The sequence below is a fragment of the Schistocerca cancellata genome, chromosome 1, assembly GCF_023864275.1.
Source record: "Schistocerca cancellata isolate TAMUIC-IGC-003103 chromosome 1, iqSchCanc2.1, whole genome shotgun sequence".
NCBI classification, from domain to species: Eukaryota; Metazoa; Arthropoda; class Insecta; order Orthoptera; family Acrididae; genus Schistocerca; species Schistocerca cancellata.
The window spans coordinates 867,199,931-867,344,109 of record NC_064626.1 but is presented as its reverse complement, the minus strand read 5'-3'; the positions used below and the strand labels follow the sequence as shown (position 1 = coordinate 867,344,109).

At 42.7% G+C, this 144,179-nt stretch overlaps 2 protein-coding genes across 2 annotated transcripts; one reads left to right on the top strand and one right to left on the bottom strand.

Moving 5' to 3' along the window:
- Positions 1–37,259: 37,259 nt before the first annotated feature.
- On the top strand, positions 37,260–66,630 carry LOC126108987 (proton-coupled folate transporter-like). Its single transcript, XM_049914394.1, has 9 exons — positions 37,260–37,276; positions 43,011–43,120; positions 47,397–47,675; positions 52,020–52,194; positions 59,456–59,642; positions 59,747–59,894; positions 63,314–63,415; positions 65,735–65,872; positions 66,623–66,630. The coding sequence occupies exons 1-9, from the start codon at positions 37,260–37,262 to the stop codon at positions 66,628–66,630; spliced, it is 1,164 nt and encodes a 387-aa protein (XP_049770351.1).
- A 63,830-nt stretch (positions 66,631–130,460) lies between these two features.
- LOC126108912 (proton-coupled folate transporter-like) lies at positions 130,461–140,023 on the bottom strand. The gene is made up of 4 exons (XM_049914313.1): positions 139,924–140,023; positions 133,794–134,072; positions 133,443–133,617; positions 130,461–130,545 (listed from the first exon to the last, which is right to left on the bottom strand). Exons 1-4 carry the CDS (start codon positions 140,021–140,023, stop codon positions 130,461–130,463), a joined length of 639 nt encoding a protein of 212 aa, XP_049770270.1.
- Positions 140,024–144,179: the final 4,156 nt, after the last annotated feature.

Below are 144,179 nucleotides of genomic sequence, written 5' to 3'. Positions count from 1 at the left end.
ATGAGAGAAAAATTAATGCGGTTATTGATGTGCTGGCTGGTGATGCCAAGCGTTGGGGCTTAAACCTCAACATTACGATCCTGACTTTTGACGAGTTTAAAAATTTGTTTCTGGCTGAATACTGGTCAGAGCAAAAACAGCAAAGTGTCTGGCGCGAATTTGTCGTATCGAGGCCTTTCGATGCGAATTCGCGCGGCTCGATGAAGGGGTTTTGTGAGGGCTGGATCCGCAAGTTGGAATATTTGCGTGATCGCCGCACGGAATCCGAAATAGTCTGGGAACTCTACAAGAAGCTTCCAGATGATACAAAACGCTACATAGGAAGCAATTACAAGACAATCAATGATTTCCTGGAAAGAGTTGAGGACGAGGACAATTGGCGCAATAATCGCGACAGTGGTAGAGGCCGTGGTAACAGCAACGGGTACCACAGCAACCACAACAACAATAACTATGGGAATAATGCATACCGCAATCTTGGCAGCAATAACAATAGTGGTTCGGGCCGTAATGACAATCGGTACAATGCAAATAATAACAGGAATGACGGAAACCAGTATCACACTAGCATGACACGGGCTTCGCAGAATAGTAATAACGCCAGAGGGTGTGATCAGCCGCCTCAGCAGCATCCGGGGATCAGATCTGCTGGGACGAGACAGGGAAACCATTAGCCGCGCCAGTGAGGGGCGACCGGGCGTGGAAAAATTTTGGAGGCCCAATAACAAGAGAAAACCCAGGTGTCGCCGTTATGAAAATTCCGTATGGAATAATCAACGGCGGGAGAGTGTGCCAGTGTTAAGAGAAAGGAGTGCGCCCACAAGTAGTAGATCAGCTGTATACACGGCAGTAGAAAATACATTCACTGTCAGTGAGAACAATTTAAGTAGTGCTCCGGAAATCTATTATAAAGTGGCAGCTGTAATACCCACAGCGGAACTGGAGATTGAGTTTAAAAATGATTCACTAGTGTTGAGAGAAGATCATATGTCGGATAAAACGTCCGTCATCGAGCGAGGGGATGCAGAGAGGGATGAGGTCTGGTTAAGGCAGATCGGTCGCTTATACGACGAATTAAGAGATTATAGGGGCCTGTATGGGAGAAGTGTTTATGGGGAGCGCGTGCAGGATTTTCCGCGTCTCGTCCCGCAGGAAGATAGTGTTTGTGAAATGATAGAAAGTTCTGGCCCTAACCGGCAGACTTTACCAGAAACAGGTGATGTTAATGGGGAGCACGAGCAAGATTCGTCGTGTTTCGTCCCGCAGGAGTTAGATGTTGAAGTAGTAACGGGAAGTTCTGACCCAAACCGGCAGACCTTACCGAAAGTCGTAGTGGTAGAAGTAGCCGACCCATCCGACGCAAACCTCCAGTTTAAACATTGCGAGAGTATTAAGGAGAAAGATTACGAAAATTTTAGTGATAGCCGGACACGATTGGTAGAAAAGCACATAGATTACAGCGTGTATGAGGTAAGAGCTGACGTTATACGGTCGGACGGTAGCAGTGTGGGTTGCGCAGATCCAGAGGAAGTAATTGCATATACTACTGGGCACATTCCTCCAGGTAGATTGGCAGATGAGATCAATCTGACCAAAGTGGAATCAACGAAGGTGACAATTAGTGAATTGATAGCAAAGCAACACTCACTAGTTGACGAGTTACAGGAAAAGGTTTCGGTATTGGAGGCGAAGCTACAGACTAAGTCTCAGGACAAACGTGTTGAAATTAAAACTGTATGTGAACAGAGGCTGAAAAAGCCGCCAGATAAGCAGTATTTAGGATCAAAGCCAGATGGTTTTTTCTGGAATGACGTGGATATAGAGGAGGATTTACTGTGGGAAAATAAAGAAACAGTCGAGGACAAGTGTAGACAGATATTAGTGTCTGTTAATATACACGACCTACAACTAAACGTGTTGATTGACACCGGTGCAGAATTGAGTGCTGTATCTGGATAAATATTTCAGTTACTGAAAGACAGACCTGGCATCGTAGTTATGCCAGTAACAGGAGTGAAAATTATCGGTGCTACTGGGAAGGCCAGTAAACCGGTCACAAAACAGATTTTTGTCTACTTCGAGATATGTGGGGCACGATTTGAACAAGAGTTTGTCGTCGTGCCAGACTTAACTATGGAAGTAATTATCGGGTTGGATTGGCTATTAAAGTACCGTGCAGTGATTAATTGCGAAAGCAAAACTTTGACATGTACGTCACAAGATAAAACAATAGTAGTTAGTTTTGACGAGGCAGGCGACGGTGTGCCTAGGCAATACCAGCCTATACACATTGTTAACTGGCCAGATGGTATTGATGTAGGTATGAATTTGAACTACTGTAATGTGAGGAATCTCGGCATTGACAATATTGTAGAAAGTGATTTGGAAAGTATTGTAGACGGTGTGTCAAACGTAACACACGAACAAAGACGAAACCTGTATGAAGTAATAATGAGGAATAAGAGTGTGTTTCCAGACAAACCGAGTATTGGTGTGAAAAAAGATAGTTTGCGAGAAGTAGTGAAGCTAAAAGCCGATGCTCACATACGTCGTCATGACGCTAAAGCGCGTTTTGCTAAGTTTGCAATCGGAGACTTAGTACTTGTAAAAGTTCATGAGAAATCGAGCGAGATAGACCATGAAATCTCTAAATTTAAGTTTGTTTATAATGGACCATATAAAGTCATTGGTATACCTCACACAAATGCTTATTGCTTAGAGTATCCAAGCTCTGGAAAACAATTAGTTATACGGAACATTGTAGACTTGAAATTGTACCGACCTAGGATCGATTAATACCACACAATGGGTAATTTGTACAGTATGTAAATATAGAGTGTAAGATTTAAGGATGTGCCATGTTGCGATGCATTTGCCTGACCTAGAGGTCATTAAAGAAGTTGTAATTAATAAGTAATTAATGTTGATTAAATGATTTAAGAGTTATTGAATATTAATCAATTTTAAAACCAAGCTGCTAGTTTAAGTTTTCAGCTGAGTCACAGCAGATTAAGGAATGTAAATATGATTTTGTAAATAGCTGTAAGATTTCATAAATATGTGATTTACTAGTCATTGCCGATGTTTCAAGTTTCAGGCTACTACATGCGTGTCATGATGGACAGTGTTGAGTTATCCACTGTGATAGTGTTTATGGACTCCTTGAGATTACTCGGGAGTGAGTTTTTCCGAAAGAATTCAGTGAAACGGACATTCTGGAAACGCCGTTACAAGGGGGAGTGAGATCAAGCGTGCCGCACAGGCGGGCGCAAAAATACTGGCAAGGCGGAGCCGCTGTCGGCTCTTGTGTCGCTGTCGGCTCTTGTGCCACTGTCGGCATTCTTTGTACTTGCGAGTACGGAAGGCGGAGTTGTTTTTCTTCCCGGACAGCTGATGTGAAAGAATTCATCTGTCAATATTTATTTTTTTGTCGATCTGTTGTATATTATTTTCTTGTTTAGCGTTAAGTGGACACTCATGGCGAGAGTATTAATTATGAAAGGGTTATATAAAATGTGTATTCTATGCAATTAATAATTAATTTGCTTATTTTGATCTACCTGTTTTTTTGACCATGTACTCTGATTAATTTTGTAAATAGTAGTATTCCATTTCTTGATAGTGTTTCGAATTTTGACGATTTTGGAATAGCTAAACGATATTCTATGTTTTCTATGAATTTTAATATGTTGTCAACCTGTTTTATTTTGTGCAAGATGACAGAGTGGAATAAGATTAGGAGTGTCTCTACTCAATTATTATGGTCTAAAAATTGATTTATGGTTAATTAGACGAATGCTAAATATTGTTGATGTTTTGAGCATATGCATTTCCGCTGTTTCTTTTTTGGGACATTTTCTGAGTCTGTTTAGGTTACACGAACATCCTCAGACAATGTGGGGCACGTGTAACACCTGAAATGTATATCCTCCTATTTCCATCTATTGTACTATAATTTTTTTTCCTTATTGTGTCACCTGAAGATATGACATTTCTGTCTCTTTATATATTGTAATTGTTTTTCTGTTTGTATATAGAGGGCGCGCCAACATCCAGCTTCTGCAACAGCGACGGCCGACAATGAGTGACTGTCGCCACCTCCTCGATCGACGGCTTCAAACCTTCAATCAACCAACAAGGAAGACTGGAAGCACGTAAAGTTTTAGAACTGTATGGCAGACCCCAGCTTTTCAAACTTTTAAAATTGTTGCATCACAAAATTACAGCAACTTAGCATGAACGTTTGTTGCTCATTGTCCCAATTGCATTACCAAGCAGGGTCCCTTCCTTTTCCGGAATGAACCCGAGTGTCGTTGAAATTCAAATGCCAGCATCATTCCCCTTCACTACTTTAATTTCAAAGTTCAGTTAAAGTATTCATAGCTGGCTACAATATTCAGATTACACAAGCACTAATTAAGAGTGCGAGTTTTGTTACCGTATTTTAGCTTACCTGTGACTGCAGCTCAGCTTGGTATGTACTAAATTTTACTATTGTTAATTGTTCAGAGTCATTTAATTCAAGTTCAAAGTTAAATCTCTTATTTCTAAGTTGCGTAGACTCAAGTAGCTTTTGAAATGATTGTTGAGGTAGTCCAAGACTAACCGTATTTTACTGAATTTCGATGTGCTTCAGAAAGAAAGCTCACTATTAACTTCAGTCACTAAATTAACTTTCGATTTTCCGGTTTTATCAATTCTTTTGCTACATTAAGTCAGAGTGTAGCGAAATTTATTACTTCTGACAAACTTTCAGTTTTCACACTACACTTGTCAACCTTCAGTTGCCACGCTTCTAGTGCTAATTATATGTGTAATAATCTTTCTTTTTCAGTTACTATAGTAATTGTCCTTAGGACTGGCGACCGTAATTTCCCCCAAATCTCAAATATCTAATTACTGCTAGTTGATTGTTAACGTAACGGCCGCACATTTACTTTCTTTATTAACTTTACCCCTATTTCAAAATTAATTTCCACCAGTTTCATTAGCATTTTTCCTTTCATTTAGATGTAACCCTTTCCTCCCTCTTTACCGAAAAATTAACCTCGGTGACGATTGCTTTTCCCAAATTTCCATTAGGTACACGTGGTTTAATTTTTCACTGTCATTAAGGTCGATAAGTGAGAGGGAGGTTACACCATTACTTAGAGTATTTTCACATTAGTTTTCGGTCGTGAGTCGACGAATATGGCACCCATCTTTCACAAACCTTTATCGTAACTAATACTCAAGGCCAAACGTGCTTTCTTCTGAGGTGCCTATGGCGTCAGCTATTTCGCACACCTTTCGTGGTCCATCTTCCGTTACTAAATTGTGTACTTTCCTTGTGATTTCGAAGAGTAAGGCGTTGTTTTAAAATCTTCTGGTGACATCCCTGATTGCTAAAATACAACGCATGTCAATAACAAATTGTCCATTTTATTTGGACTGTTGAGCTCCGTTGCAGTGGATAATGATATTTCACTGTAAAAACACAGCAACCAGCCACCGAAGTGGCTGGTTGCTGTGTTTTTACAGTGAAATTACAACGCATGTCCTCCAGTCCAGCTACTGACTATAAAGATTGTCGTTTGAGGTGGTCGAAAGCTGTATTCTGTCAAGATAACTGTCACTGTATCGCAAAATACAGGAAAATAATAATCAGTAATTTCGTCTGTTGTAATGGTGACATATATATTGCGAGTGCGATCTTCAGTAGTAATGGGGACACGTTAAATCAGTCGCGTATTTATTAAGTATTCCAAATGTATTAGGCTCCTTACGAACCATATCTAACTTTGACTAATTTTCTGCTGGTAGTAAGCTGTCTCAAAAAATGACGGTTTAGTACCCTACTATCTCGAGTTGAATGAAAAACACGCAACAGAGTACTTTAGAAAACCGTTTCAAAAGAACGTACATCACATATCAATTTGACGCTTTACTTACATTATTGTGTGTTGTTGTTGTTGTTGTTGTGGTCTTCAGTCCTGAGACTGGTTTGATGCAGCTCTCCATGCTACTCTATCCTGTGCAAGCTTCATCTCCCAGTACCTACTGCAACCTACATCCTTCTGAATCTGCTTAGTGTATTCATCTCTTGGTCTCCCTCTACGACTTTTACCCTCCTAGCTGCCCTCCAATGCTAAATTAGTGATCCCTGGATGCCTCAGAACATGTCCTACCAACCGATCCCTTCTTCTAGTCACGTTGTGCCACAAACTTCTCTTCTCCCCAATCCTATTCAATACCTCCTCATTAGTTACGTGATCTACCCACTTACTCTTCAACATTCTTCTGTAGCACCACATTTCGAAAGCTTCTATTCTCTTCTTGTCTAAACTATTTATCGTCCATGTTTCACTTCCATACATGGCTACACTCCATACAAATACTTTCAGAAATGACTTCCTGACACTTAAATCTATACTCGATGTTAACAAATTTCTCTTCTTCAGAAACGCTTTCCTTGCCATAGTCAGTCTACATTTTATATCCTCTCTACTTCGACCATCATCAGTTATTTTGCTTCCCAAATAGCAAAACTCCTTTACTACTTTAAGTGTCTCATTTCCTAAATCTAATTCCCTCGGCATCACTCGATTTAATTCGACTACATTCCATTTTCCTCGTTTTGCTTTTGTTGATGTTCATCTTATACCCTCCTTTCAAGACACTGTCCATTCCGTTCAACTGCTCTTCTAAGCCCTTTGCTGTCTCTGACAGAATTACAATGTCATCGGCGAACCTCAAAATTTTTATTTCTTCTCCCTGGACTTTAATACCTACTCCGAATTTTTCTTTTGTTTCCTTTACTGCTTGCTCAATATACAGATTGGATAGCGTCAGGGAGAGGTTACAACCCTGTCTCACTCCCTTCCCAACCCCTGCTTCCCTTTCATGCCCCTCGACTCTTATAACTGCCATCTGGTTTCTGTACAAATTGTAAATAGCCTTTCGCTCCCTGTATTTTACCGCTGCCACCTTTAGAATTTGAAAGAGAGTATTCCAGCTATCATTGTCAAAAGCTTTCTCTAAGTCTACAAATGCTAGAAACGTAGGTTTGCCTTTCCTTAATCTTTCTTCTAAGGTAAGTCGTAGGGTCAGTATTGCCTCACGTGTTCCAACATTTTTACGGAATCCAAACTGATCTTCCCCGAGCTACCAGTTTTCCATTCGTCTGTAAAGAATTCGCGTTAGTATTTTGCAGCTGTGATTTATTAAACTGATTGTTCGGTAATTTTTACATCTGTCAACACCTGCTTTCTTTGGGATTGGAATTATTATCTTCTTCCTGAAGTCTGAGGGTATTTCGCCTGTCTCATACATCTTGCTCATCAGATGGTAGAGTTTTGTCAGGACTGACTATCCCAAGGCGGTCAGTAGCTCTAATGGAATGTTGTCTACTCCAGGGGCCTTGTTTCCACTCAGGTCTTTCAGTGCTCTGTCAAACTCTTCAAGCAGTATCGTATCTCCCATTTCATCTTCATCTACATCCATTTCCATAAAATTGTCCTCGAGAACATCGCCCTGCATAGTCCCTCTATATGCTCCCTCCACCTTTCTTCTTTCCCTTCTTTGCTTAGAACTGGGTTTCCGTCTGAGCTCTTGATATTCATACAAGTGGCTCTCTTTTCTTCAAAGGTCTCTTTAATTTTCCTGTAGGCACTATCTATCTTACCCCTAGTGAGATAAGCCTCTATATCCTTACATTTGTCCTCTAGCCATCCCTGCTTAGCCATTTTGCACTTCCTGTCGATCTCATTTTTGAGACGTTTGTATTCCTTTTTTGCCTGCTTCATTTACTGCATTTTTATATTTTCTCCTTCATCAATTAAATTCAATATTTCTTCTGCTACCCAAGGATTTCTACTAGCCCTCGTCTTTTTACCTACTTGATCCTCTGCTGCCTTCACTACTTCATCCCTCCGTGCTACCCATTCTTCTTCCACTGTATTTCTTTCCCCAATTCCTGTATCTTGTTCCTTTATGCTCTCCCTGAAACTCTGTACAGCCTCTGGTTTAGTCAGTTTATCAAGGTCCCATCTCCTTAAATTCCCACCTATTTGCAATTTCTTCAGTTTTAATCTACGGTTTATAACCAATAGATTGTGGTCAGAGTCCACACCTGCCCCTGGAAATGTCTTACAATTTAAAAACTGGTTCCTGAATCTCTGTCTTACCATTATTTAATCTATCTGATACCTTTTAGCATCTACAGGATTCTTCCATGTATACAGCCTTCTTTTATGATTCTTGAACCAAGTGTTAGCTATGATTAAGTTATGCCCTGTGCAAAATTCTACTAGACGGCTTCCTCTTTCATTTCTTACCCCCCCAATCCATATTCACCTACTATGTTTCCTTCTCTCCCTTTTCCTACTCTCTCCCTTCACTACCTGAGTAATTTCTTTTATCTCGTCATACATTTCATCGATTTCTTCATCATCTGCAGAGCTAGTTGGCACATAAACTTGTACTACTATAGTAGGCATAGGCTTCGTGTCTATCTTGGCCTCAATAATACATTCACTATGCTGTTTGTAGTAGCTTACCCGCACTCCTATTTTTTATTTATTATTAAACCTACTCCTGCATTACCCCTCTTTGATTTTGTATTTATAACCTTGTATTCACCTGATCAGAAGTCTCGTTCCTCCTGCCACCGAACTTCACTAATTCCGACTATATCTAACTTTAACCTATCCATTTCCCTTTTTAAATTTTCTAACCCACGTGCCCGATTAAGGGATCTGACATTCCACGCTCCGATCCGTAGAACACCAGTTTTCTTTCTCCTGATAACGACGTCCTCTTGAATAGTCCCCGCCCGGAGATCCGAATGGGGGACTATTTTACCTCCGGAATATTTTACTCAAGAGGACGCCATCATCATTTAACCATACAGTAAAGCTGCATGCCCTCGGGAAAAATTACGGCTGTAGTTTCCCCTTGGTTTCAGCCGAGATTATTGTGTAACAAAACAAAAAATAAAGCGTGATGGATTACACCACCATGATTATTTTCGACTGATGACATTTCTCTTTGCTCTCGTACATACGAAGTAACAATAAATGTAATACCAGTGAGGAAATTAAATGATTCAACGGATAGCTTCACACAAGGCAGCAAGAACTGATACGAGATAGGAAGCATACATTGATCTGACAAGTGCTGCTCACGTTAGAAACCTGACAACCGCCATGGGAAGAAAGAGCTCTACCTCTATGGCCACCATAGCCAGACTGCCGTGTAGAGAAGCAAAAAGATGGGCAGCAGCAAAAAAAAAATAATAATAATAATAAAATAAAGCACTCAAGTGCTGTATCACATTTAGTCTCTGTTTGTCTCAGTTTTTAAACAGATATTTTGTTAATTCCTTTGCGTTAAACTATGAAAGTTATGTTCCATTAAGTAATCTACATGTACCAATTGAATTGTAAGTTGCACTAACATTGGTTGGCAGTTGGTAGATTATATCTTAAATTAAATAAATAAAATATATTACAAGAAGACAAAAATGAGGTACAACGTTCGTGGTTAAACGGACTAATACAGAGTGACTCGTCAATTTCGTCGAAACAAGGTACGAACGCAAACTCGTTGCGCTTGTTATATGTACCGACAACAATGACGAGATACTTTGTATCAACCTATTTCACGTCCTTTGAAGATTACAAGGAAATCAATAAGATATCTATAGCCAAGACAAACATACATTTAATTTATATAAAAATAAATAAAGAAAGTCGTATGTGAATCCGAATTATTTCAACATATCCATACTTGGGCCTGGATACTGTCATTAATATAAATCGTTCTGAGTTGGAAGATGTTTAATTTAACCAACAGTTTGCTCTAAGCACACATAAATCAACAACTCGCACTCCGCTGACTAACCTGACTGATTCTATGTTATCTGTATGCGACAGACAGATTTTCTGTTTTTTCACATTCATCATTAGCACACATGACTGAAATTTCTTTCTAAATTTGTCTTATCTTCTGCATAGACTAACACTAGCTGGAGGAAGCAGTTGAATATTTTTGATCTGTACTGAGACCCACTCTGTTATTTTTCTTGCTTGTTGTATCGCGCCGCGCGGTCTAGGGCGCCTTGTCACGGTCCGTGCGGCTTCCCCCGGCGGAGGTTCGAGTCCTCCCTCAGCACGGGTATGTGTGTGCTGTCCTTAGCTTAAGTTAGTTTAAGTTAGATTAAGTAGTGCGTAAGCTTAGGGACAGATGACCGCAACAGTGTCGTCCCATAAGTCCTTACCACACATTTTTTTCTTGTATCGCTGTGGGAACGAAACATTTTGCAACACAGTAGTGAAAATGTCGTTCAAGAACAAGTTTCACAGACATGATGAGATTTAATTGATGAACTTCCACAGCTTTACATCTTCAGAATTATTGTAACTTTTTATAAATTCAACAGTTGTACACGTCCCATACAAAAAAAGGTTCACTCATGTGATTGTTGCTCTGATCATCAGATTCTGTAGAAATTTAAATGTTTGATTGTTTCCCTTACTTCGAAGAATCGGGATCGTTAGCTTCTTGGATACCTTAGTCTCCAGATATAGTTGATCCATTCAGAGTGTCTGATATGGTACAATACTAGTAGAGATGCAGACTGTGAAATTTTATTTCTCCAACGTAATAAGTAGCTTAACGCATATTTATGGTTGCTCTTAATTAATTGTCATACTCTTACAGAATTTTCCTTTATCATTGATCCGCGAGGTCGAAGAACAATGAACCAGCGACTTATTCGTGAGTACTGGTCCAGTCTGGTATGGGCTTAGTAAGCCAAATGAAGGAACATGTAGAAAGAATCCGTAACATATTGTTAGGATCACAACAGGTCAGTGTAGCACATACAAAATTGTTATAGAGACACTTTGCTAAAATAAATGGCGCTTTAGAATAGAGGCAACGTTTTACATGATACAACCTTTGGGTAAGTTTACAGGAACAACATTATACCCAGGTAGTGAAACAGTTCTGCTGCTTCAACCATATGTTTCGCATACTGACTCTTGTTGCTCATTAAACCCCTGTCCTCTTCGTATCCTAGTGGGTGGTTTTCGGGCGTCCTGCGAGAGGTCGCAGGATGAGCTGATTTAAACGCACGCTCTTTCCCTCGTGCTCGGGATACTTGCCTGCTGTTCTGTATAGTAACTTTGATTGCTCAGCGAGGACTGGAGTCTCGTTCGTCTTATGCCTACAATATTTCAAGAATTGATACTTCCCTCTGCCTTTGTGGTTGTGAGTCTGCGTCCCCAGAGTCCGTAATTCTGCTCCCTAGGCTTGTGGATGCTGACGTGCCAGTGTTTACTGTACAGCCGAGGATTGGGGTAGAAAGAAAAACGGTGAGCACCTTTTGTTACGCGTGTATAAAATACCGGTTGTAGCCCTTTTTATTTGAGCGAGGCTTTTCTGCAGAGATTAAATCTCAATTCTCGCACGTAACGATGCCTAGCTTTGAGTAACTACCCTAATTTTGGTCTTAGTATACAATGCGAATCAACATTCCGAGTTAACAGTAAATGCTAAAGTTATTGTAAGCATACTTCTAAAAGACAAACAGGATTTAGATTTTAATGCTAGTTGTTTTCATGTAAGTATCATTTCTGTGTTTATGTACCGAAGAAAAATTAATCTTTTAAACTGAGTGCTTCCTTTTAAAGACATATGCGTAATTATGAGAAGTTAATCCTACGAGTATACGATGTTTATTCTCTTTTAAATATTTATGTGTTGAATTGCCACTTTTTTTAAACATTACAGAGTCACAATTAAAACCTGCGACGGCCTCATATTTAGTGCTGTTGTTATCATGTTGTAGTTATGTGGTTAAATTTTACGCCGCGTGTGTTTCAGATTACCTAATGAGCTGAATGAAGGGACCGAGCTTCGTCTGATGCAAGCTCAAGCTGGTCACTTTACGTCGACGCTTAATTGTCAGTGGCTTCACTGTTCAAATCTTGTTTAAATTAATTCTCTTACTGTCACTACATCCAAATTTTTTGGATACTAAACTTTAAAAATTTCATTAATAACTTGAACTACTGTTTTCAATGTTCCATCCATTAAATACCATATTATGGCTCTCATTTTTCATAGTGTTAATGTTAAAATATCACTGAGGCGAATAAACAATGTTCAAAGTTGTTCTTCTTTTTATTTTGGTTCAGCATCTCGCCACTCCCAGCTCCACACTCCCTACCATTTCAGATATGTTAGGGTTCACAGGAAACCGCCGGCCGGGGTGGCAGAGCGGTTCTAGGCGCTACAGTCTGGCACCGCACGACCGCTACGGTCGAAGGTTCGAATCCTGCCTCGGGCATGGATGTGTGTGATGTCCTTAGGTTAGTTAGGTTTAAGTAGTTCTAAGTTCTAGGGGACTGATGACCTAAGAAGTTAAGTCCCATAGTGCTTAGAGCCATAGGAAACCAAAAAGTATTTGTGGCGTTATAATTGTTAGTTCAGTCTTAGAGGGAGATTTGTGCTTCTGCACATTGTGAGATCGCTGTTGCTGCATCTCGATCTATAAGAAAAGAAATACAACCCTCGTGAGGTGGAAGAACGCACGTTAAACATCGCTGTACTCAATATTGAGTTTCTCGATCGCTCGTTTTTGAGCGCGCACCAGTGTGACAGCCGTGAATGTGGAGTCTTCAGATGAGATCTATCGCGGACGCATGTTCAGAGGAGTTATTCGAAAGCAAGACAAGTCAGCTCGCCAGACAAATACTTTTGTCACCCCAGTGCGCAGGCAGAGATGAATCGTTAAGCCCTTAAAGATGATGCAGCGATCGAGCCGCGTACTCAACCCCTCGCGCACTGCCTCTTACTGAGCATAAGGCAGTAGCGATCAGTGAGACATTCATGTTTCAAGCGAAGGTTGTACGTAAACATGGATCAATGTAATGACGTAACAGAGTGGCCGTGCCCGTAAACCATACGGTGTGTGAAGCTGCTGGGTCTGTTGGTGCTTCGCGCCGGACTGTTCAGCGCGTCTGCAAGCAGTGGTGTAACACGCGGCCACAGAACGTGATGTGAGAACTGTGGTCGTAAAAACATCCTGTGACTCAAAACCGCTTCCAAACCCTACAGGAACTGCGGCAGACAGTGAATGAAGGGCCATCCGCAACTGTTAGCGAGAGAAACTTGCGGAAGCAACTGCATACATTGAACGTTTGGAATAGCTCAACTCGCAAGAGGGCATTGCTATCACACGCACATAAAGCAGGGAACGGCAAAGTTCGTCGGGCTGGAAGTACATGTGAGTAATTTTCTGAACACTCCAACACTCCATTATATTTCGATTGGACTGCAAAAGCACCTGACTTGAACCCCGTAGAAAATCCGTGGGATTTGTTGGAACAACGGATAAAACGCCGTCATCAGCTTCTCTGCAATTTAGTGGAAATGCACGATTAAATCTGCAGCGCTTGACTTACCTGCGATGTAGGTGCACAATCTTATGGACTCATTTCCTAACCGAATTGTGATGGTTAACAAGTTCGAGGGCTTTATAACCAGGGGAGGAGGTGGGAGGGGTGGAAATCACACGTTTGAAACGATGCTTGTAATGATTTCTCTTGGAGTGACTAATTTTTTGAACTGTGACATGATGTATTGAATTTTAAGGATCGCATGTCGGAAGAATATTGAAGAGTAATTCGCAAATTGGGAATTTCAGCCAGAACTGAAGATTCATGAAAGATGAAGTTTTATTCGAATCTCGTGGCACGATTTCGTTACTGTAATTCAATAATAACTTTCGATAAAGGATACACTAAACTAATAGTGGCATCTTAATCCGTTGCGTTTAGTTAACTTTACCCAACCAGTCATCAAATAATATTGATGGTGAAGGAATCTGTCATCAACAAGCAGAGGGTTTGTTGTTATCAATTAAATTACCAGCAATTAGGAACCTTTGTAGATGCTGTATGGAAGGGAGCACAGGTTGCTCGTTCCCACGCTATGCAATATATCATCTGGCGTGCTACGCCCCCTTAAACATGTAGCAATAAATTAAATCATACGCCTGGCTAAGTTTCCACTGTCATCCGTTTCCATTAACCGATGTTTGTGAAACTCTATGTAATAAAATTTTTGTACATATGAGTTTACCATGTAAATCGCTTTTCCGTATCTTTTGTAATATTGGAGATACAGAAATTTATTTAAAACACTACATTTTCGTTAGTTTAAAGCAAATAACAATCTAGACTGGATGTGGAATGAAACGGAAATGTACATGACGAATAATCCTTGAATTTGTGAGTAATTAAGAATACCTCAGTGTGTGAAGTAATGGTATGCGGCAGTGGAGTGAGTCACGTGCTCAGAATGAAAGAAACAATGCGAAAACAACCAGTAATTATGTCGTAAACGAATCTTTACGTCGGTCCATGAGACGCGTAAATATGTGGTTATCTGTTTTGTAGTCAAACTTCGTCACCGACGTGTAAGTTGACAACAAGTAACGGCTCGCCGCTGATGTCAGTGTAAACAGGGCCGCTACTACCAACCAAATATCAAGCACGTACACCTATAAGCACAACTAGGTAGTAGTTGTAGCAAACATGATTACCAAAGTACAAAGGGCAACTAAAACAAATAGAAAGATATATATGTTCAGCAAATTAGACAAAGAAACAGTAGTGTCATATCTCAGCGAGGAATTTGAAACATTCAGTGCTCAACGGGAACTCGTAGAGGAACTACGACTCAAGTTTAAAAGAATAGTTGACCAGGCACTGGATAGTTATGTACACAATAGTACAGTCCACTTTGAGAGGGAGCCTCCATGGTATAAACTCACTATAAAGAAAGTCCTAAAAATTCCGTTATCAAATCTTCATTCACGAAGGAAATCCCAGGAGTTATGCCATAATTTAATTAATCGTACCACTGAAAAGGTGAGTGGAACAATATTCGCGCCTTTAAGAAACAGCCGAAGTTGTTAAAGTTTAACATAGCTCGAGGATCTGACGGAAGCGCTATAAGATTCTATATTGAATTTGCGGCTGCATTAGAACGTCTTTTAACCGTAATATACCGAAGATACCTCAAACGCAAAACTGTGCACAATGGTTGGAAGGAAGCAGAGGTCACACCCATCTACCGAAAGGGCAGCAGGAGTTAGCGGCAAAACTACCGTCCGACACCCTTGACACCTATCTACTATAGAATTTTAGAGCTCAACTGAAATTATGTAGCTCGAACGTAATGACTAGCATGGATTCCGAAAACATCGGTCGTGTGAAACCCAACACGCCCTCTTCCACGTGACAGCCTGAAAGCTATTTATCAAGGCAGGAAAATATCCGCAGTTTTTCTTAAGTTCCCAATCGCAGTTGACTCAATACCACACATACGGTTACTTATCGAAAGCACTTCTTCACCTTACTTCTCAGCCATGAGACAGCGATGAACTGACGCCAATTTGGAAACTGCTATAATACTGGGTAATGTTAATTACAATGTAGTTTTATGTTAAACAAATGATCAGCAATATAGAAATGTCTGTAATTGTTGTTGCATTGTATCTAGCGTGAAAGTACCCCCAAACCTTTTTATATAAAAAGGGCACTGTCCCTACTTATCGTTTCCATAGGGATCGTGAAGAGAAGCTGCGATTAATTACAGCGAAAGTGGCGGCGCTATAATTATTGACTGGTAATGTAAATGTCGCTTGTGAGATTAAACATGAATTTCAAATGGGAATTCCTAAACAGCGCATTAGAGACTTCCCGCGCTCCATACGTGAATGGAACAGGAAAAAGCCCTAATAACTGGTACAAAGGGACTTAACCTTCCCATGCACTTCACGGTTGCTTTCAGAGTTCGGAAAGCAAGTTCCGATCAGTCGCGAAATACACTACTGGCCATTAAAATTGCTACACCAAGAAGAAATGCAGATGATAAACGGGTATTCATTGGACAAATATATTATACTAGAACTGACATGTGATTACATTTTCACGCAATTTGGGTGCAAAGATCCTGAGAAATCAGTACCCAGAACAACCACCTGTGGCCGTAATAACTGCCTTGATACGCCTGGGCATTGAGTCAAACAGAGCTTGGATGGCTTGTACAGGTACAGCTGCCCATGCAGCTTCAACACGATACCACACTTCATCAAGAGTAGTGACTGGCGTATTGTGACGAACCAGTTGCTCGGCCACCATTGACCAGACTTTTTCAATTGGTGAGAGATCTGGAGAATGTGCTGGCCAGGGCAGCAGGCGAACATTTTTTGTATCCAGAAAGGCCCGTACAGGACCTGCAACATGCGGTCGTGCATTATCCTGCTGAAATGTAGGGTTTCGCAGGGATCGAATGAAGGGTAGAGCCATGGGTCGTAACACATGAAATGTAACGTCCACTGTTCAAAGTGCCGTCAGTGCGAACAAGAGGTGACCGAGACGTGTAAACAATGGCACCACATACAATCACGCCGGGTGACACGCTAGTATGGCCATGACGAATACACGCATCCAATCTGCGTTCACCGCCATGTCGCCAAACACGGATGCGACTATCATGATGCTGTAAACAGAACCTGGATTCATCCGAAGAAATGACGTTTTGCCATTCGTGCACCAGGTTCGTCGTTGAGTACACCATCGCAGGCGCTCCTGTCTGTGATGCAGCGTCAAGGGTAACCGCAGCCATGGTCTCCGAGCTGATAGTCCATGCTGCTGCAGACGTCAAACTGTTCGTGCAGATGGTTGTTGTCTTTCAAACGTCCCCAGCTGTTGACTCAGGGATCGAGACCTTGCTGCACGATCCGTTACAGCCATGCGGATAAGATGCCTGTCATCTCGACTGATAGTGATACGATGCCGTTGGGATCGAGCACGGCGTTCCGTATTACCCTCCTGAACCCGCCGATTCCATATTCTGCTAACAGTCATTGAATATCGACCAACGCGAGCAGCAATGTCGCGATACGATAAACCGCAATCGCGATAGGCTACAATCCGACCTTTATCAAAGTCGGAAACGTGATGGTACGCATTTCTCCTCCTTACACGAGGCATCACAACAACGTTCACCAGGCAACGCCGGTCAACTGCTGTTTGTGTATGAAAAATCGGTTGGAAGGTTTCCTAATGTCAGCTCGTTGTAGGTGTCGAAACCGGCGCCAACCTTGTGTGAATGCTCTGAAAAGCTAATCATTTGCATATCACAGCATCTTCTCCCTGTCGGATAAATTTCGAGGCACGTCATCTTCGTGGTGTAGCAATTTTAATGGCTAGTAGCGTAGAAACCACTGCGATAATCCGATGAAGCTTTGCACAGATGTTTCGGGCAGTGTCCCTAGCATGCCTGTCGATAGCGTCACTTCGCTCTTTTCAGTTTTGAGTGCACAGAGAAGACGTAAAGATGACTAGAAAATAGTGTCTCCCACCAAGTATAAGGGCCTGCTGGGAAATGGCGCCAGAAGCTATGCATCCCACATAACACAACTGCCATGCGTTTTCTTATTCGAGACAATTTTCAGCAGAATTATGCAGGGGCCATGAAGATGATCCTGCAGAGTGTTCGATGAGAAGCGTTTGATCACCCACAGCACACCCCGTAATTGGCCCCTCTGAGCTTTATCTCTGCTCACATGAACCACTGGCTATGAAAACAACATTCTCGCATAGACAACAAGGTGCAGAGCAGCGTAGAGAATTGCAGGAAAGAACAGGAGAACAGGCGGCTACCTTCTAAAACTAAGGTATTAGAGACCGTTGTGCAGTATTCCTAGTTTGCGATATTTTGCCGTGAGGCTAAGTTGAAGTAATGCATAGTTCAGTCCTGTGTCCGACGTGGGCCTACAGCAACGACTGCTAGAGGAACTGAAACTGCCTGTAGGTGGAACTGTGGAGCACACTCACGAGGACACCCAGCACGAACTCTGCTGGTTAAGCCGCGGAGTGCGACTTACATGTTAGTGCTCAGTAATACTAAGCTCCGCACTATTGGTTCCGGGAGATGCCTGACTTGAAACGTAGTTCCGCGCTGCTGGAAAGCTCTGCAGCTGGCCGCTAGATGTGCTGGCGACGCGCTTCGCCTGGGCGTTAGGCTGTCCCGTTCACTCTATGTTGTTGGAGGGAAGTCGGTAACCGCAACATGAAGTTCTTATTACACTCCTGGAAATGGAAAAAAGAACACATTGACACCGGTGTGTCAGACCCAACATACCTGCTCCGGACACTGCGAGAGGGCTGTACAAGCAATGATCACACGCACGGCACAGCGGACACACCAGGAACCGCGGTGTTGGCCGTCGAATGGCGCTAGCTGCGCAGCATTTGTGCACCGCCGCCGTCAGTGTCAGCCAGTTTGCCGTGGCATACGGAGCTCCATCGCAGTCTTTAACACTGGTAGCATGCCGCGACAGCGTGGACGTGAACCGTATGTGCAGTTGACGGACTTTGAGCGAGGGCGTATAGTGGGCATGCGGGAGGCCGGGTGGACGTACCGCCGAATTGCTCAACACGTGGGGCGTGAGGTCTCCACAGTACATCGATGTTGTCGCCAGTGGTCGGCGGAAGGTGCACGTACCCGTCGACCTGGGACCGGACCGCAGCGACGCACGGATGCACGCCAAGACCGTAGGATCCTACGCAGTGCCGTAGGGGACCGCACCGCCACTTCCCAGCAAATTAGGGACACTGTTGCTCCTGGGGTATCGGCGAGGACCATTCGCAACCGTCTCCATGAAGCTGGGCTACGGTCCCGCACACCGTTAGGCCGTCTTCCGCTCACGCCCCAACATCGTGCAGCCCGCCTCCAGTGGTGTCGCGACAGGCGTGAATGGAGGGACGAATGGAGACGTGTCGTCTTCAGCGATGAGAGTCGCTTCTGCCTTGGTGCCAATGATGGTCATATGCGTGTTTGGCGCCGTGCAGGTGAGCGCCACAATCAGGACTGCATACGACCGAGGCACACAGGGCCAACACCCGGCATCATCGTGTGGGGAGCGATCTCCTACACTGGCCGTACACCACTTGTGATCGTCGAGGAGACACTGAATAGTGCACGGTACATCCAAACCGTCATCGAACCCATCGTTCTACCATTCCTAGACCGGCAAGGGAACTTGCTGTTCCAACAGGACAATGCACGTCCGCATGTATCCCGTGCCACCCAACGTGCTCTAGAAGGTGTAAGTCAACTACCCTGGCCAGCTAGATCTCCGGATCTGTCCCCCATTGAGCATGTTTGGGACTGGATGAAGCGTCGTCTCACGCGGTCTGCACGTCCAGCACGAACGCTGGTCCAACTGAGGCGCCAGGTGGAAATGGCATGGCAAGCCGTTCCACAGGACTACATCCAGCATCTCTACGATCGTCTCCATGGGAGAATAGCAGCCTGCATTGCTGCGATAGGTGGATATACACTGTACTAGTGCCGACATTGTGCATGCTCTGTTGCCTGTGTCTATGTGCCTGTGGTTCTGTCAGTGTGATCATGTGATGTATCTGACCCCAGGAATGTGTCAATAAAGTTTCCCCTTCCTGGGACAATGAATTCACGGTGTTATTATTTCAATTTCCAGGAGTGTATTTTGGAAATTATATTTTAGTAGCTAATGTAAGTTACATTTAACTTTTATGATTGGTCAGTTTAATAAGAACAAGTACAGCTCACATTGGCTACCACTGGAATCAACAATGAGGAGCACGTTCCTACGTGCTGCAACCGTGAGGTGTACTACGTGGGTTAAAGTATCGAGGAGCCGTAATATAGTCACCTGTGCGTAAGGTTATGTATGCAGTAGCTCCGATGATTTCGTTATCATGTTGTAAAAATGTGTTTTGAAAATAACAAACAGATTGTAGCTAATCATAAGTGGACATGTACAAAGATATCCTATGTGGATGACAGATGTTATACGTTATTGCGATGGAGTGAAACATGCTTTTCTTCCTACATGCAGTTATATTGTGCGCCGCAATACGCCAGAGTCCTTTAGAAACTAAGCAACGACCTGTGCAATATTTTTGGCGTGCTTAACACCATATTAACTATTGACTGAACTAGAGATTGTCTGTAGAGGTATTTAGTAACAGAATGACGTGGATTCCATATAATTATTCACCGTTATTGTAAATGTCGATTGTGAAGTTACGGCTGAATTCAAATAGAAATTCCTGAATAGTGCATCAGAGACTTGTATCTGTAATTAGAGTACGAACTTGGGAGGAGTTTAGTGATTTGGCTGTTACGAGAATATATACTATACATTATTAAAAGCACTTTTTCATATAATCGAGAATCTGATACCATTAACTATAATAAACACTGAGCTGTTTGAAAGTAATAAAAATAAAATGTAAAATAATTCACAGCTTTCCTTGGATCAGTACTATGGTGTGTCGCTCTAGATAAGGTAGCGGAATGTGGGAAGCTCAGTGAAGTGAGTGAAGCCATTTCTTGCAGTGTTACAGTTACTTGACACTAAATCCAAACCGCCATACATTCACTGTTTTCTCAGTCCATATGAGATTGGAGTTTTCGTTGACTGGCAAATATTAAAAGGAAGTACACTCCTCTATATATAATACAGTGATTTTCCGAGTGTATAATTATTTAAGTGACGAAACATTTCGTGGACGTGGACTTCCAACGAAATGCAGTATACTTTACGTGTGATGTTATGTTCTCATAATACATCGATATGAGATTTAAGCTGAAATTCAAACAGGAACTCCTGAACATTGCATCAGAGACTTCACGCGCGCCATACAGGCATTTGTCTGACGGTAAGACTAATTTCAGTGTTAAAATATTATACATTATTGACATGTAAAGGCTTACATATTTTAGGAAGTTCAAACTCGTACTTCACAGGAACATCTGAAGAGTGGAAATTTCAAACGTGCTAAGCGCCACTTTTTCACAAAAGGCGTTTTCAGGACCGTTGCGTTCTCAAGGCCCTGCTGCGTCTCACTAGATTTGTTCCAACTGCCGTATCGCGGAGCCAATGTTTGAAATGTTCGTTACTATGTGGCCCGTAGCTTTTGTACCAAACAGTGCTTCCCTCTGGAGTTCCATGCAGCAAGGTCTTCTCCATTTATTTGATGTATAGTTTGTGTGCCAAGCAAAGTGCATGTAAACGTTTGTCTCTATCAATAAAAAATCTTTGTAATGGAAGTAGATATTGTAGATTACAACAACAGTAAAAAAAAGTTGGAAAAGACAAAACTACGTGTGTCTAGAAAAAGTTATCAAAAGACATTTTTTCCTCAACAGCACAATGAGTCTCACAGTAAGCTTTGCAACATCTTATCCAAGGGATAGAGTTGTGTAAAAAACAGAAGCCAGCGCTGAAAGATTTTTTCTTGAGTTTAATTTTCGTTATTCTCTTTAAAAAAAAAATTAAAAGATACGAAAACAGCTTTATGATGAATACATTTCTTTTGGTTAAAACGTTACTGCTGTATTTCTGTACTTGTATTATCACAAATAAAACGTTGTACTTCAATATTAATGGTGCTTAAAACAAAAACCTTCTTATTGATATTTAGAAGCAGTCAGTTCCCCGCAATGACATCTAGGATGTTCTTAATAAATTATTCATTTCATCATTTGTCTCATTATTTATTGCAGTGATAAGGGGAGTAGCAAATACTGTGGTATCAGAATACCTTCCCAATTTTTTGGATGAAAATAAGTTATATATGAAAAGTTATATATTGTTTTTTGATTTTCCTGACAATTGTGAGAACGTTTGACGCGTCGACCCTTGATCTGTGTAGCACGCCTTCAATTCTTGTGGAACGCGTCTGTACTATATGAGAGGATAACTGCTCTCTCCAGCCTCAGCAAAAGTTCTGATACCCTCAGTGTCTGATTCTGGTATAGGTCGATTACACAAGACATGATCATAAACGTATAATAAGACTAATATAAGGGGCGTTCAAAAAGAAACGAGCCGGAGGCATAATTACAGAAACTAGTACATGTATGTATTGACCCTGGCTGTTGAGACACTTGTCCCACTGTGACACAAGGAGGTGAATGGCTGTCTCATAAAATTCCCGGGGCTGCAATGTTAACTAGTTCCGGACGTACAACAGGACGTCGTCGTCCGAGATGAATCGGTTTCCTCTCAGAGCCTTTTTAAGGGGACCAAGATAGCCACCTTCTGATTCACTTCCTGTAGCACGGGACAACAGTGAATGCCCAGCGTCACTCGCAAACCTTGACCACCCTTCGCCAAGCGATCAAATCAAAACGACCAGGCAGTCTCACCCGTGGGCTCATTCTGCTCCTCGACAATTCAAAGCCTCATACGGTCAACACAGTCGCGGCACTCCTGCAGAAACTCAAATGGGAGGTTCTCGGCCACCCTGCATACAGTCTGGACCTCTCTCCCTCTGATTACGCCATTTTTGGTCTCCTTAAGAAGGCTCTCAGGGGCAAACGATTCACCTCGGACGACGACGTCCAGCTGTACGTGCGGAACTGGTTAACGTCGCAGCCCCGGGAATTTTATGAGACAGCCATTCACCGCCTTGTGTCACAGTGGGACAAGTGTCTCAAAAGCCAGGGTCAACACTTCTAACATACAGGTACTGGTTTCTGTAATTATGCCTCTGGCTCGTTTCGTTTTGATCGCCCCTTGCATTTACTGCTGTATATGCTATATCACGCTGTGTTTAAGTCTCTATTTAGTAAATTCTCTTTTATCGGTGGTTTCGGTCGCTGTAGGGATATCCACATTATATGGTCCTCTAGACTGGGTGGCTTGGCCTTGGCGTGTTCTCCGTCACGTGCAAAATATGTCATTTTCAATATTTCCCTCATGTGTCTCTAAATAGGACGACAAATTATAAACCAAAAGCTAGCACAGGAAAGGACCTTCAAAACTGGTACATGAAACATACATCACTTTTATACTTACTTTGGTGTAAATGTTCATACATATAAGCTAAGTTAGTATGGATATAATGAGACTGTTTCCAATAAAGATGGAGAGTAGATATACGAATGTTAAGTATGGTTGCTATAGCTCAAAGTGGATAGATACTTTGAGATTCGACTATTTGTCCATGTGGAGAACAAACATTAGACGATTAGAAAGTTAATGTATATTATATACGTCAACAAGAATCACTCAAGATGAAATGAGTTTCTCAAACACAAAAATATGCTCATTACGTATATGTCAATACGACTTTACAAAATTGAAGATCTTAAACAGATCTTCTATGTCGAATTAAGGTACGGATGTTTCTCGAAGATGTGAGTCTGGGCACTTCCACATCGCGGATCATCCAATTACCTGCTGGAACCAAAAATAACTTTCCGTGTAGGATGGTGGAATTACACTATCTGAAACTGCTGATGAGTAATTTAGTCATAAAACTAACGAACCAGTTCCGTGTACACAAGCAGCTGAAGCTTGTCACAAAGCTGTGATCTGTCCAAGATACCAAGGCAAAACAAGGTATAAAACTAGTAAGTTAGGAATACTTGAGCAGGTTAAAAGAAAAAGAAAAACAACTCACCTTTGTAGAAACGATTGAGACGTTGTGGGACGGAGGCTCCGCACAAAATGACTGTGTCATTATAACACGGTAAAGGTACAGACGACAATAAGTATAAACAAGAGATCTACTGAACATATAAAGAAAGGAACTGCTTCTTACTGTCTAAATGAAAAGTAAGTAAATGGATAAATAAAAGAATACGTGAAAAGGAATCATATCTTCAGTCTTGAAACAGTTATTGCTCATAAGGAAGTTACTGTTAAATAGCATCCTAGTACCTTTGATATGCTGCTTCGTGATTCTTAAATCCTCTCATTCTCTGCCTCTCTATTCTTAGATATTTAAGAAAACTCTCTAATTTTTTGTTACTTCGACTTATGATGTACTGGACAATGTTTCCCATCGGCCATAGTATGGCATTTGTTTCGTTGGGGTATAATTCTCTCCTCCGGTTTAAAAACTTCAGTTATCTGTATATGTCTTTGGTCTATTCATTAAAGCAAGATTAATTTTTGTGCACAGGCCTATCTGCTCGTATTTGATGCATACAAATCTGTGCTCCAAATAGTCCTTTTCTTCACAGTAAGAATATTTGATAGTTTCGCAAAGTTTAATTGCATTAAGCTCATCATTTTTTGCTGTTGTTTCATTTACTACCCGATACCACGTCGGCTCCACTTGAGAGTTAAATGGTTTTTGGATATGTTTGCCCTTATTGCTGTCCAGTTTCTGGCAGCATATTTTCTCCCATCGTGTTCACGTCAAATTATGGGGCATCTCTTTATTGTAAGGGTCTACGGGTTTCAAGCAGCCGTACAGTACGGGCACGCGCTCGCCAGCCGGCCTATCTCGAATGCTGACAATTTGCGTGCGTCTGGCCGCAGTGCGACGCAGGGAGTAAGTGACTGGCTGCCGTCCGCAGCGCGCGGTATTAACTAGCGCGGCCTCGGGCGCGAATATATCTCTTTTCTTAGCTCACCATGGAGCCTTTCGATACGACCGTAATTAGCCGGTGTTAGACACAGTGATGATGGGTGCGCGTAGCGTGCGTGTTTTACAATCTGCCTTTATTAATAAAACTGTTTAGACTTACTTCTCGTGTTCGCGTATTGCCGTACCTCAAGGACACACAGCTTACAAATCCTGACAAAATATTCGTGTAATCATCACCCGGGGCAACAAAACAAACTATACCCCCTTATAGAAGTGGGATAATTACGGAAAATCTACAGTCCGGAAGAGGCGCAGTACAATGTGAACTTCGAGCAGCAGCAGCGCGAACGTCTTCCGACTACGCGGGGACATCCAACGCTGAAATTCAGGTTGGTCTACTCCAGTTTGGCTAGAATACGAAAGGCAGTGATGGACTTTTATTTTACATTTCAGTGACTCATTGGCGTTAAATTAGACGGAATGTCGCAATCCAGTTAGAGTAACGTTGTCGATCTACAAACTGTTATTAATGAACTGCAAGAAGAGATTCGGCAGTTAAAAGCAGAAAGAAGCGAGCGTAACATTCCGAGAGACTTGTCAAATGATAGTTCATGCACAACTACAATAAAGAATTTTTCATTATAGCCATCAGTACCAATGTTTAGCGGGAAGCCTGAAGATGATGTGAAAGTGTTTTTTCGTAAACTTGAAGGTGCCGCCCTGTTAGGATCATGGACAGATTCCGATAAGCTAGTGGTTGCCAAATTAAGAATTCAGGGAGCAGCACAAGATTTCACTAGCACGGAGCCTACTTGCATTATAATAGAAGATTACAATGAATTTAGAACGATTGTTGTTCGGAGGTTTAAACGTAAAAACGCCAACAGATTTTACAGAGAGCAGCTTCACAGTTTGCGAATGCGACGAGACTAATCTATCGAGCAGTTTGCCGACAGAATTCGAAACATCAATGCTCAAACCTACGAGTTAGCAGAAGATGAAAATGAAAATCGTATTCAGTTGTTTGAAGCCGACCAGAGAGCCTTGGACACATTCATTCATGGGTTGCACGGAGAGGAAGTAAGCAAAGCTGTTAGATTGGCGCGATGTAAAACGTTTCAGGAAGCAGTAGAATAAGCTGTTGATTTCGTTGAAGCACTAAGAGGACCGAATGAGATGCAGAAGCAAGAACGCAGTTTTCAACACAATAGTATAATGCTGCAAATGCAATAAGCTGGGTCACAAGCGTAATGATTGTAAAGAGAATCGAATCTGCTATCATTGCGGTATGCAGGGTCATGTTTCGAGAGATTGTCGCAACAAGAAGAAAGGTATGCGAACAACAGACAATCTGCCAAATCTTTAAACGAGTACGAGGACATACGGGCCACCACTCCGTCCGCCCCTTGTCAGAGACAGTGATTCCTGTTAGTTCCAGCGAAAATCAGACCGAAAATGAATTCGTGATTGGTGCTATATATCGTGGGAGAAACATCATACTACTCATTGACACAGGAGCACAGACCTCATTAATGTGGTGTTTCATACATAAATGGGATAAATTGAAACCGGCGCTCTTAAAAGTGCGAGGGTTAAACGGAGGAAAGCTACGTAACTATGGAGAAGTTGACGTAGAATTAATTCTTGGCCAACGCCAAGATGAAGGTGAAAATTAAGATAAATACACAGCAAGGGTACAAGTAGTTTCAAACAACGAAACGTGTTATGATGGTGTACTTGGATTTCATTTCTTGTCCGCTAACGAGGCAGAGATATTTGTCGCAGAAAGAAAGATCAGACTAGGCCGTAGCAACTATAACCTAGGAAATCGTTCTTCAGATCGTACTCAAAGGAGCAGAAATACTGACGTCATGGGAATGGGCCGCCCAAACGATGCATCACTTCAAACCGTCCGAGTCAATGTTCAAATTGATCAGCCTGAGTACATTCCCAAGGGAGCAGGAAAGACAATCTACGTTGAAGTTAAGTCACCCCGATGCAAGGAAGGAACTTTGTTATGACTTGAGCGATCCAAGAAAAGTGAGTTATTGGATACAATGCATTGTTATGTTGCTAGAAGTGTAGGTGTCGCTACAATGGTGAGACAGAATGTCGCAAAAGTCCCGGTTACAATAACGAATATGAGCAATGAGGATGTTGTTTTGCCACGAGCAACGAAAGTTGCTGAAGTGTCGAGCGTAAGTAAAAGTGACGTAATACAGATTCCAGATGAGGTAACAAATACTGCAGTTATAAACACAAATTTTTGCAACAGTACCGCAAAATTACAACGAGGAGACAAAGTTAATAATGAACTGAAGCGCAAGATTTGGAACAAGATAGAACATTTGACAGCTGATGAACAGAAGAGTTTAGCGCCTGTTTTGCTGGAGTATGCAGATTTATTCCGAGAACGTGCAAATTTACCTGTCACTCATTTAGTTCAGCATCGTATTCATACAGGGAATGCAGCCCCAATCACACAGAAACCTTACCAAATACCATTTAGTCAAAGAGAGTTGGCAGAAGACATGGTTGAACAACAATTAGAAGCCGGAATTATAAAACCAAGAGATCCTTCAGACCACCGAGGTGTTCGCTTGTTGTAATTGTAAAGAAGAAATCAATTTCTGGAGAACCACAGTTCTGTTTTTATGTTGATTACCGATCTTTGAATGCTGTGACCGCACCCGACATTTACCCCTTACCAAATTTAGTGGAAACCTTGGATTACTTGGGCAGATGTCGAATTTTTTCAGTATGTGATTTAACAAGTGGTTATCACCAGTTAATAGTGCATCCGCATGATCAAGCAAAAACTTCATTTGTAACAGCAACAGGATTATACAAGTATCTTCGTATGCCATTTGGACTTTGCAATGCTCCAGCTACGTTTAAACGCCTGATGGATTCAGTTTTACGAGGGCTCACCCCAACACAAGCACTTGTTTGCTTTGATGATGTAATAATTTTTGGTGAAAACATGAAGCAGCATACTGAGAGGCTACAAGCTGTTTTTGAGCGTATAAGAAGCGCAAACCTGTCTTTATCAATAGAGATATGTCATTTTGCACAAAGCAAAGTTAACTATCTTGGTCATGTTATAACCAGTGAAGGTGTTCGACCTGATTCAAAATTAATTGAAGATGTAAAGAATTTTCCTGAACTACAGAATTTGAAAGAACTACAATCAGTCTTGGGATTGTCAAACTTCTACAGACGATTTAAGCCGGTTATGCGATTACAGCACGTCCAATGACACAGCTGCTGAAGAAAGGAGTCACATTTAATTGGTCAACAGAATGCCAAAGGGCAATGGAAGAACTTAAAACTGCTCTAACCACAGCCCCAGTGTTAGCTTATCTGGATTTCAGTAAACCTTTTATTCTTTCAACAGATGCATCCAATTTTGCCATAGGTGCAATCTTGTCTCAAGAAGTTGATGGTCATGAGCATCCAATCTCATTTGCTTCAAGACAATAAAACAAAGCAGAATGTAACTATACCACTACTGAGAAGGAGCTTTGTGCTTTGGTTTTTGGTATAAAACATAACAGGTGTTTCTTAACAGGAAGAGAATTAGAGTTATTACAGATCATGCCGCACCTAAAAGGTTATTGAGCTTAAAGGACCCTAGTTCCACATTTACAAGATAGTATTAAGACCGAGTGAGTACAAATTTAAGGTTATTCACCGACCTGGTAAACAACATGTGAATGCTGATGCAATGAGTCGAAAAGTCAATGTTTGTGTTACAATGAGTCGAGAAGAAGAGTTAAAGGCAGCTCAGGAAGAAGATCCACAATGCAAATTATGGAAAAAATGATCAACATTTTGTCGAAATAGATGGATTATCGTACAAAATCACTAGTAAAGGAAACCGCCTAGTTACTCCAGAAAGCATGAAAGAGCAAATCATGAGAGAGCAACACGATTCTTTACTATCAGGACATTGCGGTAAAAAAGCAACAAACATTAAAATAGCTCAAATGTTTTCGTGGCCGAGCCGCAAAGCTGACGTTTCCGAGTTTGTTTCACAATGTGATTCCTGTAACAGAGGGAATAATGTAGGAAAAAGTAGAGCACCACTGCAAGAATTGCCAGAAACAAGTGAACCATTTGAACGAGTAGGACTAGATGTCGTAGGACCGTTGCCTAAGACTAAAGATGGAAACAAATATGTACTGACAATGTTAGATCATTTCTCTAGATACCTCTTCATTATACCAGTACCTGATCAGAGTGCTGAGAGTATAGCTAAAGTTTTTGTAAAAGAATGGACTCTTAAGTTTGGATCACCATTCAGTATAATTAGTAATCAAGGAACGAATTTTATGAGTGAATTACTTAAACAAACTTGTAAACTCATGCAAATAACTCAATTAAGGACTACACCAGCACACCCTAAAGGAAGTGGAAGAGTCGAGCGAGTACACAGAACAACTATTAAAATGGTTAGCCATTATGTGAGCAGCAAACACGACAATTGGGATGTCTGTTTATCGTACTTGGTAAGCTGTTACAATGCCAAAATGCACAGCTCAACTGGCCTAAGTCCATATGAGATCGTCTGCAGAAGAAGGATGCATTCACCCTCGGACTTTGCTCGATCGACTGCTGGAATCAGCAATGAACATGTAAGGGATCTACACGCAAGCTAAAGGAAGCATGGAGGGGAGTGAAACAGTGGAATCATCAATCTTTTCTTCAGCAAGCAAGACAACACGACCGCCAAACAGCAGTGCCACAGTATCGAGTTGGATATCTTGTGTATATGAGCAACGTGTGTTAAAGAAGAGTCAAGTCAAAAAGTTTAAGAAGTTTTGGAAATGATCATATCCAACCTTGGAGGTGTTGTTGCCAGTCACTCTTAAGCTCCAACTGCCCTTTCGTTCGATTGTCGTTAATGTCAATCGTGTAAAGTCATTTCTGGGTAGATTTCCTGTAGTATCGCAAGACAATGAGGAGCGACCGAGAGGCAGACCTGCTGTTCTCAAACCCAGGAAACGAGAATCGCGAGGTCGCAGTCCAGACTTCGAGGCCGACGCATCGCCACATTCCGAGCGATCCTGTTCCAGACACCCTTACAATCTGCGTAAACGTGTTTAGTGTGTGAGAGTGCAATGCGTGTGTTTATTTGAGCCATGTGCTTATGTGAATATGTTGTGAAAATTTAGTGTTGAGGGTATTGCACGAGTGCACAGTGAAACTAAACCTTTCATTCCACAGGTTACCACAAGAAACGCATTTATTTTATGTTCATTGTTAACTCTGGTATTTAGAACTAATTAACCATGTTCATTTTTATTCTAATGTTTGCTATGATAGCATATTCCATTAATGCTGTAGGCGCGTGGGATTAGCCGAGCGGTCTAAGTCGCTGCAGTCGTGGACTGTGCAGCTCATCCCGGCGGAGGTTGAGTCCTCCCTCGGGCATGGGTGAGTGTGTTTGTCCTTAGGATAATTTATGTTAAGTAGTGTGCAAGCTTAGGGACTGATGACCTTAGCAGTTAAGTCCCATAAGATTTCACACACATTCACACTAATGCTGTAGTAATAGTACCAAAGAGTACAGATCAGACATGGTATTTCAACAAGTAATACAAAATTTGTCCTCAAGTACAATCTAAGTGAAATCCAGCAACAGTTCAGTTCTGTAAAGAAGCAAATTGACCTAATTCGTTCTGTTAAGGGTAATTATACAATTTTGGAAATGGGTACATTTTGGTATAGTAACTGGATCACAGCCAAAATGCAGGTAGAGTCTACATTTGCTAATTATGAGCAAGAGATTTACTGTTTTTTAAAGCCTTTGCCACACAAAACTTTAATTAGGCATAAACGTGCCTGGTTTGATTTTGGAGGGAGTATCCTTCTTACTGTATTAGGTACTTTAACTAGTCGAGATGTACTGAAAGTTAAAGGAAAAATATTAGCTCTTGAACAACAGTCCAGTACTGATTCAACTAACCTCTCTAAAGAAATTATCGTATTAAAGAATATGCAAAGAACCATTACTAACCAAACAGTTTTCATTGAACTGATTGTAAAGCAATTTATCTCACATTTCCACGTAATTCGTAATGAAACTGTTAGATTTAAACACTCTTTTGTTAAGGATTACTGATAGTTTACCAAATGCTAGAATTGATGCCCTTAACTTAGCCTTAGAAAGTAGTTCAAATGATTGTTTGAGCAGTGTACCACTACATCCAGAACAATTTTTTCAGATCCTACTACCAATTGAACGAAAGCTAGATGCAACATATACTATGATTTACCCTGTTAACTCTTACAGTTTATATGCTTACTATAAGTTAACCACCACACTCTTATTAATGATTGAAGATAAATTAACGTTATTGTTTCTATTCCCATTGCTAGATCAAAGCATAATTTTGAAATGTATAAGATTTATACTTACCCTGTGAAATAGAGACAGGTGGGTATTTATTTAAGTATGTACTGAATGATTATCTACTGATCAGCAAGGATCGAAGATATTTTGTGTCACTAAATGAAAATGATTTGCATGTGTGTAAACATAGTCATAAGTTAATTTGCTCTGAATTGGCAGTATTCTTAGACAGCAGAGTGTACGGGCACGCGCTCGCCAGCCGGCCTTTCTCAAATGCTGACACTTTGCTTGGTCAGGACATGTGTGTCCAGCCGCAGTGCGACGCAGCGAGTGCGCTACTGGCCGCCGTCTGCAGCGCGCGGTATTAACCAGTGTGGCCTCGGGCACGAATGTGCATCTTTTCCTTAGCTCACCATAGAGCCTTTCGATACGACCGTAACTTGCCGGTGCTAGGATGTTAGACACAGTGATGATAGGTGCGCATAGTGTGCGTCTTTTATAATCCTCCTTTGTTAATAAAACTGTTTAAACTTACTTCTCGTGTTCGTGTATTGCCGTACCTCAAGGAGCCACCGCTTACAAATCCTGACAAAATATTCGTGTAATCATCATTCGGGGCAACAACACAAACTATACCCCCTTATATTATTCATATTCGCAGCTTTTGTGGACGTCTTGTGTCTTATCCGGTCCAGTACGTAATCGTATTCTATGTAATATAGCTTAAACCAGTCCCAGACGTGACTGATGCGACGTATACTCACCGATGGGCGCAGGCTTTGTAGTCCCAACTGTTTGAAAATTCCAGCTGTTCAACTATTCGACAGCGCCAGCCTTTTAACATCCTACAGTCCTAATTCTCTTCCACTCTGTGATAAAGCTAAATTTGAATTTTAGCCTTGGAGGTACACGAGGTATTAGGAAAGCAAGGTCGGATATCTCGCGAAACGGAATTTACTTTCCCAACAGCCCTCGTATTTTCACTGTACTTACTAGTCCTCTACAACATTATTGCGTCTGGGAGTGAGGCTTATCGTGAGTTTTTATCATGATATTTCATGAGGAGACGCCGAAATACTTGTTAGCTATTTGCAAGATGTAGCAACGGCTTATTAGAATTAACTAGGCATAAAGATTGGAGAGAAAGGAGTATCACACAAATAAGAAAAAATGGGGAAGGTCTAGGCAAAATCAATATTACTTGTAGATCACTGAAGTAAACATACTATCTCAACTATTTAATTTTCTAAAGCACAGCGACAAAGATTTCCTTTGACGCTAACGCTGTTCAAGATATAGATATGTGAAAATCGCTTTTTGTATTGGGAACATCAGCAGGACATATAACATTTTAGATTTTCTTCCCATTAATGAAACGATATAATAGTCAATTACGAGAGTGAAAAGAGCTGTAATCGAGAGAAACCAATTGAAGTGTATCAGACAACTACTACATGCTTGATTGAGGATAATGTTGGTTTAAAGATACTTAAACGTGGAGGTAGTTATATAAAAGCACTTAAGTGCATAGAAATTATCGAATAGTGGAGAACATTGTGAGTTGTGTGTATTGTAAAGTAAGTACAAGTAATGTAACTGAATATTACGACAAAATAATGAACGATGTGATGTAATATACAATTGAACATCGGAAAGAGAGTGTGTACTGCATATGTAAAGCTTTTAAAAGTACCGATGTAATTGCTGTAAACAATTTGAGTGGCTCTACGGATTTGGGTTATAGTGTCAAATAACTTTAAGAACATGGCGTTTGCCGAAAATGATTTAGGGAAACTAAAATGTGATACATGATGTGGCTTGCCAGGTACCACCTGTATCCAGTAAAATAGCCCACACAATCCGTGAGATGCCCCATGAGCCGCCATTGCCAAACCTGACAGTTGTAACAATACTTGGCACGAATGGGTGCGTTTCCTACCATAAATCGAAATCACAGAACGATTATTGAGAGAGGAGTCGCCTTCAGTAAACAAGGTTGGAACAAAAGTTTTTGTGAAGGCTCTCCAACTCCTCGAAAACATTAAAAAAAATGGCTCTGAGCACTATGGGACTCAACATCTTAGGTCATAAGTCCCCTAGAACTTAGAACTACTTAAACCTAACTAACCTAAGGACATCACACACACCCATGCCCGAGGCAGGATTCGAACCTGCGACCGTAGTAGTCCCGCGGTTCCGGACTGCAGCTCCAGAACCGCTAGACCACCGCGGCCGGCCTCGAAAACATTACTATTCCACTGATCCACCATTGGTAATGAAGGTTGTGATTAATTTCTAGCACATTTTTGTTTCCTAAATTTAGTCCCCTTTTTGGTTCCAGAGGGAATTTACGTGTGACGCGGGTTTTAGAAGCGTCAGTGCTAATGATACAAGTGATAAAATCTGTCACCCATAATACCTTTTGATGGATATGAATTGCTTCGCGGGGAGGCACTTATCTAGGAGACCATCGTTATCGGTAAGTCACAAGGCCGCGACATCCTGCCTGTTAACACTTAAAAGCAGCAGGCTGGAGCGTACCGTATCTCGCAGCGGTGACGGTCTGGGACAAAGGCAAGGCTTCTGCGTTGAGTGCTACTGTTTGAGCCGGCGGGCGGCGTTCAGTTAGCTGTGTGGCGCCAGCAACGCGTTGGTGCTGCTGTGCAATTAGTATCTCGTAGCTGTCAGTAACAGTATGTGTCGCATGTATGCAAGCGAAGCAGAGAACGTACATCTAGTTAAACGAAGTGGGTGGGATATCAGCTGTAGATCACTGTGCAAAGATAAAAATGTGTATCTCTACACACGTCAAGCGTCTACGTTTACATACGCCTGTTATTTGAAACACTTTTGGAATCAGGCGCTTGATGATGTTATTTTCATTTCATTGACTCGTCTTCGCAATCTTTTTCACCCTCCGAGTGGTGGAAGAGTATTTTTACTCCTCATGAGGGTATTTTTGACCCGTCGTTGCAACTACAAAAGTGCATGATTTTTTTATCAGACGCCTTTCGCTTTATTGAGGTAAAGCATCATCAGTGGTCTATAATTAAGTTTATTTACATTTTGATTTGCCTTTTAGTTCGAAAAATAGTTCGTTAAGAATAGGTTGGTTTGTACTAACGGTGATTTTTCGGCTGCTTTCTCGCTTACATCGGGAAATGCCGTCTGCTAGCACATCATTGTTTTTCTGTGTTAGACAGTGATAATTTTCGTCTACTTTTCAGATGTTCAGCAGCATTATGCATTTCTCACAACACATTTGTATCCACACCACTGTATTCTGTTTGTTTTCGTACTGCAAGTATGTGTTGATGTTTGTGTTTTGTAATGTTGCCAACATAACCTTTCCACTACTTTGTCTTTGACCTACAAATATTCTTTTCTAAATTAGGTTATTGTATGCGTGTAATTCTATTTAAGTATGTTTCTGTGTATTTATATGCTGTGTAAGAGTAGAGAAGGAATAGCGATGGAGATTTATTTATTTATTTTTTTGGGAGGAGAAACCATGATGAGTGGACATAAGTATATAGCAGTGTGATGGAGTGTGGGTTAGTTTCATTTCACCTCTCGCTCCTCACCTTCTCCTCTAACCCATACTCCATCACACTGCTATATACTTATGTCCACTCATCATGGTTTCTCCTCCCAAAAAAATAAATAAATAAATCTCCATCGCTATTCCTTCTCTACTCTTACACAGCATATAAATACACAGAAACATACTTAAATAGAATTAGACACATACAATAACCTAATTTAGAATAGAATATTTGTAGGTCAAAGACAAAGTAGTGGGAAGGTTATGTTGACAACACTACAATACAAAAAAAAAAATGGTTCAAATGGCTCTTAGCATTATGGGACTTAACTTCTAAGGTCATCAGTCCCCTAGAACTTAGAACTACTTAAACCTAACTAACCTAAGGACATCACACACATCCATGCTCGAGGCAGGATTCGAACGTGCGACCGTAGCGCCTTTAACCGCTTGGCCACCACGGCCGGCACACTACAATACACAAACATCAACACATACTTGAAGTACAAAAACAGAATACAGTGGTGTGCATAAAAGTGTGTTGTGAGCAATGCGTAGTGCTGCAGAACATCTAAAAAGTAGAGAAAAATTAACACTGTGTAACACAGAAAAACAACGATGTGCTAGCAGACCGCATTTCCCGATGTAAGCGAGAAAGCAGCCGAAAAATCACCGTAAGTACAAACCAACATATTCTTAACGAACTGTTTTTCGATCTAAAAAGCAAATCAAAATGTAAATAAACTTAACTACAGACCACTGATGATGCTTTAACTTCAATAAAGCGAAACGCGTCTGGTGAAAAAAATCACGCACTTTATAGTTTCAACGACGGATCAAAAATACCCTCATGAATTATAAAACAACTACGGACACTATGGTCACAAAAATGAATATTTTTATGTCTTGAAATACTCTTATTCATTTATGGAAATTAAACAACCCAGTAATTCATACGCATGACTTTACCACTCTACAATGGGTTCAGATTTTACCTAAAAATAACAAGAGCGATAATAAAAAAAAGTTGATTCATATTAATATGATACCCAAAGAGCATAAAAAGTTGAACTCCATACTAATGTAATGAATGCGAAAGTGTTACTTGCAAAGTGATATGGAATGGGACGAGCATGTGAAGACTGTGGTAGGGAAGGCGAATGGTCGACTTCGGTTTATTGGGAGAATTTTGGGAAAGGGTGGTTTATCTGCTAATGATACCGCATGCAGGACACTGCTACGACCTATTCTTGAATACTGCTCGAGTATTTTGGATCCGTACCAGGTCGAATTGAAAGGGGACATCGAAACAATAGAGAGGCGGGCTGCTAGGTTAGTTACTGGTACGTTCGAACAACACGTAATGCTACGGGATGCTTCGGAACTCAAATGGAGTTCCCTGGAGGGAACGCGACGTTCTTGTCCAACAACAATATTGAGAAAATTTAGAGAACTGGCATTTGAAGCTGACTGCTGAATAATTCTAACCCCCCTCCCCCCCCCCCCCCCAACATACACTGCGCGTAAGGACGACGAAGATAAGACACGAGAAATTAGGGCTCATACGGAAGCATACAGATAGTCATTTTTCCCTCGCTCTGTTTGCGAGTGGAACACGAAAGGGAATGACTGGTAGTGGTACAGGGTACGTTCCGCCACTCATCATAAGGTGCCTTGCGGAGTATCTATATAGATGTTGTAGATGTACTTCTTCACGACTGAACAGCTGAATCGATTTTGATGAAATTTGGTGTGGAGACAGCTTGAACGTTGACAAAGGATATAGGCTACTGTAGAAAGTGTTTAGAGTGTTTAGTACAAGATATTTATTGATTTGAAGAATCTAACGCGAATTAGGGAAGGTATTTACTCTTTGAAGAAGTTATTTACTCTTTGACTTTTCGGCTTATCATATTTGTGAAGATGCTTTTATTTGCTGATATTTTCTACATAATACCATTCAACGTAATGAATACAATGCTTAGAACGAGTTAAATCCACGATTCCGTACTATAATATAATAATTGCGAAAGTAACTCTGTCACGTTTTCAAGACGAAACCTCTTTACCGATTTCTATGAAATTTGGTGTGGAGATAGACTGGACGCTGTCGAAGAACATAGGCTACTTTACAAAACAAAACAGAAAAATCGACTCGAAAGAGGGTGAAATAGGGGCTAGAACATCAGTGAACATAAACCACGTCTTCGTAGGTTGAGGCATTGGGGAGTGATTGCGCACATCACGAGCTATGCTTACCCGAACAAGCAGATATGTGAGGGCAGCTGGCGTTATTGCGCGGTAGTGTAGCTTACTTACTCGCCATTACTCATCATTACAAAACTATTGATATGCTAGCGCAGCCGCGGGTAAGTGCGGGTTATTGATAAAAAAAAATTATACCTATACTTATAAAAGCTGTGTTGATACTGCAGGTTGTGATTCGTTATAAAGAATTTGTAGATCACTGCAGTTTATGTTCGACAAACTGCAGAATTCACGTATATTAGATTTCACGCTCAGTCGTCTTTCTCTGTGCGAAGTCAAAATCTTATAAAACAATTGATGCTCACATATATTTATTACAACGACCTTTTATCTCTACGCCAGGTACTGGGTGGTTGATTCGACAACTAGCTTGTTTTTGCCAAGCCCTAAGTATAAGGCGTGAATACGTCTGGTCGCTTTCATTTCCCTGATTACTGATTCTGTTGCCTATGTAATAATGACTCTAGGTTCAGAACCCTCTTCGTCAGGAAATACACGACCAACTAACAAACACGTAAACGTGTTTGTTAGTTGTATCAACTAACGTGTTTGTTAGTTAGTATCAACATTGTAGCGATTACTTTATCGTGTTTCGGTACGCTGCTTACTCTAGTGTCGCCAAGCCTAGATAAGGCGTTCGAAGAACGCGGCGATGGTTGACTTGAGCCCGTGAGTAGTCTCTACAGTGCTCCCCCAACGCGTGGGTCAACGTGATGCCCGGCTAGCTATGCGACAAACTTCCCGAGCATTTCGTCTAACATGTTGACAGAAATCATCAGGGAAATGCACACTGTGAGAGGTATGTACTCTTTAGTTCTATCAGAAATTCCGTCAGAGCGTACGATCAGATAAGTTGCTCATTTTTTTTATACTTTTCCAGAAAACCAAGCCAATTGTTATGTAACAGATCCTCAGTTTTCTTTTTCATTTTTCTGTATATTATTCTTGTCAGCTGCTTGAATGCGTGAGCTGTTAATCTGATTGTGCGATAGTTCTTGCATTTATCTGCACTTGCTGTCTTCGGAACTGCATGGATGAAATTTTTCCGAAATTCTGATGGTATGTCGCCAGTCTCGTAGATTCTACACACCAACTTGAATAGTAGTTTTGTTGTCTCTTCCCCCACTGATTTTAGCAATTCCGATAGAATATCATCTGTTTGAGCTCAGGTCTTCCAGAGTTCTTTCAAATTCTGACTCTTGTACTGGATCCCCTATGTCTTCCGTATCTACTTCAGTTTCTTCTTCTATCACATCAGATATGACCCACGCTAAATGCGCTATTTCCATCCACCTTCTCTCTCCTCCTCGTTTAACAATGGAACTCCCATTGCACTCTGAATGCTACCACCCTTGCTTTTAATTTTACCGAAGTCAGCCCTTCCGACAATCATTCCTTTTTCTTTTTTTCACGTTTTTCCTACAGCCATTTCGCCTTGGTTGCACTGCACTTCCTATTTATTTCATTCAAAAGGGATTTATATTGCTGTACATTTGTCTTCCCTGAACATTTTTGTATTTCTTTCTTTATCGACCAATTCAAATATTTCTTCTGTTGCCCATGGTTTCTTCGCAGTTACCTTTCTTGTACTTACGTTTGTCTGGGCAACGTCTGTGATTGCCCGTTTTAGAGGTGTCCATTCCTCTTCAACTGAACTGCCTATTTTAATATTCACTAACACAGTATCCACATCCTTAGCGAATTTCAAACGCGTCTCATCGTTGCTCAGTATTTCATTATCGCACTTCTTTCCACACTGATTCTTCCGAACGATTTTCTTATACTTCAGTCCACTCTTCATTATTAATAAATTGTGATCTGAATCTATGCCTGCACCTGCGTACGCCTTACAATACAATATCCGATTTCAGAGGCTCTGTGTGACCATGATGTAATCACGCTGGACTCTTCACGTGTCTCAAGTTCTTTCCAAGTATATCTCCAAATGGTTCAAATGGCTCTGAGCACTATGTGACGTAACATCTGAGGTCATCAGTCCCCTAGAACTTAGAACTACTTAAACCTAACTAACCTAAGGACATCATACACATCCGTGCCCGAGGCAGGATTCGAACCTGCGACCGTAGCGGTCGCACAGTTCCAGACTGAAGCTCCTAGAACCACTCGGCCACAGGGGCCGGCTAAGTATATCTCCTCCTCTTGTGATTCCTGAACAGTGTTTTCGCTATTACCATCTAAAAATTCTTGCAGTACTCAATTAATCTCTTTCATTCCTGCTTCCAAGTCCGTATTATCCTGTAAAGTTTTCTGCTGTTCCTTCCCCTACTACCGCGTTCCTATCCCCCTTGATTATTAAAGTTTCATCTCACTTTGTATCCTGAATTAACCGTTTAATATCCTCATATACTTTCTCTGTCTCGTCATTTCCTGCTTGGCGCGTCGGCATGTATACCCGAACTATCGTTTTCGGCGTTAGTTTACTATCGAATCTGATGAGAACAGTCCTATCACTGAAATGTTCTCACTACCTCACTCGCTACTTTCCTATTCATAACGAATGCTACTTCCATTACACCATTTTCTGCTGCTGTCCATATTACTCAGATTATGGTTCGACCAAGAATCTTTATGTTCTATCCACTTCACTGTCTTCCACTACATCTAGTTGCAGCCTGTGCATTTCCGTTTCCAGATTTTTAAGCTTTCCTACTACGTTCAAACTTCTGACATTCCTAGCTCCGACACGTAGGATGTTACCCTGTCGTTCGTTATTCCATTTTTTTCTCATGGTCACCTCCCCTTTAACAGTCCCCTCCCGGAAATCCGAATGGGGATTAATCCGGAATCTCTTTCAGTCACAGGCCGCATACCCTGTGCACACACCTTACATGTTTCTAATGCAGTGGTTTCCATTGTTTTCTGCATTTTCATGCCATTGGTCATTGCTAATTCTTCTTCTTGTTCCTAACATTTTATTCTGACACCTAACTCAGGATTTCCTCATCAGAGTATTTCGAAGTAGCGGTCTGATACGAAAGCCACGTTCCGAGTTTTTACAAAAGCCTTGAAAGAAGATAAAAGTGGGTACAGATCGTTTTATTGTTTTGCAGAATTTTCGCTTTTAAAATGTATACACTTTTGCTATCGTCTGAACCAATTATGGTTAACATTTTTTTCTCACTGATGTTGATATCTCAGAAATACGATTTTGGAAGTAGTCAACATCTTATTAATATGATGAAAATCTCTATCCGTGTATTTTGTATATGATGTAAGAAAGTAAAAATAAGTAGTGAGGCAATGAATCAAGTGAATACAGACAGTAAGACAGTAGTTCGATTCTCTTGGAAGCGCTTCGCAGACGAGCCAGTTTCGTTGGTTTCGGTTGATTTTGGAACGCCGAAATAGTTGACAGCTTAGTTTCCGGCCTGTACAAATGTATCCCAGTTTCGTCTTTGGCACTATATTGTTCACCGATTTTACGATTCGGTAAAAAGATTTTGGCATTCATTGTATAACAGACACGAGCGTGTATTTTTGGAGCTTCGGTCAGATTATACCGAATGGATCCGCTACGCATCTTCTCCACTCCTAAACTTCAATGCTAATTCCACTGCCTAACAAAAAGGCGAACCACCCTGGAGATACTGTCAGACGTCAGAGTAGGCATCATCGGAGGGTAAAAGATGATTAGAGTTGCAGTTCTCTGTGACAGGTACACTGGCCACTAGAGTGCGATAGTGTTGTTTGTCTGCTGTAGTTACCAGGGCTGGTAGGATACAGAACAGGCACCACCAGCGTCACGTCTTGAGTGATCAGTGTGACAGACACGGAGGTGCCGGGTACAGAGCCAGCGTTAACTGCACCTGACAGACTTCGAAAGGGGCATCGTTGTCGAACACGACTCAGCCGGCCGGTTGAATTGTGCAATGTCCAGATTTGCTCAGCATTCAGATGAGACAGTTGCTCGATACTGGACTGCATGGGAATGTGAGGGCACCCAAAGTCGTCGTCAACTTTCCGATCGACGGCATTTGATCTCTACAGAGGGTGTGGCCGTATTGTGCACCAAGCGCATCCTCACCCCTTCACATCACAGACATCAGCGACAGCCAGCCAAGAGCTTTTAGTGGACGTCCTGAAACATTCCGTGTCATCATCATTAGTCAGAGACTAGCGCCAGCTGAGCCAACTGTCCCACGCGTAAGCTGTCGTTAACACAGCAATGCAAACGGCCGTGTCTGGCGTGCTGTCGTGACTGGGCAGCACGGTTTGCTGATGAAGATGTATCGCATTGTGTTCAGTGATGAATCGTGGTTCTGCACCACCCCGGATCATCTGGGGAGAGATCCACGCTTACAGTGTTTTGCAACACAGCGGTGTTACTCCTGGGGTCGTACTTCGGGGAACAATCGGGTATGACTTTATGTAATTGATGTTAGTGATTGTGGGAACTGACGGCACAACGCTAGGTCACGGACATCCTGCGTCCTCATGTGTCACCTCTTGGTGCCATTGTCCAGTAGAACAATGCTCGCCCACACATGGCTTCTGTTTCTATAAACTGTATCCGTGATGTTAGGTATTCCTGTGGATAGGAAGATCCCTAGAACTGCCACCGGCAGAACATGTGCGGGACCAGCGCGGACGTCAAATCCGTCTCAGCGTGAGTATCCAGGACATCAAGGACCAGTCACAACAGTTTTGGGCCATTTTACAGTAGGAAAGGAATCAACGGCCTTATGACACCCTTCCCAACCGGATCAGTACTTACATCTAAAGCAGAGGAGATGCAACGTCATACTGATAAATGGGCTGATACTTCCAAGTGATTTGTAAATTTTACTCGATTTGTAGGACGTGAGGTCTGAGGTCCGCCAGTTATGCAAAAACACCGGTTTTTCTCAGTACCCAAACATGTTTCTGCACCACTGTGTCATCATCAGTGGGTTTCCGTTTTATTTATTCTTTACACTTGGTGTGCGTGAATTTTCCGGATCATTTGTGTATTATTTACTACAGGAAGCTTGTCATGTTTTCGTGTGGCAAGCCCTTTTATTCTCCGCATTATGGAGAGGTGTCGTGATGCACACGTAAATATAACACGTATTTTCCACAAATAAGGTAGTAAAACACTTTTCACTTCACCAAAACACAAGTGATCCGGAAAATTCATGCTCACCAAGTGTGAAGAATAAATAAAACGGAAACCCACTGATGATGACACAGTGGTGCTGAAACATGTTTGGGTACTGAGAAAAAACGGTGTTTTGCGTAACTGGCGGACCTCACATCCTACAATTTTAACTGCTAACACGGTCAACACAAGCAGCTGCAAATCCAAATGATGAATATTTACTCGCCTTTATAATCAGTGAAATAACATAACACACCCTCTCAACCCGTGAAGTTTCATTTTGTTTCCCATCACGTGTTGGCTGCTCTACTGTTTTTTTTTTTTTTTCAGGCAGTGTCGATAGTAGTGCCGCATTCGATATACCTAAGGACGCCGCTGTCGAGCGGTAAGCCACCTGCCGAATCTCTTCAATCATAATTCGCATAGTGTACATGATTTTTTGTAACAACAGTCGATTAGATCGACCTTCACAAAATTTATCGCTGCCTTAAGACGTTCAAATTTTGGAGACTAGTTGTAAATAGAATTTTCTCAGCGTCATTGATTACTAAAGGTTGAACGAAGCGCTTAGTCAAAATGTGTGTGAAATCTTATGGGACTTAACTGCTAAGGTTATCAGTCCCTAAGCTTACAGACTACTTAACCTAAATTATCCTAAGGACAAACCAGCCGCACAGTCCACGACTGCAGCGCCCTAGACCGCTCGGCTAATCCAGCGCGGCACGAAGCGCTTAGAGGCGTTGATGTTGAGTTAGGTGATAACGAAAACCTTTAGGAAATCACCTCTCAGAAAACTTCGAGTGAAACATCCGTTCTGTCACAACACTGTTTCTTTAAACAATCGGTCATAAATAAATTACTTGTCCAGTTTTTGAGCTATTATTGTTTCCACAATGGAAAATGGCATATTTTAAAAGAACTGTAATATCTGTCAAAACTCATTTGAAAAGTTGTTGTCGTACGTCGCCTGGCCGTTCTCTTCTAACTGTGTAAACGAATTTTCATGCCTGAAGTCCTTCGCTAATATGCTATTGAAAGTTAAGTAATAAACTCAGTAACTGAATGTGTATTTCACTACCTGTGTACGCTAATTCACTCAGTTATGGAGGAATTGGATTCCAGCTGTCAGTTTTTCGCAAGGACAGGAACCGCTTTTTCCCTGCTCCACACAGGCAGATACTGTTTTTGTCCCCGTATTTGTGTAGTTGACTGCCTGTCTGCCTCCGTCACATCTAACAGCGCAATAGAATTAATTAGGTTGAAGTCCATCATAGACTCACGCAGATTCTTTATTCTCTTTTTCAGAGTAAAGACGATGGAAGCCAGAGCGAGTGCTGCAGCACCGGAAGAGGAGGTGATGTGTCAGACCGACAGGGATGAGCCGCAGGAGGACGCGGCTCCACCCACACGCGCAGGTGAGTGCGCGGCGCGGCTCTCCGCAGCACAGAACCACTCTGCAGCAGCCACGTGCAACAGATTCCCTCTTCATAGAGCAGCACGATGAGTGAGAGGCAGTATAACACAGACAATGGCTATCTGACATCCTGCATTAATGCTCACAACCCACTATGTGGATTCTTCCATAACGGTTGAAGGATGGCAGCGTTCCTTTGATACGAGTCAGATCTAGATGTTCAGGATGTACCAGTAGACTAGCAGTATTTTGCTAGAACTTCCCGTTGTGCTACGCACTTCATACAAGTCTTCATCAAAAGCGTCGTTCTGTTATGACAGAATATGATTTAAATCTACGAGGGTCACGCCAAAAAAAGGCAGACTATTTTTTTAAATCCATCTTTTATTCTACATGTTTGAAAGTTTTACAGTCTGTAGATACATCCTTTAGGAACAATATTTTCATTTCTCCACATAATTTCCAGCCCTCTCAACTGCCTTACGCCATCTTGGAACCAGCGCCTGTATACCCGCACGGTAAAATTCTGGACCAACCTGATGGAGCCACTGTTCGGCAGCGTGCACAAGGGAGTCACCATCTTCAAACCTTGTTCCACGAAGAGAGTCTTTCAATTTCCCACACAGATGATGGTCACCTGGAGCCAGGTCAGGACTGTAAGGCGGGTGTTTCAGTGTTGTCCATCCGAGTTTTGTGATCGCTTCCATGGATTTTTGACTGACATGTGGCCGTGCATTTCGTGCAACAGCAAAACATCCAGCTTTTGCCGATGTGGTCGAACACGACTCAGTCTAGCTTGAAGTTTCTTCAGTGTCGTCACATATGCATCAGAATTTATGGTGGTTCCACTTGGCATGATGTCCACAAGCAACAGTCCTTCGGAATCAAAAAACACCGTAGCCATAGCTTTTCCGGCAGAAGGTGTGGTTTTGAATTTTTTTCTTGCTTGAGTTTGCATGATGCTACTCCATTGATTGCCTCTTCGTCTCTGGTGAAAAACGATGGAGCCATGTTTCATCACCTGTCACAATTCTTCCAAGAAATTCATCTCCACCATTCCCGTACTGTTCCAAAAGTTCGCTGCATACCGTTTTTCTTGTTTCTTTGTGAGCCACTGTCAACATCCTGGGAATCCACCTGGCACAAACCTTTTTAACGTCAACACTTTCAGTATTCTGCAGACACTTCCATCCCCTATCCCAACGTAGCGTGACAATTCTTTCACTGTGATACGTCTGTCAGTAGTCGCCAATTCGTTAACTCTCTGCACATTGTCTGGATTGTGTGCTGTACGAGGCCTGCCGCTGCGAGGACAATCCTCATTGCCGTGCCCGCTCTCACCATGTAACCTGCTTGCCCACCAACTAACTGTACTGCGATCGACAGCAGCATCTCCATATACCTTTTTCAACCTCTTGTAGATGTCTGCCAATGTCTCGTTTTCACAGCACAGGAATTATATGACAGCACGTTGCTTCTGACGAACGTCAAGTGTAGCAGCCAACTTGAAGACATGCTGTGACGGCGCCACTCACGGGAACAGGTTGAACTAAGTTTGAAAACAAGCGGGAAGGATGTGTCTACACACTAAAACTTTCACACATGCAGAATGAAAACTGTATTTTTACAAAAATAGTGTGCATTTCTTTTGAAATGACCCTCGTAATTGTCCTCACAATACTGCTCCTGGTAATGGATCATTTGTCAGATGCTTGATGAAGTCTTATAATTCCTGCAGTGCTTAAAAGCAAACAATAATTAACTCCATTTGTATCCGAGAGTAAATGGAAGCTCACTATATACTGTATATTTGTCTTGTGACACACAGCAACTGCACTGATATTTAAGATATTTCTCAATTATTGTTCCGTCTCAGCTGCACCTTTGTTATTAGATTACATGTTTCGATCACTGAGGATCGTCTTCAGATCTAAAACAAAAACTAAATATGTACCATCTAATATTAACAATAAACGGAAAAGTAAAGAGTTAAACATAAACGTGGAATTTACTCAAGTAGCTGCGTCAGCAACGCGTCTTGTCTGCTCAGAAACACATTTGAGTACTGTGTTTTGCAACTGAGGTCAATATTTTAAACAGATATATGTTGGAGGTAGGGGAGGCGGTGGGACGAGGGGGAAGGGGAAGTGGAGCGAGGGTCATTGGGGGAGGGGGGGAGGAATTAGGTTTAATAAGAGGAGTCGTCCTAAAATTATAGAACCCATAATGATGGGCCAGTTGCTCGACCACCATTGACCAGACGTTTTCAATTGGTGAGAGATCTGGAGAATGTGCTGGCCAGGGCAGCAGTCGAATGTTTTCTGTATCCAGAAAGGCATGTACAGGACCTGCAACATGCGGTCGTGCATTATCCTGCTGAAATGTAGGGTTTCGCAAGGATTGAATGAAGGGTAAAGCCACGGGTCGTAACACATGTGAAATATAACGTCCACTGTTCAAAATGCCATCAATGCGAACAAGAGGTGACCGAGACGTGTAACCAATGGCACCCCATACCATCACGCCAGGTGATACGCCAGTATGGCGATGACGAATACACGCTCCCAATGTGCGTTCTCCACGATGTCGCCAAACACGGATGCGACCATCATGATGCTGTAAACAGAACATGGGTTCATCCGAAAAAATGACATTTTGCCATTCGTGCTCCGCGGTTCGTCGTTGAGTACACCATCGCAGACGCTCCTGTCTGTGATGCAGCGTCAAGGGTAACCGCAGCCATGGTCTCCAAGCTGATAGTCCATGCTGCTGCAAACGTCGTCGAACTGTTCGTACAGATGGTTGTTGTCTTGCAAACGTCCCCATCTGTTGAGTCAGGGATCGAGACGAGGCTGCACGATCCGTTAGAGCCATGCGGATAAGATGCTTGTCATCTCGACTGCTAGTGGTACGAGGCCGTTGGGATCCAGCACGGCGTTCTGTATTACCCTCCTGAACCCACCGATTCCATATTCTGCCAGCAGTCATTGGATCTCGACCAACGCGAGCAGCAATGTCACGATACGATAAACCGCAATCACGATAGGCTACAATCCGACCCTTATCAAAGTCGGAAACGTGATGGTACGCATTTCTCCTCCTTACACGAGGCCTCACATCAACGTTTCATCAGGCAACGCAGGTCAACTGCTGTTTGTGTATGAGAAATCGGTTGGAAACTTTCCTCATGTCAGCACGTTGTAGGTGTCGCCACCGGCGCCAACCTCGTGTGAATGCTCTGAAAAGCTAATCATTTGCATATCACAGTATCTTCTTCCTGTCGGTTAAATTTCGCGTCTGTAGCACGTCATCTTCGTAGTGTAGCAATTTTAATGGCCAGTAGTGTAAAAAATGGTCTGATGGGGATTGGGAGTGACCAAAGAAGGGCGGGTTAGGGGCAGGGAGGCTGTGCGTTTAACAAGAGATGGTCTTATACTAAGATTGCAAAATGTAAAAAATCTTCCGTAAAAATACCAGAATATGTGTGTGAAACTGTAAAAGGAGATAAAATAGCATATTATAATAGTGGAAATAAAGGGAGAAAAGTGAATTAGTATCTTGAGACATTAAAAGTACAAAACTTTGAAAGTGTAAAACCGTAAGGTCTTACTCTGAAAATATTAAAAATAAAAAAAAGAAGCGATTAGGGGAAATCACGGCAAACCTAAATACGGATGACCAGATGCGTGTTTGAACCATCATCCTCCCGGATGCGAGTCCAGTGTGCTAATCACTGCGCCACTTCTCTCGGTCGGCCTACAACGATGGATGTATAAGTAGTGAAATATATAAAGGCTATAAAATTACAGACGTGAGGACCCTGAACTGCATGAGGTGTCATTATTAATATTTTTTAAAAGCATTGCGACTATAAAGCAGCAAAAAGTGTAAAATAATAAATTATAGAAGGGAAATTTTATACACTTTTATTTTTTATACTTTCAGAATAAGACTTTATGGCTTTATACTTTCAAAGTTTCACACCCACGCCAATGAAAAATTTCTGGCTGTACCGGGAACCGAATCCGAGTCTTCCGCGTGGCAGCGAGTCACGCCGACCAGTCGTACGTAGGCGGACTATCAGTTTGTAGTGTAGAAATTGATTCATTAGACATATTCCAGACGTAAACACTGACCAGTAATAGTAAATGTAATCGAAATATTTCCTATATTTGTACATTTGGTACACACGCTGAGAGACGAGAGTGTGAAATAGAACTTCACGAGCAGCAACTGAGACAGCGATCGGACGAGTGAAGGAGTGCGTCGTGTTACAGAGAAGTGGTGGCGCACGCGCCCGACGGTGGAGCCGCTGGTGCTGCTGTTCATGTTCTCCTACGTGGTGACGCACTCGGTGGTCAACGGGCTCTTCCTGGAGCGCGTGTGCGGCTCCAGCGACACCAGCGGGTGCACCAACGAGGACCGCGCCTACTCCAGCACGCTCACCAGCTGGAAGACCATCATCGAAGCTATCGTGCCCGCCGCGGTGTCGCTTTTCATCGGCAGCTGGAGCGACAAGTTCGGACGTCGACTCATCTTCATCTGGTCCTTTGCTGGTATGTCAAGAGCAAATGTCTTCTATGAATCAACTACGTTTACCAAACTGAGCTTGCTTTAAAATTTACGGTAGCGGCGCTCTGATAAAAAAAGAGCGGTTTCCTTTAGTTGTAGAAATAGTCACGTTAAGTGCTGTGTGTCTTTGATACTCTATATTAATGCACCGACAGTTTCGACCCATTCTTCATGATAGATGAAAATACAAAAATCTACATCACAGCTAAGTAAATTTAAACAGATTCAGAAAATGCACAGTGTTACTGACAAGGGGAGGCCACGACTTTTGTAACGCGGATTTACTGCAAACTTCGTACACTCGTAGTACTCCATGAGGACAACAAAATGTGTAAGCAGTAGCCCGTACTTCTCAAGCGTTATTGAGAAAATCGCAAGATAATTTCGATCGTCGAATATATATATCTGTTCGTGGTCATTTCAACTACGAAGCGACTGCGGCCGACTGGTGTTGGTACGGTAGCTCAGCGTGTTTGGTCAGATCGTTAATTACCCTTTATAACAAAAAAAAGTGGGCGCACGGATGAACGAAAAATTGCACGGCTGTCATCGGAAGTCCGCCCTGAACAAATTTAACAAACAATATAGAACAAAATTTAAAAAAAAAAATGGTTTGGCGTTCAAGCAGCTGGATCGGGTTCCGTTCGTCAGTTTTGTTTTTAATTTTCAACACAGTCATTTTCTTTACTATTTATATTACAATTGATATAATGGGAAAAATACGTGTAATCGGATGAACTTTTATTAAATTTACAGTGTTATTTGTCAGTCTACTAATTTTTATTATCACAAATAATGTAATATTCATAACTATCGACTAGTAAACGACCAAACGCATAAAGTGATACTGAAAATGTATGCTTGTCCGTGATCTGAGAAATCCCTTATAGCTGGAAGGAGCCCGAAACGACTTGTTACCTTCAAGTTTTGACCGGCACAGACGGCTTTCGAAAGACGTACAATTAATCGTCGCTTTCGACATTGCGAGTACAAGTTGCAGGATGGTATTTTTCGTAAAAAACATAGAAAACATAAAGTTAAACGGCACCACCTGCTTTGAGTAAATGCTATGTTTCCGCATACATTTTCCGTGGAAAAACAAACTTCGTTAACATCTTCATAAACCTCTCTTTCAGACGATAGTTTGGAAGCAAACCATGCATAACGCAGTATATCTTTAAAAATCGGCTCTGATAATTGGTTATGCAGTATCGAGTGTATTTTAATAGCGGCTTCCGAGAAGCAATTTGTCGTTCTCTTTCGATTAAATACGAACAGTTTTGAAGACACGGACAAGCATACATATTCATTATCACTTTATGCGTTTGGTCGTTTACTAGTCGATAGTTATTATTATTACATTATTTGTGGTAATAAAAATTAGTAGCCTGACAAGTAACATTGTAAATTTAATAAAAGTTCATCCGATTACACGTATTTTTCCCATTATATCGATTGTAATATAAATAGTAAAGAAAATGACTGTGTTGAAAATAAAAAAAAACTGACGAACGGAACTCGATCCAGCGATCCAGCGGCTTGAACGCCAAACAATTTAAAACAAAAAATTGTTCTGTATTGTTCGCCGAATTCGTTCATGGCGAACGTCCGATGACACCCGTGCAGTTTGTTCCTCCATCCGCTCGCCCAGGTTTTTATTATAAAGGGTAGATAACGCTCTTTTTTTGTAATTTCATTTTTTTCGTTTCAATTGTTCGTGGCGGACGTCACATGACTCCCGTTGAAGTTGTTACTGATACATTCTCTCAGTTTTTTTATTACAGAGGGCAGCCGAACAGGCTGAATTACCGTGCCGGCACCACACGGCCGCAGCCGCTTCATGGTTGAAATGGCCACGCACAGGTATAGAAAGTGATCAAAAAGTCAGTATAAATTTGAAAACTTAATAAACCATGGAATAATGTAGATAGAGAGGTAAAAATTGACACATATGCTTGGAATGACATGGGGTTTTATTAGAACCAAAAAAACAAAGATCACAAATGTCCGACAGATGGCGCTGGAGACCAAAACTGCTACCGTGACGGGTGAGAGGTATGCCGATATGTTACAGAATCGCATCATCCCCAGCCTGGCTGATAAACATCTGCTGGGACGTACGATGTTTATGCAGGATGGCACTCCACCCCATATTTCTAGACGCGTGAAAGATCTCTTGCGCGCGTCGTTTGGTGATAATCGTGTGCTCAGCCGCCACTTTCGTCATGCTTGGCCTCCCAGGTCCCCAGACCTCAGTCCGTACGATTATTGGCTTTGGGGTTACCTGAAGTCGCAAGTGTATCGTGATCGACCGACATCTCTAGGGATGCTGAAAGACAACATCTGACGCCAATGCCTCACCGTAACTCCGGACATGCTTTACAGTGCTGTTCACAACATTATTCCTCGACTACAGCTATTGGTGACGAATGATGGTGGACATATTGAGCATTTTCTGTAAAGAACATCATCTTTGCTTTGTCATACTTTGTTATGCTAATACACTCCTGGAAATGGAAAAAAGAACACATTGACACCGGTGTGTCAGACCCACCATACTTGCTCCGGACACTGCGAGAGGGCTGTACAAGCAATGATCACACGCACGGCACAGCGGACACACCAGGAACCGCGGTGTTGGCCGTCGAATGGCGCTAGCTGCGCAGCATTTGTGCACCGCCGCCGTCAGTGTCAGCCAGTTTGCCGTGGCATACGGAGCTCCATCGCAGTCTTTAACACTGGTAGCATACCGCGACAGCGTGGACGTGAACCGTATGTGCAGTTGACGGACTTTGAGCGAGGGCGTATAGTGGGCATGCGGGAGGCCGGGTGGACGTACCGCCGAATTGCTCAACACGTGGGGCGTGAGGTCTCCACAGTACATCGATGTTGTCGCCAGTGGTCGGCGGAAGGTGCACGTGCCCGTCGACCTGGGACCGGACCGCAGCGACGCACGGATGCACGCCAAGACCGTAGGATCCTACGCAGTGCCGTAGGGGACCGCACCGCCACTTCCCAGCAAATTAGGGACACTGTTGCTCCTGGGGTATCGGCGAGGACCATTCGCAACCGTCTCCATGAAGCTGGGCTACGGTCCCGCACACCGTTAGGCCGTCTTCCGCTCACGCCCCAACATCGTGCAGCCCGCCTCCAGTGGTGTCGCGACAGGCGTGAATGGAGGGACGAATGGAGACGTGTCGCCTTCAGCGATGAGAGTCGCTTCTGCCTTGGTGCCAATGATGGTCGTATGCCAACACCCGGCATCATGGTGTGGGGAGCGATCTTCTACACTGGCCGTACACCACTGGTGATCGCCGAGGGGACACTGAATAGTGCACGGTACATCCAAACCGTCATCGAACCCATCGTTCTACCATTCCTAGACGGGCAAGGGAACTTGCTGTTCCAACAGGACAATGCACATCCGCATGTATCCCGTGCCACCCAACGTGCTCTAGAAGGTGTAAGTCAACTACCCTGGCCAGCAAGATCTCCGGATCTGTCCCCCATTGAGCATGTTTGGGACTGGATGAAGCGTCGTCTCACGCGGTCTGCACGTGGAGCACGAACGCTGGTCCAACTGAGGCGCCAGGTGGAGATGGCATGGCAAGCCGTTCCACAGGACTACATCCAGCATCTCTACGATCGTCTCCATGGGAGAATAGCAGCCTGCACTGCTGCGAAAGGTGGATATACACTGTACTAGTGCCGACATTGTGCATGCTCTGTTGCCTGTGTCTATGTGCCTGTGGTTCTGTCAGTGTGATCATGTGATGTATCGGACCCCAGGAATGTGTCAATAAAGTTTCCCCTTCCTGGGACAATGAATTCACGGTGTTCTTATTTCAATGTCCAGGAGTGTAATTTCTATTCTGATCAGATGAAGCGCCATCTGTCGGACCTTTTTTGAACTTTTGTATTTTTTTGGTTCTAATAAAACCCCATGTCATTTCAAGTATGTGTGTCAATTTGTACCTCTCTATCTACATTATTCCGTGATTTATTGAGTTTTCAAATTTATACTGACTTTTTGATCACCCGGTATATTCGACGACCGAAATTATCTTGCGATTTTCTCAATAACGCTTGAGAAGTACGGGCTACTGCTTACACATTTTGTTGTCCTCATGGAGTACTACGAGTGTACGAAGTTTGCAGTAAATCCGCGTACCTAACGTCCTGTCCTCCCCTTGTGAGTATTCGAGCGTAAACGACCTCCACAAAATAACTATCGACATCAAGTAGTCCAGCGCAGTGTTACAACTGGCTTGTGCCGGAACACTGTGCTCTTCTGTTGCTGGTTATGTCAACGTCGTCCCTCATTCCAGGCAACGCCATTGCGTACGGCGTGTTCTCCGGGCTGGCTGCGATTCCAAACCTAGCGCCGGAGTGGTTGTTGATGCCTTCAGTAGCGGCCACCTTCAGCGGCGGCATGATAAACCTCATGGCTGTGGCCAACGTATACATCGCCGACGTCAGCCCTGCGGGGCAGAAGGAGCTGAGGTAGGCGCTCGCAGCTTAATACACTCCTTACAGACCAGGGTGCCAACGAAGCACGTGATATTGCAGTTTTAATGGTAGATGTCAGTCGCAGTGTACTGAAGAAGAATATTCAGTTGTAACAGTAATATTGCACAGCAAATACACCGATAAGCCAATACAATACGCCCGCTCCCACCACATGGCTGGATGCTGCCTGGTGATGTTGCGGGTAAGTAGGAGTAGGAGTATCTAAGAGGAGCAGACGCGGACGGGTGAACACTCCAACGAAGACATGGGCTGCATATTGCGAGATCCGTGGAGATAAGCGACTTTTGCGAAGGGCAGATTATTTTTACGCAGAGCCTGTGGACGAAAATCTCGAAAACTGCGAACCTGGTCAAATACTAGGGCATTTCGAAAAGTAAATATACAATTTCTTGCAGTCCTTAAATAGAACATTTATTTAGAAAACGTCAGTTACATCTCATTAACTGTATTATTTGTTATTTTTCGAAATAATCACCCCCATAATCCAAACATTTGTTAAGTTGGTGCACAAGCTTTTGTATCCCACAGTCATAGAAGACTGCCGCCTGTTGTCGAAACCACATTTCAACTTCATCTTTGATCTCTTCATCGTCGTGGAATGATTTTCCACCAAGATGTGACTTCAGGTAACTGAAGACATGGAAGTCGGTGGGCGCAAGGTCCGGGCTGTATGGCGGATGGTCCAATACGTCCCATTTGAATTGTTTGAGTAGTGCTTTGGTTACGAGCGCTGTGTGAGGCCGAGCTTTGTCATGAAGCAAGAGGACTCCACTTGTCAGCATTCCCCTGCGTTTGTTTTGAATGGTCCTTCGAAGACGTTTCAAAGTCTGGCAACATGCAGCAGCATTAATTGTCGTTCCAGGAGGCATGAATTCCAACAGAAGAATGCCTTGTCTGTCCCAAAAAACAGAAGCCATGATTTTCTTCGCTAAAATCGACGTTTTGCATTACTTGGCTTTTGGTGAATTCGAATGGTGCCATTGCATTGATTGTTGCTTGGATTCAGGTGCATGGTGATAAACCCACGTCTTGTCACCTGTCACAATGTGATCAAGGAACTCATCACCTGCTTCAGCACAGCGTGTGAGGAAGTCGACTGCAAAGCCCATCCTTTTCTTTTTGTGTTCTTCCGTTAACAGTTTTGGAACCCAGCGCGCTCACAATTTCCTGTACCCTAACTTGACAGTCACAACATCATAAAGAGTTGTCATTGACACGTTCGGTATGATCTGATGCAATTCTTTCAATGTGAGATGTCTATTCACACGAATTGCTTCCTCCGGGCATCAAAGATCACAGATGGACGACCTGTTCTTTGTTCGTCATGAACATCGGTCCCACCTTCAGAGAAATGACAACACCATTTCGTTACATTTTGTCGATTCATAATGTTCCCATAAACAGAAACAATTTCTTTGTGGATATCCGCTGGTCGCTGACCTTTTGCATGAGGAAAACATATGACGGAGCGCACTTCGCATTTGGCGGGACTCTGAATCGGGGCAGCCATTTTAAACACGACCTACTCCAACCAGAAGCAACGTTCAACTGCCGAACGACCGCGAGGAGAAAGCTAATGGTTCAAGGTTAACACCAGTGTTGCCAATTTGCTCGCCAAAACACTTCTGTTCCTCTGGCGTACGGTGTATCTTTACTTTCCGAAATACCCTCGTATTATACTGCCGTGAGCATCTACGGAAAGAGATAGAAGGGCAGTAAAACTAGCACTCGACACCAAATGGCAGAGCGGACAAGACTCTTCACAGAACATGGGGTTCGAACATTGTCTGCTCTGTAAAGTAGGTTAGATGGTGATCTGTGGCGTCTCTGCTGAAACAGCACAATTGTTTCGGAGTACACCGTCCATCCTACATAGTTGAACATGGTCCTCCGCAGCAAACCACCCCTACGTATTCACATGTTGACCAAACGACATCGTCAGTTACGACTGCAGTGGGCACGGGACCATCGGGATTCGACCATCGATCAATGGAAACTCGTCGGCACTTTGGGCAAATCACAATTTTCCTTCAGTAAGTCGGTGGTTGTCTCCACAAACGCCATCATCGAGATGAACGGCGGCTCAAAATGTGCAGTGCACCACAGACATTCTCCTGCGCTTGTATGGGGCATGTGGTAGTAATCGTACACACATTGACAGCTGCAAAGCTCCAGCATCCCTTCATGTTTGATGTCTTCCCCGACGGTGATGTCATCTCTCAGCGGTACAATTGTCCGTGCCTCCCAGCCAAAACCGTGCTACAGTGGTTTGAGGAGCATAATAGTGAAGTCACGTTGGCGTCTGGGTGATTCGCAGTTCAAGGTCACGTGGTTCCTGGCACGAAACCAAGTCCACAGTACTTATTTGATGACTGTTAATATTTATTTAAAAAGAAGATAAGGAACTTTATTGTCTATAATGCATCACACAGGCACCATTTATCTTTATTTTACAATTGTTATTGCCCACTTTAGCCCATATAAAAAGGTACTCATCAGCATTCAACTTCTTCTTCTTCCTGGTAGACAAAACAAATGGCATACTAGGGACAAGAGTACCATATGGGACTTTTGCTAGTGTTCCTGCTGTCTCAGCTATACTCCACGTCTTCCAGGCCAGAATGTTAGCATCTGGAAATGCTTCAAGGCCACCATAGTCTGCATGATTGCCCCAAACAACAGCCAAAGTAAGCGATGTTGAGCCTCCAAACACAGCTTGTACATCACAAGTGAGGTTCAGACGCAGTCCACGAAAAACACTTGGTCGTCCAATCAATTGCTGTTTAGAAAACTGCCCAGCCAGATCAATATCAATGGCCTTTAAAGACCTGTACAAAGGTACACTGCGCCGCCAGCGACGACGGTAACCTAGACGTCGCAGAGGCATTGCTGAGGCACGTTAACACAAGTCTTTAAAGGCCATTGATATTGATCTGGCTGGGCAGTTTTCTAAACAGCAATTGATTGGACGACCAAGTGTTTTTCGTGGACTGCGTCTGAACCTCACTTGTGATGTACAAGCTGTGTTTGGAGGCTCAACATCGCTTACTTTGGCTGTTGTTTGGGGCAATCATGCAGACTATGGTGGCCTTGAAGCATTTCCAGATGCTAACATTCTGGCCCGGAAGACGTGGAGTATAGCTGAGACAGCAGGAACACTAGCAAAAGTCCCATATGGTACTCTTGTCCCTAGTGTGCCATTTGTTTTGTCTGGCAGGAAGAAGAAGAAGTTGAATGCTGATGAGTACCTTTTTATATGGGCTAAAGTGGGCAATTACAATTGTAAAATAAAGATAAATGGTGCCTGTGTGATGCATTATAGACAATAAAGTTCCTTATCTCCTTTTTAAATAAATATTAACAAATTCGCGTGGTGTAAATCCTGTGGAATCGATCTGCGTCGCTGTCGCGCGCCATCACCGCGTGCGCAAATCAGCATCCCGTCATTTATGCGAATTAAGTGACATGTGCGCAGACATGTAATGTCGCATACCTCCACAAACCTACCAAGAAACTTTAGGGTCCCTGATACGTAGAATCAGTGAAGTATTTCGTCCCAAAAATGGACAAACAAGTTATAATCAGATGGTCATAATATTTTGTCTTATCAGTGTGTGCTAACCTTGTCTCATAGTATTAGCTGAAATATTTGCCACTTCCGGGTTTCACGTTCTCTGTTAGGCCTTTGATTTGGTTAACCTATGTAAAACCATTTACTGATAAATCGAAAACATAGGACAGCCGTGTAATATTATCCTGTGCTAACTGACTTCCTGACCTCCCCTCGAAGTCTAGGTGGAAACTCCGCAAGAAATGCATGCCTGGCTACAAACGCAGATGTTAACCAAGCATGCAGGTTGCAACTTTGTTTTTTGATCACGAACATCACTTGTGCAACACCCTCAATGCTTTGCAAGTGTCATTCACGTTAAGAACAGTATTCAGCGTAGTTGTGTGCGCATTTTGTCGGAGCTAAATGAATTCGAAGCGGGCAAATTGTTGCTGCTCATATGCTGAGTGCGTATATAACCAAGATATCCGAAGGGTGGCCGGCCGGTATGACCGAGAGGTTCTAGGCACTTCAGTCTGGAGGCGCGTGACGACTACGGTCGCAGGTTCGAATCCTGCCTCGGGCATGAATGTGTGTGATGTCCTTAGGTTAGTTAGGTTTAAGTAGTTCTAAGTTCTAGGGGAATGATGACCTCAGATGTTAAGTTCCCATAGTCCTCAGAGCCATTTGAACCATTTTATCCGAAGTGTTCGATGTTTTAAGAGGCACCGTATTGATGGTTTATGCAGCATATAGGCAAAGTGGAAAAGCATCATCCGCAAAGATTGAGTGGTAGTGGGTTCATGGTCATTGAGGAGGATTGTGACGAAAAATAAGAGGATGACAGCTGCAGCACGACAACAACACGAAGATAGCTGCATAAGCAGGCAATTGCAGGGCCAGCTGGAATTCCACGTTCACTCCTCAGTGCTGCAAATGTCCGTAACAGGAAAACTGATGCAGAAGACATAAAACCTGGACTACGGGGCAATGGAAGAAAGTCATTTGGCTGGATGAGTCTTCTTCCACCGTGTTTCCAACTTCTGCTCGAGTTTATGTCCCAAGAGTGCAAGACGGCGCGGGGTTCGCCGATGATTTAGGCAGCCATATCGTGCTATTCCATGGGCCCCATGGTTACTCTGCAAGGTTTACGTGAGGCATTTTAGCTCACCAGTTCCATCTCATGGAACAATGTTCGCTCCCCAATGCTCATACTTTGTCCGAAGACAACAGGGGCCCTGTTCACACAGCTCGTATCTTCCAAAAACTTTTTTTTAAAATACTAAGATGAATTCTCACATCTCTCCTTGTCACCACAGATCTATATTACTGAGCCCGTGTGATCTACTTAGGAATGAAAATTGCCTGATCACTATCCACCTCCATCATCGTTACCTGATCTTGCTTCTATTTTGTAGGAAGAATGTTGTAAGATTCGCTTCTAAAGCAAATAGGACCTTTATTTATCCTTTCAGAGATGACTGTAAGATGTTTCAAATGCCAATGGGTTTCCTACACTGAACTAACAGTGGCATTGTGTTGTGTTTGTGGTGTTCCCATATTTTTGTACTATCTCTGAAATGTGACCTATACGGCTGACGTGAGTTCAGCTCTAGAGAATCAGTTAAACCCAAGAAAATTAGGGAGTATAAAATACTTATTTTTATTTGTGTGATCTTGAACTCAATAATGTGTAGTTTTTGTCTCCAAGCAGAAATGGATTTTGAGAAATAAAGCGAATCAAATTAAGAGAGGTCGTCATTTTCAGTAATCTTCGTTATTTATTGTTGCTTCTTCCTCCGCTTATGTTTCTCAGACATTAAAGTTCAAACATTGGCGCTAACACTGCGCAATATTCGACAGAAAACAGAATTACAAAATGCATCTTTCTCATATCGCACCTGGCAAGCACCTCCTCTGTCAATTTCTCACTGTTAGGCAAGACGCTCCTTTCCAAAGTCAATACAATTTTTGAATCTGTAATACTTGAATTTTAGCGCGGCTCAACACCTGTGGCATAATCTAAAGTGCATTGTGTCCACTCTGACCTCTAAGCCTTTCACTGAGATATGAATTACGGAAAGGTGACAACTTCTTAAAAATACATAAATTTTGAAAATATGTGTTTCATCAGGTATCAATTTGTATTTCTTATTAATTGGGATGACATTTCGGTTTTTTATACAAGACATGGTCATTGTAGAGGTAAAGCTGGTATTAGGCACAATTAACTTGCTTCTCAAGACGTTATATTTAGATATATAAATGGTTTGGAACGGGGTCGTAACTACTATGCGTCAGAAACCGTTCTTTCTTTTATCAGTATGAGAGAATATAAAGTGTACATTATACATAGTGTTATGAGCATAAATTCAAGTAGACGTGTATTTCTTCAATTACGTGGTTCACTAGCCGATATTTGAATGTACAAAACAGTACTGTAGTATCCGATACATGACCTATTTCGTTGCAACTTAAACTCTTATTGTTAGACTGAACCTTTTCTGTGAATTGTGTGGAGTTGCTATAGCCAAAACCAACATTTATTGCTGTTCATTGTGGTATAGACGTGAGAATGTGGTTTCCTGCGGTAACATTCTTACATAAATATTTCACAGATTTCTTGCGGGGTCAAATTTGTATGTGAACCTAAGCTTTCAACGATATCCTCTGCCGTCAGTGCCAGGAATTATTATGGGTCATGTGGGACTTCATTTATTCCGCCGAACTATGTCAAGCAGACGGCCCAAAATCACATAAGTTCCAAATGCTGTCACAGAGTATGCCGGTATCTGTGATGAGAAGTATTAGCAGCGATGCTTACTACTCTGTACCTCTCAGCTTCAAGCGCCTGTTTTGTGCAACAAGGATATACTTGCTGTTACACATTCTGGTCTCAACGGCTTAGTTGAGGACAGAATCCCAGTAGACCGGCTAGGTACAGACGATACCATTTGTCATACATCAAACACGATCGCCCGTTTGTTTATGGTCTCTTTAACTGAGTAGTCAACTCGTCTAACTACCATTCCTCGGGCCCGGATTCGATTCCCAGCCGGATCAGAGATATTCTCCTCTAGGGGTGTTATGTTGCCATCACCGTATCATCATCATAGACAAGCAAGTCGCCAAGCGTGGCGTCACTGAAGAGCCTTGTAGTTAGACGACCAAACTGTAGGGTCTGTAGGGTCTGCCGGCCATCAATGGCACACTATCATTTCATTTCATTCAGTTTGTGTTTGGTAACACAGATTTGTCGAAACCATGATATTTAATATGGCATCGGTGCTCTGTGCAACGATCTGAAATAGTATGTGTTGGCTGATAAATGTAGCTACTACTGTACTGTCACGAAATTTTATAAATTACACGAACATTGATACCAAGGCTGTCTTCATTCTGGAAGCAATATCTCTTTAATTTTCCTGGGCAGGCACGATATTTAATCAATTTTTCGACCGCCCAAGAAATTCCTGGTGATGACGACAGAGGAAGCCATCCCAAGTTTAAGTCTATGAACAAATCTCAGGTTGACTTCGACCTAATGTGCATGCGAGCAACAGCATTGGCACAGACGAGATCGTGACTTAAATTTAATGAGTGAAAAAACCAGTACATCCCATGTAGAAGTGGTCGCGTCACAAGAGGAGAACTTTCCTGACACTGTGGACTTGCCGCTTGCAGACTGGGGATCCTGGATGCGGCGCAGTACTCGGCCATGATGCTGGGGTCAGGGCTATCCACGCCGCTTTTCCTGGGCCTCAGCTACCACGGGGTGTACGCCCTGGCCGCCGGCCTCATGCTGCTGTGTCTGCTCTACTCCATTTTCCTGCTGCCGGAGACCATGGCGCCCTACACACCGCCTGAAGACGTGAGTTGCAGGCCTTCCGGCCGACCGAACTGAACGCATTACCCGCATCCTAAAACATCCATAATCATTACAAAAAATGACGTCACTCTGTCTCGTGTGCTCAGGCGAGTTGCGGTTGCTGCAAGGGGATCTTCCGTCCCCAGCTGGTGCGCGACGCGCTCAAGACGTCCCTGATGAAGCGGCCTCACCATGGACGCTCAACCATCCTCATCGTCATCATTGTGGTCGTCACTGGCGTCCTCATCTCCCAAGGTATACCCAAACTGAAGCACTGATCCTAGTAAGAACAATGTGAGCCTATGTTCATCTGATTTATATTTGATCTGGAAGGAAATTTTGGCGAATGTAAACTCTTATGTTTCACACAGGTTGACTTGTTCAGTTGCATTCATGGTCAGTACGAACAAACTCATCTGTGACCTGACAGTTTTGGAAGCTCTTCTAAATAGACTTTTAATTCTGGACAAATTTTAATTTAGATCACACTCCTACGATTTCCAAACATCATTTGACAGGAGAATTCATTCATATTTCAAGTTCAACAAAAAAAGAGTACGTGCTCGGCTCGGCACTAGATCCCGCCGATAGTCTCCCTACAGCTGCTATTAGTCGTGACTAGCTCATTACGTAAGAGGGAGACGAGGGTTAGACCGGTCGCCAAATTGACGTCAGCTGATGACTGCAACACCGGAGGTATGCAATGAGATGACAAAAGTCATGAGATACCTCCTAATACCGTGTCGGACCGCCTTTTGCCCGGCGAATTACAGCACCTCGACGTCGTATGGACCAACAACTCGTTGGAAGTCCTATCCATGCTCCCTCCATAGCCGTCCATAATTGCGAAAGTGTTGGTGTTACAGGATTTTGTGCACGAACTGACCGCTCGATTACGTCCCAGTAATGTTCGCTGGAATTCCTGTCGCGTAATCTGGATGGCCAAATCATTCGCTAGAATTATCCAGAATGTTCTTCAAAGCAATCGCTAACAACTGGACCATTATCATCCACAAAAATTAAGTCCATGAATGGCTACAAAAGGTCTCCAAGTAGCCGGACATAACCATTTCCAGTCAATGATTGGTTCAGTTGGTCCAGAGAACCAAATGCGTTCCATGTAAATACAGCCCACAACAATATGGAGACACCACCAGCGTGGCGGCACAGTGCCTTGTCGATAATTTGGGTCCATGGCTTTATGGGGTCTGCGCCATGCTCGAACCCTTTCATCTGCTCTTACCATCGAAAATGAGGACATCTGAAAAAGCAACAGTTTTGCAGTCGAGTGCAACCGATATGGTCATGAGCCTAGGAAGGGTGCTGCAGACAATGTCGAGCTGTTAACAAGGGCACTCGCTTCTCTCGCCTGCTGCTATAGCAACGCCTTACGGATTCGTTCGTCGTCCTTCCCAGATTGATTTCTGCTGTTATTTCTCGCAGTGTTTCTTACATTGACAACTCTACACAAATACCGTTGCTCTCGTCGTTAAGTCAAGGCCGTCGGCCACTGCGTCGTTCTTGATGAGAGGTAATGCCTGAAATTTGGAATTCTCGACACACAGAATATTGAATCCCCTAATAATTCCCGTTGTGCTGCCATAATCAATTCGGAAGCCTTTTCACGGGGATCATCTGAGCACAAACGACATCTCTGCCGACGCGTTGCTGTTTTATATCTTGTCTATTACACGATGCAATCGCCATCTGTATATGTCCATCTCCCTAACCCATGAATTTTGTCACCTCAGTGAAGTACATTTTAATCGCATACACTGATGCGAGAAACAAAGGAAAACTCTCAGTCGATTAACTAACTTTTTTAGACATCGGTTCTCATAAAAGAATGGCCACTGTGACGCCTGCAGAGACATGTCAGCGTGGTTAGGAGATCACGTTCACCGTGGCTGAGCACCGGTTTACTCTTTATCTTTCTACAAGAGACAAGAGTAAAGGTCACGAAGTTCTGCATTGTTCAACAGGCCATGGGAGACGATGCTACAGTTTCCATGTTGTACAAGATATCCTTCTTTGACCTATCGTACAGCGCAACAGGCTGGGCGCCAGCTTGCGAGTGAGGGAAGTGAGATAGATATGAACTGACAGCGCACAGCAGATTTAAGGGCTGTTGGGTGGTACACCGTCCAGTCTCAGAGTGGTTTCAGGCGGTTTCCCACGCTCATTATGTCAAGTGCTGGGCAGGTCCCCAAATTCCGCCTTAGAGAATACGGTACACAAGCGTTCAAAGTACGAACACACAGGACAAAGTGTACACGATTCACAGACAGATGGTGCACAAGACTAAAGGGGTGATTCCACCTGCGCGCCTAGCTCCTAGTCAACGTACGGTTCTGCTTGCCCCATACGAAAGTAGGGGCTTCCAGTGTCAACACTGATGTGGATGGAAGCACTCATGGGAAAAAGGCATGCACCTACACGCGTGCGGGCCAAGCACAGCCGCAAGGCGACTAGGCGCAAGGCGCCCAGGTGTTAAACGCTCCATTAGCTTACGTTGACGACTGTGGCGTTATTAAGGGCATCTAGCCACAAAGTGAAACAAGAAAATAAAATTGGACAAATTCTAGAATACTTCACCCCGTACTAGAATGGAAAAGAAGAAGAAAGGGTAAGGTCTCCATCAATAAAACTGCTAATCCCTATTTGCGTCGAATAAGGAAGACAACATCTCGCCAATGAAGTACGAGAGAAAATTGTATAAGAGTAATGTAAACAATTTTAGTACATGTCCTACACAGTGTGTTAGGGCAATTTCTGGAATGTACGTTAAGCAAAATTCGAACACTCCGCTTCGATAGCACCTCAGCACGTCCTCGATCATGACTTTCTCAGTCAGATGGCTGTGTTTCACTATGAACGCCGACGAGTGGATATCAGACCCAGAAGAAGGCCACTGCAACCGTGACCGAAACGTTGGTTTTCTCCAGCGGCTGTGGTTTTATACATTATGACGCGGTACCATAACCACAAAACTTTTATGTCGACTGACTGGCCGCGGAAGCCTAAGCGATTATATTCAAATTTTTGTTAGTTAAAATTCGAATCTGTGTTTACTTTAAGTATAGTTTAATGGTCAATCACAGTGTAGCTAATTTTATGATTATATAATATATATACACTTCTCAACACATTTATCTTGGCAAGATTACGGTCCTTTTAAGTCCAACCATCCATTCTACATATTGTCCATTATGTTCAAATAACGAAACAGATGTTAGAAAAAGGAAAAAAATATCTGATACAACAAAGCGTTATAATTTTTTTCAGAAATGCAGCTCTTTTTCTTCTTACTGCCTAGATAGATCTAATTAAACATCTGAAATAACATATCTTTTGCATCTGTCACTCTGCTTATCGTTCAGTGGTCTCCATTTATCTATTTTAATTTTTCAAATTCTAGACGACGAAAAATGTGCCCAGATGATTAAAAATATCCTCCTCCGTTCTCCATTAACAGGTGTAAGTGTATCGCAGGTGTTTAGTAAACAGTTCAAACGATGACACAGTTCTTATAGCTGTTCTGTAGTAATTTCAATTTTTCATACATCATTATTTCCTTTCCGCAGAGTCTTAAGCTAAAAGAAGACATAGAAAATCCTTCTGAGCTATTACCGGAGGCGTCACACGGTGTGTAATATTTTGCTCTACATTTCCAGGAGAAGGCGTCGCCAGCTACCAGTTCCTGAACGCCAAGTTTCACTGGACCGTCGAACACAGCTTGCTGTACGGTTTCTTTACCAACGGCACCACTGCTGTAGGTAAGCTGACACATATCAGTTCTGATATCTGGTACACACGCAAGGACAAGAAGCTGACATTCACTTTGATACAAAACAACAGAGACGACTAGTTTTCAACGAAAAGATCAGTCATGAAAATAGTTTCAGTAAGTGCTCTTCTGCGACTATTTGTTCGAGGACATTACAGCTCTGAAGGAGCTGAAAGAAGGGAGCACCTCACGATGAAATCTCAATTTCATGTTTATGCAATAACGCTTCTGACATTGCTAGAAGTCTTTGTTTTACCTTGTGTGTTGACTAACCAAACCATTTCAACGTAGAGAAGCGAACTTTTTCAAATGTCAGGAAATACATTGAAGTCACAAAGTACTTTGAAGCTGCCATTCATCACAACAACTAGAAATTTTGTCTAAGTCATGTTGTTCCTCCTACGGTCACTCAGCAACGACACCTCCCCGTACACCACAGCGTCATCAGAAAACAGTCGCAGACTGCGACTCACCCTGTCCTTCAGATCATTATGTACATGGGGAATAAGATCTGTCCTATCACACTTCCTAGGGGGTATCCTTATCTGTGAGAAACACTCACCCCCCAGGACAACGTTCTGGATTCTATTACTTCAGAAGTTTGCGAGCCGTACACATATCCGGGAGGTTGTTCCGTCTGCTCGTACCATCGTAAACAATCTGCAGTGGAGCGTTGTGCCAAACTCTTTCCGGAAACCTAGGAATATGGAATCTGCTTGTTGCCCTTTATCCATGGTTCGTAGCATATCGTGTGAGAAATAGGCAAGCTGTGTTTCACACGGGCGAAGCCTTATAAATCCGTATCGATTCCAGGACAGAAGCTTTCCTGTGTGGAGACATCGAGTTACAAGCAGCCACAGAAAATTTTAACTGTCTACGCTAAAAGTTAGGTCCGGCATTGGTTTAGGAAATTCCTTTTCTGATTTACAAACCGTGCAGACTGAAAGGAAAGTTATTTAATTTTTAGGTTTCTGGAGGCATAAATCATTTTAAATATTGTTATTAAATTAATAGAATACTGAGATTCCGTAGTGTCTTGTCGAGTGTATTCCGTACAACAGCACAATTAGTTCAACTTGTGCCAATGGTCCACGAATACGCTAAATAAATTGTGCTGGTGGGAGTATCATATTTCCTACAGTTCACTACATTCAGCATTTGTGAAACTTTAATCTGTTTCCAGTTGGAGACTCTAATCCAAGGAACATTTCGACGAGGAATTACTTTTTTTTAACTTATATTTTTCCCCGGAAACGTCTCCCTGAAAACGTTAATACCCCAGATCCACAGTATTCGAGACCCAACAAAAACAAAATATCATTATAACAGTAATCTCAATACTGTTGTCAGACCAAACTATTCGTAGTTGCTTTTTCTTGGGGCCGCTAGTGTCGAAGTGGGATGGGGAGCATATATTTTATACGATACCGCAGTGTCTGCGTTCTTCAGAAATACGATGCATGTCCGAAGGCACAGGAACTGCGGCAACATTATGAAATTCATGACATGTATTCGCAGTTGCGAATATAGAAAGCCACCAACTGGGTAATGGAATGGCGACAAAAAAATTTGCTCCGGATTGAGACTTGACCCGGATTTCCCGCTTATCGCGAGCGGTCGCCTTTCAATAAGGCTAAACGAGGGAGCTTCACGGCCACACCCAAAATTTCATATATCGTCAACCATATCTGTACATCTTGCAGTCGCATATCTGAAGGAACGTGGCATCGTACTTCTTAACAAAACAGCTACTGTAATATCATATAAAATATCTGCTCTCCCACCATATTGCGGCACTAGCGACCCGAGAAAAAGCACCACGACTTCTTTCTCATTTCGTGAGGAATATCTGGGAGAACGTCATGTGTTGTTCGTCCCTTCACGGAGTGCACCCTCTCGGAATTTCAGTAGTTAACATATCCGTGATGCACATAGCCTCTATTGTAGCGTATGTCACTGGAGTTTATTGGAAATCTCTGTAGCGCTCTCGCGCCGACTAAACGATCCCGCGACACAACGGTCCGCTCTTCGTTGGATCTGTGGCCATATCAGTTCGTCGCCTAGATTGTTGCCTCTGCAGCTATTGAAAAGGCTGTTGCCCCTTTTTATGAACCACATGTTTGTCTGGCATCTACACATAAACCCCTCCGTATTGGTTGCAACTACAGTGCCACAAGGCATCCCATCTGAGCAAGGTCCGTGTTTCGCGCGCGGAAAGCAGCTTATAAAGACGGTTTCATAACACTGCTGCGATCGACTGCAGGAGAAGTGAACTGCTGTGGCCTTCACTACTGCGCTCTGCCTGCAGGTACCATGGTGGGAGTGCTGGTGTTCGTACGCTGGCTCAAGCTGGCTGAGGGCTGGATAGCCCTCATCACCTTCTCCTGTAAGATCGCCGCCGCCGTAATCTACTCGATATCGCCGGAGTCGTGGTATATGTTTCTAGGTAAGTCATCACCAACTTTATTAGTTTCCATTATGCTGCACACCGAATTGTATGTTGGTCGCTTTTACGAATATGACTCAATTTTACTGTAATTTTATCTTACACGTTGCCCATCTCTTTTTAAATCATTACTCATCTTATTTTAAGGTTCATCAACGTATAATTAAACATAAATCCTAGACTTCTCTTTCACCCTAATGTAAGATCAAACAGCTAAACAACTTCGTTTGTTGCCATAGTTCATTCTTCCACTTCTATCATGAACAATGTAACACAGTTTTACGCATAATAAACTATATGCGCTACAAAAGTCTTCATCCACTAATACCCTTTGGAGCTTCTTCTTCTTCTTCTTCTTCTTCTTCTTCTTCTTCTTCCATAGATAAGGGTATTTCATCTGTTACGGTACACAAGCTCCAGCCACTCTTCCATGTTCTTCCCCGCTGTCTTGCCCCCTAGGTTTGTACACAATAATATGTTTTGAAACTCTGTTTTCATGCATTCAAACTACGTTTTCCCACCACCTGTTTCACTTTGGAACTATTTTTTTGCGCACTCAATCAACTTCCATTTCTAGTAACTTCATTTCTGAAGCGATCTTCTCTGGTGCGTTCTTTAATCCTCTCACTTTTGTTAGCTGCATCCTGGTCATATCCTTTCGCGTGTGATCCCACGTTCCAGGTCTAAAGAGGATAGTACATACCGCTATGACTTTGCAAAATGTCATTCATGTCTCTTTGGTGTCTTTAGAGCTATGAATTTAAATTTAGAAGAAAGTTCTCTGGCGAATATCAGACATCCATTCTTTAATCAAAACATTTTTCAGGTAATGCAGCCCTCTCCATAGATATAAATAATCACTACACTAAAATTAAAGAAATCGGTGGGAGAAGAATTATTAGGATTGCCTGTCTTGTCAATCACGACGTCATTACAGACAGAAGGATATGGAAGGAAATCCTTTTCAAACAAATTATGTTGCAACTTGACGCAAGATAATTAGGGGAAATTAATTCCGAATGACCAGACAGGGATTCGCACTCCGGTCTTCCAGACAGCCATTCCATTGTCTTAACAGCTATGCTACGTATTTCGCACAAATCTGGCAGTTCTTCGAGGTTGCGATGTATTGTTAAAATTCTCTGCTGCCACATGTTTAGAGAACCTTCAAACATAGGAAGTCAGTTGGTCGAAAATCACTGTTTCAGTCTTTGGTTGTGAATACTACCACTTATATTATGTAAATGCAAGGGGAAAGGTACACATGGAAATAGCCGGCCGGTGTGGCCGAGCGGTTCTAGGTGCTTCAGTCTGGAACCGCGCGACCGCTACGGTCGCAGATTCGAATCCATGCCTCGGGCATGGATGTGTGTGATGTCACTAGATTAGTTAGGTTTAAGTAGTTCTAAGTTCTAGGGGACCTCCGATGTTAAGTCCCATAGTGGTCAGAGCCATTTGAACCATTTGAACACATGGAAATAGCACTACTACGTTATGAGCACTTATTAACTATTTTTAAGTATTTAATCAACATATTATGATAGCTGGAGCATTTAAAAACATTTACAGCGTACATATCACACAATGAGCTCTGTCGCAAATGGGTCTTGAAAGCTTTTAGCATATATACTGGAAATATAGAAAACTCTATAGTCAGGTTTCCTTCCATTCGGAAATTGGCTGCACTCAGCGACTGTTATGTGATTAATAAATTATAGAGTGTAGCAAACAATCGTCCTTTTTTAGATTTGCGTAATAAAATCTAAAAAAGGACGACTGGTAGCTGCACTATATAATTTATATAAAAGTCTTTAGTGTTAAAATAAATAAATAAAACCCGTTGAAAAAAAAAGAAATGTGCAAATAGACAATAGATGATGATCAAGAAGAACATCAGTTAGAAGCACACGATGCTACGGAATGTAGTAACGTGTGCTTCTCAGCTATGTGGCTTTGTTGTAAGTATAGTGGGAGAATAGGCTACTCCAGACAATGCTCTGCAGCTGTCGACCTCTGCTTCAAGTCTCTGCTCCACTTTGTACGATATTGTATTCCACAAAACCATAATATGTTCTGCATCCTTTCAGGTGGGGCTGTCGCTTGCTTCGGAGCCTTGATCTGGGTTCTGGTCAGAGCGATGCTGACGAGGCTGGTCGCCAAGGACGAGCTAGGTGAGTGCTCTTCCGAACTGGCAATACCACATACTTATCAAAGAAACGTTATCTTAGAACACTTTTAGTGACTTCTATGTTTAAAAAATCCTCCGAACGTAATGTCGGGGTAAGCTATAGTAGGAAACTACATACACAGAATAACTCGGAAAGAAACATTATGATTATGATATCGATCGCGATTAAAAATCTGAAACGTTGGAGAAAAATTCCATGATTATTTCGTGTTTAGAGTGCAGATTGCAGTTGACTTGAAAATAGTCCATGCATAAAAAAAGAGATGTAGGATTTTGTGTTGTAATTTAATGGTTTTCGGAATCACGCTATTGTGTAAAGTAATTTTATGTTACGAGTGTGCATAAGTCACAAGACTCAGTGACAGGGAACATTATGAAGATTTTAACCTTTAATCTATGGGCAAAGAGTGGTCAGCCCCGTAGGCAACGCGATTATATGTTGAAGAAATCATGTTTTATGGATGCCAATAGCATTGCTGCGAGACTGTTTCGCTTGGAGAAGGGACAAATACATAACATCTCAATGAAGCAGAGAACAGATACCCAGCGAAGAAGAGTCTTAAGAAGGGATAAGCATACTGTGCCACACTGCAGCGTGGAGAGAGAGAGAGAGATAAGCAGCACGCGTGTGTGTTGTGTGTCCACAGGCCAGGTGTTCGCGCTGGCGGTGACCATAGAGTCGGTGACCCCACTGGTGGGGCCTCCAATTTACAACGCCGTCTTCAATGCGTCCATCAACACCTTCCCTGGAGCCTTCTACCTGCTCTCCGCCGGGGTCATGGCTATCGACCTCCTACTGCTGCTGTGAGTACTCTTATACCAGTAGACTAGTTAGTATCCACTATAGCGATGCAATGACATCAGCGTCACCTCGCTTTCCACAACCACCTTCTACCACAACACAAATCCAATACCAGCTTTTCCAACTCATTTTTTGTTCCATATTAGACATATTTGCACCTTGCATTAGTTTTGTAAATTGGTAATAAGAATCCCGTCGTTTTTTCATCTGATTCAACACTAGTACTCCGTCCCTACTCCACGTCATCATTATTCACTTCATTGTAACATACTCCACTTTCAACTCTTACACATTAAAGCTCCTCCTTTCTTGTCCTTTTCAATAACTGCAGTGTGATACCATCCTTAATAAGATCGTCTTGTTCATATTACACCTTCTACCACTGCTGGAACTTCACACCTACAATACTTTACGTGACTATACATAGGACCTCGATTTTAACACCTCACACCTGACATGAACACAATGTGTACAATGTTCCCTTCCACAAGTACTAATACCTGATTGTTCCATAGAATTTCTCCCAGTAACATCACCACCTTTCATTATCTCATCAATGATAGCATCTACATCTGCATCTAGTTGACTACTCGGCAAAAATGAAATGATCGTGTGGCATTGTTGGCCGGGAGCCCCATGCGGGGAAGTTCTGCCGCCGAGTGCAAGTCTTACTTCAGTCGACGCCACATTGGGCGACTTGCGTGCGGGTGACGATGATGACATGATGCCGAAGACAACACAACACCCAGCCCACGAGCGGAGAAAATCTCCAAACCGGCCGGGAATCGAACTCGGGCCCACTGCATGGGAGGCAAACACGTTACCACTCAGCTAAGACTGCTCTACAATTCACGCTTCAGTCTCTGGCAAACTCCACGTGCGAGTTCTGGTTTCCTGACTTTATTACGATGAGCGCACTACAGTACTACAGACGACGGACAAGACTAGACCAATGGATTTAGTAGACTTGTTGCACCTTCTACGTGTTCTGCAAATAAGAAGCAGTCTTTGATTGCTTTCCCCAGAACGTTATCTGTGTGATCCTACCAATTTAAGTTGTTCGTAGTTGTAGTTCCTAGACATTTTGTTGAACTGACAGCCTTTAGATTTGTGTGATTTATAGTGTAACTGAAATGTGACGGATTCCTTTTAGTACTCATGTCGATGAGTCACACTTTTCATTATTTAGGGTCAACTGTCACATTTCGCACTTTACAGATATCTTGCCTAAACCATTTTGTAATTGGTTTCGATCTTGTGCTGACGGTGAATGACAGCATCATCATAAACAATATAAGATGGCAGCTCTGATTGTCTGCTAAATCATTTATTTACATTAGAAACAACACATGGCCTATAACTCTTCCTTGAGGAACACCAGACATAACAAACGCGATTATTACCTAAAGCATGAAAAATTAATTACCAACACTTTAGTTTCTTCTCTGTTTCATCATTACAAAATATTGTTCTTTTGAAATGGGCACATACTTTTTTCGTCACTCATTAGAGATGGTGTTGCTACGAGTTGGTATAACCATGCAACTCATCCCAAAGTAACTCCAACACAAGTTCTATTTCTAATCGAAATTGATGAGTTTCACTTTGATTACTCTCATACAATACTGAAAGAAGCTGACAACTATCTATTTGCAATATTAAATATAGAACAACAACTGTACAACGAGAGAGTTTGTGTGAAGTCGTACCATTATTATTATAAAAAAACACGTTGCAAATATTTACATCCTATCCGATGTCAAGAATGCAACAAACTGGTGTTTTAAATACGAGCTGAATTCGTTATGAGCAGAACACAGAAGTAATGCCTGCAACGATGACCCAGATTATGTAAGTCCACAGCCAGGACGGTTTCGAAATAGTAGCAAGGCGAGATTCTAAGGAACTCATACGGTGTACTTTTCAAGACTGAGCTGTGGTGGCTTGCTTTTTGCATTCCATACCTCTGGTGGCGCTCTTCACTCCGAATCATTATCTATATTGCTTACAGAGGCACATATTAAATCCTTCCCCTCAGAAATGGGAACCTAGGGGCGAAAACGTACTGCTCTATGCCGGCGTCTGGCGGCAGAACGCTCCAGTAACTGACCTGTCCGTGATGGCTGGGCCTGACTCTGTCACAAGGCCCGGTCGATGGCTGTGGGGAAATGGAGGTGGCAGAATGATCACGGTCGTAGACTGCTCTGATTCCACTGTAATGAGGGAAAACTGGTATGGAGAGTGATTCTGTCTCCAAAGATTCCCAAACCGTATTCCTCTCACCCACCTGGCAGTGCGGGAGTGTGCAGAGGCGAAGGTCCTATCAAGGTGAAGGAGACGACGAGAGATCCAGCTGATGGATATTCTGTTGTTGGTTTGGGGGTCAGAGGGGAAACAATGGTGGGGGCGCCGATTGCAACTGCGATCACAGCTAGAGCAGGTCAGGTCGATATACCCAGCCACAGTCTAAAATAGCTGATGTCCCTGTGGCCTATGACAACCCCAGACAGTCTCAGACTCCAGCCGAATGTACACGCCCTGACACAGGCGCCGTATGTGTAGCAGGGACTGTACAAAGCACGGCAGACGTCTAACAGCCTGCGGTGCTGCGCCTGTACAGGGTTTTTCTAGACAGACCCTGTTGACGGGCTGGAGCTGTACATCGGAAGGAAGCTGTGCAAGGCGTTCTTGGTCCACAACGCCTGCATGTCGTTCCACCTCTGAGTCTTGAGTGTGCAGACCATTCACTCGGTTTCCGCATTGGAGGCAGGCTGAAAGGGGACGGAGGTCTGATAGTGCCGTGGCGGCAGCAGAAAATCTGGAACAGGGTCTACATAAACTAGATCCCATCACCAACACTAAGATACAGGGTGCCACCTCAATGGCGAAAATTTTGTTGAGAGCAGGGGTGGCTGTGGTGGCATGTGTGTCATCAACCAGAGGTTTGTGAGAGCCTTCACCGCCAGAAGCAACATAACTCTTTGAAATGGGCCAGCAATATGGACATGGACCTTGTAACATGGATGTCAGGGAAGACGACAGTCAAAAACATTGTGCTAGTGACGTGTGATTGAGGGAGCCAGCATGGCAGGAGCAGGACGCACGTTCAGTGTCATTACTGATGCCAGACTAATAACCGTCGCGCCTGCCTTACGCCTTCATGTGTGTCATCACCCAGTGTGATGTTTGAAAGAGCTGAAGTATCTAGGGTCAGGGCAGGGCAATCAGAGTCCTCCTTGGCCAGTATTAAGACGCCGTGGGTGGCACTGAGCCATTAGCATAACACGGAATAATTGTGAAAAGCTGGGTTAGCTTGGCGGGAAAGTGCTCTGGCTAGCCTTTCTGGACCACTGACAAAACCTTCCTCAGGACTGGGGCACTGACGAGCTCGAGGCTGCCTCAAGCGGTGTTAGCGGGATTTCGTCCACGGTTGTTTGTAGGTGTTGATTCAGGGCAAACCAAACAGGTTCCTGGTAATCGAATTCCGCGTCAGGGCCAAGAGGGAGGCGGGACAAGGCGCCTACGTTGGCGGGTCGGGTAGTGGGGCGAAAGTGAATTATATAGAGGCGTTCGCTTAAGAATAACACCCAGTGCTACAGACGCAGTGCCTTCTTATCTAGGTGTATAGAACGTTACCTGAACAAGGAAATGCAAACAATACAACTCATAGTCACTAACAATGGTTATAGCACCTATATAGTACAAAAACTCAATCAAAAAATTAAAACACAACTAAAGAAAAATCAAAACAAGCAGAGAGCATAGAACCCCACAGACACTACAGCACACATGGAAACAGAAAACAGTAGCACTCATGACATGAATAACAGAAAAAATGGTACACTCTTATGTGCAAACAGAAAGCATCACACAAGATAGCAAATATACTAAAGAAACAGTGATTACAAGTAGCTTACAGAACAAGAAACACACTCCAACCACATTTATAAACAATAGAAAAACCATATAAATACCAAGGAGCAGGTATATACCAGCTAGACTGCCAAGAATGTAAATCAGTATATCTGGGGATGACAAGCAGGAACTTTAAAACTAGATATAAAGAACGTATAAGAAGTTGGAAATATGAGAACGGTCATTCTACCTTCGCCGAACACTTGATAAAATATGGACATGAAGCATCCAACATGGAATGTGACATGACAGTTACCAGAGTGAATAATCAAAAGAAAAAGCTCCTGACGTTGCAAGAAAACTTTCACATACAAAGAGCCAATCGAATGGAAAAGAAGGTACTCAATGACCAAATCCAAATAAACAATAACTCCCTGATCATGCTATCCACCAAAACAATAACAACCCGAAATGTAGCAAGGATAAATAATTAATGAATCTCCTTCCCCTCCTCTCTCTCTCTCTCTCTCTCTCTCTCTTTCTCCCCCCCCCCCCCCCCCACACACACACACTGACACATGAAAAATACATTTGCACACAGCAAATTACACACACGCATAAACTCATATTTATTAAAACAAATAATAATAATAATTCATTTGCACACAGCAAAGTACACACACAAACTCATTTAAAAAACATCAGAATACACACACATACACCCAACAAATGAAAAGCATCAAACACAACAGAAACTAAAGACAGACAAACACACAACAACAGTTGGCTACTCTACACACCGGAAACACACATACGTTCATCACCAAATGGAAGTGAAAGTGAAACATGTGATGTGACAAATGTGTATGAAACAATGCCATAAATCAGCCAGCTGGAGTATGAAGACCAACATATACATCTCCAGGAACATACACATCTGTTAACAGCGCTGAAAATCGCTTAACACCGAACAATACATTCACAATACGGAACTTGTGTTTCAAAATTTGCTTCTAACCTAAAAAGCAAGAGAAAAACACGACAACGTGTAATATATCAGCATATTATATCTATCACATAATACGTTTATTGTATGTGTGGTGTTACCGCCAGACACCACACTTGCTAGGTGGTAGCCTTTAAATCGGCCGCGGTCCGTTAGTATACGTCGGATCCGCGTGTCGCCACTATCAGTGATTGCAGACCGAGCGCCGCCACACGGCAGGTCTAGAGAGACTTCCTAGCACTCGCCCCAGTTGTACAACCGACTTTGCTAGCGATGGTTCACTGACAAAATACGCTCTCATTTGCCGAGACGATAGTTAGCATAGCCTTCAGGTACGTCATTTGCTACGACCTAGTAAGGCGCCAGTACCAGTCACTATTGATACTGTAATAATGTACCGTCAAGACCGACGTTCACCATTAATGGATTAAAGTTAAGTATTCCACCAGCTACGTCCGTTTTTTCTAAATTCTAATTTCCTTGTCTTGTTCCAGACCTCACGCCAGCCTGCGTGAGCTAAGACGCGTGCCTTTCGGCTTCCTCTATTAAAACGGGGTTGGCTCACCTGCCAACCCACAACAGTATGTATAAAAAGAAACGTATTTCAGGCCGCTGTTGATGCTTCCCAAATAAATGGAGCGAAACGCGTATGGCAACAAACAAACTGCCTTCATTTAGTTGCATAGACGGTACATACGTACACGAATTTAGAGCAACTAAGGGAAACACGGAAAAAAGATAAAAATAGGAGGAGGAGGAGATTAGTGTTTAACGTCCCGTCGACAACGAGGTCATTAGAGACGGAGCGCAAGCTCGGGTGAGGGAAGGATGGGGAAGGAAATCGGCCGTCCCCATTCAAAGGAACCATCCCGGCATTTGCCTGAAGCGATTTAGGGAAATCACGGAAAACCTAAATCAGGATGGCCGGAGACGGGATTGAACCGTCGTCCTCCCGAATGCGAGTCCAGTGTGATAAAAATATGACGAAATCAAAGGTTTGTAATCAGTTAACAAATGGAATTTACTGCCATACAAAGACACATGAAATATCTTGACCCCAAATGATCGATAAAACCTCCGTCTCTGTTTGGGGATCGTTGAGCTGCACAGCATTTAACGTTTGAGAGGTCAAGGCAGTTTGGTGCTCAGAATCACCGGACAACTTGTAGGACAAAATCACGGCAATGCCCCGCTGGGATGCGTCGATCGCAAGCGTCAGCAACAATCCCGGTGTATATGGCATCAGACACCTTAGCTTCTTAGAAATCGTCCGTACGGTTCTGAAAAACTTGTTGATAGGCGGCCGATCACACAAATTTGGGCCGGGCATGGATGTGTGTGATGTCATTAGGTTAGTTAGGTTTAAGTAGTTCTAAGTCTAGGGGCCTGATGACCTCAGATGTTAAGTCCCATAGAGTTCAGAGCCATTTGCACCAAAATTGGAACACAAATTTGACAGCCTTCTTATGCAGCTCACTGAGAAGATGCGCAATCTGCTTCACTTGCGGAATAAACATAGTATAGTATGTGATTTACCCATAAATAACTGCAACTGATGAAGGTTAGTGGCTAACATTTCTACTATCACATCGACGTCGTCGCGCGTGGGTGAGATATCATTGTTACTAAGGATATGCTCCTGATATTTGACAGAGGGGGCAAGGAAAGTACACTTTTCATACCAAGCGCAGAACATTTTCCTGGAGACAGTTAAAAAGGGATTAAAGGTTTTCGTAATGTTCCACGTGCATAGATCCCATAACAACAATATCGTGCAAATAATTAATACAGTGCGGAAACCTTGAATCAGTTGCTCTAAAGACTTTTGGAAAATGGCAGATGCACTCGCGACCACAAATGGTAAGCGGTTGTACCTATTTAGGCAGAGAGAAAGAGAGAGGGAGAGAGAGAGAGGGTGATGAGAAGAACATGCATCCGCTTTGGGTGAATTATTTGTAACAGGAGAGTTGCGTAATATGCGTCGGAATGCTGAATATGGAGGGCGTTTCTAATCGTCCTGATTGCAGTTACAAAAATGACATTCTTAAATCTCTTACGAGACGTCGAGGACCCGTACGCCCGTGAACTCGAGCGATACTTAGGGACAGAATTAGAAGATGATGAGTCGGAATCATCAGGTGACTGCTACCTCCGAGGGCGATTAAATACTAGGGAAACTTGAATTTCATTTGTAAAAACATTTTGAGCTGCCAAAGCTGTCTTGAAGGATTTGGTGATTTGAACCACGTCCCAAACACCAGGACTGGGTTTGGCCAAAGCATTTGATGTAGCCGCCCTACTAGGTGTAAGCTGCACTATGACATCTCTAATCAATGATTGATTCTACATACAAAACTTTACAGGTCTGGCACTTGCGTGCGGAAACCTGCTAGTCGGCTGTCCAAACTGCACAGGACTGCCCACGTTGTTTGTGACACTGACTGAACTGGAGCCTTAAGCCTAGTTTACATGACGACATCGAGTTGCGCCACTCATTGCGTGCAATTAGTTGCACGCAAATGGTTTCATAGTTGACTGTAGACAGGGCCGTATGTCTGTTTACGAGACCGAAGCCGCTACTTCTCAGTCAAATAATTTGCCTCACAAGGGCCGAGTGTACGTCGCTTGCCAACAGCGCTCGGCAGACAGGATGGTCACCCATCCAAGTACTAACCCAAACCGACAGCGCGTAACTTCGGTGATCTAACGTGAACTGTTGTAACCACTGCGGTAAGGCCGTTGACATAAGTACTATAAAAAATAGGATTAATGTACTGCACAATTTCCGATTGTAAACCGTACCGTTCACCCAAAGCACATGCGTCTTCTTCCCATCTCTCTCTCTCTCTCTCTCTCTCACACTCACACACACACACACACACACACACACACACACACACTCACTTTTGCCTTCTTTCTTCTTCTCTTCTTTGTTATTTCTATTGCTTTTCTTTGAAGCAACACAATGAAAGTTCTTCCAAGGTCAGTCTCACATCTCCTTAATTTATGTGACGCTGGAGACAAATGTTTTTTTTTTGTCCAAAGTGCATCCATCATTAAGATTCATAGCAGTATAGATTTATAAAAAATATAAATTCTGGTTTTCGGCTGGCGTAACAATTTTAACAATTTCTTTCGCGCAGTGTTTCAGCTGCTTACCTAGCAGTCCACTTTAGGAGCTGCAAGTAATGGTCGTAAGAGGCTGCAAATATATAAATTCAGACAAACTGTGAAGTATTATTGAACACGAGCAATTACTTATACGATCATAAGGACTATTCTTTTCCAGCGGGTGAGAGGTATACGAAGAGCTCTCCTGACATCAGAACACCTTGTGATGTGACGCCCTTGCTAGTTAACAGCAGTGACATCGGGAGGGGACTCAAACCCGTGCCTAAATCGTTTAACGCAAATTTCAGAAGATTGCTTTGAATAGGTGCGACCGAATTCCTTCCCCGTCTTTCTGCTTTATGAACTTGTGTTCAGTGTTTAATGATATCCTAATGATACCTTAATCGTCTTCCCTTCCTCCCTAACGTGAACAACCAGATAAGTGTAATAGATGAGTACAAAGGTGCCCGACCGGAACTAAGAGAAGCCCTAATAGTGGTGCAATGGAAAGTACTCTCTGTCATGCACTTCATACGGTTTTGAAGAGTGTAGGTGTAGAAGTAGATATATAGGGGTTGGACAAAAACACCAAGAGAACTGAGTGCTTGAACGTAAAGGCACATTCTAGATAAACGTGCAGGTAGCACTGTTGTATTTGATTACGGTCGGCACCTGTAGAATACCTTCAACACGTTTGCAAGTATCAATAGTGATAACAACAATGTTTTCTGTAATTATGAGTGCCTTATGTCTGGGCTAAGTGAATTCGAATGTGGGCAGATTGTTGGTGCTCGTGAGCGCTTCCGTAAGCAAGGGAGCTGAAGTGTTTGGTGTTCAAGAGGCACCGCATCGAAGATTTATAACACACACAGGGAAAACGGAAAAACATCATCCGCTAGGTCACAATACGGATGAAATTGGATGCTGAGTGATCGTGACAGACGGTCATTGACGACAGCCCCAGATCTACGATGTTTCCGAACCGGTGTAAAAACTTGATAATCCCACCGCTTTCCCACTCGAGTGTTTCAGACACGACGTCAAAATTTTTTAAAAATCGATTTTTCAAAAATATGTTGATTTTATACTGCACGTTTTTCTGAAGAGTTAAGTATATAAAACATTTGTTCGAGAAAATGTAAGAGATGTTATTTGGTCTTGAGTGTGCCAAAATGCAATGCCATACCTCTTCACACAGCATTCTTCTATCGCACGTCAATGTCGAATTCAAATGTTTATATTTTGTGATGGAAGTCATCAAGCCTATATCCGGGAGAGTGGAAATTAAAATGTCCTGTGGTGCCTCTCCTATCCTCAGTCGGCAGGTCTGACATCCTACATCCCTTAAAAAAACTCTCAATTAAAATTGGGTGGGATTATTTGTGACCGAGAGAACAAGAAGTCTTCAGAAAATTTGCAATATTTATTGCCTATTAGCTAATAACTTTCTCTTCTGTGTAATATAAAATTAAATGTAGGGAACATAAAGCCAATAAAGACAAGAGACAAGCAAGACAGTACACATTTCTTCTGTCCTTAGGTCCCACCATTTTTTTTCTCTCTAATCTTGCTACGGTTTTACAAGTCGTGCTTTCCTTTCAATGAAAGAATCTATTACCTAATCACTCGTTTTGTGACATGAAAATTGAAAATGTTGTTGTTAATATTGAAAAAGCTATTAATACGAATAGTGCCCAAGAGCGGGACAGTTTCCAATTTGGTGACGTCTATTCTGTCACTGTCTGCTAGATAAAACGAAATAGCGCTTTCTAATATTGCAGCAGTTGTAACACACACCAAATTAGCGAAACTGTTTTGGCACAAATTGTCATTTTTATGTACCTTATTTACATAACACGCCAGAATATAATTCACGGAGTACGATTATCAAATGCATATTCGGCCTATTACAAGCAAAAAGTTTTATGTTAGGAAATAGTTTCACATTTCATTCATATGCTCCAGTTTCTCAAGCATGAGATCGAAAAGTATTAGTACGAAATTTTTACATAAATTTAGAATCCTTGTAGTCTTCCACATAATTTGTGTGATGTCAGTTTTCTCTTTCCTCGTTTTAACAAACAATATTGCCAACACTAATTGTCTAAGTATTCCTGCCATTGTCAGAACTAATTCTCTGCTTAACTTTACTATCTCTGCCAGAATCACCGGTTTAGTTATCCCGCGTTTTTCCTCCGGTTGAGCGTTATTACGTGTTCGTACAACGTGTTTTCCGCGCTGTAGAACCCAAGCGACCGCTAACCGAGGACTGTACAACTCGCCCTTAGTAGTGTAGCGTTCTGGCATAACTTTTCTGTCAAAATTTCATTTTCTTGGATACACCGAGAAGATAATATGTAATCCTTCCTAGCTGTTATTCCTGTTGTCGTTTATTTCCACTCTGGTAGTCTGAATCTATGGATTTCGCTAGTAATTGTAACAGCGCTTATCATTCGCACACCCAGTCAACCAACCTCATTGGAAAACAGCAATTCTTATTCATCCGTTCGGGATTATTCGGCTCAGTTCGTATAGTCCCATCCTCTTTTGTCTGCACGAAAATTTTTTATTTCTTGATGCGACGGGGATTTCCCTGGCAGAGACATCACGTACACTATGCACGCATTCGAACGTCAACATATGATTCGTTCGAAAAATAACTTAGTATTTGTTCAAAAATGTTCAAAAACCAACAGGGATGCGTTTCAAAATCATATGAACCATGGACTTTGCCGTTGTTGGGGAGGCTTGCCTGCCTCAGCGATACAGATAGGTGCAACCACAACGGAGGGGTATCTGTTGAGAGGCCAGACAAACGTGTGGTTCCTGAAGAGGGGCAGCAGCCTTTTCAGTAGTTGCAGGGGCAACAGTCTGGATGATTGTCTGATCTGACCTTGTAACACTAACCAAAACGGCCTTGCTGTGCTAGTACTGCGAACGGCTGAAAGCAAGGGGAAACTACAGCCGTAATTTTTCCCGAGGGTATGCAGCTTTACTGTATGGTTAAATGATGATGGCGTCCTCTTGGGTAAAATATTCCGGAGACAAAATAGTCCTCCATTCAGATCTCCGGGCGGGGACTACTCAAGAGGACGTCGTTATCAGGAGAAAGAAAACTGGCGTTCTACGCATCGGAGCGTGGAATGTCGGATCCATTAATCGGGCAGGTAGGTTAGAAAATTTAAAAACGGAAATGGATAGGTTAAAGTTTGGGAATTAGTGAAGTTCCGTGGCAGAAGGAACAAGACTTTTGGTCAGGTGAATATAGGGTGATAAATACAAAATCAAATAGGGGTAATGCAGGAGTAGGTTTAATAATGAATAAAAAATAGGAGTGCGGGTAAGCTACTACAAACAACATAGTGAACGCATTATTGTGGCCAAGATAGACACGAAGCCCACGCCATCTACAGTAATACAAGTTTATATGCCAACTAGCTATGCAGATGACGAAGAAATTGAATAAATGTATGATGAAATAAAAGAAATTATTCAGATAGTGAAGAGAGACGAAAATTTAATAGTCATGGGTGACTGGAATTCGGTAGTAGGAAAAGGGAGAGAAGGAAACGTAGTAGGTGAATATGGATTGGGGGGAAGAAATGAAAGATGAAGCCGCATGATAGAATTTTGCACAGAGCACAACGCAATCACAGCTAACACTTGGTTCAAGTATCAAAAAAGAAGGTTGTATACATGGAAGAAGCCTGGAGATACTGACAGGTTTCAGATAGATTATATAATGGTAAGACAGAGATTTAGGAACCACGTTTTAAATTGTAAGACATTTCTAGGGGCAGATATGGACTCTGACCACAATCTGTTGGTTATGAACTGTAGATTAAAACTGAAGAAACTGCAAAAAGGCGGGAATTTCAGGAGGTGGGACCTGGATCAACTGACTACACCAGAAGTTGTACAGAGTTTCAGGGAGAGCATGAGGGAACAACTGACACGAATGGGGGAAAGAAATACAGTAGAAGAAGAATGGGTAGCTTTGAGGGATGAAATGGTGAAGGCAGCAGAGGATAAAGTAGGTAAAAAGACGAGGACTACTAGAAATCCTTGGGTAACAGAAGAAATATTGAACTTAATTGATGAAAGGTGAAAATATAAGAATGCAGTAAATGAAGCAGGCAAAAAGGAATACAAACGTCTCCAAAACGAGATCGACAGGAAGTGTAAAATGGCTAAGCAGGGGTGGCTTGAGAACAAATGTAAGGTTGTAGAGGCTTATCTCACCAGGGGTAAGATAGATACTGCCTATAGGAAAATTAAAGAGACCTTTGGAGAAAAGAGAAGCACTTGTATGAATATCAAGAGCCCAGGTGGAAACCCAGTTCTAAGCAAAGAAGGGAAAGCAGAAAGGTGGAAAGAGTATATAGAGGGTATATACAAGGGCGATATACTTGAGGACAATATTATGGAAATGGAAGAGGATGTAGATGAAGATGAAAGGGGAGATATGATACTGCGTGAAGAGTTTGACAGAGCACTGAAAGACCTAAGACGAAACAAGGCCCCGGGAGTAGACAACATTCCATTAGAACAATTGACGGACTTGGGAGAGCCTGCCCTGACAATCTGGCGAGCAAGATACTGTATATGAGACAGGCGAAATACCCTCAGACTTCAAGAAGAATATAATAATTCCAATCCCAAAGAAAGCAGGTGTTGGCAGATGCGAAAATTACCGAACTCTCAGTTTAATAAGTCACGGCTGCAAAATATTAACGCGAATTCTTTACAGACGAATGGAAAAACTAATAGAAGCTGACTTTGGGAAAGATCAGTTTGGATTCCGTAGAAATATCGGAACACGTGAGGCAATACTGACCCTACGACTTATCTTAGAAGATAGATTAAGGAAAGACAAACCTACGTTTCTACCATTTGTAGACTTTTAGAGAAAGCTTTTGACAATGTTGACTGGAATACTCTTTCAAATTCTGAAGGTGGGAGGAGTCAAATACAGGGAGCGAAATGCTATGTACAATTTGTACAGAAGCCAGATGGCAGTTATAAGAGTCTAGGGGCATGAAAGGGAAGCAGTGGTTCGGAAGGGAGTGAGACAGGGTCGTAGCCTATTCCTTATGTTATTCAATCTGTATATTGAACAAGCAGTGAAGGAAACAAAAGAAAAATTCGGAGTAGGTATTAAAATCCGTGGAGAAGAAATAAAAACCTTGAGGTTTGCCGATGACATAATAAATCTGTCAGATACAGCAAAGGACCTGGAAGAGCAGTTGAACGGAATGGAGAGTGTCTTCAAAGGAGGATATAAGATGAACATCTACAAATGCAAAACGAGGATGATGGAATGTAGTCGAATTAAGTCGGGTGATGCTGAGGGAATTAGATTAGGGTGCGTGATCGCTATCCACCTCTCTTATCGTTACCTTAACTTGCCGTTATTTTGCCAGAAGAATAGTATGAGCTACCCTTAAAAATCATTTATCCATTCCGAGACGACGGTAATCTGTTTTGAACGCCAACAGGTTTCCTAAACCGTATTAGGTATTGTAACGTGTTTTCTTTTTGGTATTTCCATATATTTTAGAAATTTGTGGTAAGGTCTTATGGGACCAAACTGCTGAGGTCATCGGTCCTTTAGCTTACACACTACTTAATTTAACTTGAACTAACTTACGCTATAGACAACACACACACCCATGCCCGAGGGAGGACTCGAACCTCCGACGTTAGGATCCTCACGGACCGTGACAAAACGCCCTAGACCGCGCGGCTACCCCTCGCGGATCATATATCGGGTGATCAAAAAGTCAGTATAAATTTGAAAACTGAATAAACCACGGAATAATGTAGATAGAGAGGTAAAACTTGACACACATGCTTGGACTGACTGCGCCTGACAATCGTGTGTAAAAGGAGCTGTAATGAGAAAGAGAATCAGATGCGCCAGCAGTCGCAGCATGTTGACGTTACCTGAAAAGGCGCTTTTAGTGAAGCTGTATCATCAGAATTGGGAATGTGCTAGTTCAGCGTTACGATCCTATCGCCATAGGAAGGGGATTCGAACGGGTAAAGGTCCGTTGACACCTCCTTAGTGGCCGACCGAGCACAAGGTGCAATGCTGCTGAGACAGTTCAGGAAGAAATGGAGACTGTAGCGGCTGCTGAGACAGTTCAGGAAGAAACGGAGACTGTAGCGGGTTTGTCTAAGCATGAGGAAGTCAGCGCTCGTGCATTCGCACGTCGCACCGGCATTCCACACACTACTGTTTTGTTGGCACTTAGGCGTACCCTCCGATGCTATCCGTACAAAATCCATCGGCATCATGAACTGTTACCTGCGATTTAGTGAAGCGGAGGGCATTTGCGGTGTGGGCGTTTCAAAAGATGGCGGAAGATGACGATTGGTTGAGTAACGTGTTGTGGACCGACGAAGCTCATTTCACGCTCCGAGGGTCTGTCAACGCCCACAGATGCACAATGTGGGCTACCGAAAATCCTAGAACTGTCGTGGAAACTCCATTGCACGACGACAAAGTCACGGTATGGGTTGGATTTACCACATCTACCGTTATTGGGCCTTTTTTCTTCGAGGAAATGCGTGATTCTGGTTTTGTAACTGCTACCGTGACGGGTGAGAGGTACGCCGATATGTTGCAGAATCGCATCATCCCCAGCCTGGCTGATAAACACCTGTTCGAACGTACGATGTTTATGCAGGATGACGCTCCACCCCATATTGCTAGATGTGTGAAAGATCTCTTGCGTGCGTCGTTTGGTGACGATCGTGTGCTCAGCCGCCACTTTCGTCATGCTTAGCCTCCCAGGTCCCCAGACCTCAGTCCGTGCGATTGTTGGCTTTGGGGTTACCTGAAGTCGCAAGTGTATCGTGATCGACCGACATCTCTACGGATGCTGAAAGACAACATTCGACGCCAATGCCTCACCATAACTCCGGACATGCTTTACAGTGCTGTTCACAACATTATTCCTCGACTACAGCTATTGTTGAGGAATGATGGTGGACATATTGAGTATTTCCTATAAAGAACATCATCTTTGGTTTGTTTTGCTTTGTTATGCTAATTATTGCTATTCTGATTAGATGAAGCGCCATCTGTCGGACATTTTTTGTACTTTTGTATTTTTATTTATTTATTTTTTTTTTTTTGTTCTAATAAAACCCCATGTCATTGCAAGCATGTGTGTCAATTTGTACCTCTCTATCTACATTATTCCGTGATTTATTCGGTTTTCAAATTTATCATCCGGTATTTTGCCGACATATTGTAGATGTAGGAAAATTGAGAGCACTAGTTTTGAACTGGCTACGTTGTTGCAGATTCGCAATCTTCCTAAACCGAGGAGCGAAGAGGGAGCAGCAGAGGCAGCAGGACCACACTGACAGCAAGACGGCGGCCCCCGAGTGAGTCTGGCCAGATGGCCCGCCGCGGCTGTGGCCGTGTGACGGCCGCTCCACGAATCTCAGCAATGCGGCGCTGCATGCGCCTCTGACCGTGGTCGCGTTCTTCACCCGCAGAGGGCCGCCAGAGGGGTCGAGGACCACACGGTGTGCGTGCGGCATACCCCTAGCCGCTCCTGCCCTGCGTTCGTACGTCACTGCCCGCGGAAGGACGGCGTGGCTCTCCTGCCATGCTGAATGCCTTACAGCTTTTTCTAACAATTCTTTTTTATGTGTACTTATTGTTGTATAAATATTTACATTCAATTTTTCAAAAGAACCAGTTCTTTACAATCCAAGCCAACACCTTAGATAGATATCTGAAATGGTTTGGTGTTTTTTATGAACATAAAAATAAAATATATTACATGCGTTTCCTCCAAGGGCATGTATTAGCAACCGTAATTACATGTACCAGGAAAGCAAATAAACATTTTATACTTGTTTCCTAAAACACTGTTGTAGCTGGACTTATTTTATAAAATCATCTTTAACGGAAGCTTAAAAAAGACATCTTTGAATTATCTTCTACGAAGTTTTTTGGAAACAACAGCATCTTAGCCTGTTTTAAATTACACATAAAGCAGTTGCACATAATTTGTATATGACTGTATATGATCGTCGTTATAAAATATTCTTTTTAGACTGAAAAAGACTTATTAAAGCCACATTATTGTAAAAAATTACTACACTTCTCTCTGAGACCTCCTTTTCCTCTGACATTATTATAATTAGGACAAAATTATTTACAGCACTGTAAAGGACACGGCTGTGACCACCCGATAAAACTGAGATATTATCTTCAGATCACCTTCTGTGTGTTGAATACTGAGCGTATTGTTATACTTCCGCTGGTTACTCACAGCGTCAACGGTGCAGCACGAGGGGAGAGTCGGGCCCCATACAGTGAACGCCAGACACTCATTCTGCAATAACGGGGAAGTAGCATAGAAGATGCCGTCGCCCAGCTCAATAAAGGACACTGTGCGAAGAGCCTGGCGAGCAATGCGAAACGTGCTGATAACTGAGGGGTGCCTGCAGAGACTAAGAAAACACGCACACACATGCACAAAAGCATACGAGGATTTGTGAGTCTTCTAGCTGGCAGCAGCTGTTTAGGACAGCCTTTAAAAAGTGAGAAACTTGCCGTTGACCCCTGCAGACAATGGGACGTGTGAAATTATTATTAACAAAGCTTATAATTTTGTAGGGTGTACTCATCCATTTGCTTTATATCTGCTGCTGCCACAAGCTCATGTTGTCGAGTGTAACATGGTTTCTACACCATGAACGATCAATACAAACATTGTGTTTCAGAACCTTTATTCTAAATCAGGTCATAATTATACCGACATGCTTACAACACTTACGTACATCTTACTTAAGCAATTACATGCTTCTTGTAAAATATCTTCTAAGACACTGCTCTCTCATTCCAACATGGCTGCCCTTTTATATGTATATCCGATCAATCCTCGGTATTGTTATAAAGGTTTTTTTTAATAAAATTAAGATTAAAACTGTTGCCTTAAAATTAATGACATATTTCAACAGTTGCACTGGCTCTAATAGAACAAATACATTTATCGATTTTTAAGTATTTAACATTTTAGGAGTGTGTGAATACTCAGATATGAAAAATTAACAACACTTTTACTATGTTTATAAAATGTAAAAGATACGTGGTTCGGAAAATGTTCCTAAAAAGTATATGTTTCCAAGTCTCCCATAGAATGTGGAAAAATATTTATTATTGACAAAACACCTGAAGAACTACCTATGTTTACACGCCACTTATAACATTTTCGCTACTTACATTTTAATTTTCTAATCAATTTTGACTCTCACAAACGGTTTTTCGTTTAAATATCACAGACTTAATTTAGATACTGTTTAACAGAAATCCATCTCAGTTTCAAGGAAATGACTTTAACCAATGTACTAGATAATTTGTTCCAGATTTCACCTAATTACGTTAATCCTAAATATTCCTACCAATTACAGGAGCTATACACCTCAACACAACCACAATTCAGTAAACAGTTTTATGGTATCAATTTTGTAAGTATAGGTTTATCTATAGCACTGCCTTTTGTTTACATCAGTGATTCCTGTTTATTTCAAATTGGATCGAAAAATACGAGTTTTAAATGGGTTTCAATAGACTGTTACGTCTCAGACGGAACGTAGAAACAAGCGACAAGAATTCGCACAGGGAGGCGTGTGAAAGATAAATAACTGCGGAAGGAGTCAGTCTGCTTAAATAAAAGTGTTTTCCGAGCAGTAGGGAGATCGCTTATAAGTCACGAACGCCAAGCAGATTGTTAGACGAAGCACGAGCAGAGAGGCAGCCGTTAGTAAGTGTGTTGTGTGGCTGCTTTCACAGTAGTTACAAAATCCAGATAAACATCGAAACATTGTGATACCTACATTGGTAACAGCCTTGACAGCGAAAACGTGAGAAAGACGCTGATGCAGTCCGTTGCACTTGATACACTAATAACAGTAGCACCGGCAAAATATATAATTCACCGAAAGAAATTCGTGGCTTTTGTAGGAGAAGCTTTTGGAAATTTGCTATTTTGAGCTATACATTAAAACCGGTGTTAGATTTGGTAGTTATACAGACTATGATTCTTAACAAAAGTTTTATAGTGTCTAAAGTACGGACTGAAGCACGTGTATATGACAACCAGCAAGTCAGTGTAGACTCGTGGTTGCTGCTAATGTCAGGCATATGACAATTAGCAAGCTGCGGAATGTGTTGATGCAGATTTTATTGAGGCAGTGATACCAGAAAATGTGTCTTATGGGTTTAGGAAATATGTATTTCAAGCACTTAATGTCAACATCGTCGATGAGTCAGATTTCGTTATGTTTGTGGTTTCGGACCACACTCTTAATTCTGTGTTCCTAATCCAACTAATAGGTTCAGGTAGATATGTGATCCCTCCAAACACTTTGGAAGATAATATGCAAAATGTAGAGGCATTCGATGAATCAGAGGGTAGTTCATCACTATAGCTTTTTAATTTGAACTGAGATGTTGTGATTAGCGACTATACTTCGCTAAAATTTGCCAATGCTGTATTTTTTGTAGACGAAATGTTGAAGGAAGTAGATGGTGACGATGAATATGAGGTCTCTTACCTTCAAAAAATATGTTTCCGAAAGCAGAAGGCGTAGTCTGTGTGTCACATTGCGATGATTCTGCCTTCAGCGTTGGCTATGCGTCTAAAACACTACTAAGGAATTTACTAAGGGACTAGAACCACCCGGACACATAATAAGGCGACTCCCACCAAACCAGTAGCAGTCGTTCTCACCCTCGACCCACTACAGGACAGTAAAAATAGCTACGACAACAGCAGAGGACAAGATCAGGAACGCCCAGGAAGAACCGCCGTGAGAAATCACCCACCTATTACTAACTTAGTGGGCAAGATTCCGTGGCTAGGAAGAATCAAACCCATCAAACAATAAAATAAAGGACTTTCTGTATTCCATTAAAGACAGGATGGAGAAGCTTCATAAGTCAGTAGTGTACAAGCTTGCAAGCGTCTGGGCACTGATCTATAATTATGAGAAGAGACGCCCCATTAACACACATACTGGTGAGCACAAGCGATACGAGAGCTTGGTCAGCATACTAACTTGGCGTAGGTAGAACATAATGACACGTGTGGCTATTCCGTACAATAAAGAATTCCGTGTTACTGCTAGCCATCCATTTACCACTTAGCGAAAAATTCAGAGACGCCTTCAAGGGAGTAATGCGCTCATCTACGATGAATCATAAGAAGGGCTAGAGAATAACACCATCCTGGTTGCTGGTGGCCCAAACTTGATTCGGAGCTGCACCACCACATGCCGTAAACACCACGCTACAGATAACAGGAGCACTGGCTGGCCTGACGCCACCAGCCACTACGTAAGCAGCACTGTGTCACGATGGCCGCTTCCAGCGGATTCGCCTATGACAACCAACAAAAACTGACATCAATTATACCCAGAAAAAAGCGTATTACATCATTCTTACTTGATCCTGCCATACATTAATGACGTGATATGTCAGCATACCCCACCATTTCCCAAATAATACACTCCTGGAAATTGAAATAAGAACACCGTGAATTCATTGTCCCAGAAAGGGGAAACTTTATTGACACATTCCTGGGGTCAGATACATCACATGATCACACTGACAGAACCACAGGCACATAGACACAGGCAACAGAGCATGCACAATGTCGGCACTAGTACAGTGTATATCCACCTTTCGCAGCAATGCAGGCTGCTATTCTCCCATGGAGACGATCGTAGAGATGCTGGATGTAGTCCTGTGGAACGGCTTGCCATGCCATTTCCACCTGGCGCCTCAGTTGGACCAGCGTTCGTGCTGGACGTGCAGACCGCGTGAGACGACGCTTCACCCAGTCCCAAACATGCTCAATGGGGGACAGATCCGGAGATCTTGCTGGCCAGGGTAGTTGACTTACACCTTCTAGAGCACGTTGGGTGGCACGGGATACATGCGGACGTGCATTGTCCTGTTGGAACAGCAAGTTCCCTTGCCGGTCTAGGAATGGTAGAACGATGGGTTCGATGACGGTTTGGATGTACCGTGCACTATTCAGTGTCCCCTCGACGATCACCAGTGGTGTACGGCCAGTGTAGGAGATCGCTCCCCACACCATGATGCCGGGTGTTGGCCCTGTGTGCCTCGGTCGTATGCAGTCCTGATTGTGGCGCTCACCTGCACGGCGCCAAACACGCATACGACCATCATTGGCACCAAGGCAGAAGCGACTCTCATCGCTGAAGACGACACGTCTCCATTCGTCCCTCCATTCACGCCTGTCGCGACACCACTGGAGGCGGGCTGCACGATGTTGGGGCGTGAGCGGAAGACGGCCTAACGGTGTGCGGGACCGTAGCCCAGCTTCATGGAGACGGTTGCGAATGGTCCTCGCCGGTACCCCAGGAGCAACAGTGTCCCTAATTTGCTGGGAAGTGGCGGTGCGGTCCCCTACGGCACTGCGTAGGATCCTACGGTCTTGGCGTGCATCCGTGCGTCGCTGCGGTCCCGTCCCAGGTCGACGGGCACGTGCACCTTCCGCGCGACCACTGGCGACAACATCGATGTACTGTGGAGACCTCACGCCCCACGTGTTGAGCAATTCGGCGGTACGTCCACCCGGCCTCCCGCATGCCCACTATACGCCCTCGCTCAAAGTCCGTCAACTGCACATACGGTTCACGTCCACGCTGTCGCGGCATGCTACCAGTGTTAAAGACTGCGATGGAGCTCCGTATGCCACGGCAAACTGGCTGACACTGACGGCGGCGGTGCACAAATGCTGCGCAGCTAGCGCCATTCGACGGCCAACACCGCGGTTCCTGGTGTGTCCGCTGTGCCGTGCGTGTGATCATTGCTTGTACAGCCCTCTCGCAGAGTCCGGAGCAACTATGGTGGGTCTGACACACCGGTGTCAATGTGTTCTTTTTTCCATTTCCAGGAGTGTATGTATAAAGCAGTAACCTCAAATCACAATTAGTCAGCCTGATGAAGAGAGGCACAAAACGACGGTAGTTTGATCACACAGGACGCGATCTCGTGTAGAGATAAGTTTTTTTGAAACTGATACCATCCACAAAAGAATACATCTTAAAATTACTTATATTGGTTGTCCATTACGTATAACAATAAGCACATGACTAAAATAAGTTAGATACTTGTCCATTACGTATAACAATAAGCACATGACTAAAATAAGTTAGATACATCTTCGAATTCTGTTCAAAATTCCATTCAGTATGTAACGCGTCCTCTTATATTATTATGTTTTGCTATTGTTGTTGTTAGAAAAATCTTTATTCAGTCAAAAATGGTTCAAATGGCCCTGAGCACTATGGGACTTAGCATCTGAGGCTATCAGTTCCCTAGAACTTAGAACTACTTAAACCTAACTAACCTAAGGACATCACACACATCCATGCCCGAGGCAGGATTCGAACCTGCGACCGTAGCGGTCGTGCGGTTCCATGCTGAAGCTCCTAGAACCGCTCGGCCACACCGGCCGGCTTTATTCAGCCACTCGTCAAAATTTTGAAATAAAAGTTATTGTGGCTGTGGCATAATAACTATTTCGCGTGAAGCGCTGTTGCGACACAGGCATTGATCAATTCTGGAAGCTAAGCCACTGACTATTACAAATAATGTCATTAAGGAATACAACCGACAGACTGCATCAAATAAGAGGGCACGTACATTCACGTATGAGTGGTAAAAAAAAAGCGTTAATACTGTATAGGAAATGAGTCTTAAATATAGTTACGCTTGTACATACTCAAATGTATGCGATCATACGAACGTGATAGAGGCACGTACATTTTTAGTGCAATCATCCCCCGTGGCCTAGATAAAAAGAATTACAGTTAAATGCATTTATTCATCTTAGAACGTAAATGCGTGGACTTTGAAATTAAATGAAAAGAAAAACTGCAGGTTCTGAATGTCTCGGCTTTGAAATTAAATGAAAAGAAAAACTGCAGGTTCTGAATGTCTCGGCAAAGATATTGAAACTGACGGTAGCGGCCACGAATGGAAAAAGATGAACACATTCACGTACCTCTATTGTTGAGCAGTGTCGCCATGAAGATCGTCGCCTACATCTAAATTCTATGCATAAAATTTAAATAATAATAATAATTTTCCAAAATTTGAGGAGCTGGGACCCATGGTATCACAAAAGCGAAATCTCTCTGCTTCAAAATCATTTTCATTATTTAACCCAATTTAACCCAATTTGATCCTGCCATACTTTCAGGACGTGATATGTCAGGATACCCTACCATTTCCCAAATAATATGTATAAAGCAATAACCTCAAATCACAATTAGTCTCCCTGATGAAGAGAGGGGCAAAATATCAGTAAGAAATGGCACAACACATCTTAACACTAGGACAGGATAACAGCGAAAGGTAACTTATTCTAAAACTAATAAACCAAGAACGTAAAGCTTCTTTTGTTCGGCAAATGCTTTACGCATTAATCTCTGGTAGTTGAAGTAGTGTCTATATATTCATAAAAAATTATATAATCCCTTGACATTGCCTTCTTGGGCGAATTGTCCGAAGAAATGCCAAATTCCGGGCAATGAGCCCAACCACTTTACACACTGGTAGTTCTTGACTCCCCTACACATGTATTTAAATGGCATTGTTCATTTCTTTAATGGAGCTCTCCTCATCACTTAGTTTATATAGTTCTAGCGCTGGTACTGGCACTTAGCAAGGAAAACAAAAGGTACGCACTAGGGCACACAAAATACTTACATACTAGATACATTAAATACATGGATATTACGTTGCATCATCTTTTGCATCAAATACATGGATATTTCATTACATCGTCTTTTAGATCAAATACATGGATATTACATTACATCGTGTTTTAGATCAAATTTATAGTTCAGTTTTTTACGACGATTCCCAGTGTCATTGTTCCTACGTACAAAAAATCTTCAATCGCACGTTGACAATAACATTACATTTCAGAAGTATTTTCTATGATTTTGCAGTTACATTTTTGCTGAAAACAAGAAAGTCTTACAAGAACGTCGTATATTTTAGTGTATCGATCCAGGCTGTATGGCTGCAAGGGTATCTGGAGTGGGAGACATTCTTCCCTATAGTTGCTTATGCTCTCCACTTCCTCCCTCTTTTATACCAGGATCTATTTGATAATGTCCTTTCTGGGTTTCATAGTTGTCGCATCATGGGCAAGATAAACATGTAACAAATGAAATTCACAGAGATTAGTACTTATTCTAGCTTAACACTAACATATACACAAACATGGGTTCTGTTCAGTGAACATGGGTGTCTTTTTTTATATTTTGTTTTGTAATGTGTGTCGTAAATCATGAGCTGTAGTGGTAAGACTTTATTTAGTTGTCCAGGAAATCGAGTCTCTACGCCTCTTTGCCCTATGGCGAGCGTCCATTTGAACGTAGATTTTTGCTTCCTATTCAAATTGCCCTCCAGCTTCACGCTGTCAGTCAATAATGTGTCAGTTACAAGCAACCGCACGCGCAACAATGAGTCTAGCGGCACGCTACCCGCCGTTTGGAGTCCAGTAGTCCTGCAAACATTGCCGGATAGAGATGTTGCGCTCGCCGATCACTACATTTTCGTGAAGTGTTTTGCGCAGCGTTCGTAGCGTTTACGAAACTACTGCATCTGCTTCCACTCGTCGTACACCTTGGCTGTGAGAAGGGACTACAGGGCACCTCCTATGGTCACTGCACGAAGGTAAGTACTGCACTTTATCATTTTGCTTGCCAACGGCACGCGGTCGTATACTTTGCACAAACACTCGTGCCGTAACAGGGTTTCTCGAGTTACCAAGTCTTCTTTATTTCGAAGGAAAAAGCTTGTCGTTCTTACTGGTTCCTATGTGTATATCTCACATGTCACGGACACTGAATAACTCACTGTCGTTGGGTAACTATACACCGTCCCGTTGATTTTCTACCTGTCTGACATCTCACAGGACATAAGAGAACACGTTTTCGTGAACAAAACCACTCCCTAAATTAGGATCGAGCTATAGACGCACTCACACATTGAGATGACACTACAAAAAAAATGAATGCACATAAAGTGCTTATAGAAATTGTCTCCAAATGAGGCAAAATCTGTTCATTTACTACCCGCGAGTTACTGTGCGGGGAAGATTGTAACAACGCATGGTACACATCAAGAACAAGTAGAAAGAAATAAAAAAACGTATAAATAAATAAATCACTAAAATTCATACATAAATAGAAAAATTAAAATGTTAAGCAGTATTAACAACAGATTGATAATGAAGCGTGGCCGTTATACGCTATACTGCTTTCTGAGTCTGTGTCTGTGTTTGTTCATATATAGCTTATATATATATATATATCAGGGTGTATACGACCCGGGAAAAACCCCGGAATTTTTTCATCCGGGAGAAAACCGGGAAAAACCTGGGAATTTTTCGGAATTCCGGGAATTTTTCATTGTTTTAGCTTTCAGTTAAATTTTTGTAATTTGACTGCAGAATTGATTCTCTAGCAAAGAATGTTATTGTATCCTGCTACTGGAGAATGATACTGCAGCAATAAAATATAAACGAGAGGGAAAAAAATAAAACTTTAGTGGCAAAGGAAATGTGCAATTTACAGCAACAAAAAACCGTGCACGCACAAGCGTCTGCAAATAGCAAAAATATGTCAAAAGGCCGTAGGGCGCAGACTGTAATTCTTCGTAACAATAAACTGCTTGCTATGAGAGTGACGTCACAATTGTTCACATTAGGTTCGTTTGACAAATTGCCACAGGTCTGTTGCACATGTGCATTTGACTCGCGTATTAAACAGTACCTTCTCCCGCTACTTGAAGTTTGGCTCTTAGATGTATCGGTAGTAGCAGCAAGCAGCCAGATGCAAACGAGAAAAATTTTTTCTCGCGCGCCCTAGCTGCCAGATTCACGCTTGCACTGAGTTGTCTGAGTTGTAGTGGGGAGGGGGTTAACCTCCACGTGACCCGTGTTTACGTTAAGTGATTTCGCTGCTTCTCTTCGTGTACAGCTCCCACGTCAAATGAAAACAAAACGGATTTCTGTGGCCGGGAGCTATCAAGTGAATAAAAATACATTCACGTAATTACGGAGGGCAAAAATATATTATTAAGTTCAGCTTTCTGATTTTATTTTATTTCCATGTTAGTAGCAGCCAAGCATTAATCGCCTTGCAAGACAGTGAAGTTATTTTTGCAAGTTTGCGAAAGAATTTTGGCTTTATTAATCTTTCCGCCGAAGCAATCATTTATTTGAAACGAAGTGTTACTTTCTACAGTATTGGCTAGTTCTCACAGTTCGCTGAATTTCAAGTGCAATTTCAAGTTCACGTTATCATCTTCAGCCATATATGGTATTATGCCATAATAAAGAACCAAAAATGAGATCGTAGAGTACTGGTACTCCAAGAACATTTACATCCCAAAAACCACACTGAAAAGCTTAATATCAGATGGGACCTACTTCATTGTGAATCTGGGAAAAGCCAATTTGCACTTCAAGCCGAATTATGCATTTTAGTATGGTTTACGAAATTCCGATGCTCTTTGGAGTATCCTCTGATGCACTGTTTCTTTTGTGGTGTAATGTAAGCTCTCATAGTGCTTTATACACACGAACGTACGGGCTTCCTACACCACTGCAGTTGGGCACGCACAATAATGCCTGTTTTCTGGCGCTCTCTGGCAACTGGTAAATCGAACCTATTTCTAACAGTCTCCGGATAGAATTGCGAACGGTAGTTAGAAAAGCGTTACTTTCAAAATAAATTTCTTTTTACGCAAGATGAATTATGTTACGTGTGAGAAAGTGGGATGGATATCTAAATCACAGAGCGTTCGAAACTGAACAGTTTGAGGACCAGTCACTTACAAGAATTTGGAGCCGAGACATTTATGTCATAATTTTAAATTTACTGCCACATTTGTATCATGTGTCTTAAAGTATAACACACGCAAAAAAGATCAATATTACATGTGAAAGCTTAGCTTCTGTTGTAGCGTGTTAATCTTAGAGACTAACATTATATGTGAAAGCTTAGCTTTTCTTGTAGATATACGATACTGTGTACATTAATGTAAGCCGTTAACTTTTCCTCTTGCGTGTTCGCGCTATGTAACCAGTGATCTTGCTATTGGCTGACTATAACACGTGTCCTATGCTCTGAATAGCTGCTGCCGTCGGCTGCCGAGATCTCGTGGCTTGAGATATGACTCGCTTACAAAAGGACATCGCAACCTCGGTTTCAACGCTCCGGAAACTAACGCGCTGTTTGGTGCAATTCGAATTTATACTTTCGTAATACTAAAATATGCAACGTGTATGTTGCTGCAAATCAAAGGTCTTTCCAAAACTTCTCTCCTTTCTTTTTTTTTATTAAAAGTCTCTCCAAAACTTCTTTGCCCCGTCTTTTCTTTTTTTTCCCGGGAAATTCTATGCGATTGTATAAAACGTTAACCATTCAAAGGATTGATAAGTTTTACAGTTCCGAGGGAAAATCTACGGAAAACCTATTGTCACTTAGCACAGAAAAAGCATGTTTTTTAAACAAGATATCCGGGAATAATCCGGGACTTTTTTTTCCTTGTCCCCATATACACCATATATATATATATATATGACCTAAGTCCTTTCTTACTCTAATTCTTCACAAAACGTTTACAACTCGGATTGGACAAAATATTGTAAACACAAGAGAAAATCAGTGCATACATTGCTCTAAAGTCAGCATAGATTCTTGGTACTCTCAATACCGAAAATAAGACCAATTATTAAAACTTTCTGGTGTTACTGGTGGTCAAGTAGTGTGATCTTGGTAATATTCTGTAACGTAGATCGTAAGTCGTTGTGACGTAAGAGTAATATAGTTGCTTCTCTTCGCCGATTGAAGTCTCGTAGTATCTCGATGAACGTCGCCTGTAAAGAATTAAGGTTGTTTCGGCATTGTCCAATTTCTCTGCGCATCAGTTTCCTGTAGCTTACCTCGTACATATTTCTTTTACTGTATTTTAGAAGAGACGGTATTAAGTATGCCTCATATCATGTTTGCAAATCGTACCTCAGCAGTGTACTTGCGCTCAAACCTGTGTAAAAAGTTGAAAAATTATTTTTATTTCATTAAGATCACACTAGATTTTTTTCTTCTGTACTCTATCATTGTATGCACTTTACTTAGATCAGGTTGTCGTGCGTATTGTGTATAACACGCTAAACTTCCATTAGCAACCAGAAATCATATCATCATCGGAGTATAAAAAAATTAATATCGCTTTGCTCGATATATTCATAAATAAAGCCTGGTGGTATGGACACATCAAAAAAAATTCTCTCTGCAATATGGCATGTACTTGCGTGACCGTATCCTTATGTACCTTAGGGAATCCAAAATTTCCTCAACTTACCCTGTACCTTCACCCCCCCCCCCCCCCCCATGAACCATGGACCTTGCCGTTGGTGAGGAGGCTTGCGTGCCTCAGCGATACAGATGGCCGTACCGTAGGTGCAACCACAACGGAGGGGTATCTGTTGAGAGGCCGGACAAACGTGTGGTTCCTGAAGAGGGGCAGCAGCCTTTTCAGTAGTTGCAAGGGCAACAGTCTGGATGATTGACTGATCTGGCCTTGTAACAATAACCAAAACGGCCTTGCTGTGCTGGTACTGCGAACGGCTGAAAGCAAGGGGAAACTACATCCGTCATTTTTCCCGGGGGCATGCAGCTTTACTGTATGATTAAATGATGATGGCGTCCTCTTGGGTAAAATATTCCGGAGGTAAAATAGTCCCCTATTCGGATCTCCGGGCGGGGACTACTCAAGAGGATGTCGTTATCAGGAGAAAGAAAACTGGCGTTCTACGGATCTGAGCGTGGAATGTCAGATCCCTTAATCGGGCAGGTAGGTTAGAAAATTTAAAAAGGGAAATGGATAGGTTAAAGTTAGATATAGTGGGAATTAGTGAAGTTTGGTGGCAGGAGGAACAAGACTTCTGGTCAGGTGACTACAGGGTTATAAACACAAAGTCAAATAGGGGTAATGCAGGAGTAGGTTTAATAATGAATAGGAAAATAAGAATGCGGGTAAGCTACTACAAACAGTATAGTGAACGCATTATTGTGGCCAAGATAGATACGAAGCCCACACCTACTACAGTAGTACAAGTTTATATGCCAACTAGCTCTGCAGATGACGAAGAAATTGAAGAAATGTATGATGAAATAAAAGAAATTATTCAGATAGTGAAGGGAGACGAAAATTTAATAGTCATTGGTGACTGGAATTCGAGTGTAGGAAAAGAGAGAGAAGGAAACGTAGTAGGTGAATATGGATTGGGGCTAAGAAATGAAAGAGGAAGCCGCCTGGTAAAATTTTGCACAGAGCACAACTTAATCATAGCTAACACTTGGTTTAAGAATCATGATAGAAGGTTGTATACATGGAAGAACCCTGGAGATATAAAAGGTATCAGATAGATTATATAATGGTAAGACAGAGATTTAGGAACCAGGTTTTAAATTGTAAGACATTTCCAGGGGCAGATGTGGACTCTGACCACAATCTATTGGTTATGACCTGTAGATTAAAACTGAAGAAACTGCAAAAAGGTGGGAATTTAAGGAGATGGGACCTGGATAAACTGAAAGAACCAGAGGTTGTACAGAGTTTCAGGGAGAGCATAAGGGAACAAGATACAGGAATGGGGGAAAGAAATACAGTAGAAGAAGAATGGGTAGCACGGAGGGATGAAGTAGTGAAGGCAGCAGAGGATCAAGTAGGTAAAAAGACGAGGGCTAGTAGAAATCCTTGGGTAACAGAAGAAATATTGAATTTAATTGATGAAAGGAGAAAATATAAAAATGCAGTAAATGAAGCAGGCAAAAAGTTATACAAACGTCTCGAAAATGAGATCGACAGGAAGTGCAAAATGGCTAAGCAGGGATGGCTAGAGGACAAATGTAAGGATGTAGAGGCTTACCTTACTAGGGGTAAGATAGATACTGCCTACAGGAAAATTAAAGAGACCTTTGGAGGTAAGAGAACCATTGGTATGAACATCAAGAGCTCAGATGGAAACCCAGTTCTAAGCAAAGAAGGGAAAGCAGAAAGGTGGAAGGAGTATAAAGAGGGTCTATTCAAGGGCGATGTACTTGAGGACAATATTATGAAAATGGAAGAGGATGTAGATGAAGATGAAATGGGAGATACGATACTGCGTGAAGAGTTTGACAGAGCACTGAAAGACCTGAGTGGAAACAAGGCCCCCGGAGTAGACAACATTCCACTGGAACTACTGACAGCCTTGGGGGAGCCAGTCCTGACATAACTCTACCATCTGGTGAGCAAGATGTATGAAACAGGCGAAAGACCCTCAGCCTTCAAGAAGAATATAATAATTCCAATCCCAAAGAAAGCAGGTGTTGACAGATGTGAAAATTACCGAACATTCAGTTTAATAAGCCACAGTTGCAAAATACTAACACGAATTCTTTACAGACGAATGGAAAAACTAGTAGAAGCCGATCTCGGGGAAGATCAGTTTGGATTCCGTAGAAATACTGGAACACATGAGGCAATACTGACCCTACGACTTATCTTAGAAAACAGATTAAGGAAAGGGAAACCTACGTTTCTATCATCTGTAGACTTAGATAAAGCTTTTGACAATGTTTACTGGAATACTCTCTTTCAAATTCTAAAGGTGGCAGGGGTAAAATACAGGGAGCGAAAGGCAATTTACAATTTGTACAGAAACCAGATGGCAGTTATAAGAGTCGAGGGACATGAAAGGGAAGCAGTGGTTGGGAAGGGAGTGAGACAGGGTTATAGCCTTTCCCCGATGTTATTTAATCTGTATATTGAGCAAGCAGTGAGGGAAACAAAAGAAAAATTCGGAGTAGGTATTAAAATCCACGGAGAAGAAATAAAAACCTTGAGGTTTGCCGATGACATTGTAATTCTGTCAGAGACAGAAAAGGACTTGGAAGAGCAGTTGAACGGAATGGATGGTGTCTTGAATGGAGGATATAACATGAACATCAACAAAAGCAAAACGAGAATAATGGAATGTAGTCGAATTAAGTCGGGTGATGTTGAGGGTATTAGATTAGGAAATGAGACACTTAAACTAGTAAAGGAGCTTTGCTATTTGGGGAGCAAAATAACTGATGATGGTCGGAGTAGAGAGGATATAAAATGTAGACTGGCAATGGCAAGGAAAGCGTTTCTGAAGAAGAGAAATTTGTTAACATAGAGTATAGATGTGTCAGGAAGTCATTTCTGAAAGTATTTGTATGGAGTGTACCCATGTATGGAAGTGAAACATGGACGGTAAATACAGTAGTTTGGACAAGAAGAGAATAGAAGCTTTCGGAATGTGGTACTACAGAAGAATGCTGAAGATTAGATGGGTAGATCACATAACTAATGAGGAAGTATTGAATAGGATTGGGGAGAAGAGAAGTTTGTGGCACAACTTGACGAGAAGTAGGGATCGGTTGGTAGGACATGTTCTGAGGCATCAAGGGATCACCAATTTAGTCTTGGAGGGCAGCGTGGAGGGTAAAAATCGTAGGGAGAGACCAAGAGATGAATACACTAAGCAGATTCAGAAGGATGTAGGTTGCAGTAAGTACTGGGAGATGAAGAAGCTTGCACAGGATAGAGTAGCATGGAGAGCTGCATCAAACCAGTCTCAGGACTGAAGACCACAACGACAAACGACCCTGTACCTTATACCCTTAAACACAAGTGGAAAAAAAAACTTACATCTACTTTGCTCCGAGGTCTGTGCTAATTGTTCGCTCCAGAATCCTTTGTACATAAACTTAAAACTAAAATACCACTGTGATCAGAAACTATTCAGTCAACCTTCCATGTACGTCGTCCTATTTTAACATTACTAGTCATCAATTGACATGTATGTCCTAGCTTGCTTGTGTATTGAGTCCACAATCACTGATGAATGTAAACAGTAGTAGTGAAATGCTCTGATTCACGTAGCTGCGTAGGAAGATCTACCTACTTTAACGTAATCGTATTTCTTCTTTTTACCATAGTTTACTTATTTCACTCGTGTGCATAGATAGATATCAAGTGTGATACTTAAACATGGTAGAATTTCCTCAAGTCTCTGTGTGCGTAGAGTCCTTTGATTTTACCGATGTGAGGATACGCAACTAAATAACATCCGTCATGCGGAATGTGTACAATAATCTACGGGCCAGTATATCTTACTTGCCATTTAGAGTTTTTCTTAGCTGACAGAGAAGATTTCCCATGGGTCTTAAGCAGTACTTTTCTTCTAAAAAAAAATGTTTGAGGGTACTCCGACATTGGATATACTGCAGCGAAAATTACTTATAACTGAAGCATGGGATACCACCCGTCTGCTTTTAGCCATGACGTCATCAACATGTCGAACTACAAATATATATATATATATATATATATATATATATATATATATATATATGATATCGGCTGCAGCTTGGAAATGCTTCAAGTCAATGGCATCGCTTTTCCCACCAAAAACTGCACTGGTATCGTTCGCATTGCAATTACCAAGACAAAAAAATGAAATAAAAAGTGAAATAAATCTTTGGCACGTTTAGGGGTACGCATCCCCCAGCGTTCCCCCAGAAAAACAGCACTGGTCTTAAGTAATACTTTTTCTCTAAGAACAAATCTGGTAACACCATGTAGCTGTTTGTCAAAATGTTTCTTACGGCGTTGAGCGTGTTCTGTAATAGAGATCAATACCTGTCTTACGTTTTCATTTAAATCTCCAGGTTGTCTTGGAACAGATGGGATGGGGTTAATCCATTCATTGTTTTCTTTCCTATTGTATATTAATTCCGATTGTGTAACTGTTGTTTCGTAAAGCGGAAGATTATTTACTACCTGTTCAAAAAGTTTACGTATTCAATCCATTTAGACTGTTTGTTGGCTACATACGTCCTCATAAATCTGTTCAATTCACGAAAAACTCTTTCTGTGGGGTTGGATTGCGGGCTATATTTGGATATCAAAATTTGTTTCACCTGCTGCTCTTTTAGAAATTGTTCCCAAGCATGGCATGTAAAATTGGTTGTATTATCTGATACGATCGCCTGCGGTTTCCCAACAGACGGAAAGTAGTCATTATTCATGGCCAACATTGGGGAGCATAATGAGGCCACGTTTAATTTAACGCCCCATTATTACTGTTTGTAGGTGTTTCGTTCGTCACTTCTATAATATTCACCCCGACGTGTTGTTACTCCATTGCACATTGCGATCATGATTTTGCCCTAAGTTTACAGGCGTAATGTTACTTTGAGCTTGGGACTGATAGTGCTGATTGCTAATCGGGTTCTGCCACTGCACATTTCGTGGGTTAGCCGTGTTGTTGTTAAATTTAGGCTGAAAATTACTGTGAGCGTTACCCCACTGATTTCCGTTATCGTTCCTATTCCAGTTTCACTTCCGGTTACTTGAAAAGCCAGAGTAGTTTCTATCTCCATTTTTTCTGGATTAAAATTTTGATTATAGTTGTTATTGAAATTGCCTCCCGAATTCGGGCCTGGCATATGCGCTGCTGCGGCGGAATTGACAAAAGCCGGTCGTGACTCAGCCGCGCACGCTACATTGTTGACGCCGTACTGCGGCTGGCGCTGCGGAGGCTGGTTGCCACCGCTGCTACGGAAATTATTTTGATTGGTATGGCTTTGTCTTTCGTCTTCATTAATTAAGTCAATACAGTCCAAGACAAATAGAAAATACTCCAAATTGCTTTCGGGTACTTGTACTAGCTTTTCCCGAATATTTAGCGGTAGTTTAGCTTTCAGAATGCGTAGGACGTCCCGTGTCTGTCACTGGTTCATCCCAGAATCTTGTTTTATGTAAATATTTTTCAGAGTACTTACGGAGTGATCCAAATTTTGGAATATATTGTTCAGGGTTGAATAAGGCTTTTCTTAATCTCTCTTGCACGCCATGTGATCAGTACTTCGAAAGAAATGCGTTTTCAAACTGTTCTAATGTCTGACAAGTTTCTGACATTTCCATCGCCCATAACGCTCCATCGCCTTGGATATAAGCCGTAACATATTGTTTCTTTTGCTGTTCTGACCGCGTTTTAGGCAATACATTTTTGAATAACTTTATAAAAATTACCGGATACAAGGGTTTTTTTCCGGGATAAACACTTGAAATTGACTCTCTTCTAACAAAACTGATGACAAAGTGGGTTCAGCTATCTGCTGTTCCTTTCTTTCGTCATGGTGTCGTTGGTTTCCGTACACCTCATAGTCTGGTGAATACACATGTACATTCGGGGTAGGATATTCACTGACCACACTATCGCTCTTACCTGTGGGTATGTTGTCAAGTTCTTCTGCTGCATGTTGGTTTCGTTCTTTCATTGTACCAAGTTTCCTGTTTAGTTGATCGACTATTTGATTCTGCCAGCATGGTAAGCCCTATATCAAAGTTTTACGTATATGGCCTATGTCAGTTTGCAGTTTAACTACAGATGTGTTTTGTGTAGTCCCGAGCGACTGGAAAAAAGCGTAGGTGACGCCTGTATATAAGAAGAGTAAAAGGACGGATCCTCAAAATTACAGACCAATATCCTTAACATTGGTTTGTTTCAGGATTCTGGAACATATTCTCTGTTCCAATATAATGAATTTCCTTGAGACAGAGAAGTTGCTGTCCACGCATCAGCACGGCTTTAGAAAGCATCGCTCCTGCGAAACGCAACTCGCCCTTTTTTCACATGATATCTTGCGAAACCATGGATGAAGGGTATCAGACGGATGCCATATTCCTTGACTTCCGGAAAGCGTTTGACTCGGTGCCCCACTGCAGACTCCTAACTAAGGTACTAGCATATGGCATTGGTTCCCAAATATGTTAGTGGCTCGAAGACTTCTTAAGTAATAGAACCCAGTACGTTGGCCTCGATGGTGAGTGTTCATCGGAGGTGAGGGTATCATCTGGAGTGCCCCAGGGAAGTGTGGTAGGTCCGCTGTTGTTTTCCATCTACATATGTGATCTTTTGAATAGGGTGGATAGCAATGTGCGGCTGTTTGCTGATGATGCTGTGGACTACGGGAAGGTATCGCCGTTGAGTGACTGTAGGAGGATACAAGGTCACTTGGACAGGATTTGTGATTGGTGTAAAGAATGGCAGCTAACTCTAAATATAGATAAATGTAAATTAATGCAGATGAATAGGAAAAAGAATTCCGTAATGTTTGAATACTCCATTAGTAGTGTAGTGCTTGACACAGTCACGTCGATTAAATATTTGGGCGTAACATTGCAGAGCGATATGAAGTGGGGCAAGCACGTAATGGCAGTTGTGGGGAAGGTGGACAGTCATCTTCGGTTCATTGGTAAAATTTTGGGAAGATGTGGTTCATCTGTAAAGGAGACCACTTATAAAACACTAATGCGACCTATTCTTGAGTACTGCTCGAGCGTTTGGGATCCCTATCAGGTCGGATTGAGGGAGGACATAGAAGGAATTCAGAGGCGGGCTGCTAGATTTGTTACTGGTAGGTTTGATCATCACGCGAGTGTTTCGGAAATGCTTCAGGAACTCGGGTGGGAGTCTCTGGAGGAAAGGAGGCGTTCTTTTCGTGAATCACTACTGAGGTAATTTAGAGAACGAACATTTGAGGCTGACTGCAGTACAATTTTACTGCCGTCAACTTATATTTCGCGGAAAGACCACAAAGATAAGACAGATTAGGGCTCGTACAGGGGCATATAGGCAGTCATTTTTCCCTCGTTCTGTTTGGGAGTGGAACAGGGAGAGAAGATGCTAGTTGTGGTACGAGGTACCCTCCGCCACGCACCGTATGGTGGATTGCGGAGTATGTATGTAGATGTAGTGTATACTTGCTCCATTGTGTTACTTATTGCTTTTTGTAGCTCTGTTTCTAGAGTACAGTTTGTGTGTGTGTCTTTTAATTCAAAAAAGTCCTCGAATTGTTGTTTCTGCTGTTTTGTCAAGTCCTCAACTAGATTTACAGCTTCCTGCATTTTTGTATTGAGCTCGGTTTGCTGTACACTCAGGGCATTGAAATTTTCAGTTAACTTACTTATCTGATTTGGCATATCCTTAACTGTGCTCTTATTATTATCAATATCCCAATTCATACGGTTTAGATCTTCACGCACCACTTCTATTACCTGATCCGCTACCTCTCTTTTTAGTTGTGTCGTCAAGTTATTGTGCATTTCAGTAATGGTTTTTACGTCACTGTCTAGCCTGTTCATTTTGTCTATTACATTCCCTATCTGTGCTGTGACATTTTCAATCGACATTTTCAATCTGCTTTGTAACATTTTCCGCCTGTGCATTCATTTGGGCTGTTACATTCCCTATCTGTGCTGTGACATTTTCTATCTGTGTACTGATTTGGACTGTTACATTCCCTATCTGTGTTGTTGTTATTCTTAGAGTTGACATATTTTCGCGACTGAGTACCACTAGTCGCTGCGACTGCGGTATCTGTATCTGCAATGTTTTCTATCTCTGTGTCAGGTATAGGTTGAGCAACTGATTCCTCATCTGACGAATTATCCATCGTTTTGGTTTGTGATCTTAATTTCACCATAGCTAAAGTACGTAATCGTAAACCAGCGTGCAGCGGAACTTCACTACTATTGCGGCTCGTATTACACGTAAACAAATCACAGATTACGTCGCGCTCTTTCGCGTAATTCAATGTAGTAAAATATGTATATGGTAAAACAGTAGACTGATAAATGACTTTTGTGCGCGCAATCAATGAAAAGGTATTTTTTACTAACAGCAATCTACACATCATCTAAAAAATTGAAATAATGAAAAAAAATACGTGCTACGCTGTGGGTGTCGTAAAAATGCTATTCAGTTTCACATTTACGGTCAACTAAAAGCGTAGTAGTGCTGTTGCTCTTACCTTACGTATTTTCTTTTGCCGGTCGTTTTCTTAGTAGTCGGTTAAAAATTTGATGTTCCAGAAGTACCTCCATTTTTCAAAATTTTTATTTTATGGATATATGTGAATTTTATGGGGTGATTTCATTAATAAATTTGGTGATCTTATACACAGTTAATGTAACATGTAACAGAGAAAAATTGGTTATAGTCGCAATAATGGATGGGAAAATTTACTTAAACATTTCCACTTAAAATTTATACTAAATTTTTCTGAAAATTAACAAGCACCATGGCACTCGGTCGCCATTTGTAACGCGTCCTCTTATATTATTATGTTTTGCTATTGTTATTGTTAGAAAAAATTTTATTCAGTCGGTCGTCGAAATTTTGAAATAAAAGTTATTGTGGATGTCGCGTGATAAATATTTCGCGTGAAGCGCTGTTGCGACACAGGCAAAGATCAAGCGTGGAAGCTAAGCCACTGACTATTACAAATAATGTTATTAAAGAATACGGCCGACTGACTACATTAAATAAGAGGGCACGTACATTCGCGAATGACTGGTCAAGGGAAAATAAACGTTAATACTGTGTAGGAAATATAGTTACGCTTGTACACACACAAATGTATGCGAACATAACGAACGGGATAGAGACACGTACTTTTTTGAGTGCAATCATCCCCCGTGGCCTGGATAAAAAGAATTACAGTTAAATGCATTTATTCATCTTAGAACGCAAATGTGTGGACTTCGAAATTAAATGAAAAGAAAGACTGCAGGTTCTGAATGTCGCGGCAAATATATTGAAATTGACGGTAGCGGCCACGAAAGGAAAAAGATGAACACATTCACGTAGTTATTGAAGAGCAGCGTCGCCGTGAAGATCGTCGCCTCCATCTAAATTCTCTGCATAAATTTAAAATAATAGTTATAATTTCGCAGAATTTGAGGAGCTGGGACCCATGGTATCACAAAAGACGAAATCGCTCTGCTTCAAAATCATTTTCATTATTTAACCCAATTTTATCAGTAAGAAATGGCACAACACGTCTTAACACTAGGACAGGATAACAGCGCAAGGTAACTTATTGTAAAACTAATAAACGAAGAACGTAAAGCTTATTTTGTTCAGCAAATGCTTTACGCATTAATCTCTGGTAGTTGAACTAGTGTCTATATATTCATAAAAATTATATAATTCCTTTACAAGTGCAAGTCTTTATTTTCGACTTTTATAATTCTGTTGTTAGAGGAGGACATTGGTGCTACTTCCATTTGCTACAATTTTTGTGAATTAAATGTAATGCACCTCTTTCGCTTAACTATTTGATCCTGCTTTCGCCGATACAGTTACAAAGTTATGATTTAAGTTATGTAAAAATTATAAATTATCAGTCAAAAATAGTTCTTATGTCTTTGCTGTCAATGGACGAAGTCGTGGCGATGGCAAAGACAACGGACATCGCATAATCAAAAGTGGGCAACCAAATTGTGTGCTCGCTGGTCACGTAGGTAATCCACATTGGGAACTAAGTAATGCTCATACAACTCGCCTCAGAGCGGGTGGAAGTGAGTTTTCTTTGGGCAGCCACCTAAAGCATACAATTACCAGCTGTGCTAAGGGACCATCTTGTACCGCCACAGTAGAGTTGTAGTGCCACAGGACTTCGACTCCTGTCAGAAATGCTCCACTACAGATGATGACTCAGAATATTTCCTCTGTTTATGTCTGTTCCAGTGGCCCATGTCACGTGGAACGCTCCGAACGTGCTCACATTATCATCTACTGATAGACGCTGAACAGTAAATACTGTTGGTATTCCTAAACACAGGATGGGGTAGGACAAGGAAAGCATGGAAGGGCGAATCCAGAATAGGAGCATTTGTCGTCTGAATAATTAAATACGATAATCACAAATAATTATGAGCGACAGGGTAAGGCTAGTTAATTGCTTACAGCAACAATCACATTTAACAAATGATTTTACCTCAACAAGCCACAACACACAGTGCCAAAATAATGTAAAACAGTAAAAAAATTTTGAAAAAGAAAAAAGCTTCTTTACTTATATAACAGAAGCTGCTAAAGGCTAACAGCAAAGATATTTTTAAGACAAATTAAGAAAGGTCGTTTAGGTCCTTCAAAGGATTTTCGGAAGACCAACAATTTTTTTTTTCATCAGACAGGCCACTAACACACAAGAGGGCGGACAGACTGCCAAAAACTGCATAAAAACTACTGAAAATTTTATCACGTACCAAAACAGCAAAATAGATTAACATGTCCACCTATGAGGCAAATACAATACCAATTTAGGCTCAAACCAGTAATTATGGTTAAATGATTTGTAAATATTCGTGTAACACAATAATCAAGGCAGTACCTTGTGCTTAAAGCAGGTTTATAAAAAAACTTAGCTCTCCGTAATTCATAACATGGGCAATACAAGGATATTCCAAAAGAGATGTACAACTTTAAGTAAAACTTTTAATGAGGTTCCGTAATCAGAACATTAAGTAATATAGCCACTACTTAACTTAAAATTTATTAGCATGCAGAGCGAACCAGCGCGCTAAGACAATCGCGGACGCGTCTCAAAGTCAGCCAATAAACACCAAGGTGGCCTAATAGCAACAAGCCCCAGCGGCCACCAGCAGTTGAAAAGACGGCCGCGAAGCTCAGAAGACTATGTAGGGCTGTAACAAACACCACTTAGGTGAGACATAGGCCAAAGAAGCAACTTATGGAAATGTTAATGGCCATCAGCATAAGGCCTCTTAATAGGCCACCAAATTCCAAAGACTTATTTTTAACCAAATTTACAAAATATGTCGAAATGTGTAGTAGTGGCGAAGATAACGTCTCTTAAACCATTTACTGAATAAAGTTTGTTACAGGAAAACGTAGTAAGTGCCCAGAGAATAAGAGCTGACAGTAATTTAGCCAAACCACATGCAAGGGACCTTGCATGAACCAAACAATTGTATAAGGAAAATAACAAGCTTATCTCTAAAAGATGGTACTTCATAACTGGGTCTTAAAACACAATTTTAGCATATATTAAATGCAGGAAATTTCTGTTAAAACAAATAAAATATCAAATAAAAGGTTAAATGCAAAATCCACAGAACACTTAAGATCAAAATTTAATATGCAAAATTTTTGCCACGGCTTATAGCCCAAGCACTTTCCCAAAATACTGCTGCACAAGGAAGACGACAATCAGATCGATGGGCAAATCCAATGTTAAGATTAATCACTGAATTTAGTCTTTCACACTGCGTATAACCAACACAAACACACTACAGTGAAGCCCTCTGTGGAACAAAGAAATCCCCGATACAGGTATAGTTACATATACAGCCAAATATTCGACTGATCAGAAACATAAACTAACTGAAGCGACATAGTCTTAGCTCAGGTAATTACACTTAATCAAATATTTCGGTAAGCCACCCAGCGCAGGCAATAGAGATGAGCTTATCGTAATGTGACAAACATTGATCATAAACGCGCGTTATGGCAGATATTTGAGTGCTGCTCCTAGCGCCCAGTCCCTCACAGCATGGAATTTAAAGCCAGACTGATCAGCAGGTGTAGACAGAAGGACTCAGCGCAGTTACCATAACTCCGACTTCACCAGTTTCACCAAGTCTTGACGTAAACAGAGCTAATGGTCGACTGACCCACTATGTCCGGAACTCGGCCCGTTTTGCCGTCAAGTACTCTGTCACTCGCTGCCTGGCTCTTATCTCCCTACCAACGCCGTTTAATATCTATTTTAGGACTGCTCTGCCAGAGATGATCAATAAGCTACAATCAATTTGCGCGGCTGATAATAACGCCAGTGAATAATGTTCAAAATCAAGGCACGCAAAATCGGTTTCGAGCACCCCACAGCTTAACTGAAACTATAAAAGTGTTTATTTATTGCTAAAGGCTACAGCAATATTCTTTCTGTTTACTTGTGTTTTTGTCATGTAGGCTTGATTTTTAACATGTCAGTGGCTTCAAATATATTCCATCTAGCTTTAGTTCTGTTGTCAACCTCAATTTCATTAACGCGTCAAGACACAAAATGGTTCAAATGGCTCTAAGCACTATGGGACTTAACATCTGAGGTCATCAGTTCCCTAGACTTAGAACTATTTAAACCTAACTAACCTAAGGACATCACACACACACACACACACACACATGCCCGAGGCAGGATTCGAACCTGCGGCCATACCAGCAGCGCGGTTCAGTACTAAAGCGCTTAGAACCGCTCGGCCACAGCGTTCGGCTTCGAGACACACTAGTATACTTTTACAAATGTATTACAATTATTTGGTTGAACGCAAGTGCTACAGGAAATTTACTTGTTCTGCGTATTACACAAATTTCCCTTTTAGATTTACAAGATATTTTAACCACTGTAGTTATCCATGGTTTACTTCAAAGACATAGATTGTTAAGCGTATGAAAATATGAATCGATATCCCGGTAGAAATACATCTCGCTTCGATATGCCTGGAGTAAACAAAACACTGCAGTTGTTACGAGACAGCTGACTGTATTTTCTCGGATCGGGAGAGGAATTTAATCTGAGGTACTGTTGCCATGACATTATGAACGCCGAGAATATCTCATACAGATTTACACATAAAAATATACGAAAACAACTGTGACCATTTTGATGCGTGCCTAACAATTTTTTCCAGTATGCTCCTCTGTTCCACAAAATATCTACACTCCTGAAAATTGAAATAAGAACACCGTGAATTCATTGTCCCAGGAAGGGGAAACTTTATTGACACATTCCTGGGGTCAGATACATCACATGATCACACTGACAGAACCACAGGCACATAGACACAGGCAACAGAGCATGCACAATGTCGGCACTAGTACAGTGTATATCCACCTTTCGCAGCAATGCAGGCTGCTATTCTCCCATGGAGACGATCGTAGAGATGCTGGATGTAGTCCTGTGGAACGGCTTGCCATGCCATTTCCACCTGGCGCCTCAGTTGGACCAGCGTTCGTGCTGGACGTGCAGACCGCGTGAGACGACGCTTCATCCAGTCCCAAACATGCTCAATGGGGGACAGATCCGGAGATCTTGCTGGCCAGGGTAGTTGACTTACACCTTCTAGAGCACGTTGGGTGGCACGGGATACATGCGGACGTGCATTGTCCTGTTGGAACAGCAAGTTCCCTTACCGGTCTAGGAATGGTAGAACGATGGGTTCGATGACGGTTTGGATGTACCGTGCACTATTCAGTGTCCCCTCGACGATCACCAGTGGTGTACGGCCAGTGTAGGAGATCGCTCCCCACACCATGATGCCGGGTGTTGGCCCTGTGTGCCTCGGTCGTATGCAGTCCTGATTGTGGCGCTCACCTGCACGGCGCCAAACACGCATACGACCATCATTGGCACCAAGGCAGAAGCGACTCTCATCGCTGAAGACGACACGTCTCCATTCGTCCCTCCATTCACGCCTGTCGCGACACCACTGGAGGCGGGCTGCACGATGTTGGGGCGTGAGCGGAAGACGGCCTAACGGTGTGCGGGACCGTAGCCCAGCTTCATGGAGACGGTTGCGAATGGTCCTCGCCGATACCCCAGGAGCAACAGTGTCCCTAATTTGCTGGGAAGTGGCGGTGCGGTCCCCTACGGCACTGCGTAGGATCCTACGGTCTTGGCGTGCATCCGTGCGTCGCTGCGGTCCGGTCCCAGGTCGACGGGCACGTGCACCTTCCGCCGACCACTGGCGACAACATCGATGTACTGTGAAGACCTCACGCCCCACGTGTTGAGCAATTCGGCGGTACGTCCACCCGGCCTCCCGCATGCCCACTATACGCCCTCGCTCAACGTCCGTCAACTGCACATACGGTTCACGTCCACGCTGTCGCGGCATGCTACCAGTGTTAAAGACTGCGATGGAGCTCCGTATGCCACGGCAAACTGGCTGACACTGACGGCGGCGGTGCACAAATGCTGCGCAGCTAGCGCCATTCGACGGCCAACACCACGGTTCCTGGTGTGTCCGCTGTGCCGTGCGTGTGATCATTGCTTGTACAGCCCTCTCGCAGTGTCCGGAGCAAATATGGTGGGTCTGACACACCGGTGTCAATGTGTTCTTTTTTCCATTTCCAGGAGTGTATATCTGCATCCACATATACAGAGTGGAGAAAAGTTATGTCACGGGATTTTGAACTGGGTAGCTGATGCCAGTGGGAACCAAAATTACTAATATTGTATAGATCGAGAACGCCCAATTTTTTAACTACGGAAATTTGGCACCAAGCCCTTCGACTATCCGCGGGATTGCCTGTTTCCGTTCGTCGGTTGACGGGCAGCGCTATGGTTCTGTTCACACATACAAACGTCCTTCGCCCCGTCACTGCCCCGACGTTATACGTACACATGTGGAATACGTCCTGCTGTTTTGTCTCCACCTCACGTCAGAGGCATTCACACGTAAGCTTCGCTTCGGTGTACGTATAAGTCATCTGCAATTTCGTCATACAGTAAGTATGGCGTCGCAGTATTCGTTTGAAGAGCAACGAGATATGGTTTTTGTTTATGAACTAGCTGACGGTAATGCGCATGAAGCTCGACGGTTGTATGAAGAACAGTACCCAGCAAGACGCCACCCACACCCCCAAACGTTTACAGCAATTCTCCGGCGACTTGGCGAAACAGGCTCGTTAGCGGGATATCATGGTGATGCTGGAAGACATCGAACACGACGGGATGCTGCATTTGAATAGACTTTTCTCGACCCCTTCGAGGAAGCACCTACGACAGGGCCGGCCGGTGTAGCCGTGCGGTTCTAGGCGCTTCAGTCTGGAACCGCGTGACCGCTACCGTCTCAGGTTCGAATCCTGCCTCGGGCATAGATGTGTGTGATGTCCTTAGGTTAGTTCTGTTTAAGTAGTTCTAAGTTCTAGGGGACTTATGACCACAGACGTTGAGTTCCATAGTGCTCAGAGCCATTTGAACCATTTTGAACCTACGACAGGTGTTCTAGCAGTTGGAAACGACATGAGGATCACTCATCGGTTACTCTGGGAGGTTTTGAGGAATGACGGCCAGCATCCATGTCCAAGATCTAGATCCTGTGGAGGACTATGAATGCAGGCTAGGGTTTTGCCGGTGGTTTCTGCGACGTGTTGCACGAGTTCCGGACTTTCCAGCCATTGTGTTGTTTGCCGACGAGTGCACCTACCATCGGGATGGCCTTTACAAGACTCGAAACGTTCATTACTTGGCAAGGGGAAACCTTCACGTCACGTACGTCCACGGACACCAGGAACGATTTTCGCTCAACATTTGGGCAGGCATTGTGGGTGACCATCTGACTGGGCCGGTCCGTCTACCTCCTCGTCTTACTGGGGAGAATTACCTTCACTTTTTCTAAGAAACTCAACCCGGCCTATTGGAAGATGTTCCCCTGGACATACGGCTACGCATGTGGTTGCAGCATGAAAGGGCGCCCGCACACAACAGTCGTGCTGTGTTCGGATATTTCAGTGAACTCTTCGACGGCCGGGTAATTGGCAGAGGTGCTCGTAGGACATGGCCCCCGTGATCACCAGACCTCGCGCCACCGCACTTTTTCCTGTGAGGATTCTTCAAGGTTTTAGATCACCCACCCGAACGCGAACCACCTACAAAAGGAATTAATGGATCGCATTCAACTTGCCGCCAATCACATCAGGGCAATGCTAGGAATCTTTGAAAGAGTTCGGCAAAACACCATTCGACGTTACCAAGCTTGTGTCCCGTCAGACAGTCGCCAGTAAGAGAACCTACTTAAAGTAAACAATGTCCTAGCTACAGAAAAGACCCTTTTCAGGGCCGACGCAATTTGTAAAAGACTTTTGGCACACGAACTAACAGTTGTTGACGGGTTTGTTCCGGTACGTCTTATCATGAAACTACAGTGGATGTGTCGGGACCTCGGCGGATTCGCCCACAGAGTGGAAGGCTGGCTCGCTACCACCGAACGTACGGGCAACCTTGGATACATCGCCATCTCCGACAGGCAAAGCATTCACGGTCATGCGTTGTCCAGAGCATTCGGCAACAGGGTAATCCCGCGGATAATCGGAGCGCGTGGCGCCAAGTTCCGTAGTTTAAAAATTTTGTCTTGTCGATCTACACAATATTAGTAATTTTGGTTCCTACCGGCATCAGCTATCAAGGGTTAAAATTTCGTGACACTATTTTTCTCCGCCCTGTATACTATGCAAGCTTCCTTATGGTGCTTGGCAGAGGGTACATTGGTGTCACTAGGTTTTCCCCCTTTCCTCTTTAAATCACGAATAGCGCGTGATAAAAATGTTTGTTGATAAAGCATATGACGTCTAATTTCTCTATTTTTCATGTCATGACCACTTCACGGGACGTATGTGGGAGGAAATAATACGCTGCCCGATTGCCGGCCGTGGTAGCCGAGCGGTTCTAGGTGCACAGTTCGGAACCGCGCGACTGCTACGGCCGCCGGTTCGACTCCTACCTCGGGCATGGATGTGTGTGATGTCCTTAGGTCAGTTAGGTTTAAGTAGTTCTAAATTCTAGGGGACTGATGACCACAGATGTTAAGTCCCATAGTGCTCAGAGCCATTTTTTTTTTTTTTTGCTGCCCGATTCTTCTTGGAAAATAAGGCCTCCGCTATGCACAACACCTCTCTTGTAACAACGTTTGCCAGTGGAGTTTGTTCAGCATCTCCGTGAGCTCTCCCCCGTCAGGCAAACGAACCTGCGACAGAACGCGTCGCAGATAGTTCGACATTCTCTCTCTCTCTCTCTCTCTCTCTCTCTCTCTCTCTCTGTCTCTGTCTCTCTGACATTTTAATCATACTCGGGATGAGCCCCAGATGATGAACAGTTCTCAGGAATCGGTCGAACGAGTTTGTTGCAAGGTACATCTTTGTGGAAGAATTTTATTTCCTTCAGATTTCCCCAGTGAATCTCAATCTGGTTTAGATCACCTCTTCTGGTTACTCCTGGGTATTTCGCAGCAGTCTCCGCTCACAGTGATTGTCGCTTATAGTGTAATTCAACAGCAGTGGATCTCTTCACCTATTTACGCGCAGTGGGGTAGATTTATTTACGTCCGTGGTAGCTGCAAGTCCCTGCACCAATTGTTCATCCTCTGCAGGTCCTCTTTCATTTCGTTGCAGACTTCTGGCGTTGCAGTCTTCCTATGGGCAACATCTTCCTTCTTCAACGTTATCCACTAAATAATTAACATAAACTGTAAACAGTACCGGTCTCATGACACTCTTTGGGTACTCCCAACATTATCTTTACGCGTGTCTATTTTGCTGTGTTAAGAACGATGTGTTGAGTTCTACCCGCAAGGAAGTCATGTATCCTATCACAAATCTCGTCCCATACTTGGTGAGCTCGTACTTTGTTCACTAAACGACATTACAGAATTGTACCGTTTACCTTCCGGAAATCAAGGAACATCGGATCATGCCAGAGCATCCATGTTGATTTTTATAGAGGAGATTTTCAGTCTCCAAGAGTGTCAAAATCTGTGAGAGTCAAACATGTTCGGTAAGTCCCTTAGATAGGTACTCTTCTGCTGTAAAGGGAGCAAGTTCTTCCTCATAATCTCATCAGGCCTAGTTGGCTTTCGAGTGTTCAGCAGATTCAGTTAATCTTTATTCTCCGATCGCTTATCTTAACAGATGACATATTGACATTCGTACGATGACTGAAAGGAGGATCTCACGCGATGAAACATTTTCGGCAGACTGAATTCAGTACTTAGGCCTTCACTGTGTTATCTTCCATTTTGGTGCCAGTATAGCTAGTGAGCGATTGAATAGATGATGTCGAACCCGTTACCAACTTTACATAAGACCGAAACATCTTAGAATTTTTAATTACGTCGTTAGGCAAACTTTTACACTGAAATTCATTGATTGTTTTTCGAAGCGCTCACTCTCCTTCTCTTGGTCTACCAGGTTAAGAATTCACTTAAATCTGAGATTGAGCTCTCTTCGCTTTCGCAACCAGTTCCTAACACGCCTTTGAAGCACACAGTCTTCCTTGGCACATACCGGGTGGTTATAATTAAGTGTGTGTGTTGGGGTTTATGGGCGCTCAACATCGAGGTCATCAGCGCCGGTTATAATTAAAGTGTAGTTACTCACAGAGATCCAGTGTGGACTGTAATTATCGTATTGCAGCGTACTTGATAAGTATTTAATGCGTTAATGTCTAACCGATTTACAATGGGAAAAAAATTATTCCTATTTTGACCGCAAGGTGAAAAACTGGAGCTGCGAATGCAAGAAAGGCGTATGTAAAAGTTTCCGTATGTAATAGATTAGGAACGGACCGTGGACTGAAGGACCAAACAAGTGGGTGAGAAAGGCATAATGCTGATTTTATTACTAACCACCGCTTACACAATTTGTTCAATATGAGCACTGGAGACTTCGGCGAGATACTGCATCCGCAGGTCGACGTTATCAACAGCTGCTCGCAACAGTTTTGGTGGAATCTCAGCAACGTGTTCCTGTTTGTAATAGCCTTCAGATGAGGTACAGACCGAACGTATGTCTGGTGAACGCGTTCTTTTTAAAAGCGGTCTTTTAGATGTCCCCAGAGACAAAAGTCACATGGACATCAAGTGATCTTGCAAGCGATGCATCTGGAAAAGCCTTCGAAGGGCGGACGGTTGCATTAAGCAAATCTTTCACTGGGCGAGCGACTTGAGATGCTGCCCCATCTTGCATAAAAACGGTGAGTTCCCCACAGCTGCGCTCTTCCAAAGTAAGAACTGCATGCCGTACAAGGAGATCTCGATAACTGCAGATGTTGCGGCGCATCTGACAGGCACTCTGGGTGCTTTCTCTTCAAAGGAGAACGGACCTAGAATAAAGGTTCTTGTGAATCCACACCACACAGTCACCCACGGTAACTGCAGTGGCTCTTTGTGCACAACTCGCGTTTTATCAGTACCTCAGATTCGCTTCTCCTGTATATTCACTGCAACCTGTAGTGTAAAATGTGCTGTGTCCAGCCAGATGTCGTCAACTTCGATGCTTGCCAGAAACTGAAGACCAAATTCAGAACGTTGCTGTGGATTATAAGGGCTCAGTTGCTGCACCGCAAAATTTTCTATGCTGTTGACTATCGGATGAACAATTCTTGACACCGTACGAGTCCTAGCACTACTGGGGAACGTCCTGCATGGTCAGTTACAGCTACCCAAACAGGGGTAGGGAGTCTTCACCTTCCAGGTGCCACGCCAAGCTCACCAGTGTTTTCGAATTTCAGTATCGCGTTCTTTAAACCTCGCGTCTCCTCAGACCTTTCAGTCGGCGATACTCCGTCAGTGCCGCACTACAATTGGTGTCGTTCACATAAAACGGATTCACTATCATCACACTGCCAGAATACTTTTGAGTTTTACGCTTTGTCTTCCTCTGAGAGCTGCCTATAGGATGTTGACTGCTTAGATACGGTACTCTGCAAATTGCCTCTTGACACACTTGGCAACTAAAAATATTTTCGTAACTTTTTTAACACTCCTTGTAATAGTCGTAATCATTGATGCCATCACAGCTGATTCCCTCCTTGACGTTAACTGACTCGAAAAGTTCGGGTATGTTAGTTGCTAAGAAGTCTAAGATATTGCCCTCACTCATTGGTTCTTCGACTACCCGCTCAAAGTAATTCTCAGATAAGACATTTAAAATAACATCATTCGAATTCGCTTCTGCGGGACCAGTTTTAACTGCGTGACTCTCGCATTCTATAGACGTCGGGGTGAAGCTTCTCCCTATCACAACAGCATTATCGGGAAACTTACTCAGGGTATTATGCAAGTGACCTCTGAAACGCTCTGCCACTACACCTCATGACGCAGGAGCACCCGATTACCGTGTGTGGCCCACCTTTGGCGCTTATCTTTGCCCAGACTATTTCATATTCGGAATCCTGAATAATCTCACAATTTAAAGTTATTTACAGCAATAAATACACCACAAACAGTGGTCCCCAGCCTATCTGTGTGATATATATTTCAAACTGGGTTTAATATTTCGCCGTTGTTCACTTTCAGTTTAGACTAGCTTTCTGTTCCTAATACTAAGTGGGTGTTAAGAGTATTACTTTTTGCTAAGCAAGACTAATTCTGCGACCTTATCATGGATGGCCGTGTTGTTTTCTGATACACATTAACATTTCTTTCTGATTTGAAAAGCCGAGAGTAATGTTATTGATATATCTTCGACTGTAAGATGTTTTCTGACATCGTAGGAACCTCGAAAGAGTGCCACATGATTAATGAGTCAGTGCTCTCAGGTTAAGGATTAATTATTTTTGCAAAATATTACAAATTAGGAAGCGTCGTTTTATGAATCTTTCTACTCTTGTTGACCTACACGAGAAGAACACGTCCTGAAGTTGGAGACACGCAGAGTAGTACTGAAGACTGCACCCTCGTTGTAATGTATTGTTTACAATGTGGGTACCGATTTATTATACGATAAATTTAAAAAATAGAGACGAGTTGTTAATGAAAATATTGATTTTCAGTTTCCCTCTGATGTAAGCAATGGTGTTCCATAAAAAGAAAATAATAAAAATGTTGCATTATTTAACAAAATTTTTATCAAACGATGTATTTATACAGGTGTCACATGTATTTTATACATATATTACACATATGTACAATCGTACAATCTCTATAAAAAGTGACATTGCATCTACCGATTTCTGTAATAAATAACTAATTGGTATTAAAATCTGTTTCAAGATTTAAGTGAAATAAATTAAGTGAAATAGATGTACGCACAATTATGATTACATGTACAAGAAATTATACTTATAAACAGACACATACACAAACTGAAACATTCGGTAGATGAAAGAGTTTTAGGCTGTGACACAGCAGAACAAAAGAGAGGTTATGGCTCTGCCACGTCGCACTCGGGCAGCCATCTGTAAGCCGGCCCAGCAGCGGCACTGCACAGCAGGCACGGCCGTCCCAGCTGTGGTCTGCTAGCAACCGAGAGATCCTGCTGTGAGAGCCCCGGACAGGAACAGGACGCAAGATTCAGGAGGAGGCCGCAGGCAGAGAGGCGGGCGCCGGCAGTAGTTCGCGCTCCTCACGCGGGCGGCGGGGTCGCCTCCTCTTCCCGCCGCTGCTGCCCCTCCTGTCTTGCCCCGCGGGTTAGGTAAACAGCAAATCTGCAGAAAAAGTAGGCGATAAACTCTCGTATCCACTACATCTACCCATTTGTAAGAATGTATTTATATACATTGCCGGAAAAAAATATGCACCACCAAATGTTGAAATGTGTGTAATCCTGAGGGACCAAACTGCTGAGGTCATCGGTCCCTAGACTTACACACTACTTAAGTTAACTTATGCTAAGAACAACACACACACCCATACCCGAGCGAGGACTCGAGCCTCCGGTGGGAGAGGCTGCGCAATCCGTGACAAGGCGCCCTAAACCGCGCGGCCACTCTTCGAGGCTATGCACCACCCTCAACGACTGTCTTCACTGGCACCAGGGTATAATAACGTGCGTTATAGTGTCATTGACACATTTGTCACTGTCTTGGAGATCATATGGCGCTCAGAATACCTGTGTGTGCAGGTTCTATTCTGACTCTGCAGGCTGTATCATTGCCGAGACTAGAGGTAAATAGTGTTTCAAACATTCGTTCCAGGGTACAACCATGTCTCACTAACGAGTACATAATCCTGCTGAACTGTTTCAGCCATTTGAGTAGGGTCGCTCTCTTTGCCTAAGGGGAACTCGGTTTGACTCGGTGCCACACTGCAGACTCCTAACTAAGGTACGAGGATATGGGATTGGTTCCCAAATATGTGAGTGACTCGAAGACTTCTTAAGTAATAGAACCCAGTACGTTGTCCTCGATGGTGAGTGTTCATCGGAGGTGAGGGTATCATCTGGAGTGCCCCGGGGAAGTGTGGTAGGTCCGCTGTTGTTTTCTATCTACGTCTTTTGGGTAGGGTGGATAGCAATGCGGGGCTGTTTGCTGATGATGTTGTGGTTTACGGGAAGGTGTCGTCGTTGAGTGACTGTAGGAGGATACAAGATCACATGGACAGAATTTGTAACTGGTGTAAAGAATGGCAGCTAACTCTAAATATAGATAAATGCAAATTAATGCAGATGAATAGGAAAACGAATCCCGTACTGTTTGAATACTCCATTAGTAATGTAGCGCTTGACACAGTCACGTCGATTAAATATTTGGGCGTAACATTGCAGAGCGATATGAAGTGGGACAAGCGTGTAATGGCAGTTGTGGGGAAGGCGGATAGTCGTCTTCGGTTCATTGGTAAAATTTTGGGTAGATGTGGTTCATCTGTAAAGGAGACCGCTTATAAAACACTAATACGACCTATTCTTGAGTACTGCTCGAGCGTTTGGGATCCCTTTCAGGTCGGATTGAGGGAGGACATAGAAGCAATTCAGAGGCGAACTACTAGATTTGTTACTGGTAGGTTTGATCATCACGCGAGTGTTACGGAAATGCTTCAGGAACTCGGGTGGGAGTCTCTGGAGAAAATATGGCGTGAATCGCTACTGAGGAAATTTAGATAACAAGGATTTAAGGTGACTGCAATACAATTTTACTGCCGCCAACTTATATTTCGCGGAAAGACCACAAAGATCAGATGAGAGAGATTAGGGCTCGTAAGGAGGTGTATACGCAGTCATTTTTCCCTCGTTCTCTTTGGGAGTGGAACAGGAAGAGAAGATGGTAGTTGTGGTACGAGGTATCCTCCGCCACGCACCGTATGGTGGATTGCGGAGTATGTATGTAGATGTAGATGTAGAACTGGATGGATAAATCGGTATATTCCTGCAGTGAAGCTCTGATGTGCCGTTGTTTTCAACAGTCGTCTTTGGAACATTCCCATGCCTGTTTATAGGTTGCTGTGGTACGAGGTACCCTCCGCCACGCACCGTGTGGTGGATTGCGGTGTATGTATGTAGATGTAGATGTAGAACTGGATGGACAAATCGGTAGATTCCCGCAGTGAAACTCTGATGTGCCGTTGTTTTCAACAGTTGTCTTTGGAACATTCCCATGCCTGTTTATAGGTTCCTGTGGTACGAGGTACCCTCCGCCACGCACCGTATGGTGGATAGCGGAGTATGTATGTAGAAGTAGATGTAGAACTGGGTGGACAAATCGGTAGATTCCCACAAAGAAATTCTGATGTGCCGTTGTTTTCAACAGTCGTCTTGGGAACATTCCCATGCCTGTTTATAAACTCCTGGAAATGGAAAAAAGAACACATTGACACCGGTGTGTCAGACCCACCATACTTGCTCCGGACACTGCGAGAGGGCTGTACAAGCAATGATCACACGCACGGCACAGCGGACACACCAGGAACCGCGGTGTTGGCCGTCGAATGGCGCTAGCTGCGCAGCATTTGTGCACCGCCGCCGTCAGTGTCAGCCAGTTTGCCGTGGCATACGGAGCTCCATCGCAGTCTTTAACACTTGGAGCATGCCGCGACAGCGTGGACGTGAACCGTATGTGCAGTTGACGGACTTTGAGCGAGGGCGTATAGTGGGCATGCGGGAGGCCGGGTGGACGTACCGCCGAATTGCTCAACACGTGGGGCGTGAGGTCTCCACAGTACATCGATGTTGTCGCCTGTGGTCGGCGGAAGGTGCACGTGCCCGTCGACCTGGGACCGGAACGCAGCGACGCACGGATGCACGCCAAGACCGTAGGATCCTACGCAGTGCCGTAGGGGACCGCACCGCCACTTCCCAGCAAATTAGGGACACTGTTGCTCCTGGGGTATCGGCGACGACCATTCGCAACCGTCTCCATGAAGCTGGGCTACGGTCCCGCACACCGTTAGGCCGTCTTCCGCTCACGCCCCAACATCGTGCAGCCCGCCTCCAGTGGTGTCGCGACAGGCGTGAATGGAGGGACGAATGGAGACGTGTCGTCTTCAGCGATGAGAGTCGCTTCTGCCTTGGTGCCAATGATGGTCGTATGCGTGTTTGGCGCCGTGCAGGTGAGCCCCACAATCAGGACTGCATACGACCGAGGCACACAGGGCCAACACCCGGCATCATGGTGTGGGGAGCGATCTCCTACACTGGCCGTACACCACTGGTGATCGTCGAGGGGACACTGAATAGTGCACGGTACATCCAAACCTTCATCGAACCCATCGTTCTACCATTCCTAGACCGGCAAGGGATTTTCTGTTCCAACAGGACAATGCACGTCCGCATGTATCCCGTGCCACCCAACGTGCTCTAGAAGGTGTAAGTCAACTACCCTGGCCAGCAAGATCTCCGGATCTGTCCCCCATTGAGCATGTTTGGGACTGGATGAAGCGTCGTCTCACGCGGTCTGCACGTCCAGCACGAACGCTGGTCCAACTGAGGCGCCAGGTGGAAATGGCATGGCAAGCCGTTCCACAGGACTACATCCAGCATCTCTACGATCGTCTGCATGGGAGAATAGCAGCCTGCATTGCTGCGAAAGGTGGATATACAGTGTACTAGTGCCGACATTGTGCATGCTCTGTTGCCTGTGTCTATGTGCCTGTGGTTCTGTCAGTGTGATCATGTGATATATCTGACCCCAGGAATGTGTCAATAAAGTTTCCCCTTCCTGGGACAATGAATTCACGGTGTTCTTATTTCAATTTCCAGGAGTGTAGGTTCCTGTGGTACGAGGTACCCTCCGCCACGCACCGTATGGTGGATTGCGGAGTATGTATGTAGATGTAGATGTAGAACTGGATGGACAAATCGGTAGATTCCAGCAGTGAAACTCGAAGTGCCATTGTTTTCAACAGTTGTCTTTGGAACATTTCCATGCCTGTTTATAGGTTCCTGTGGTACGAGTACCCTCCGCCACGCACCGTATGGTGGATTGCGGAGTATGTATGTAGATGTAGATGTAGAACTGGGTGGACAAATCGGTAGATTCCCGCAGTGAAACTCTGATATGCCGTTGTTTTCAACAGTCGTCTTTGGAACATTCCCATGCCTGTTTATAGGTTCCTGTGGTACGAGGTACCCTCCGCCACGCACCGTACGGTGGATTGCGTAGTATGTATATAGATGTAGATGTAGAACTGGATGGACAAATCGGTAGATTCCTGCAGTGAAACTCTGATGTGCCGTTGTTTTCAACAGTCGTCTTTGGAACATTCCCATGCCTGTTTATAGGTTCCTGTGGTACGAGGTACCCTCCGCCACTCACCGTATGGTGGATTGCGGAGTATGTATGTAGATGTAGATTAAGAACTGAGTGGACAAGTCGGTAGATTCCCACAGTGAATATCTGATGTGGCGTTGTTTTCAACAGTCGTCTTTGGAACATTCCCATGCCTGTTTATAGGTTCCTGTGGTACGAGGTACCCTCCGCCACGCACCGTATGGTGGATTGCGGAGTATGTATGTAGATGTAGATTTAGAACTGAATGGACAAGTCGGTAGATTCCCACAGTGAAACTCTGATGTGCCGTTGTTTTCAACAGTCGTCTTTGAAACATTCCCATGACTGTTTACAGGTTCCTGTGGTTCGAGGTACCCTCCGCCACGCACCGTATGGTGGATTGCGGAGTATGTATGTAGATGTAGATGTAGAACTGGGTGGACAAATCGGTAGATTCCCGCAGTGAAGCTTTGATGTGCCGTTGATTTCAACAGTCGTCTTTGGAACATTCCCATGCCTGTTTATAGGTTCCTGTGGTACGAGGTACCCTCCGCCACGCACCGTATGGTGGATTGCGGAGTATGTATGTAGATGTAGATGTAGAACTGGATGGACAAATCGGTAGATTCCCGCAGTGAAGCTCTGATGTGCCGTTGTTTTCAACAGTTGTCTTTGGAACATTCGCATTCCTGTTTATAGGTTCCATTGGTACGAGGTACCCTCCGCCACGCACCGTATGGTGATTTGCGGAGTATGTATGTAGATGTAGAACTGGATGGACAAATCGGTAGATTCCCGCAGTGAAACTCTGATGTGTCGTTGTTTTCAACAGTCGTCTTTGGAACATTCCCATGCCTGTTTATAGGTTCCTGTGGTACGAGGTACCCTCCGCCACGCACCGTATGGTGGATTGCGGAGTATGTATGTAGATGTAGATGTAGAACTGGCTGGACAAATCGGTAGATTCCCGCAGTGAAACTGTGATGTGCCATTGTTTTCAACAGTCGTCTTTGGAACATTCACATGCCTGTTTATAGGTTCCGGACGCTCGTCAAGATCGTGAGAGCAGCGGTGGCCGACTGAATATCATCCAAAGATGAAATAAGGCAGCTATTGCACCTGATTTGACACGAGGTTGCAGCAGAATCGATCAAGTGGCCTCTGTGCAGACTATCAATGATACAACGACACCGCCACGCATAGATACTGCACATTCGTGAAAGAGCTAACTGGAGAGGGGAATGGCGTTGTGTTGTCTTCACTATAGGGCGTAGGTTCTGTGGGCGAGTAATGGACTTATACGTGTGTGACGTGGACCTGATGGCCTGCGTATTCTGGATTGCATTGGTCCACAGGTTCCATCCCCGGATTCATGGTGCGTAGGTCAGTTATAACTGACAGTCACACTTTGTGTTTTTTCAGGTGAAAGTAACCAGTGCCCGTTACATTTATAGGCTGCTATTTCGTGGACAGGAAATGATGTGCTTCTACAGCAGTAAAATGCACATCCACATACGGCTATTGCGACGCAACTTGGTGTTCCTGATAAGCAACAACTGATCACCAGATCTCTCACCAACTGAACAAGTACAGAACACGATGAAATAAGAACTCACATACCGTCAGGTGGCTTGCGGAGTATGGATGTAGATGTAGATGTTATTGCAGCAAAAGGTAAAAGATCCTTGGAAGAGTCTATCGCAGGACGTCATTCGCCACCTATAGGATCTTCTACGTGTGAGAAGACAAGCTTACGTTGCTGCAACAAGCGGGTACAGTGTGAACTGATGTGACATTTTCGTGTCATTTTTCTCAGTTCGTTATCATATACTCCTGCAACCATCAAGTACCTGTCACCTTGCTTGTCAATAAAACGGCCTAGTCCATGAGGCTGTAGCATGTTCTTGCCGGCAGTGTATACGCTGTATTAGGGGTATAGATACAGATACTGTAATCATTGGTACCTAAACATATCCCCACGTAAATGTATTAGTTGTTTTTTCTATGAATTTAAAATTTCCACGAATAAAGTCACATAACTTACTACACAATATTTTCTGCGCTGTCGTATCTGCTCCGGACGGCGGACTATGCCTGTCAGTACAGACTGTCCGACCTGCGTCCATGAGTCCATGCATCCACACATCAATACCTCTCCTGCCACCCGGGACGAACTAAACATTAAGGGCTTGCTTGTGCCAGGCATGGTTGGATATACTAACCAGCCTATAAACGTGTTATTCGTGATAACTACAATTATTTGTCTGCGAATGAAGTACTGATGTAATGTTGATCGGTACACTATCCTGTAATCAACAGAAATACCTGCACTTTCACCCCGAACATCCCTACGGAGTGAATCTGAAGTGCACCATCTTAATTTCATAGGCTGGCCGCGGAAGTATTCGGAGTATTTTGACACCATGGACCCTTCGTCTCTGCTGACTTGTTGCACAGAATTTATGTAATTGTGATTTATTCGGTTTGCTTTCATTGTTTCACTGAAATACTTGTCTGTGATATTTAATGGTGAGTGGTATGTCCTTCGTTCTAAGTACTCACTCATTATTCATTGTTACATCTTGATGACTGGTGCTGTTTAGGAGACGTATGTGTGTATTTCAATCTAGATATCTTAAGTGAAGTGAGACGTATAGAAAAATTGGTTCCAAGAACAGACAACAATACTCGCTGTTTGAGAGAAAAACAATGCTGTTGAGAGAGAGATACAGAAAAGAGAGAGAGGGGGATTGAGAGAAAAAGAGGGAGAAAATTTAAGAGAAATATATAAAAACAATTATTGCCTATAACTTAGGGAGGACACCGCCAACGACATCAAATGCCACAGAGAGGAAACTCTCTGTCTAGCGACAGTGGCCTAGTGTGAAATATCTAAGGATTAAGATTTAGTGCGCTTCGTGCCTGCCTCCGTGATGTCCCACAGAATAACGTTGTTAGTACCTGAAATGGCAGATAAATGGATTTTAAGTTTGGAAGTTCACAATTACTTCAAAACTCTGTCACTGTTCTCTCCATGAGACAGATTTATGCTGTGATGTTTTTTCAGAATTCAGCGATGGGAATCATCTCGTTTTGCTGAAGGTGTCTATCCTCTGACTAGCGTCAGCTGAAAAGACTTGCATCAGGTGGCTGGACTCCCCGCATGTGGTGCTTCTAGCCACATGCATGGTCATCATCATTATCTCAATAAATAAAGTACAACAAAATAACACGCAAGACAGTCATGGCTACTTCATACGGTACTCACGGTACTGTCAGCTACAACCAAAAGCAAGTTACTACTGGCCAAAACAAAAAAAAAAAAACAAATAAAGAATCTCGTTGTAGACGGGACGATAAACCCTTCCATCTGTTATGACTTCTGCACCTTACCATAGTTCGGATTCGCATACACTTTCTTACTAAAAGGTTCCTCATAGCTTTCTTGCGGAGCACTGTGGGTCGTCAACGCTTAGAGGTACACACAGTTCTCGACGTAGTACCATCCCCTCTAATAATTTTCGTAATGAATGAAACAATATCAAATTTACACAACTGTGAACAAGATTATACGCAAGCGAAGAACATAGCATCGTCTGTCAGTGGAATGACATTGCTAAGCGTGAGATAGGCGGTTGTTACTAAAAATATATATCTGCGGGTGTTCCTCCAGGTTCAAAAACGTAATTTTCACACATAGAATTTCAGTTATTGTTTCTAATCATCTTCCATATGTGATGCTGCAAGCAAGAGTCTTACAAATGCTTCCAACATGGAGTCCACCAAGACTGTGCAAGAGTATTGCATTTCAGCCCATCAGGAGGTTTGTAAACACTTCTTTCAGTCAAACCGGGAAGTCCACAGAAAACAACTAAGTCCCCACTTACTTGGCAAATACAGATGGACTATGGAGTTACGTCCTCTGAAAGTGTCACCGTTTCACGGTGCGTTCCATGAGGTGAACAGTGTAGAAAATATGACATATTGTTATTCCTATCTTGACTAACCATAGACTAGGCTATATTAGTGTAGGAATACTCACAGCAGCACGGCGAGGTCGAGTGCCATGATCCCGGCGGACAACAGGTGATTGGCTCCAGGGAAGGAATTGATGGATGCATTGAAGACGGCGCTGTAGATGGGAGGCCCCGCCAGAGGAGTCAACGCCTCCAGGGTGACCGCCAGCGCAAACACCTGGCCTGTGGACACACGAAACAGACGGGGCGCTGGTCATCTGTCGCTCCACGCTGCAACCACATATACAACTTACGCACCAAACAAGTCACAATACGGAAATTTTTCCTCAGTCTTATCAGTACTGAAATCGGATACAGTCAGTGGATAAACTTGGAGCCTATGTTTCTGTTTTAATTTATTCCACACCGAAAGTGATCTGGTGGTTATTGAAGATGTTCGTTTTAGGTAAGCACAGCAATCTACGAGTACTAATAGCTACATTAAACAGTCTCACACCTCGAAGGATTTTTGCGAAGGTACTTCATTGTTCCATTACATTTTTATTACATTTTATTGTAATATTTCATACATGCAATGTTTTAATTACGTCCTATCAAGAATTATATTTGTCAGTGTCAGTACTCTGTCATTAGGGTTGTAAAAAATAAGTAGAAGATTGAAGCCATATTTTCAGTTTTCCACACAAATTGAAAAACTATCAAAGTAATAATTTTTGCACAAAATACTCTTCATTCATTGGAATACAATAGTACTTATAACATACTTTCTGGTGAGTTCTATCTCCCACTTTCGTGACTCCAAGTAGATCTTACTTCGTAAAATGGCGATTTCCTTCTTATATTTCCAGGTCCTTTACGTTTTTCCCCACTTCTGATTGTTCTAACTTTGTTGCATAAGTTTAGCAAATCTTTCAAAATCATCGACATATCAATTGAGAATTTGTTTGACTCAGTCATTATACATAACATTTTTTTAATGTCAAACTGTAATTCTTATAGGGGAATTATTCGTTAGGTTACTTTTCGTCGTCAGCTTATGGATTTGATAGATGGACATTTCCTTCTGTGCCATTGTCTTCGTTTCAGAGATGCACTTACATTCAGTTATTTGTTGTACATCTTATCAACGATGGCTCTCAGTGCAATTATTACTCTCTACGGCGTCCTCTAGTAAAATGTCCTGACACTAATCTACGCCGATTTTGCAGAGAGCCTCTTCAAGTCTTATGTTATTAGTACAGTTAATATGCTGCAAGCTTCTGTAGCATTACGTCTGAGATGCTTCGATCTCTTCTTTTGCGGTTGTGCTACAGATCATGATTCACTTCAATAAAACACTGCGCTTCAGAAGTACATCACAGAAATTTCTTTCTCCAAATAAGATATATGTCTGATACTAGAGGACTTCTCTCTTCGCACTCAATTGTGATCTGAGTCTATGCCTACTCCTAGGTATGCCTTACACTACAACATCTGATTTTGAAAATTCTGTCACCTCATGATGTAATACCCTGGTATCTCATTGCGGCTTCTGTCCTTTCCAAGTACACCTCCTCTTCCTGCGATTTTCGAATCGCGTGTTTCCGATTATTGGCTGGAATTTATGGCAGAATTCAAGGAGCAATTATCTTGCCGCCTTCCTCTTAGGAACCTCGAATTCTCTCGTAACTGAGTTATGTTTTCCTATGCTGTAGATTTCCAATACTCCTTGATTGTTAATAGTTTCATCTCATTATTGCATACAAAGTTACATGCTCTCTTTATCTCGTCATATTCTGCTAATAATGTAGGCATACATATCTGAACTGTAGTTATTCGCGTTCCTTTACTTTCGATTTTATGAGAATAATGATATCGTAGAATTTTCAACTGTGACTTCGTTGCCCTAACTTCCTATAACCAAAATAATCTAATCCTTACATATTATCTTCTATTGCTCTTGATATTGCCCTATATTCTTCTGGCAACATACCGTTATTTTCTTTTCGTTACAATTCCCTAGGTACTTCTAGGCCTAGTTTCTGTAATTGCATTTCTCTATTCAGATATTGTAGCTTATGCAACAGTCTTCTGACGTTCCAGGTTCGGATTCATAGAAATATATCCTCTCACTGGTTTTTCGCTCTTCTTGCCATGATGTCTTAATCTTAAGCAGTACACTGTAAACCACTGCTATAAAGGAGAGTGTTTCTGAACTGCACTCACCTATCTCGTCCTTGGCGACCAGCCTCGTCAGCATCGCCCTGGCCAGAACCCAAATCAGCGTTCCGAAGGAAGCGATAGCTCCGCCTACAAACAAATCAGAACACATTTCACTGGCAGGAGACCTGTAGAGCCAGAGTGGAGGAGTGGTGGCCATGGCGAAGAACACAGCTGCACGATGCTTTCTCTGAATATACTCGGTATAATAATGCAAAGAAACACAAAACAACATATAAAGTTCGCAACCTAGTGAAGGCAGCTACATAACGTAAACACTGGAATAATATAGACTAAGAGTCGGGAAAGTGGTTATTGTTAATGACACCATACAACAACTTATAAGCAATAACATTTCGGAGGATAGGTGACAACTTACCCAGAAACATGAATCACGACTCTGGCGATATGGCGTAAATTATGGAGGCAGTGATCTTGCAGGAGAAGGTGATGAGGGCTATCCAGCCGTCGCCCAATTTGAGCCACCGCACGAACACCATCACGCCCACCAAGGTGCCTGCAAAGAGGGTACGTGTCGTGTTGAAACAGTAACTCACTCGTTCATCGATCGAGCGAAGCAGTGTAAATCTATGTCGATTATTGCATGGTGCTCATAAACGAAATCCAAAATCTAGGAATGCCGAATATTTATAATCTTACTGAAGGACAATCTGTTGTACAGCTACATGCAAGAATACTTGAAATGAGTTTCAAGTTCACACCACTTGCACTCAAAGTATTTTAACACTGTATAAAATAAAACTCATGAAGTAGAAAACGGAACCGCGTATTGTTACTAAGCAGAACCCGTGAACTCGACAGTGCACATAGAATTCCTCATGCAAATGGTTTTTCCGGACAACCAGTTGTGATTGCACTTAGAACAGCTTTGAGCTCATTGAGAGGAAAATCTATTTTCTAATCAATCTACGATTATGTTAAGTGAAGTAGTTTTAGAGTTAACTGTATGCACAGTTCTGTTAAATGAATAGCAAATACGTCAGGACATAGGTGGAAGCAGAAGTAACTCGCAATGTCTCACCAACAACAGTGGTCCCATGGTTGAAGAATCCGTATAGAAGGTTCTGCTCCAGTGTCCAATGGAATTTGGCGTTGACGAACTGGTAGTTGGCTACGCCTTCACCTGAAAACATATAACACAGTATTACGATTCTTATTTTATACAATGTTGCTTCCTACACTAGTTTCTAGGCTTGGTTAATTAAATGTCTGTATAATTAATCTTTTCTTGCAATATTACTAAATCTCAATGCTAAAACGTTGGAAATAATTTGAACAGCTGTTGACCCTGCCAATAATACGAGAGCAAGTAACTGAAAAAATTAGTTATTGTATTTCAATCATCTGCCTCTATAGTCTCCACTAATTCATAGCTAAACGGAATCAACCACTCCTTGGAAACTGATGGACGAAAAGTAAGAGAAGAGACGCACAAAAAATTATCCGTCAAGAGATCACGAGGTAACAGTAAGCGTAGGTAGACAAGTACTAAATCCTTCAGGAGAAGAGAGTATGTAGAAGACTTGATTCGAGACAACCCCTTTCATGGGCTCTTCTGTATTACAAGGTACGCTAGTTTCTACATTTTTTTCGACTGTACGATGTTCACTGTTCACGAAACCCTGTATACATTATTCCTTTGTTACGAAGTACTTTTGCGTTGCGACCTTGTAGACATTTATGTAGGAAGGCCATGTGAATAGCCTAACGGTCCGAACAACATTCAACAGTAGGGTAGACCTGGTGCATATCTGCTGAATCAAGCTTGAAATTATCTGGAAAAATTAACTGCAAGGCCATGTGGAAATTCTCTTCGATATTGTTCGCTACCAGATTCAATACTAGTGTAACAAAAATAGGTTCGTGGCTTTCTTTCGGTTGCGAATGTGTGGACTGGCCGTACCTTGGGAGATGAGGACACCAGTGACGACCACGAAGATGACGATGAGGATGGCTGAGCGGCCGTGGTGAGGCCGCTTCATCAGGGACGTCTTGAGCGCGTCGCGCACCAGCTGTGGGCGGAAGATCCCCTTGCAGCAGCCGCAAGCTCTCCTGAGCACACGAGATACGTTTACGTCAGTTTTCGTTAAACCTGTTGCAATTGCGTATGACTTACAGTGGGAGCTCGGTTCATCTCGAGGCCAGCAACTCACGTCTTGAGGCGGCGTATAGGGCGCAGTGGTCTCCGGCAGCAGGAAGATGGAGTAGAGAAGACACAGCAGCATGAGGCCGGCGGCCAGCGCGAATACCCCGTGTTAGTTGAGGCCCACGAACAGCGGCGTGGACAGACCTGACGCCAGCATCATGGCCGAGTACTGCGACGCGTCCAGTATTCCCAGCCTGCAAACAGGATATCCATGTCATAAGAGATCCACTCTGTGATGGAAAACCGTTTCCTCGGCTCATGAGTTCGAAGTTAGCCTGGTTGTACCCCGCTTCCAGTGTAAAGCAGCGCGAATTTGCCGAGCGGCCTAGGGCGTTCCAGTCATGGACTGTGCGGCTGATCCCGGCGGACGTTCGAATCCTCCCTCGGGCATGGGTGTGTGTGTTTGTCCTTATGATAATTTAGGTTGAGTAGTGTGTAAGCTTAGGGACTGATGATCTTAGCAATTAAGTCCCATAAGATTATTGTGTGTGTGAAATCTTATGGGATGTAACTGCGAAGGTCATCAGTCCCTAAGCTTACACACTACTTAACCTAAATTATCCTAAGGACAAACACACACACACATGCTCGAGGGAGGACTCGAACTTCCGCCGGGACCAGCCGCACGGTCCATGACTGTAACGTCCAAGACTGCTCGGCTAATCCCGCGCGGCCCCATAAGATTTCACACACATTTGAACACTTTTTTTTCAGTGTAAATGATATTTTTAGTATTACGTCTAGTTTGAGGGACTATTGTCGCATCATTCATTACTTAAATAACATCTGGTTTGTAAAATTGTGAGCGATAAACAGTGTGCGATACATTTACTACTGAAGTCTGTTTCTCGGTCTTATTAGTATGATCAGCAGTTGTGTTTGTTTATCAAATGAGACGTTATGCTGCTTGTATGGATGCCGGTGGTATTACGTGCGTTTGAATACAGTCAGCCTAAGATAATTACGTTCTGCCCCATTACATTGATGAAGAACTAACGTTAACTTTGACATTTTTGTGACTATAAGACCTTAGTGTCTCTAAGCGATTCATAGAGAATGATTCTGTTTACTAATAGGAGACTAGTTCCATAGACTTAATACAGTATTACTAGTCTTTAGATAAATAATTTGCAATGAATGACTGGATAAATGATCATGTATTTAGCTGATACTGGGTGGCACCAAGTATTAACATTTGCTGTAGTGATGTACGCCTGGGAGTTAATTTGAGCTTGATGCTGGTAGCAGGGAGCCGTGACGGTTTCGTGTTCCTGTGACAGCAGCGATCGGCAGAAGGGAGCTTAGGAAAGTCGCCGTGTCGTGTTCAACAGAGAGGGATATTTTACGTCCTAAATGGAACAGAGTAGAGGCAGCTATTTTAGAGCCCTGATGGACGCCTCCTTCTGGCGAGGTTGGTGTGTCGATGAGAGACGCACCCCGGCCGCCAAAAAAATCAGTGAAAACAGCCAGGTGCTGGAAGATGGCTGTGGAGAGCGATAGCATCTTACAAGAGAAGGATGCAGTCTTTTAGTGCAATGGAATGCGCAAGGTTCACAAAACGGCGGATGCGAGTTGACCTATTGCACATGTTCTCACGGGAGGCAGTGAGCGACGTTTCCTGCAAGGAAACATAGAAGTGAATTTGCCTGGTTGAGACATCAATCATACGAGGAGTTTTAGAATGCTCTAGAATAGTATTCTATAGAGTATGAACTGCAGGAGATTGAATGGTAGCTTTGTGACCCGTGTAGTGGGTGGCATTGCTTTTGTAACGGGCGCCGGGATTCGTTGCAGGAAGCACACAGGCAGATGCCGCAAGCCTTGGAGTGAAAAGTGGACTCTCCTGCTGATGTCAATAGAGGACACGTCACGCGGGGAACGATTTACAGACATCGCTGAAAACAGCTCAGGGGAGAGTCTCGCTGTCAGAATTTGCGAAGCACCGATTTCGCGATTAGGAGTGACTCAAATCGTTTCTCTGCAAGCAGAGTGATCATTCTTTGCTTCTGTGTGAAGTGCTTACTTACGAACTAATACCTAAGTTTAGTTTCTATTACTGTCTTATCAGCAATGAGAAATCTCGAAGATATTTATTTGTTTCCGTTATATTAGGATAACTATTCAACATTATAGACCTCCTAATAAAGCTGTAGTAGAATATCATCATGCCTAGGTACCTCATCTGTTGTATTTCTCTAAGTGTAGGTTGTCAATGGCAAGGCTGTTTAATTCACTTGTAACGGTAATATTTCCATTGCGAGCACGACGTAATGCACACACACACACACACACACACACACACACAGACAGACGCTGTATGCACACTACCACACGCGAGGATTCACACAAGCTAAGTACGGTAACACTGGGCCTGCCCGGCTAGCCGTGCGGTCTAATGCGCTGCTTCCCGAGCGGGAAGGCGTTCCGGTCCCCAGCACGAAACCACACAGCGGATTAGTGTCGTGGTCCAGTGTGCTGGGCAGCCTGTGGATGGTTTTCAAGGCGATTTTCCTTCTGCTTCGGTGAATGCGGGCTGGTTCCCCTTATTCCGCCTTAGTTACACTATGTCAGTGATTGCTGCGCAAACACTGTCTCCACGTAAGCGCACACCATAATTACTCTATCACGATCACGTTTGGGGTTACACTCGTCTGGTGGGGCGACGGTGGGGTGGGTGGACTGCTGTGGCCTGTTGTGGGGTAGTGAACCACTGAGGGCTACGGCGGGACGAAGCCTCTCCCTCGTTTCTTGGTTCAAAATGGTTCAAATGGCTCTGAGCACTATACGACTTAACTTCTGCGGTCATCAGTCGCCTAGAACTTAGAACTAATTAAACCTAACTAACCTAAGGACATCACACACATCCATGCCCGAGGCAGGATTCGAACCTGCGACCGTAGCGGTCCAGACTGTAGCCCCTAGAACCGCACGGCCGCTCCGGCCGGCTCGTTTGTTGGTCCCCAGTTTAATACACAATACACACAGGTAACACTGACACTGACAAAAAATTTAATTCGATCTCAAGTTGCACATACTCTATTAATAGTCTCATCTAAGTGAGTATAACATATATTAAACAATGAGCACCCACCTGAGCTCCTTCTGCCCCACAGGGCTGATGTCAGCAATGTAGACGTTGGCAACAGCCATGTGGTTCATCAGGCCGCCACTGAAGGTGGCTGCTATGGACGGCATCAGCAACCACTCTGGCGCTAGGCCTGGAATCGCAGACAGGGCAGACAACAAGCCAAAGCAGATGGTGTTCCCTGAAAGAAAGGGGACGATTTTTAGAATCGCTCGCTATCATTACCGAGACATAGTTCTGGGTTAGGCTATTCATGACAGCTCCCTTTGTATGAGTGACTACAGTGGGCGTAAATTGTGAAGCAAGGCCAGTTTAGAAAACATGTTTGAATATGAGAGAGAACTGCTCTGGACATACCGGCAAAGGACCAGATGAAGATGGGACGCCGTCCAAACTTGTCGCTCCAGCTGCCGATGAAGAGCGACACAACGGCCGGCATGACTGCCTCGATGATGCCTTTGCAGGCGGTGAGCGTGGTGGAGTAGGCGCGATCCTCGTTGGTACACACGTTGGGGTCGCTGGAGCCGCACACGCGATCCAGGAAGAGCCCGCTGACCACCGTGCTCGAAACCACGTAGGAGAACATGAACAGCAGCACCAGAGGCTCCACCGTCGGACGGATGCGCCACCACTTCACTGCAGCGCGACGCATTTGCCTTAATTGCTGAGTATATAACCACGATCATGAGACAAGGAAGCGAAGCAGGCAGTAGAGACTTGTTTCGTCGTCACCACTGAGAAAAGTGGAGACCCAGCTATCATCATAAAAAGTGTTTTCGGTATTGTCACGGTGTGGTGCTAACAGATTACACATATGTAGGGTAAACCGTCACAGGAGGGAGGGCCCTGAAAACGAAACGTCCCGGGAAGCTGTCCAAGAGGGTTTTTATGCCCACAGCCAAGTCCGAACTGAGATTGCATGGGACACAGACACATATGCTGATTCTTTAGAATATCGAATTTATCCTCAACCTATAATTCCCCTGACATGATACCCAGCAACGTCTTCCTGTTTCCTCGGCAAGAAAGCCATTGCATAGCAGGTCTTTCCAAACTCACGAAGAGGTGCTTTTGAAGGTGTAACGGTTCCTGAACAGCCAAAATACAGGCGTCTCCAACCAAGGCCATTCACCAAGTCAATCATCTATGGGTAAAATTTGTCGGATTGCAGGGTGAATGTGTTAAGAAGGTAAAACATCATCAGCAAATTTCACGATCACAACTTGATTTCTTCAAGATGATTTTTAAAACTTCGTTACTACCCATATTGTTAACATCTGCTTTTTACATGCATTCATATCAAAGTGTTGTGCGTTGTTGTTGTTATGGTTTACAGTCCAAAGTCTGGTTTGATGGAGCTCTCCATGCTACTCTATCCTGTGTAAGCCTCTTCATATGAGAATTACTCCAGCGACCTACACCCATTTGAACCCGTTGACTGTAGTCATGTCTTGGCCTCGGTCACAAATTTTACCTTCCCCCCCCCCTCCGCACACACACACACACACACACACACACACACACACACGCGCGCGCTCACATACAAACACACTGCCCTCCAGTACTAAACTGGTGATCCCTTGATGTCTCAGAATTTGACAGAGATCTTAGAGAGACGTAAGTCGAAACAAAGACTTACATCTCTCTAAGAGCTATGTCAAATTCTTCTTGAATTATCAAATCTCCCATTTCAACTTTATTTGTTTCCTCTTCCCTTTCTATAATATTTCCTTCAAATTCATTTCTCTTGTGCAGCCCCTCTATATTGTCCCTCTACTTTCCAGCTCGTCCCCTCCTTGTTTAGTAATGGTTTTCCAACTGAGCTCTTCATATTCATTCGGTTGATATTATATCTCTTAAAAGAAATAGAATGTAATGTTAGCTATTTATTTAGCGGAAACACTCTCCTAGTAAATTTGTTTGTCCTTTGATTTTCGTGATCTGTTACTGATTTTTAGTGAAGTTAGTTTTTACGTTTAGCTTTCTGAAAAATACAAAAGAGATATAATAAGCAAAATAATGAATTTCGTAGGTTGCCAATTACGTATTATATCTGGTTTTATCGAGCGCCAGGCTCCCTACAAATTACTGTAAATGCGATAGCGTAGTGTTACTCAGCTCTGAAATTATTACTATCACAGAAAATAGACAAGTTTTAATAAAATTATTTCACTGGATTACTTCAATTAATCTCGCTGAATATTTTTACATAATTTCTTCCGCTCCGGCTATCAGACATTGTGCTGTGAAAAAATATTTTTAAATGTACCGCGTAATGGCGGCTAATTGTTAACAGTCAGAGATTACTGTTACTCGCTCCGCAGCAGCTGGAAACATGCTAACTAATTTTCATTAAATATTCTTTTCATAAGATAAATGTGGCGTAGGTTCTTGAAATAGCACACGGAGATCACTTTATACTAATATATTCTTATTAGGACACAGTTTACACCATTAAATATTTGCAATTACGTTACGACAGAAACAAATGCTAGCGCAGCACAATAGCTTGCGTACCTTATTCCAGCTCACACCAGAACGAACAGAACAAAACAGACTAGACAGAAGAACGAGCAGTGCACTGCATTTTATACTCTTACAAAGATAATCACATTGTAATCTCACACAACAAAAACAATGTCCTTTCTGCACCTATCGATATATACATTGTATATTTTTACAGTTAGATCAATGATAAATCAATGTTTGCAATTCACCCCGAGTCACACACTGTTAGTTTTATTTATGTTTCACCTCGATAATGGTGAATATTGCAAAAGGGACACTACACGGCCCCCTGGGCTACAAGGAACACACTACATAATGTTTGATCCTTGTAGACCACGAGTGTCACTTTTCTTTCTTTCGTTGGTCACTTTCAGTTCACTTTACCGTGTATTAGTTCATGGGTACATATTCATTTTGAGTCTTTTTACATAACATGGCTGGGGACAGTTACAATATAACAAGCTCTTCCATTTGGACGAGGGCCGCAGGGAAACCCCAGAAAAACCTCGGCAGAGCTGATAGATTTAACCCTTTGTGTTACTTACATAAGTTGGTTCTACATGTTTTGGTACTACACGTATTTACATCAAATATAAAATTTTCTGAAAAAGGAACAAACATATAGCTTTTATATGAAAGTGTTCATCACATTTTTTATTGTGTTGGTAATATTTCGAGTTTTTTTATTTTTGTCGGCGCATTTCTAGTCGTGTGGTGTGGATGACGCTGTATGTCGCTACCGCGATGCCTCGTGCCCGTTGCCATGGAGCGTCGGCTGGAAACTGTTGTCTTCTTTCTTGTCCATAGGCGGCGGTCAGGATGTGGAGTACGGAACGACGTTATTTTGTCTGCGTGGTGCGTCTGCATTGTTGCGCACCGCTCGTTAAAGTTTTCAGCACGGGAGAGGATGTTGACTCGTGCAAATCATGAAACAAATGCACATATGTTATAGAACGGATTTTGTAAGATGTTATGGCTGTGGGTAAGAATTGATTAGTCAACATTATTGCATCATCGAGGCACAGGCTCAGTTACTTGGTATTTTCGTGTTCGTTTGCACGTACTGGTGCTGAATGATGCAGGAGATATGATGCTGAAGTAAGCACTGCACATCCCTGTTGTCATCACTTCGTATGGAATATTTATGTTTCACTATTTTTGTTTGACGGCGTTCCACCGTAGTTGCCGTTGCAGTCATGTCCTACTACGTGGTCCGTGACGTCATATTAATTGTTGGCGCACAGGAGGTAGTGTCCAAACTAAAAATGTTGTCTGTACAGTTTCGAACACACACTGATCACAGTTTTGTGTTTTCGGTCACTGCGCACAGATATGTGTTGTTAATGTTTGTACCTCGCGTTTTTTCAGTTGTACAGCACATAAGTGTTCACTGTCCAAGTTGATCACTAATACAGTTCTCAAAGTTCACACTTCCTCCGCGAATACCAACACACTATTATAGTTCCTGTTAGTATTGCTTACAGCATGACTTTGATACAATTGTATTACATAATGGTGAATATTGCAAAAGGGACACTACATTGCTCCTATTTTCGCCAAATGCTCTTTAATTTTCCTGTAGGCTGAATGTACCTTCCTCTAGATAGGATATATTTGTATAATCTTTCATTTGTCCCAGAGCCATTTCTGTTTAGTAATTTGCATTGTCTGTCAGCCTTATTTTTAGACGTCAAAACTTCCTTTTTCCTGCTTCATTGGCTGCCTTTTTAAATTTTCGTGAATTAAATTCAATACTCCTGTGATATCCAAGTATTTCAACTACACCTTTCCTTTTACTTCTTCGATCCTCCGCTACCTTCACTATTTCATCTCTCCCAGCTGTCCGTTTGTCTTCTACCGGATTATTTTTCTTTCTTTCAGTCAGTAATTGCCTACGCTTACTTTGAAACTCTCAACAATATTTGGCTCTTTCATCTTATCATGGCCCCGCCCTCTTAATTTTCTTACATTTTTGCAGATTCTTCAGTTTTAAATCCACAGTTCAGAAACAATAAACTGTGAAATTTATTTCTTTAATTCAACTTAACTGTAATAGTTATAGCTGTTCTACCTAAAGCGACATATGCGAATTTTTGCTGGACCAGGATTGGAACCCAGATTTCCCTCTTATCGCGAGTGGTCACCTTAAGACAGGCTACGCTAGCAAGCTCACCAGACCTATCCAACTGTATGTCACACACTTATCTCTTTCTGGTCATGCATTTTTAATTCATTTAAGTAGCTTTGTGACATACGGAAGTTCCGGTCAGCCAGGCAGAGCGTTCTAGGATAATCCTAGTGGAAAGGCGAAATCCGAATCTTGTTCCGACAAGAATTTCCATATTTGCTTTCAGTAGCACACCTACTTCTTACAGCTAAGTTGCATTTCAGAAATTAATTTCAATATTTGAAACTGTAGTTCGTTATCAAATATAAGCAGTAAATTGTGGTCAGAGTTCACAACTGCGCCTAGAAACGTCTTACCGTTCAAAATCTGTTTCCTAAGTCTGTGTCTACAAATACATAATGTAACTGAAACCTTCATTAGTCTCCAGATCTCTTCTTAAACTAAGTCTTAGCGATGATTAAATAATACACTGTGCAAAATCTTACCACATGGTTTTCTCTTTCTTTTCTTTCCTCTAGTCCATATCTTCCGACTATTTTTCCTTCTCTTCCCTTTTCTACTGTCGGATTCCAGTCTCCCGTCACAATAGAATTTTCCACTATGTCAACTACGTGACTAATCTATCTTTTCATCATCTGCAGAGCTAGATGGTATATAATCTTGCACTACGGTGCTGGGTGTAGACTTCATATCTATATTGGCTATGACATAGTAACTTACTGGGGTTCCTATTTTCTTACTCATTGTTAATCTTACGCCTGCATTACCGCCATTTGATTTTTTACTTACAACTCAGTGCTCACCTGACCAGAAGTTCTGACCCTCCTGCCACCGAACTACACTAATTCCCACTGTATGTAGTTTCGTACTACGCATTACCCTTTTTAAAGTTTCTAACCAATCTTCCCGTTTAAGGGATGTAAGATTCCACCCTCCGACACGCACAGTATCGTTCTTTCCTTTTATGATGATATCCTCCTGAGTTCTCCCTAGTTGACAGTCTGAATGGGGAGTATTTTACCTCCGGAATATTTTACCCAAGACGGTGCCATCATCATTTAACGATACAGTAGAGATGCATGCCATAGGGAAAAATAATGACTGTAGTTTCCTCTCGCTAGCAGCCGTTCGCAGTACCAGCACTGCAAGTATATATTGGCTGATGTTATAATGCCAGATCAATCACTAACCCAGACTGTTGCCCTTGCAAGTGCTCCAAGTTCCATAATTTGTATCCTTCATTGACTCAAATGCTATCTGGAGGAGACGCCTTGATTCAGTTTTTACTTAATGTGCTTTTCAATGCAAGCTCTATTACTTGTTCCGGAATGTGCAGTTTAGAGCGAGTTTGATGAACATTTTACCATGTGTGAACAGGTCTCCTGTTTTCGTTTGTGATTTGCAGTACAGTGAAACATGAGCTCTAAGAGATTTATTTTAATTCCGGGTGAATGTTTTCACTGCTTTTCATATCGCTAGAAGAGCCAATTAAACTGGAGGGTGGGGGCAGTCTGTGCGACCCGATAGTAGACTTAAATCAAGAGCTGCCAGGGACTAATGTCCCTATTGTTGCGCAGACGTGTACCTACAGTTCAGGGTGGCAGGGAGCTGTGATCGTCGAGAGGTAGTCTATTCTCGTACACTAAACTTTGACATTTGGCTCGTCTCAAAATCAACATCAACACTCCATTTCTTAACAACTGTGAACGACCCAGAAAGAGTCCCGTCAACGTCTGTTTGTGAGTGACTGTTACATCTGGAGGTAGGGGGGGGGGGGGGCGGCATCTGTGTCCCTCCCCTCACACCGAGGTGTGAACGCACCCCGCGTGGCACGCCTAGACACACACACACCTGCGGGTGCTGGAGACTCTTCTGCAGGCTCATCCTCCACGCTTCTCTTCTCATCAGACATCGCTTCTTTCGGAATTGCGACGTCAACCACAGACTTCATCGTGGCGGTTATCCAGTACTCTGAAAAGCAATCAGAAAATTATGAATGAAACATAAAAGTATTTTCTGTTGTGCTGCTAGCCACGTTTATGGGATAAAGCTCTGTGATAATACATGCGTGAACAAACTGTGGGTAAGGCAATTGTATTTTTTGCTATATGAACACAGATAATCACTTCGTGAACTAAAAGAAACGTTAAACATTAAACATCACTTTATACATAAAAACACAAAAAAATATATAAAGTGATTTTGGAGAATGCACTCTACAGGACAGAAAGTTAATGATAAGGTGCATTCAACACAGGAAAAAACGTCTTGGTGAATCGTTCATAGTTTCAGTTAGTAATGTTAACGTAATGTTACCATGATAATTTTCGTCATTAACTGTTGTGCTGTAATCTCGGCAGCGTTCCTAAATGGCATCATTTTTCTGGAGGATATTCGATTGAGGCTGGTTTTATGTTTATTATTATTAGTCTAGTATTGTTATAACCCTCTCCAGGAGACACCTCCTTAAAGAAGCACTGGCCGTGTGGGTGGAGAGGTTTGCGTGTTCAGATGACGCTAAGAGCTATGCCGGCGGTAGCGTAGCTACTAGCAGGGTCTCCCAGGTCGGACAGGTCTTAGTCGATGAACCAGACGAAGTGTGTCTCACAACGTCCTATCTTTCCACTCCCTGTCCCCCATCCCTTCACGTTTTCAAGAAAAGGGGAGATGAACCTCGACAGCTGAAGAGAAAGCAATTCATTTGGGGGAAGGTTACCCCAAAATGAAATACTCTGGTTCTCCAGGTTGGGGATTGCCAATAGGTTACCACCTCATTACGGAAAATTATTTAATGGTAAACAGATTACAAAGAAGCCTCGGAATTTGTTAATACAAAATAGACGAAAAGTGCTAGAACAAGGTTTACGATTTGAAACATGGAATATTCGTAGTTTACGTATAACAGACGCCACAATCAGTCTAGTCAAGAGGATCGAAAGATATAAGTTGAATCTTGTCGCTTTGGGGGAAGTCCATTGGGAGGATACTGGTACCATAGATATCGAGAATTACAGAATTTTTTTGTGGAGGCTGTGAGACAGGACACGAACTGGATATGGCATTTTGTGTGAGTAAGGCTCTGGCTGCTAATGTATCTGGGTTTGAAGCTGTGAGCCCTAGAATAGCAGTTTTAACAATAGGCGTAGAGAAATGTAAAATATCGTTTGTGAATTGCCAAGCACCCACAGAAGAAAGTACATCCCAAGTGAAGAATGAATTCTATGCGGAACTGGAGGTAGTCATAGATGCCATCCCAAATAATAACTGTAAAGTCTTACTCGGAGAGATGAGTGCTAAAGTTGGAAGAGAGAACGTATTCCAGTTAACAACTGGAAGACACAGTCTTCATGAACTCAGCAATGACAATGGCATCAGATTCATAAGTTTTGCACCATCCAAAGGGATATTCATAAGCAGCACAAATTTACAACGGAAGGATATTCATAAAGGAACTTGGGTATCGCCAGATGGTAAAACAGTTAATCAAATAGACCACATTGCAATAGATGTCAAAGCAAAGAACTGCGTGAGGGGTGTAAAGACAGCAAGGGGTGCAGAGTGTGGGAGCAATCATTTCCTCGTAAACAGCTGGCTAAAAGTACAGCCCAAAGCCAAAGTTAGAAACAGTCTTACAATAATTGTACACCGCCATATCGATGCTGTGAAAGATAACACAAAGAAAGAAGAATTCCAGCTCCAGCTCAGCACATCCGTGCCCGAGGCAAGATTTGAACCTGCGACCGTGGTAGTCGCTCGGTTCCATACTGAAGCGTCTAGGACCGCTCGGCCACCGCGTCCGGCTATTAGCTGTTTCTACCAATGAACATCCATGTGTTGAATGACGTGTCGTACTGATTAGTTACGCGTCTATCGACTAGACATACAAAATTACGCTTTGGTCATTATTTTTTGTGTAATGAGATATTTCCTTGTGTGATAATGGGCAATCGTTGACACATTCCGTGACCAGTCCGTTTTTAGATTGATTTCACTTCCATATTACATACAATATACCTATAAAAAAGAGTGAGAATATGCATGGCGATGCATTCTTAGGATGGGCACATACTACATAGTACTCGATTTAAAATGTACGGCACATTATCTGCAACACTTAAATTACGCTACACACAGGACCATGTACCACCACTCATCAGAATAGACAGACACACACAGTATAACATCTCACCTATGCCCTAGCTGGTTGTCCCTGCAAGACTTGCTCTCTTCCCCTGCAGATGTGCCTTAAATTTACGGATAATCGGATGTCGAAGCGATAGTGAACCCCGATAGCAACGATCCCCGAGATAAATTTTCACGTGATGATGTACACCCTGTCAGAAAGTAATTAATCAGCTTATCGTTTCCTGCCTTTTAGTAATCGGTTTTAAAAATATCACCACAAGACATAATTGCTGTAGCGTAAAACGTCGAGCCGGATTTTCAGAACATGAGTCACAACATGGAGCTGCATCTCAGATGACCTGATTATTGCTACTTGTGAGAAAGCAGGGAAAGACTCAAAAAGGCCTGCCTGTCCAGTGTAATAAGCGATCTTTGTTCCTTCCGTACTGCTGTTGTGTGGTGATCTTCAGTGTAAAGACTGGTGTGATACAACTCACCACACTATTTTTTCCTAAGCAAGTCTCTTCATCTCTACATAACTTTTGTAAACTACGTTCACTTGACTCTGCTTTCTGTATCAAAGCTTTGGTCTCTCTCTACCCTCAAGATGTGTCCCTGCTATAGATTTCCTCTTTAAGTCACGTTATACCTTAAGCTGTTCCCTCCTCATTTCGATTTAATACCTCTTCATTAATTATCTGATCAGCCGAACTAATCTTCATCATTCTTCTGAAGCACATTTCAAAAGCTTCTCTCTCTTCTTGTCTGTACTGTGAATGGTCCATGTTTCACTTCCGTATAAAGCTACACTTCAGACAAATACTCTCAGAGAAGAAGTACTAACACTTAAATTCATGTTACATATTTTAATACTTCTCTTTTTCAGGAACGTCTTTCTTTCTACTGTCAATCTGCATTTTATATCCTGTTAACTTCTGCCATCATCTGTTCTTTTCCTCTCCAAATAGGAAGCTTCGTTTACTACTTTGAGTGTTTCTGTTCCTGTTTTAATGCCCTCAGAATCGCATTATTTAATCGACTAAATTCCATTATGCGTGAGCTACGGTTGTCAGTTTTTAACCTCTTTTGAGACACTGTCCTTACACTTCGAATGATGTTCCAATTCTTTTACTGTCTCTGATGATAGAAATACAACGTTATCGATAAACCTCGAAGTTTTATTTCTTTCGCATGTATTTTAATTCCGTCCTCAAATCTCTCATTTGTTTCAGTTACTACAGTTGTATGCTACAAACCCATCTCACTTCCTTCAAACAACTGGTTCCTTCTGAAATCCCCCAACTCTAAAAACTGAAGTCTGGTTTACTTCAAGGTTTAGATAAACTTTCTCCATCTATATTTTGTCCTTTTGTCCTTTGAAAGATTCTGTTCCGCGCCGGTCGCTGTGGCCGACCGGTTCTAGGCGCTTCAGTCCGGAACGACGCTGCTGCTACGGTCGCAGGTTCGAATCCTGCCTTGGGCCTGGATGTGTGTGATGTCCTTAGGTTAGTTAGGTTTCAGTAGTTCTCAGTCTAGGGCACTGATGACCTAAGTCCTATAGTGCTTAGAGCCATTTGAACCATTTTGACTCCGTTCCAATCAACAGTTTCTAAAGGCTTTTTGAAAACTAAAACTGTTATAATTCCAAGTTTTCCTTTTGGAATCTATTTTTAAAATAACGTAGCCTCAGTATAGTCTCGCATGTTCCTGTATTTCTCTAGAATCCAAACAGTTCTTTCCGGAGATCAGATTTCGTGAGATATTTGGCCCGGGCACTATCAGTGGACCACCCTATATATATATATATATATATATATATATATATATATATATATATATATATGTGTGTGTGTGTGTGTGTGTGTGTGTGTCTGTATGTGTGTGGTGTCCTTTCAGACCTGTCCAAAAGAACAGACTCCACATGTATTTGCATAATACATATGCTTTGAAGGGCTATGAAGCCACCCTCTCAGTGCAGATGC

Coding starts and splice junctions, on each gene's coding strand:
- LOC126108987 (XM_049914394.1), top strand. Junction 43,121..47,396: donor GGCTCCACCCACACGCGCAG/GTGAGTGCGCGG, acceptor GTCGTGTTACAG/AGAAGTGGTGGCGCACGCGC. Junction 59,895..63,313: donor TGGCGTCCTCATCTCCCAAG/GTATACCCAAAC, acceptor CTACATTTCCAG/GAGAAGGCGTCGCCAGCTAC.
- LOC126108912 (XM_049914313.1), bottom strand. CDS start 140,023: ATGAAGTCTGTGGTTGACGTCGCAATTCCGAAAGAAGCGATGTCTGAT. Junction 134,073..139,923: donor AGAGTCTCCAGCACCCGCAG/GTGTGTGTGTGT, acceptor GTCGCGCTGCAG/TGAAGTGGTGGCGCATCCGT. Junction 133,618..133,793: donor CTTCATCTGGTCCTTTGCCG/GTATGTCCAGAG, acceptor CCTTTCTTTCAG/GGAACACCATCTGCTTTGGC.